Source organism: Theobroma cacao, chromosome 6 (genome assembly GCF_053813885.1).
Source record: "Theobroma cacao isolate CCN51 chromosome 6, ASM5381388v1, whole genome shotgun sequence".
NCBI classification, from domain to species: Eukaryota; Viridiplantae; Streptophyta; class Magnoliopsida; order Malvales; family Malvaceae; genus Theobroma; species Theobroma cacao.
This window is the reverse complement of record NC_142644.1, coordinates 19,742,239-19,886,417: the sequence shown is the minus strand read 5'-3', so window position 1 is coordinate 19,886,417 and position 144,179 is coordinate 19,742,239. Positions and strand designations below refer to the sequence as shown.

General features: G+C 33.9%; 1 protein-coding gene, 5 long non-coding RNA genes, 2 other non-coding genes and 2 pseudogenes across 9 annotated transcripts; 3 read left to right on the top strand and 7 right to left on the bottom strand.

The window, feature by feature from the left end:
- Positions 1-11,179: 11,179 nt before the first annotated feature.
- On the bottom strand, positions 11,180-13,038 carry LOC148762143 (uncharacterized). The gene is made up of 3 exons (XR_016026939.1): positions 12,901-13,038; positions 12,171-12,255; positions 11,180-11,303 (listed from the first exon to the last, which is right to left on the bottom strand). It is a non-coding gene; the product is annotated as an uncharacterized LOC148762143 (long non-coding RNA).
- Positions 13,039-31,659: 18,621 nt separating this feature from the next.
- LOC18595818 (pleiotropic drug resistance protein 1-like) lies at positions 31,660-39,295 on the bottom strand. Of its 2 annotated transcripts, XM_007023930.3 has the most exons (24): positions 38,817-39,295; positions 38,529-38,649; positions 38,323-38,411; positions 38,104-38,188; positions 37,850-38,009; positions 37,553-37,629; positions 37,181-37,234; positions 36,973-37,063; positions 36,579-36,880; positions 36,017-36,298; positions 35,617-35,933; positions 35,363-35,523; positions 35,149-35,252; positions 34,725-34,881; positions 34,548-34,649; positions 34,333-34,454; positions 33,903-34,235; positions 33,517-33,807; positions 33,341-33,424; positions 33,097-33,230; positions 32,754-32,981; positions 32,489-32,660; positions 32,142-32,396; positions 31,660-32,071 (listed from the first exon to the last, which is right to left on the bottom strand). In XM_007023930.3, exons 1-24 carry the CDS (start codon positions 39,143-39,145, stop codon positions 31,814-31,816), a joined length of 4,308 nt encoding a protein of 1,435 aa, XP_007023992.3. In that variant the 5' UTR covers positions 39,146-39,295; the 3' UTR covers positions 31,660-31,813. The 2 variants fall into 2 exon arrangements, with proteins under 2 accessions (XP_007023992.3, XP_017979262.2); XM_018123773.2 differs by having other exon boundaries at positions 38,323-38,649.
- A 15,406-nt stretch (positions 39,296-54,701) lies between these two features.
- On the bottom strand, positions 54,702-123,820 carry LOC148762137 (uncharacterized; annotated as a pseudogene).
- LOC148762142 (small nucleolar RNA R71) lies at positions 62,253-62,359 on the top strand. The gene has a single exon (XR_016027290.1). It is a non-coding gene; the product is annotated as a small nucleolar RNA R71 (small nucleolar RNA).
- LOC148762141 (uncharacterized) lies at positions 74,480-75,624 on the bottom strand. Its single transcript, XR_016026914.1, has 2 exons — positions 75,529-75,624; positions 74,480-74,904 (listed from the first exon to the last, which is right to left on the bottom strand). It is a non-coding gene; the product is annotated as an uncharacterized LOC148762141 (long non-coding RNA).
- On the bottom strand, positions 78,080-82,422 carry LOC148762139 (uncharacterized). Its single transcript, XR_016026913.1, has 3 exons — positions 82,328-82,422; positions 78,992-79,061; positions 78,080-78,230 (listed from the first exon to the last, which is right to left on the bottom strand). It is a non-coding gene; the product is annotated as an uncharacterized LOC148762139 (long non-coding RNA).
- On the bottom strand, positions 79,585-80,756 carry LOC148762140 (uncharacterized). The gene is made up of 2 exons (XR_016027184.1): positions 80,661-80,756; positions 79,585-80,009 (listed from the first exon to the last, which is right to left on the bottom strand). It is a non-coding gene; the product is annotated as an uncharacterized LOC148762140 (long non-coding RNA).
- Positions 103,888-103,991, bottom strand: LOC148762138 (small nucleolar RNA R71). The gene has a single exon (XR_016027307.1). It is a non-coding gene; the product is annotated as a small nucleolar RNA R71 (small nucleolar RNA).
- A 942-nt stretch (positions 123,821-124,762) lies between the features above and the next one.
- LOC18595817 (uncharacterized) lies at positions 124,763-126,440 on the top strand. Its single transcript, XR_001928311.2, has 3 exons — positions 124,763-125,046; positions 125,118-125,186; positions 126,143-126,440. It is a non-coding gene; the product is annotated as an uncharacterized LOC18595817 (long non-coding RNA).
- Positions 126,441-140,710: 14,270 nt separating this feature from the next.
- LOC148762136 (uncharacterized) lies at positions 140,711-142,478 on the top strand (annotated as a pseudogene).
- The last annotated feature ends 1,701 nt before the right edge of the window (positions 142,479-144,179 follow it).

Below are 144,179 nucleotides of genomic sequence, written 5' to 3'. Positions count from 1 at the left end.
GGGGAACCTAAGTTAGAGGATGTCCCGATAGTAAGTGAGTTTCCTGATGTATTTCCTGATGATTTACCGGGACTACCTCCTGATCGAGAGCTTGAGTTCCCTATTGATTTACTTCTAGGTACCGCACCTATTTCTATCCCTCCATATAGAATGGCTCCGGCAGAGTTGAAGGAACTGAAAGTCCAGTTGCAAGATTTAGTGGATAAAGGTTTCATTCGCCCTAGCATTTCTCCTTAGGGAGCACCAGTTCTATTTGTCAAGAAGAAGGATGGCACTCTTCGATTGTGTATTGATTACCGTCAGTTGAACCGAGTGACCATCAAGAATAAATATCCTTTACCGCGAATAGATGATCTGTTTGATCAATTACGAGGTGCTATGGTATTCTCTAAGATTGATTTGAGATCTGGGTACTATCAGTTGAGGATTAAGGAGCAGGATGTACCCAAGATTGCTTTCAGGATGCGTTATGGGCATTATGAGTTTATGGTGATGCCGTTTGGTTTGACTAATGCCCCGGCAGTTTTTATGGATCTTATGAACAGGGTGTTCCATCCACACTTGGATAAGTTTGTGATAGTATTCATAGATGACATCCTGGTTTATTCGAAGAATGATGATGAACATGCTGTCCATTTGCGCATTGTGTTGCAAACTTTGCGCGAGAGACAACTCTATGCCCAGTTCTCTAAATGTGAATTCTGGTTGAAGGAAGTGGTTTTCTTGGGACATGTGGTGTTTGGAGCTGGAATTTATGTCGATCCCAAGAAGATTGAGACAATCTTACAATGGGAACAACCGAGAACGGTAACTGAGATTCGTAGTTTCCTTGGCTTAGCTGGTTATTATCGGAGATTTGTTCAGGGATTTTCTTTGATAGCAGCTCCTCTGACTCGTCTAACTCGTAAGGGAGTTAAGTTTGTGTGGGATGATGTTTGTGAGAATCGATTTCAGGAGCTAAAGAACCGGTTAACCTCCACTCCCGTTTTAACACTTCTTGTTAATGGTAAGGGATTTGTAGTATATAGTGATGCCTCAAAGTTGGGGTTGGGGTTCGTATTGATGCAGGATGAAAAAGTTGTGGCTTATGCTTCTAGACAGCTAAAGAGGCATGAAGCAAATTACCCTACCCATGATTTATAGTTAGCAGCAGTGGTGTTTGCTTTAAAAATCTGGAGGCATTACTTGTATGGTGAGCATTGTCGGATATTTACGGATCACAAGAGTTTAAAATATTTGCTCATGCAAAAGGAGCTTAATTTGAGGCAAAGGCGATTGTTGGAGTTGATAAAAGATTATGACTTGTTGATAGACTATCATCCGGGAAAGGCGAACGTTGTAGCTGATGCCTTAAGTCGTAAGTCTTCATCGTCTTTAGCAACACTTCAGAGTTGTTATTTTCCAGCATTAATAGAGATGAAATCTCTTGGGGTCCAGTTGAGAAATGGTGAAGATGGATCCTTATTGGCAAACTTCATTGTGCGACCTTCATTACTTAATCAGATCAAGGACATTCAGAGGTCTGATGATGAGTTAAGAAAAGAAATTCAAAAACTGACCGATGGGGGAGTCAGTGAGTTCAGATTTGGAGAGGATAACATCTTGATGTTTAGAGATCGAGTTTGTGTTCTTGAGGGAAACCAGTTAAGACAGGCGATCATGGAAGAAGCCCATTCATCTGCCTATGCATTACATCCCGGAAGCACCAAGATGTATAGGACTATCAGGGAGAATTATTGGTGGCCGGGTATGAAGCGAGACGTAGCAGAATTCGTAGCAAAGTGTCTCGTATGTCAGCAAGTTAAGGCGAAGCATCAGAGGCCAGCAGGTACACTTCAATCTTTACCTGTTCCCGAGTGGAAATGGGAGCATGTAACTATGGATTTTGTTTTGGGATTGTCACGGACACAGAGGGGAAAGGATGCGATTTGGGTGATCGTAGATCGGTTGACTAAGTCTGCTCACTTTTTAACTGTCCATAGTACATACTCTATTGAGAAGCTGGCTCAGCTCTATATAGATGAGATTGTGAGGCTACATGGAGTTCCCGTTTCTATAGTGTCAGACCGAGATCCTTGATTCACTTCTCGATTCTGGCCAAAATTTCAAGAAGCTCTCGGAACCAAATTGAAATTTAGTACTACTTTTCACCCACAGACGGATGGTCAGTCAGAGAGGACTATCCAGACCTTGGAGGATATGTTACGGGCTTGTGTCATTGACTTTATTGGGAGTTGGGACAGACATTTGCCATTGGTGGAATTTGCTTACAACAATAGCTTTCAGTCTAGCATTGGTATGGCACCATATGAAGCTTTATATGGAAGGAAATGTCATACTCCACTTTGTTGGGATGAAGTGGGTGAAAGAAAGTTAGTGAGTGTGGAATTGATCGAGCTAACTAATGACAAGATCAAGGTTATACGAGAGAGGCTAAAGGTAGCCCAGGATAGGCAGAAGAGCTATGCAGATAAACGGAGAAAAGACTTGGAGTTTGAGATCGATGATAAAGTTTTTCTTAAGGTTTCTCCTTGGAAAGGTAATAATTTGAATACTTTGAAGTATTAGATCTTATTGATTATACTATCATGATAAATTATGGTGTTTTATTGGATAATGAAAGGTGTGATTCGATTTGCGAAGAAGGGAAAGCTCAACCCGAGATATATTGGACCATTCCGAATCATTGAAAAGATTGGACTAATGGCTTATCGGTTAGAATTACCTCCGGAGTTAGATCGGATCCACAACATTTTCCATGTCTCCATGCTTAAGAAATATGTACCAGATCCCTCTCACGTCCTCGAAGCACCTCCGATCGAGTTGCATGACGATTTGAAGTTCGAGGTACAACCTGTGAGTATCTTGGATCGAAAGGATCGAGTACTGAGAAACAAGAGTATTTCAATGGTCAAAGTGTTGTGGAAAAGTGCTCGAATGGAGGAAATGACATGGGAAGTAGAGCATCAGATGAGGAACCAATACCCGCATCTATTTGTCGAATCTGGTAAGTGAAATTTTGAGGTCAAAATTTTATTTTAAGGGGGGTAGAATTGTAAAATCCGACCCTATAAATACATGCCATGACATACATACACTGAGTAGCATGTTATTATGCTAGAAAAGCACATATGAAAAGACAAAACCCGATATCGTACCTAACGGTACACTTGAGTTGATTTAACCTCGAACTAGTTCAAATAGGAATTGTATGATGAAATTTAATATTTTATAGTCTAGGAATGACTAAAAATGATTGTTCGGAGTTCGAGGGTTCATTTGGGATAAAATTGGAAATTTTGATGTTCAATGGCAAAATCGTCATTTTGCCACCTAAGATAATAATTTGATCATGGAGTGAAATTTTTGACCAAGATTAACTATTTGGAGTATAATTTAATGATAGGAAGTGAAAAAGTTTAATTCTAGTGATTTTTGGAGTGTAGGGGAAAAATCATAATTTTGCCACTCGCTGACAAAATTTGAGATTTTGAGAGAATTTAGATCAAATTTGACAAATTGGAGAATGGTATGAGTATAAGGGATGAAAAATATGTGTATGGGCAATTTTTCAATTTTTTGGGCAAAAATGTAATTTTTCACTTTTACGGGGGCAAAAGTGTAAATTTCAAAAATTACTCCACCGAGACTTTGGATAAGTCTGAGAATTTTATCTAAGCTATGGATATGTGGGACAAGTGTATGGTGAAAATTTGGAAACAAATGGATGAAATTTTAAAAATGGGCCAATGGAAAAGTGACACGTGGCATTTTTAAAAATGAAATAATATTATTTTAATGAAAAGTCAGCCCATTTAAACCCCATTTTAAGTGCTGGCCGGCCATAAGGAAGAACAAGAGAGGAAATAGAGAGGAAAGGAAGAAAAAAGAAAAACCAAAGAGAAACAAGAAAATTCAAAGGGAAATTCGCGGTTTTCGACCGTTTACGCGTCTAACGGTAAGATTTTTCGATTTTAGCTTGATTTCTACCTTTCCTATGCCTTTATTTCCATTTAGAATGCTTGAGGAGAGAGATCAAAAAGTGATATCAAAGGCTGGACGAAATTCTAGGGGAGAGAAATTGAAATTTTTAGGTTTTGATTTTTAGTTAAATATATAGTTTTAGTTAGTTAAATCTGTTTAGAAATTAAATTGGGCAAGAAATCATTAAATTTTCACAATACCCACTCTTGGCTGGATGCTCAATGCTGTACAATGATGATGAATTGATTTTATTCTAAGGGAAATGAAGAGAAAATGATGAAAAACGATTAAACGTGATAGAAAAAGAAAATAGAAAATTAACCGAGTTAATGTCCCATTTTTGGCCGAATTTTCCAAGGAAGGGAGTGAGCTGATTTTGTTGTTTTTAGAAGGTTATTGGCTTATATTTAATGGTTAGAAATGTTGGAGAGAGAATGGGATGATTTAGAGCTAAAATGGAGCGCGTTAGCAATTTATCGGGCAAAGTGCCAAAAATAGGTTAATACCGCGTTTAAGCCGTTTTAGGCTATTGCATTTCATACCATGCATTAGTATAGGATTTAAGTTAATTATATAGTGATTTAGCATCAATGTGATGAATTGTGTAAATTTTTGTAATGTGTCTAGGAGGAGAGCCTTCCGGAAAAGGCAAAGAAGTCGTACCCGACGAGTAGTGATCGGGGCGCTTAGAAAGCTTTTAGTTTGTACAAACGGTGAGTAAACTTATTATTATTGTAAATTATCTAGAGTTTATTTTTAAATGCCCTTTATGTATTTTATGAAATGAGAACGAGATTAAAACGGGATTTTTCATGTTTTAGGAATAAATGTGACAAATAAAAATATATTGTATTGATTATGATTTGACTAATTGGAGGCTACAAATTGACTTGAAAAATATATATTTTCCTAGGAATGGCTTATGAGAAATGAGTATATGTGGCTATATTTTGTGAATGCATTGGGAAATTTATGTAAGTTGTTTATGCAGGCTGGATAAATAAATAAAAGCCACGTTATACTGTCGAAATTTTATTAAAATTGGTGGGTTAGTCACTGCAGTGACTAGTTTCCGTGGACTGCCTATTAGAGGGGCACGGTAAACCCAGTTATATAGTTACTCTAATTGTAGAGGCGAGGAGGGTAACTCCCGGGGTAGTATTAGAGCTCACTTCACGTCGAACCCCCACGTGAATGTGTAACTCGGCCAACGCCAAGGAACGGCTGGTTTTAAAAAAAAAAATGTGTTTCACATGTGAATATTTTAACACCCTTGGCGGACTCGGTTAGATACCTCGGCCAAGGTATCCCCGAGGATTAGTTTTGGCTTGAGCCTTGTTTTAATAAAAGACATAAGCCTTAACAATTGTTTTGGTAAATTACAAATATTTTATGGTTTAAGAAATAAATTGAAAACATTATGAAATGGGTTGAAATTTGTTGTTTAAACTTGCCTCCATTTTACTCGCCTTTAGATATTTATGATAATGTCTGTTTACTCATTGGGATTGCAAAATCTCACCCAACTCCTTTCCACCCATTTCAGGTTCAGTATAGACTGTAGATAGCTGATCTCATCGAGGACTACCATTGGATCTGCATTTTCCAAACCGTAGGTTCACAGTCCTCTTTACTTTTGTTTATTCGGGGGCCCTCTTGTTATTGTAAATTAAATTAAATATTTTGGCTTACTGTATTTCAGTATGTATAAATTTATTTAGCTTTTACGCTATAAAAATTATTCACGTATAACTTTATAAATATTGTTTTATAAGAAAATAGAATATTTCCTTTAATATTTCTTTTATTTTCTTATTATATTCAAATAACCGTAATTTCATTTTAAATGAAGATTTTAGACTTTTAAACTCATTTTGAATATGAATTATGTGTTTTGTACTTGTATATTACGTTTTAGCCAGTTTCGAAATTTTTGAGAAAAAAATTACCAAAATACCCTTGTGTGGTGAAAATTTTATTTTGATTGTTTTTGATCTAAAATAGTATATTTTCTCTAAAAACTCGATATTTAACAATGATTGCTCACAGAAAAGGAAAGAAACTGATATGTAAGCCTTGCGGGGTTTCGGTTGGCACTCCGAATAATGAGTGTCAATTGGGACGTCGCGGCGATTGTCATGGGCCTGAGGCAGGTTCCGGGTCGTGACAGTTGGTATATGATCTTTTTGTTTAAAAAATAAGGTTTGATTCGTTTGAATCTTTCTTTTTTATTTCCAAAGAAAAATTATCAAAGAGATTTCGATGATATTTTTCAATAATTAAGTCAATTCTTGGAATAAATTTAGTGGAGGAAGGAAACCAAACTTAGACTTTTCAAATTTAGGTATACATGCATTTATTACAAAATCAAATAATTAAGTATTTTTTTATATTTAATTCTGAGTTGTGACGTATGCTAATGTAAAAAATGTACGAAAAATTTGGATATGGATATGGTATACTAATATTTAAAGTGACATCTCTGTATTTTTTTTTTTTTTGCACTAACATTAACTAATTATATGAAGAAAAACAAAACGTAGAGAAATGTTGAATCCAACATTCAATTTCATTTGGGATAATTAATGTAAAGATTGATGGAAAAAGACTTGGTATTAGAAACAACATGGAATTATGGCAGACCACACTTTGAATTTACAGTGGCAGAAGTCATAATCCATCCTTCAGTTGAACAAGATGCCATATATTACCCACTACCTTTTCATTTATTTAATGACACATCTTAAAATTTGAGTTCTCTTAGAGTAAATAAAATTTATTGTGCATGAATATTTATTTATCACGACATATTATTTATCATTAGATTTCAATAATTGTTAGTCAAGCTTTGTTGTGTATGAATATAGATGTATTTTTTTATTTTTTGAATTTGAAGAAAGGAGATTCGAACTCTACTCTTGGAGATCATGCAATAATCGATGAGTCAAATGTTTAGATGCATGTATGAATATAGATGTATGTATTTTTTTATTTCAAGAATCGAGTTTAAAATGAACATTTATTAATCAGATTAGTAACAAATTAATTCTTATCACTATCTTAAATTTTGACTTTCATATATGGATATCTACATATATAGCATTGTAAGTCTTATCACCATCTTAAAAAAGTTTCCTCTAAGTTTGAGTGAAATCTAGTGATAACATCAAACTCTTTCTCATTACATCTGTCCAATTTTATCAGATTAAAATTTGAAAGATATAGTTTCTTTCAATTACTAACTATTTTAGCTAAATAGACCCATTGTTAGTAAATGGGATTTTTTTTTTCAAAAGAAAAAAAAATACAAACAGTTGCAACCATTAATTGTTAGATTTATCATCACAATTTTATTGATTAATTGAAAGCAAACAAACAAAAAAATCCTAAGATAAGGCTCTTAAATTTGTCCAAACTAACAAACCAATGCAAGGTGATGTTCCAATTAGCAATCAATGAGTACTCAAACATTGTTTAAATTCAAAGACATTGACAGCATTACCATATGAAAATTAAAAGGATAAGAGATATCAAACATCATATCACTTTTCTCTCAAAACCCATAATTATTGGTGCTTTGTTACTACTTCAACATTTATTACTTGCAAGAATTAGTAGCTAAAATCTATTTATTCATAATTAATTACTATTGGCCACGTCACTTTCTGGCTTTTGAGCTGCCGGCCTTGAGATCACATTTTTCAAGCCTCCTTTTATAATTCATATATAAATTTATATTAAAGCAAAATGTCCTTTATTTTCTCTTTAGGTACATGCCTAGTTGAGTTGGTTTCAAGAGTTAAAGAATAGAGATATCAACAAATAGGGTATTCATTATTTTTTAAGTATTCTAACTTGAACTTTATTATTTGGAAAGGTAAGAAAATTTTATAAATACTCAATTAATTTTTTGAAGTGTTATTCGAACTCGTACCTAAATATCTTAGACTGTCCGTTAAAATCCTATACCAATTAAATAAATTAATGAATATTAAATTAATAATTATAATTAATTTATAAAAAATAAAGGAAAGTTTAAAATCATATTTAGAGCAATTAAAGAATTTTAGTAACTACTATATTAATTATAAGGAATTTGTAAACAAATATATATATAAAAACAAGTTGCGAAAGGCTTAGCTTTTGTATAATAACTAATTAGAACAAGTGAAGTAAGTTGCTGATTATATAGGCTTTTTGACAAGGCAAGTGTTATCAAGCTGAAATCCCAAGAGAATCCAATTTGTCCATACCAAGAAACTGCTTTCATCTCATTGAGATGGATGCCATATTTGGGTGAGGCATGATAATCCTACTATATTAAATGCTTTTTTTGTGTATAAAAAAAAATTAAAGATGGTCACTATCAAACTTGCAATTGATAATCTTAATCTTGAAAGTCGTCAAAAAATAGAATTTGAAAACTTATTTAAATTTACTCAATCTTTTATTTGGAATGCATTTATGGATTTTAAGATTCTTAATTTATTAGAATAATAGAAATATTCGTCATTTTTAAAATAGTGAAGAGGATCATTTCTTTTAAATATTGACAAAAAATTTGATATAATTATTCTTTTGATTTGTCAAAAATCAATTTACCATATTTGTTATTTTATTTTTTAGAGTTGACTAATATTGCATTGGAGACAATAGCTAAGTCTGAGTCTGAATTGGACTAACACTTTCAAGTAATATTATCATTAGGTATTATGCAATATTTATATTATATTTATAATTCATTTGAGTTATTTTACCACAAAAATTTACACTAGTTATATATTTGCTTTCAACTTTTTAGGAGCATGTTCTGCAAAATTATTAAAAATTGAAGTTGGAGCCTTGGAGATCCATCTTTTGCAATTTAGTAATTTATGTTGTGAAGCTTTAAGTAGTGGAACTCTTCTTTGTTTATTTATTGTATGAAGATTAATGTTAATTTCTTTATGATCATATTTAATTATAAAACTTTTGAAACTAATGTTTATTTATTATATAAAGATTAATATTTATTTATTGTATGAAGATTAATATTATTAATCATTTGAAAAATAAATAAATAGGTCAACAAGATTACATAGACATAAATGGACCTAAAATAACTAATTGTAAAAAATTATATAAAAAAGGCCCATGTCAAACAAAAAAAAAGACCATTTTGAACAAAAAAGCCCAACTCAGCCTAAGTCAACTTCAAATTGTCTAAGTCAACTCACTACAAAAACCGATCCAAAACCGACCGAACCAAAACCCTTTAAAATCAACCGAAATCGACCTTTGACACAATACGGTTCGATCGGTTGAAAAAGTTTAATTTTTTAATCAGTTTTATAAAAAATCAAACCGAAAACCAAACCAATCGAAGCTTGCTCTTCCCTAACGACTATAAGGATCTGTCCATGAGTGCAGGCCTGTAAGCCTGGCCTACTTCAGGAAGCCTGAGCTTCTTCCAGCCCAACTCCAAGTGTCTATTTTAGTAATGCATTTTTCAAAGCACAAATGGATCATGGCTATTAAACAGATACGAGCCAGCCGTATCCTGTGTAGTGGGTTTTATGGAGTGTGTTACGCAGAACTCGGGATTTCCACCAAAATGGATTTCTTGGGTGAGAACATGTATTAGCACAGTAAGCTATTCTGTGCTCGTAAATGGGAAATCTGATGGTATTCTTCTCCCAAAGAGAGGATTGTGTCAAGGAAATCTGCTTTCCCCATATTTGTTTCTTCTATGCACAGAAGTTTTTGGAGCATTGATACATAAATCTGAGATTGCTGGACTGGTTCAAGGTGTTTCAGTTTGTAGAGGGAGTGCCAAAGCTTCGGTCTTTTCTTTGCAGATGGTAGTATTCTGTTTTTGAGGACTAATAAAGAGCAATGCCATCATGTTCTGGGTATTTTGCAAGACTACGAAAAGGTTTTATGGTAGAAAATTAATATTGAAAATTTTTGTTTTCTTTAGCTCCAAAACTACTAATGCTAATGCAGCAAATCTGAAAAATGTGTTGGGGATCCAAAAGGTGTTACAACAAGATAGATACCTTGGAATGCCGCTGATGATAAGTAAAGCAAAGAAACCAGTTTTTTGAATGATCAAATAAAATTTGTTTTAGAGTAAGGGGATGAGAGGGTGATGGAAATCTCAATGATTTTATTATGTTTGTAGGTTATTATATGCTAAAGTGATAAAAGATGAAATTGAAAAACTAAAGAAAATAAAATGAGAGAAAAGGATGAAATTGGAAAATTAGATAAAGATAAAATATAATTAAACTCAAAGTCTCTCCATAGTCTATTCATTTAACAATACCACTTACTACTCATAAATACATATATAGGAGAGAGAAAAAGCATTAAAACAAAGCCGTATGTAAAATAAAATAATAATATAGTATGCATGTCTTACATAACCACCTACTTGACCACAACATGTGGCCAATACAAACTCACTACTCAACATGCAACAACTATAAAAGAGAAAATAAAATAGCATTAACTAATAAACTAAAAACAGTTGAGAATAAACTGAAAAAACCAAACTAACTCTTGATCTCTAATAAACTGAATAAGAGATTATAGATAAAAAATAATATTAAATTGTAACTGATAAATATTAAATGAATCTATCTTCTAAGCATTAAAAGTTAGAAATTATTGTTTTTAAGTTTTTTTATTAAAATAAATAAAAGTAAAAAAAAACTCTTCATGTCACGACTTGGAACTCCCCATCGGGCCCGTGACAACCGCCGCGAGGCCTCGACAGACATTCTTCACCCCGAATGTCGATTGAAACCTCGCAAGGCTTAGCATCAACTTTCGCATCTCCCCAGTGAGCAACAGTTATTAAATCTCGCATTTCAAAAAAATCACAAGGCATTTTTAAATAAGAACAATAAAATATTATTTTCTGGCTCACAGGGGTATTTTCGTAATTTTTCGTCAAAAATCTCAAAACTTGCTAAAAATGTAGTAGGTAAGCAGAAAATATATATTTAATGATTTAAAAACAATTAAGTATCTAAAACGTTCATTTGAAAGCAAATTGTTGACAACTAGTACTATTCAAAAATAATAAATAAAATATTCTATTTTCTCATAAAATAAATTTTTATAGAAATATTCGTAAATAATTTTTCGCACATGAAAGTAAAGTAAAAATTGTATGAATAGAAATACAGATAACCAAAATATAAGTTTTGATCTGCAATGACACGTGGGCTCCAATTGACCAAGAGGATGTAAGACTGTGAACTCTTACTTTCTATAATGCAGTTCCGAGCTTAGTTCTCGTCTTACTCGATTATCTACAAACTGTCATGAGCCTGAAAAATGTATAGGAAGAAGGGGTGAGATTTTATAATCCCAGTGAGTAAACGATACCATCTAAAGCATCTAAAGCCGAGTAAATGGAGACAATTAAAATAAGTCATCATACTGTAATTTCATTACCTTTCAGTTCATTTCAACCAAATAAAATCAATCCATATAAATTGAGTAATCAACTTGGCTTATGAATTTCTTAAAACTTTGGCTCGTGCCAAAACTCATACTCGGTGATACCTTGCGCAGGGCATCCAACCGAGTCCGCCAAGGCTGTTAAAATTTTGTATACACTTAAAATATATTTTTAGTTTGAGAAAATACAGTCGTTCCTTGGCGTTGGCTGAGTTCCCCTTCACGTGGTGGTTTGGCGTGAAGTGAACCCTAAGCTATACCCCAGGAGATACCCTACGCACCTCTCCGTTCGAGGTAATAATATAATGGAGTTTACCGTGCCCCTCTAATAGGCTGGTCCACGGAACCCCCTCTGCAGTAAATAATTAATATATAATCCACCAATCAATAAAATTCATTCTAGCATGACATGACAATTTATCGCAACCTAGCCTCTCAAGGCTGAATACACAGTATAAATAATTCTAACACCGAAATCAATTTAGTCATTCATGCTCATTTATTTTCATAAGCCATTCAATTCAAAACCATAAATTTGCAACACAAACTAGCAGTCTCCAATTACTCTATTTTCAAAACCAATATTCGATTTTCTAGAAAATTTATAAAATCATTTTATAAAATTACAATTTCTCTTAAAACATAGCAATTTACCATTTAAACCCATTTTTCATAAAATCACACAGTTGTATAAAACTACTCTAGATAATTAAGACGATAATAAGTTTACTCACAATATTAGGAGTAGAAATACTCCTATCTTCCGCCCTTGGGTGCAGTCTCTGACCCGAAACAATTGACTCACCACCTATCCATAATCTATGACACAAAATTCAATAAATTGTGTCAATTTATCATAAATTATTTCAGGCTCTTATCCATGCATATGCACTAGATAGGATTTGAAATGTTTAAACAATCGCTTAATTGCGGTGTCCGACCTAACTCGCCTATACACGGTGTAAAGTCTTAAAATCTCCAATTCGACTCCAATTCCATCCATTTCAATTTCAATTATCCAATTATATCCACAATACCTCAATGACTGTGAATTTGGTCCAATTTATCAGTTCGGACTATAAATTACGCTTTTACCCCTAGTGGGTAAAAATTTCAATTTATTGCACCGAAAATTCCCATTTAATTTCCAACCTCATAATTCATCATTTTTCCACCCAATTCTCTTAAAATAAAGTCAACCTCATCCTCACATACCATTGGCTAGATTCGGCCTAGGGAAATTCATGGAGAAGATAAATATTTTTCTTGTTGTTTTACTCATAAACATGCTACACTAACACTAAACACTAACATAGCTCAAAATCAAATTTATCTAACAACTTTCTCTCTCTAAACCCATATGACCAGAATTGAAATCATCTTCAAATCACATGATTCAAGCATGGAAAATGATGGGAAATACATGGGAAAGGTAAAGCACAAGACAAATTTAAGAAATGTTACCTTTTTTCACTTGATTTTTGAATTTCCACCTATTTTCCCTTTAAATTTCTTGGCTAGGGTTTTATTTTCTCCTTTCTCTCTCTTGTTTCTTGCTTGGCCGAATGTTGAAGAAGAAGAATGGGTGGGCTGATTTTTTTTTTATGCCTTTTTATTGTTTAATGAAATAATATTATTTTATTCATATTTTAAATATTTTATTAATTCATTTTTTTTTCTAGCCATCCACTTGTCCTACTTTTTCCACCATGCATTCCCTTTGACTTATCCAAGTCTTAAGTGAAATTTTCAGATTTTTTCAAAGTTTTGGTGGAGCAAATTTTTCAAAATTACACTTTTGCCCCCGAACTTTTCAAAAATTACATTTTTGCCCCAAAAATTGAAAATTTGCCATAATGCATAATTTGCACTCCTCATACTCATTTCACACTCCAAATAATTAAATTTGATCAAAATCCTTTCAAAAATTAAATTTTCGATTCTAGATGGCAAAATTACCATTTTACCCTTTTACTCCAAATTATATTGAAATTAAAATTTTTCACTTCTAAACTTCAAATCTTACTCCAATAAGTCAAATGGGGCCAAAAATCTTTTCTAAAAATTTTCATTTTGTCCCCAGGTGGCAAATGACCATTTTACCCCTAGATAACGAAAATTTTGGTTTGACTCCAAATTCATCCTTGAACTCCGAATCACCATATTAAACCATTCTGGGACTTTAAAATTCTTAATTTCATCGTAAATTCTCTATTTGATTTAGTTCGAGGTTTAACTCAACTTTGTTGTACCTTTAGATATAATACCGACTTTTGTAAATTTTTTTTTTCGGGACTCTTTTAGCATGCAAACATGCTATCCATCACATGTATGTCATGACAAATATTTTTATAGAGTCGGGCTTGTCATCTTCTCCCCCACTTGGATCAACCATATGATCCTTCTTCATGACTGATTTCGACATCCGGCTAAATATTAATATTTAAAAAAAAAAATTTATCTTGTCTCCTTGATACATGAAATAACTTATTATGCCTCACTTGACTTCCGAATCGCCTTTTATCTCACAAATTCTCCTCCGATACAATTATTATTATTTTATTATTATTTTCTCACTTGCAAAATATTTTATCCTAAACTACTCCTTTCGTCTTTTATCACTTTTAAATATTTTAATTGACCTCAATTTGCATTCGATCAACTTTATTTATCACCATATCAAAGTATGGGGTATTTCACTTCAAATGTCAAATACAACTTATTTTTGACATAAGGTGTAAAAAAAATTAATTCAATAGAAAACGAAAGGTCAAAAAAATAAAAAGAAGTTCTCAATTGAGTCTCTAATTGAATGACAAGTGTCATTCAATTAGAGCCCCTTCTTATATATTTTTTTTGACTTTTGCTCTTCAAAACAATATCGTATTGATGTTAGACCTTTTACATTCCTGATTGTCTGTTAAGGGTATTTTTTTTTTTTTACCCTTCAATCGGTTGCTTTATTATTGTTGAGCTTCTCATTTTTAGGGATGTCAACGGGTAGGGTACCTTAAAATTTGGAGATACCCGAACCCTAACCCTATTAAAAATTAACTATCTTAACCCTATTAACTACTCGAATAATTTGAAAATTACTACCCTAACCCTAACTCTAATACATTCCTACTACCCTATAATTACCCTAATCCATTTAAATACCCGATTAAATAAAAGAATTATTAAAATCTTCTTCATGGGTACCCAATTACCCAATTAACTTTTCTAATCTCATAACTTCTCTTTAAATTTATATGTTATAAGTTTATATAAATAAAGGTATATATACTATAATTAATAATTTTATGAGTTATAATTTTTGCAATGTTAATACAAAATAAAAAGTAAATATATTTATATTTAAAGTACATATATATATATACACACACACACGCATACATGAAAAATATTTTCATATATAAAATAGTAATTATATTTCTTATAAATTAACACAATATATAAACTTTATATATTAAAAGACATTACAAGTTAATTAATAATAATAGTTTCATTAATTAACTTAATTAATTATAAGGATTGGTTCTTAATTTCATGAAATTAAAAAAAACATTTAGGTTCTAAAACTATTCTAATCTCAAAAGCTTTCTTTAAGTATATATATTATAAGATTATATAAATAATGGTATATATATTATAATTAATAATTTTATAAGTCATAATTTTTGTAATGTTAACACAAAATAGAAAGCAAATATATGAATATTAAAAGTATATATATAATAGTAATTATATTCCTTTATAATATGATATAATATTCAAATTATTTAAACATAATTAACAATCTAATAATTTTTTAATTTAAATATATTAATGTCATCATATTAATAATTAGAGTAACCATACTTTTCATATATTTGTTAGTTTTTAACAAAAGATCACAGGAAATATTGATTATGTTAAAGTCGATTTCAATTTGGTTATTTTAAAAGAGTTTGTAGAGGAAGCAATATTGTATTAGTCAACTGCATGAATGTTCGATTTTTACTGAGGAAAAAATAAATTAGTATTAATTTAAAATAATTATTTACTCTGGTTTTATAGAAAATTAAAAATTAAAAATATCACGACCCGGAACCTCCCTCAGGCCCATGACAATCGCCGCGATGTCCCAATTGACACTCATTATTCGGAATGCCAACCGGAACCCCGCAAGGCTTATATATAAGTTTTTTTTTCCTGTGAGCAATCGTTGTTAAATATCGAGTTTTTAGAGAATATACACTATTTTAGATAAAAAACAATCAAAATAAAATTTTCGCCACACAAGGATATTTTGGTCATTTTTTTTTCTAAAAAATTTCAAACTGGCTAAAACGTAATATACAAGTACAAAATACATAATTCATATTCAAAATGAGTTTAAAAGTCTAAAATCTTCATTTAAAACGAAATTACGGTTATTTGAATATAATAAGAAAATAAAAGAAATATTAAGGGAAATATTCTATTTTCTTATAAAACAATATTTATAGAGTTATACGTGAATAATTTTTATAACGTAAAAGCTAAATAAATTTATACATACTGAAATACAGTAAGCCAAAATATTTAATTTAATTTACAATAACAAGAGGGCCCCCGAATAAACAAAAGTAAAGAGGACTGTGAACCTACGATTTGGAAAATGCAGATCCAATGGTAGTCCTTAACGAGATCAGCTATCTACAGTCTCTACTGAACCTGAAATGGGTGGAAAGGAGGGTGGTGAGATTATAAAATCTCAATGAGTAAACAGACATTATCATAAATATCTAAAGGCGAGTAAAATAGAGGCAAGTTTAAACAACAAATTTCAACCCATTTCATAATGTTTTCAATTTATTTCTTAAACCATAAAATATTTGTAATTTACCAAAACAGTTGTTAAGACTTATGTCTTTTATTAAAACAAGGCTCAAGCTAAAACTAATCCTCGGGGATACCTTGGCCGAGGTATCTAACCGAGTCCACCAAGGGTGTTAAAATATTCACACGTGAAACATATTTTTATTTTTAAAACAAGCCGTCCCTTAGCGTTGGCCGAGTTACACATTCACGTGGGGGTTCGACGTGAAGTGAGCTCTAATACTACCCCGGGAGTTACCCTCCTCGCCTCTACAATCGGAGTAACTATATAACTGGGTTTACCGTGCCCCTCTAATAGGCAGTCCATGGAAACCCGTCCCTGTAGTGACTAACCCACCAATTTTAATAAAATTTCGACAGTATAACGTGACTTTTATTTATTTATCCAACCTGCATAGTAAAAACAACTTACATAAATTTTCCAATGCACTCACAAAATATAGCCACATATACCCATTTCTCATAAGCCATTCCTAGGAAAATATATATTTTTCAAGTCAATTTGCAGCCTCCAATTACTCAATTTCATAATCAATACAATATATTTTTATTTGTCATATTTATTCCTAAAACATCAAAAATCCCATTTTAATCTCGTTCTCATTTCATAAAATACATAAAGGGCATTTAAAATAAACTCTAGATAATTTACAATAATAATAAGTTTACTCACCGTTTGTACAAACTAAAAGCTTTCTAAGCGCCCCAATCACTACTCGTCGGGTACGACTTCTTTGCCTTTTTCGGAAGGCTCTCCTCCTAGACACATTACAAAAATTTACACAATTCATCAAAATTGATGCTAAATCACTATATAATTAACTTAAATCCTATACTAATGCATGGTATGAAATGCAATAGCCTAAAATGGCTTAAACGCGGTATTAACCTATTTTTGGCACTTTGCCCGATAAATTGCTAACGCGCTCCATTTTAGCTCTAAATTATCCCATTCTCTCTCCAACATTTCTAACCATTAAATATCAGCCAATAACCTTCTAAAAACAACAAAATCAGCTCACTCCTTTCCTTGGAAAATTCGGCCAAAAATGGGACATTAACTCGGTTAATTTTCTACTTTGTTTTTCTATCACGTTTAATCGTTTTTCATCATTTTCTCTTCATTTCCCTTAGAATAAAATCAATTCATCATCATTGTACAGCATTGAGCATCCAGCCAAGAGTGGGTATTGTGAAAATTTAATGATTTCTTGTCCAATTTAATTTCTAAACACATTTAACTAACTAAAACTATCAATTTAACTAAAAATCAAAACCTAAAAATTTCAATTTCTCTCCCCTAGAATTTCATCCAGCCCTTGATATCACTTTTTGATCTCTCTCCTCAAGCATGCTAAATGGAAATAAAGGCATAGGAAAGGTAGAAATCAAGTTAAAATCGAAAAATCTTACCGTTAGACGCGTAAACGGTCGAAAACCGCGAATTCCCCTTTGAATTTTCTTGTTTCTCTTTGGTTTTTCTTTTTTTCTTCCTTTCCTCTCTATTTCCTCTCTTGTTCTTCCTTATGGCCGGCCAGCACTTAAAATGGGGTTTAAATGGGCTGACTTTTCATTAAAATAATATTATTTCATTAAAAAAAATACCACGTGTCACTTTCTTATTGGCCCATTTTTAAAATTTCATCCATTTGTTTCCAAATTTTCACCAGACACTTGTCTCACATATCCATAACTTAGATAAAATTCTCAGACTTATCCAAAGTCTCGGTGGAGTAAATTTTGAAATTTACACTTTTGCCCCCGTAAAAGTGAAAAATTACATTTTTTCCCAAAAAACTGAAAAATTGCTCATAGACATATGTTTCATCCCTTATACTCATACCATTCTCCAATTTGTCAAATTTGATCTAAATTCTCTCAAAATCTCAAATTTTGTTCACGGGTGGTAAAATTACGATTTTACCCCTACACTCCAGAAATTACCAGAATTAAACTTTTTCACTTCCTATTATTAAATTATACTCTAAATAGTTAATCTTGATCAAAAATTTCACTCCATGATCAAATTATTATCTTAGGTGGCAAAATGATGATTTTGCCCCTAAACATCCAAATTTCCAATTTTACCCCAAATGAACCCTCGAACTCCGAACAATAATTTTTTAGTCAGTTCTTGACTATAAAATATTAAATTTCATCCTACAATTCCTATTTGAACTAGTTCGAGGTTAAATCAACTCAAGTGTACTATTAGATACAATACCGAGTTTCGTCTATTCTTAGGTGCTTTTCCTAGCATAATAACATACTACTCAGTGCATGTATGTCATGACATGTATTTATAGGGTCGGGTTTTACAATTCTACCCCCCTTAAAATAAAATTTTGACCTCAAAATTTTACTTACCAGATTCGACAAATAGATGCGGGTATTGGTTCCTCATCTGATGCTCTACTTCCCATGTCATTTCTTCCATTCGAGCATTCTTCCATAATACTTTCACCATTGGAATGCTCTTGTTCCTTAGCACTCGATCCTTTCGATCTAGAATACGTACCGGCTGCACCTCGAATTTCAAATCTTCATGTAGTTCAATCGGTGGTGTCTCTAGAATGTGGGAAGGATCGGGGAACATAGTTTTTCAACATTGAGATGTGGAAGACATTATGGATCCGATCTAACTCCGGGGGTAATTCTAATCGATAAGCCACTGGTCCAATATATCTCGAGTTGAGCTTTCCCCTCTTCGCAAATCGAATCACACCTTTCATTATCCAATAAAACACCATAATTTATCATGATAGTATAATCAATAAGATTTAATACTTCAAAGTATTCAAATTATTACCTTTCCAAGGAGAAACCTTAAGAAAAACTTTATCATCGATCTCAAACTCCAAGTCTTTTCTCCGTTTATCTGCATAGCTCTTCTGCCTATCCTGGGCTACCTTTAGCCTCTCTCGTATAACCTTGATCTTGTCATTAGTTAGCTCGATCCATTCCACACTCACTAACTTCCTTTCACCCACTTCATCCCAACAAAGTGGAGTACGACATTTTCTTCCATATAAAGCTTCGTACGGTGCCATACCAATGCTAGACTGAAAGCTATTATTGTAAGCAAATTCCACCAATGGCAAATGTCTATCCCAACTCCCAATAAAGTCAATGACACAAGCCCGTAACATATCCTCCAAGGTCTGGATAGTCCTCTCTGACTGACCATCCGTCTGTGGGTGAAAAGCAGTGCTAAATTTCAATTTGGTTCCGAGAACTTCTTGAAATTTCGGCCAGAATCGAGAAGTGATTTGAGGATCTCGGTCTGACACTATAGAAACGGGAACTCCATGTAGCCTCACAATCTCATCTATATAGAGCTGAGCCAGCTTCTCAATAGAGTATGTACTATGGACAGTTAAAAAGTGAGCGGACTTAGTCAACCGATCTACGATCACCCAGATCGCATCCTTTCCCCTCTGTGTCCGCAGCAATCCCAAAACAAAATCCGTAGTTACATGCTCCCATTTCCACTCGGGAATAGGTAAAGACTGAAGTGTACCTGCTGGCCTCTGATGCTCCGCCTTAACTTGCTGACATACGAGACACTTTGCTACGAATTCTGCTACGTCTCGCTTCATACCTGGCCACCAATAATTCTCCCTGATAGTCCTATACATCTTGGTGCTTCTAGGATGTAATGCATAGGTAGATGAATGGGCTTCTTCCATGATCACCTATCTCAATTAGTTTCTCTCAGGAACAAAAACTCGATCTTTAAACATCAAGACGTTATCCTCTCCAAATCTGAACTCACTAACTCCCCCATCGGTCAGTTTTTGAATTTCTTTTCTTAACTCATCATCAGACCTCTGAATGTCCTTGATCTGATTAAGTAACGAAGGTCACAAAATGAAGTTTGCCAATAAGGATCCATCATCACCATTTCTCAACTAGACCCCAAGAGATTTCATCTCTATTAATGCTGGAAAATAATAACTCTGAAGTGCTGCTAAAGACGATGAAGACTTACGACTTAAGGCATCAGCTACAACGTTCGCCTTTCCCGGATGATAGTCTATCAGCAAGTCATAATTTTTATCAACTCCAACCATCGCCTTTGCCTCAAATTGAGCTCCTTTTGGGTGAGCAAATATTTTAAACTCTTGTGATCCGTAAATATCCGACAATGCTCACCATACAAGTAATGCCTCCAGATTTTTAAAGCAAACACCACTGCTGCTAACTCTAAATCATGGGTAGGGTAATTTGCTTCATGCCTCTTTCGCTGTCTAGAAGCATAAGCCACAACTTTTTCATCTTGCATCAATACGCACCCCAACCCCAACTTTGAAGCGTCACTATATACTACAAATCCCTTACCATTAACAGGAAGCGTTAAAACGGGAGCGGAGGTTAACCGGTTCTTTAGCTCCTGAAATCGATTCTCACAAACATCATCCCACACAAACTTAACTCCCTTACGAGTTAGACGAGTCAGAGGAGCTGCTATCAAAGAAAATCCCTGAACAAATCTCCGATAATAACCAGCTAAGCCAAGGAAACTACGAATCTTCGTCACTGTCTTAGGTTGCTTCCATTGTAATATTGCCTCTACTTTCTTAGGATCAACATATATTCCAGTTCTCGATATTACGTGTACCAAGAATACCACTTCCTGTAACCAAAACTCACACTTTGAAAACTTTGCATACAACTGTCTTTCCCACAAAGTTTGTAATACTATACGCAAGTAGGCAGCGTGCTCATCATTATCTCTCGAGTAAACCAGTATGTCATCAATGAACACAATAACAAACTTGTCCAAGTAAGGGTGGAACACCCTGTTCATGAGATCCATAAAAGCTGCCGGTGCGTTAGTTAACCCGAAAGGCATGACCAAGAACTCATAATGACCGTATCGAGTCCTGAACGCTGTCTTGGGTACATCCTATTCTTTAATCCTCAACTGATGATATCCAGACCTTAGATCAACCTTGGAAAACACTGTAGCTCTCTGTAATTGATTGAAAAGATCATCAATCCTCGGTAACGGATACTTGTTCTTAATGGTCATTCTGTTAAGATGTCGGTAATCGATACATAACCGAAGTGTATCGTTTTTCTTTTTCACAAATAAAACTGGTGCTCCCCACGGAGATATACTAGGGCGTATAAAACCCTTGTCCACCAACTCTTGCAATTGTACTTTCAACTCCTTCAACTCTGCCGGAGCCATTCTATATGGAGGGATAGAAATAGGTGCGGTACCCGAAAGTAAATCAATAGGGAACTCAAGCTCTCGATCAGGAGGTAGTCCCGGTAAATCATCAGGAAATACATCAAGAAACTCACTTACTATCGGGACATCCTCTAACTTAGGTTCCCCCTTTGAAGTATCAATTACGTATGCCAAATAAGCCGGATACCCTTTCTGCACTAATTTCGAAGCTTTGATGGCTGAGATCACACAGGACGGTAATACTCGGCGTTTCCCTACAAACACAATCTCTGCTCCCTCCGAATTTCAAAGAACAACTTCTTTTCGAAAACAATCCACGTTCGCCCGATGTGCAGTTAACCAGTCCATACCCAATATTAGATCAAAATCCAGGATCTCTAGAGGAATTAAGTCACCCCTAAATTCTTCCTCGCCTACCTTTACCCCACAATCTCTATAACAACTGTTTCTAACTAGCTTTTCTCCTGAAGGGGTGTGAATTACAATTTCTTCCTCTAATGGTGACAGGTTTCTATCAGCAATTGATGCAAATGTGGTACTCACATAAGACCTATCTGAGCCAGAATCCATCAAAACATAAGCATTTTTATCAAATAAAGACATAGTACCTATCACTGCTCCAGGTCAGACCAGTGCCTCATCTTCCGTCACAGCGAAAACTCTTGTCAAGGTATGAGTTTGTGGTCTCGAAGGTGGATGTGCCGGGGTATTACTTTCCACATCGGACCGTATGGCCACTCCTTGTCTCGGTGGCAACCCAGAAGAATCTCTCCTCTGCATATTAGTGTGAGCTGATGAAGATGATGCAACTACCGTGGCTCATCCTAACCGTGGGCAATTACTCCTAATATGACCCGTCTGTCCACATTGGAAACATCTTGTTGGCCCTCTACATAGCCCACTATGATAATTCTCACAATTTTTGCATCGGTTAGAACCTCCAAAACTCTTTCCAGAACCAGTCATAGCAGATCTGCTAAACCTCGAAGGTCTCTGTTGTGATGGTGGAAATGGAGGTCGAGGAGATGTCACGGAAACAGAAGTAGTACTCCCTGAAATCGCTGAGTCCTTGCCTCTTTTTACTGGCTGACTAGAAGACATACCAAGATTCCTCATTTTTGCAAACTCAGTCCAAATCCTCCTATTCTCCGTCGCGAGCTTCTCAGCCCGTAAAGCCATCTGTACCACCTCCTTATGTGGCTCCCTACCAGTCATTGTCATCCGCTCTCTAATCTCATTACGGAGCCCTTCCTCGAAATAACTGGCCTGATCCTGCTCAGATTTCACCAGATCCGACACATATAACATCAACTCGTTAAAACGAGTCTCATACTCCTCTACAGTTAGATTTCCCTATTTCAAACTCAGAAATTCCCTCTTCTTTTCTTTCTGATGAAAATAAGTGAAATACTGACCATCAAATTCCTTGAGAAAATCGAACCACGTCTGAGGAATAGTGGAGCGGGACTTCACTGAATTCCACCAAGTACGAGCCCTCTTCTCTAATAATCTCGTAGCCACCATCAACTTCATGTCGTCGTCTAATCTCATATCAGAAAGAGTCTCTGAAACCTGATTAATCCAGTCCTTTGCCACAGTGGCATCCAACTCACCCGTGAAAGACACAACCGAGCTGTCTAGCCTCCTTTAGCTCCTTGGAAATGGATACATCCTGTACTGGTGGTGGAACTAAAGGAGTAATTGGTGGTACTATAGGTGGAACTTGACCAGTCTGAGCTCCACCAGCCATTGCGGTAAAGAAAGCTGCCAATGACTGTGCTGCCTCAGTAGGCTTGGTGGGAATACCCGTAGGTGGCGGAGGAGGTGGAGGATGTGGAGGACTATCGACCTGCTCAGCAGTAGGTGCTGCCCGAATGGTAGACACAGTCGATTCTTCCTCTACTGCATCTAGCTGACGACGTTGGGAACGACCTTTTCCCCTCCCAACCGATCTAGTGAGAGGTGGGCGTCCGCGTCGATGAGGCATAATAATCTATAAGAGAAAACGAGCAAGCTTAGGGAACTTTAGGCTCTATATGAAAATGCATGCATTCTATTCAACCTAACTTAACTTAATCCGGGGCCACACTGATACTGTAAATTTTTAAAACCACTTTAAAACCAAAAACTCTTATCTTTAAAACCAAAAGCTCTGATACTAATAAAATTGTCACGACCCGGAACCTCCCTCAGGCCCATGACAATCGCCGCGATGTCCCGATTGACACTCATTATCCGGAATGCCAACCGGAACCCCGCAAGGCTTACATATCAGTTTTTTTTTTCTGTGAGCAATCGTTGTTAAATATCGAGTTTTTAGAGAATATACACTATTTTAGATCAAAAACAATCAAAATAAATTTTTCGCCACATAAGGGTATTTTGGTCTTTTTTTTTCTCAAAAATTTCAAAACTAGCTAAAACGTAATATACAAGTACAAAATACATAATTCATATTCAAAATGAGTTTAAAAGTCTAAAATCTTCATTTAAAACAAAATTACGGTTATTTGAATATAATAAGAAAATAAAAAAAATATTAAGGGAAATATTCTATTTTCTTATAAAACAATATTTATAGAGTTATACGTGAATAATTTTTATAGCGTAAAAGCTAAATAAATTTATACATACTAAAATACAGTAAGCCAAAATATTTAATTTAATTTACAGTAACAAGAGGGCCCCCGAATAAACAAAAGTAAAGAGGACTGTGAACCTACGATTTAGAAAATGCAGATCCAATGGTAGTCCTCGATGAGATCAGCTATCTACAGTCTATACTGAACCTGAAATGGGTGGAAAGGAGGGTGGTGAGATTATAAAATCCTAATGAGTAAACAGACATTATCATAAATATCTAATGGCGAGTAAAATGGAGGCAAGTTTAAACAACAAATTTCAACCCATTTCATAATGTTTTCAATTTATTTCTTAAACCATAAAATATTTGTAATTTACCAAAACAGTTGTTAAGGCTTATGTCTTTTATTAAAACAAGGCTCAAGCCAAAACTAATCCTCGGGGATACCTTGGCCGAGGCATCTAACCGAGTCCACCAAGGGTGTTAAAATATTCACACGTGAAACACATTTTTATTTTTAAAACAAGCCGTCCCTTGGCATTGGCCGAGTTACACATTCACGTGGGGGTTCACGTGAAGTGAGCTCTAATACTACCCCGGGAGTTACCCTCCTCGCCTCTACAACCGGAGTAACTATATAACTGGGTTTACCGTGCCCCTCTAATAGGTAGTCCACGAAAACCTGTCACTGCAGTGACTAACCCACCAATTTTAATAAAATTTCGATAGTATAACGTGGCTTTTATTTATTTATCTAGCCTGCATAGTAAAAACAACTTACATAAATTTTCCAATGCACTCACAAAATATAGCCACATATACCCATTTCTCATAAGCCATTCCTAGGAAAATATATATTTTTCAAGTCAATTTGCAGCCTCCAATTACTCAATTTCATAATCAATACAATATATTTTTATTTGTCACATTTATTCCTAAAACATCAAAAATCCCGTTTTAATCTCGTTCTCATTTCATAAAATACATAAAGGGCATTTAAAATAAACTCTAGATAATTTACAATAATAATAAGTTTACTCACCGTTTGTACAAACTAAAAGCTTTCTAAGCGCCCCGATCACTACTCGTCGGGTACGACTTCTTTGCCTTTTTCGGAAGGCTTTCCTCCTAGACACATTACAAAAATTTACACAATTCATCACATTGATGCTAAATCACTATATAATTAACTTAAATCCTAGACTAATGCATGGTATGAAATGCAATAGCCTAAAACGGCTTAAACGCGGTATTAACCTATTTTTGGCACTTTGCCCGATAAATTGCTAACGCGCTCCATTTTAGCTCTAAATCATCCTATTCTCTCTCCAACATTTCTAACCATTAAATATAAGCCAATAACCTTCTAAAAACAACAAAATCAGCTCACTCCCTTCCTTGGAAAATTCGGCCAAAAATGGGACATTAACTCGGTTAATTTTCTACTTTGTTTTTTTATCACGTTTAATCGTTTTTCATCATTTTCTCTTCATTTCCCTTAGAATAAAATCAATTCATCATCATTGTACAGCATTGAGCATCTAGCCAAGAGTGGGTATTGTGAAAATTTAATGATTTCTTGCCCAATTTAATTTCTAAACGCATTTAACTAACTAAAACTATCAATTTAACTAAAAATCAAAACCTAAAAGTTTCAATTTCTCTCCCCTAGAATTTCGTCCAGCCCTTGATATCACTTTTTGATCTCTCTCCTCAAGCATGCTAAATGGAAATAAAGGCATAGAAAAGGTAGAAATCAAGCTAAAATCGAAAAATCTTACCGTTAGACGCGTAAACGGTCGAAAACCGCGAATTCCCCTTTGAATTTTCTTGTTTCTCTTTGGTTTTTCTCTTTTTCTTCCTTTCCTCTCTATTTCCTCTCTTGTTCTTCCTTATGGCCGGCCAGCACTTAAAATGGGGTTTAAATGGGCTGACTTTTCATTAAAATAATATTATTTCATTAAAAAAATACCACGTGTCACTTTCCTATTGGCCCATTTTTAAAATTTCATCCATTTGTTTCCAAATTTTCACCATACACTTGTCTCACATATCCATAGCTTAGATAAAATTCTCAGACTTATCCAAAGTCTTGGTGGAGTAATTTTTGAAATTTACACTTTTGCCCCCGTAAAAGTGAAAAATTACATTTTTGCCCAAAATACTGAAAAATTGCCCATAGACATATTTTTCATCCCTTATACTCATACCATTCTCCAATTTGTCAAATTTGATCTAAATTCTCTCAAAATCTCAAATTTTATCCGCGGGTGGTAAAATTACTATTTTACCCCTACACTCCAGAAATCACCAGAATTAAACTTTTTCACTTCCTATCATTAAATTATACTCCAAATAGTTAATCTTGATCAAAAATTTCACTCCATGATCAAATTATTATCTTAGGTGGCAAAATGACGATTTTGCCCCTAAACATCTAAATTTTCAATTTTACCCCAAATGAACCCTCGAACTCCAAACAATCAGTTTTTAGATATTTCTTGACTATAAAATATTAAATTTCATCTTACAATTCCTCTTTGAACTAGTTCGATGTTAAATCAACTCAAGTGTACTATTAGGTACAATACCGAGTTTCGTCTATTCTTAAGTGCTTTTCCTAGCATAATAACATACTACTTAGTGCATGTATGTCATGACATGTATTTATAGGGTTGGGTTTTACAAAAAATTATTATTTTCAAGTATTTTTTACTAAAATAAATAAAAATAAAAAAACCTTTCAAATGTAAAAAAACAACGCAGCTTTGACATAAGGTGTAAAAAAAAATTAATTCAATTGAGAATGACAACTAATTGACCTAATTTGTTATCTTATTTAAAACAAAATTTATTCAAAAAAGACGATAATCCTATAAAAAATTATTAGATGTATAATAAACTATTAAGAAATAAGAAAGTATATAACCTATACTATTAACAGATTAAAATAAACAGTTGTAAAATATAAGACAACAGTATAATTTAAAGATCCTATCAATATAAAATAATTAATAATTTATAATTTATAATATTATATGTTTTGAGTTCAGAACACCTGCATCATGCTAAATCCATTGTCACGACCCGGAACTCCCATCGAGCCCGTGACAACCGCCGCGAAGCCTTGACAGACATTCTGCCCCCGAATGCCCTTCGAGACCTCGCAAGGCTTTCGTACCAGTTTTTCCATTTCTCTCTCTTTTTTTTCTTTTCTTTTTTCTTTTGAATAATAAAATAAACTAAAAATATTAATTAAAATAATCTATTTTAATGTAAAACAATATATATATATATGTATATTTTTGAAACAACAAAAAATTAGTTTTCTGCACATAAAAACAAAATAAATTTATACATACTGTAATATAGTAAACTGGAGTATGCAATTTAAATTATAATGACACGTGGGCCCCCAAATAATTGAGAAGGTTTAAGTCTATAACTTTGCTTTCTAGGATGCAACTCCGAAATTTACTTCTCGATGCAATTGACAGTCTACTACCTATTCTGAGCCTGAAAAATGTATCGGAAGAAGGGGTGAGATTATAAAATCCCAGTGAGTAGACATACATCATCAAAATAATCTAAAGCTGAGTAATAAGAGACAATTAAAATAATTCATCCCAACCCATATAAATAATTGGATTTCATCTAATTACTCAACATGGCTTATACACTTTTCAAAAACTTAGCCCTTGCCAAAAATCCATTCTCGGGGATACCCCGCGAAGGCATCTTACCTAGACCGCCAAGGCTGTTTATTGTCACACACACAAACACATTTCACCTCTGACAACATAGTCGTTCCTTGGCGTTGGCTGAGTCCCAATTTCACGTGGTGGCCAGCGTGAAGTGTACTCAAATCCTACCTCGGGAGTTATCCTACGCGCCTCTCCAATCGAGGTAAGCTCAATAATTGGGAACCGTGCCCCTCTAATTAGGCTGGCCCACGGAACCCCCGTCACTGCAGTGCCCACTTTATAATTCACCAACCAATAAAATCATAATAGTATGACATGACTCATTTAACACATTCAAGGCAAATCAAAGCAGTTCACATATTCTTTAAATCATAAAAATAACCAGTCATACCCACATTTATCATAAGCCATTTAATGTAAAATCCTGGATAAACAACACAATCATAGTATAAGTCTCCAATTACTCTATTTTTGAAATCATTATTAAATTTTTAAAAAATTTTAAAAATTATTTTATAAAATCTCATTTTCCCATAAAACACAATAATTTTCCAATTAAACCATTTTCCATAAAATCACACAATTAAATAAATTTACTCTAGATAATTAAGATGATAGTAAGTTTACTCACTGTAATAGGAGTACATATACTCTTATTCTCGATCCTCGGGTGTAGTCTTTTACCCGTATCAGATAGCTCACCACCTATCCACAATACATGACATAAAAAATTCAATAATTGTGTCAAATCAATATATATTATTTCAGGCTCTTATCCATGCGTATGCACTAGATAGGGTGTGAAATGTTTGGACAATCACTTAATCACAGTGTCCGACCTAACTCGCCTATACACGGTGTAAATTTCTAAAATCTCCAATTCAACTCCAATTCCATCCATTTCAATTTCAACTATCCAATTATATCCACAATACCTCAATGACTATGAATGTGGTCCAATTTATCAGTTCGGATCACAAATTACGCTTTTACCCCTAGTGGGTAAAATTTTCAATTTTTTTGCACCAAAAATTCCCATTTAATTTCCAACCTCATAATTCATCATTTTTCCATCTAATTCTCTTAAAATAAATTCAACCTCATCCTCACACACCATTGGCTAGATTCGGCCTAGAGAAATTCATGGAGAAAATGAATATTTTTCTTGTTGTTTTACTCATAAACATGCTAAACTAACACTAAACACTAACATAGTTCAAAATCAAATTAATTTAACAACTTTCTCTCTCTAAACCCATATGATCAGATTTGAATCCATCATCAAAACACATAATTTAACCATGAAAAATAAGGAGAAATGCATGGAAATGATAAATCTTAAGTTAAGCTTGAGAAATCATACATTTAAACACTTGATTTTTTGAAAAATCGCACTTTTTCTTTGAATTTTCTCACTCTAGGGTTTGTTCTTATTTCTCTCTCTCTCCTGCTGGTTTTGGCTGACCCTCCAAATGAAGAATTCTGAAATTTTCAAGCCTTTTAATAGGCTTAATAAAATATTATTATTTTATTTACCTTTTGAATATTTTATTATTTTATTTTTTTCTAACCATCTTTTTGACTTTCTTTTTCTACCACTCAATCCTCTTCACTTATCCATGTCTTCCATGAAATTTCTAGACTTTTTCAAAGTTTTGGTGGAGCAAATTTTTAAAAATTACACTTTTATCCCCGTAAAGTGAAAAATTACATTTTTGCCCCAAAAACTAAAAAATTGGCCATAGATATATTTTTCATCCCTTATACTCATACCATACTCCAATTTGTCAAATGTGATCTAAATTATCTCAAAATCTCAAATTTTATCTGCGGGTGAAAAAATTACGATTTTGCCCCTAGATAGTGAAAATTTCGGTTTGACTCCGAATTGATCCTCGAACTCCGAATTACCATTTTGAGTCATCCCTGAACTACGAAACTCTTAATTTCACATTAAAATTCCTATTTGAACTAGTTCGAGGCTTAATTGACTCAATGGTACCATTAGGGGCAATATCGTCTTTTAACGATTTCTCGAACTTCCTAAATATACAAACATTCTATCGAGTATGTGAATGACATTATAATTATTTTACAAAGCAGGGTTTGACACCCATTGTTGCTAGCCTTAAAATCTTAGGCTTAGTACTGTTTTGTCTCCTTGCAAGATGATAAAAAGTTCTTAATGTGATAATTAGATCTCTTTGCAGTTTATATATTTTTCCCTTGCAATTACCTATAACTGTTAGCTGAGTAAAGAGTTAATTGTTCCTTAATTATATGCCCTCCCACCTTCACCTTTAAAAAAGAGTTAATTAATTTATTTATTCAATAATGACTATGTGCCATGTATATTAAGAAATGAGTAGGCCTTTTTGACTTTTTTATTTTGTTCAATGAATTGGATGGATGTTTCTTAGAATTTAAAAATTCATGTACAAAAAAGATGTCTATATACTATAGATTCAGGTTGATGCAGAATAAGAGAATATAGATAAAAAATAATATTAAATTGTAATTGATAAATATTAAATGAATCTATCTTATAAGCATTAAAAATTAAAAATTATTATTTTTAAATATTTTTTACTAAAATAAATAAAAGTAAAAGAGAAAAAAAAAACCCTTCAAATGTCAAAAACAATGTAGTTTTGACATAAGGTGTAAAAAAAATTAATTTAATTAAGAATGACAAATGTCAATCAATTGACCCAATCAATTATCCTACTTTTATATAATGAATTGGATGGATATTTATTGAAATTTAAACATTTAAGTGTAAAAGAGATATTTATATACTATAGATTCAAGTTCATGCAGAATAAGAGAATATAGATAAAAAATAATATTAAATTGTAATTGATAAATATTAAATGAATCTATCTTTTAAGTATTAAAAGTTAAAAATTATTATTTTTAAGTTTTTTTATTAAAATAAATAAAAGTAAAAAAACAAAAAAAACCATTCAAATGTCAAAAACAACTTACTTTTGACATAAGGTGTAAAAAATATTAATTCAACAGAAAACGAAAGGTCAAAAAAATAAAAAACGAGTTCTAATTGAATGACACTTGTCATTCAATTGAAGACTCAATTGAAACAAATTGAAAGAAATTAAAACATCCTACTTATTTATTGAAATTTAAACATTTAAGTATAAAAGAGATATTTATATACTATAAATTCAGGTTCATGCAGAATAAGAGAATATAGATAAAAAATAATATTAAATTGTAATTGATAAATATTAAATGAATCTATCTTCTAAGTATTAAAAGTTAGAAATTATTATTTTTAAGTTTTTTTATTAAAATAAATAAAAGTAAAAAAACAAAAAAAACCATTCAAATGTCAAAAACAACTTACTTTTGACATAAGGTGTAAAAAAAAATTAATTCAATAGGAAATGAAAGGTCAAAAAAATAAAAAAGGAGTTCTAATTGAATGACACTTGTCATTCAATTGAAGACTCAATTGAAACAAATTGAAAGAAATTAAAGCATCCTACTTATTTATTGAAATTTAAACATTTAAGTATAAAAGAGATATTTATATATTATAGATTCAGGTTCATGGAGAATAAGAGAATATACATAAAAAATAATATTAAATTATAACTGATAAATATTAAATGAATCTATCTTCTAAGCATTAAAAGTTAGAAATTATTGTTTTTAAGTTTTTTTATTAAAATAAATAAAAGTAAAAAAAAAAACTCTTCAAATGTCAAATACAACTTATTTTTGACATAAGGTGTAAAAAATATTAATTCAATAGAAAACGAAAGGTCAAAAAAATAAAAAAGAGTTCTAATTGAATGACACTTGTCATTCAATTGAAGACTCAATTGAAATAAATTGAAAGAAATTGAAACATCCTACTTTTAAATATATTATAGATATATATATAATTCAAGAGTTTATTTGGATATTTAACCAAATTTATTTGAGCTTATTGTCTTACATCTAATAGTAACAATGTCTATAGAAATTAGTGGAACAAACTCGTCTAAGTAAATTGCCTTCCTATCGCTTTTGAAAATTCAACAATTTGATGAGAAGTGCAAACAAAAACGCAAAAAACAGTGTCCATCCAACAATCACAACAGCCACCACTCCTATAAAATCATGCCTGAAACCAAAATAACTTTTCAAGAATTCATCTGTAGTTTCTCCACTGTCTAGAACATCCTTCACGTCTCCGTACTGTGATACAACCAATCCGTACAAGGTCCAAGCCAGTGGACAAATCCAATAGTTCCACCTCCACCACATTGGAATTTCCTGCATTAATTGATTCATCATAGGCGGAAATACAACTTGCAAACAAGAACCATGGATGCCAAAAGCTTACCATGCGTGGGACTAAGAATCCTGTGAAGAGATTCCAAACCGCATAAAATGCAGTAGAAACGACTGAGGCAATGTGGTAGTTTGGTGTCATACCCACAGACATCATGCCAAAGAAGGTGAAGTACAGTAATGTGAAATACATGAAGAATATATACCATAAGAATTTAGCAGCAGTCCATTCAAATGCCATCATTGAATAAACAATGATGCCATAAGTAAGTGCTTGCACAAAAACATATGGGAGCTCAACGAGAACCTGGGTAAGAAAATGGTAAATTTTTTTAAGTGCAATGCTCAAACGTAGTGGAAAACAGATGGTTTTTTAAAGTGCACAACATGCTTTTTTACCTGTGCAAAAGCATAGGCCATAGGTGAATACATTCCAGCAGCTTTTTCTCTGTAGAAGACAGTTCGCTCAATGCTCGCTACTGGCTGTATACTGGAAGCATTTTGGATCCCAACAAAGAGAATAGCAGCATACATAGAACCCGCAGAATTAAAGAGGTCTTGCTGCCTTGCGCTGTGGTTTTAAAATGTAGCAATTAGATTGAAGTCCAGAAAGAAATTTAAAGTTCTAACACTTTTTTGCCTTTAGTTTTCCATAGTTATTTACCTCTTCGAGCCAAGGTTCCAGAACATTGTCCCAAATATTAAGGCTATGACGGTCGTGAAGAAAAATCTTACAGCAGTATATGATGTATTTCGCCAGTATGACCATCGTTGTTTGCACAAGCAAATCAAGACTTGGGTGAAAAATGATTGCGAGTACTGAGTAGGAAATTGAAGTTCCTTTGAACCAGGAGAAGGCATGTTCAATTGTTCAATAAGTGCTTTATTTCTCCTGAAATATCAGCCATGATATGGTAAAAAGTTGCAGAAACAGGTTTAAGCTACTGGTTGATGCCTGAAATCATATTATAGTAAGCTCAGATGCTCTGGTTTATCATTACACTTACCTGTGCAGCTCCGAATTTTTGTACAAATCAGCAAAATCGACCCCCAAAGCCATCTCATGCGCTGGAGTGGAAAGTTCTAACATCCAAGTTGCTGGGTTATAGCCATCTTTTATTTTGCTGACTCCCTCAATTCCCTTGGTGATCGAACAAGAAAGAATTTCTTTAGCAAGTACTAAGCATGAATGATGATTTTAAAGTTTTACATTCACATTGATGTTTAATAACAATCGGCACTAAAAGGTACCTCAAAGTACTTTATTAAGTCACAGGAATTGTTACCCAATGGCCCTACATATATCTCTTGTCCTCCTTGCTTCAATAACAATAGCTGCAATGCCATCCATATCGGTTACAATCATGCTTGGTTATATTTGGATACGGGTGAAAGCTGACTCTCATCGGTGCTTTTACATTTCTTACCTCATCAAAAGCTTCAAATATATCAATGCCTGGTTGATGGATAGTGCATACGACTGTCCTTCCAGTGTCCACAGTGTTCCTAACTGTTCTCATAACAATTGCAGCAGCTCTTGCATCAAGCCCTGAAGTTGGCTCATCCATAAATATTATTGAGGGGTTCGACACTAGCTCAACTGCAATGGTTAGCCTCTTGCGTTGCTCCGTTGACAAACCACTTACACCTGGCAGCCCAACTAAAGCTTGCCTCAAGGGGGTCAGTTCAATGAGTTCCATGACTTCCTCTACAAACATCTGCAACCAATTGTGCAACCATTTGTTTGTTGCAATTGAATTATATGAAAAAGAGTACAAGGAAATGCTCGTAGACAGTATGCTTTGGAGACTACCTTTCTGGTTTCAGAATTCACTTCAGGAGTTAACCGAAGCCAAGCTGAGTAAAGCAATGACTCATAGACAGTAAGATTAGGGGAATGGATGTCATTTTGCTCACAGTATCCAGATATACGAGCAAAGGTTTCTTGCTTTTTGGGAAACCCAGAAATTTTGATGCTTCCCTCAATGTATCCTCCGGTTTTCCTACCAGCCAGGACATCCATCAAAGTGGTTTTACCAGCTCCACTAACACCCATCAGGGCAGTGAGAACACCAGGCCTCAAAGCACCACTTATACCCCTCAAAAGCACCAATCTATCTTCCATCACACCCTGGGCTTTCATTTCCTGAAATTTTAGTTCAAACTGTTATCGCTCATATTTTTTACTTCAGAAACAAGTTTTCCAACTTTTCATTAATTTCTCAGTTATAATTTAAGTTCACCTGTGGCATGTCAACTGCATATGTAATCTCCTCAAAGGTAATGCAATGCTGTTGATATGGAAGAATCATGCCCTTTTTCCTACCTCGTATTGTATGTGACTCAGCTTCTGACCTCAATAGTTCTGCTCAATTATTTGGTTCATATTTTAAGACATATGCTAGCACATATAAAGATACACTATATTCAATGTCATTATTTATGCATGTTTGATTACCAGAGTTGCTTCTCTGGGCCAGCAACTGGGCATCTCCTCCTCTTCTATCATCATCTTCAATGCTTTGAGCTTCTGATTTTATACCTCGGGATTCATCCAAGGCTGCATAAACATTGTCAGACTATTAATACATATGCTCAGTTTTGTGACTTTGAGTAGACATGTCAAGAAACTCACGGTTGAGATAAGTGAGAGCCAGAGTATAAAAGAAATTGAATACTAATATGAATCCGACCAATGCGCCTACTCCTATCCAGTACCAGTATGCTTCTGTAAACAATCCGCGAGCCTTTAAGACTATAAGCCCTAGTGATTCAGTTGTTGTTGGAATAACCTATCAGGAAGTTATTAAGACATTGTATTACTAGATAAGTGGACAAACAAATGTTCAAACGGATAAAAGAAAAGGGAAGCCTAGTGCAAGAGGCTTCAGCATTGCAGGATCTGGGGAGAGTCAAGTGCACACAGCCTGAACCCTGCTTCGCAGATAGACTGTCAGCATGACTTTAGCCCTTGACCTCCAGGTCCCAAGGAGAAACCTCAAGTAATCCACCAAGGCTCACCCTGAAGTGCTTAAATGGTTACTAGTTCAAGAAAATACTTGTTTCCAGCTCTCTCCAAGGAATTCATTAATTGCTATTGCATTCTGTGTGTACATCATAGGTGATATCCAATAACCCCAGATCCACCATTTCTTGACCTCATCTACACGACAAGACAAATAGAATGTATCAATCTTAATGTTCTAAACTTATCTGATGTAGACGTACACTTGTTATCATGTGTGTAAAAGTAAACTTGTTCACTTATCATACCTCGTGACAAGACAAATCCACAATTTGCAAAAAGAACAAGCAGTGAAAATGATGCAAATGTGCTAGTAAAGGTCAAATCCCTTCCCAACGCTGAAATTAGTCGAAATAATGCAGAAGCCATCTGGCTCGTCAGTAGCAGCAGAAGGAGCTGCTTTAAAAACCTGCAGCAAGTTCTAGTGAGAATGAAGTAAAATGAGAAACAAAAAGACAACTTTTGTCAAGTCCTTAGTATAATTTTTGTTTTCTTTTGTTACCTGAAAATATTAGGATCTAAACCCATGGCATAATAGGTGACTGCTACCCAGATGCCAACCTCTATAATTGAAATAGGAATCTTCAAAATCCATGTAGGCAGGGCATATGCCCATGCAGGATAGAATAAGTTGTCTCTTTGCTTGAAGAAGACTGGAAGCTTGAAAAGCGTCAGGCCAAGCTCTGCTAATCCATTAAACATGATCATAAATACAGAGAAGAACAGAGCACCCATCCGAACTACTCCATTAACTGCAGTCTTCTTCTGCATCTCAGTCCGTAGAAAGAGGGTTGATCCTACCAGTGCCATCACTACAAGCTACTAGCAGAAATAGAAAACCTAGTCATAATCAAATATGTTTAATTAGGCCTCAAATTTAATACTGCATTGCTGAGTCCTACCTGTACAAGCTTGAAGATGTACACAAATGAGTTTCTCTTCATCAACAGAAGTTCTTTTGAGAAGCAGGCTTTGAGAAGCTCCATCTTCTTAACACCATAAATCTTGGTAGTCAAAAGAGTAGGATTGCTTAGACTCTTATCAAATGGAGTTGCAAGATTAATTTTCAATCTTTTTCCCACATGGAATGATTGGAAGGCCTCTGCAAATTCCTCCACTGTGACAAAGGTGTAGGCTGTGTCATTTTCCATCCAATACTGTCTTTGATCCTTCCTTGATGTAACCTACAACACAGGTTACTATTAAGGTTAAATATATAAAACTCCAAATCCATGAGTGGCTCATCTTAAAGAAGATAATTTTTTCTAAGAAGCATTAATATAGACACAAGATACAGGCAGCAGTACCATATCAATATGGTGATGTTACAACTCTACGAATGAGAATAGCATTAGAAGAGTACTATAAAGGTAGTTGACAAACATAATAGCTAATGAAGTTTCCAATGAAATATTTCATTGATGATTCCTAATGATAGGATTGACAGACAAAAGCTACTCTTACTTCTTGCAAGAAGTCAGCAACGCCCTTTCTTGCAGGACATTTGAAGCCCATGGATTCAAAAAACTCAAGCACATGTTCACGGGGACCCTGGTACACAATCTGGCCATCAGACAGGAGAATGATATCATCAAAGAGCTCGTAAGTCTCTGGGGCTGGCTGGAGGAGAGAAATGAAGGCAGTTCCATTCAGAATGTGTATAAATTGCCTCAGCGATTTCACAATTTGATATGTTGTTGAACTGTCCAGACCAGTGGATATCTCATCCATGAGCAGCAGCTTTGCTGGTCCAGCCAGCATTTCTCCTACAACCCAATCGACAGGGAATGGGCACTTTACTAAGCTGAACTGCCAATAGTCATTCTTTAATATTATGAGAAATTTTGAAAATGATTACCGGTTGTTACTCGTTTCCTTTGTCCTCCAGAGATGCCCCTAAACATTTCATCCCCAACCAGAGTATCTGCGCAATTATCTAATCCCAAAACCTGAAAGCGCGAAAATTGGGAATTAGGTATGAGGCCATGAGGAATTATATTTTCTCTTTCCTTTCTCTAGATTGATGAGGTCCTTTGATGACAATGGAGTGATCTGTATCATAATACCTTTATAATGTAATCTGCGATCACACTTGTCTCTTGACCCTCTATGGAGGCTGCCTGGAATATTTAAAATTTAGTTAGAATTAATAAATAGAGAATAAGCCACCCCAATTCAAGGCCTTGATTTCAGTTATACAACATTAGAAAGTTGCAAGTGTTCAAACTCAAACCCAGATAACAGATTTTTTTAATTAATTTTAAAACCCAAAATTTTCCATCACCTGTTCATGTAAATCCCAAATGCTAAAAATCCAAAGTTAGGTTACCTGAGCATTCAGTTCAATGGTAACACTAGTTATCTGCCTTCAACTTCTTGTCCTAAAACAACCAAGCTAAATAGTACCAATCTTCATATTTCTTGCATAAATTTCTTACCTTCATGAAGATATCGATATCAGGATCAGGTTTAATATTTGCAGCTTTCTCCCTTCTTGCCAATTCTGCTAGCATCTCTGCAGTCACCAGCATATTGATCATTTGCATTTTGCAAGAAAAAGTCATTCACACATGCATGTATGTGCACATGGGCATCCACATAAAAAATGAAACAAAAAATCAGTTAGAATGAGTAACATCATCCAAAGAGTTAGTCTTGGTTTTATGTCTTAACAAATATCAGATTGAAATTTATAAATCAACCAAAAAAAAATGTTGGCCATATTTTCAACTAACCATAACGTGGTCCGACCCCCTGGCATCTTGCAGAGAAGGCCAAGGTTTCTCTTACTGTCAATTCTGGTATATGGACATCATATTGACCGATATAAGCAGCAGTTCTCTGTGCCACAAACTCGTTCATTTCATGGCCATCGTATGTCACCCTTCCTGAAAACTGTAAGAGATATTGCAGTGTCTCTTAGGTGTGCAACAAGTGAGTGTGGTAGAATATATAGCTCGAATCTGCAAACAGAGTTTAGAATTTCAACCTTTAGATCACGGCCAAGCTTCCCTGCCAATGCTAACAAGAGAGTGGTCTTTCCAGAATTTGGAGGCCCCAAAAGCAATGTCATTCTGCATATTTATGAACACTTAGACATAGAAGTTCAGAGAAAATCCGAATCTTTGGATCAAAATCCAAAATTCCAACTAGCTAATCTTTTTACAGAAATTAAGAGCCTGATTCATGAATGGCGTGGCTTTCTCACCTGCTAGGCCTAATGATTCCACTTACATCGCGAAGAATAGACAAAGTTTTCTTTCTACTAGAAAGCAAATGCAGGTGTTGCAATATGCTCTTCAAAACCAAAGAAAACAAGTTAAAGTTTTCGGGAAAAGAAACAAGAATATCAAGATTGGTACGAAAGTGCCTAAAGAAAATACAAGATAGTAATCCATGTATTTTGGTAGTTACCTCTAGTTTATTGATAAAAAAATTGAAAAATGAAGGCAAGGCCCTGCTTCCTATATATGCTTCTGCCTCAACTCTCAGATGCTCAAATCTGACTTCAAGCGTGGGAATTTCAATGCCAACCCTGTCAAATATTCAAGAAACAGGAAAACATGGGATTTGAATAACCAAAGAAAATGAAAAAAAAAATCAAAACTTCTTTTTTAATAAAAAAAAAATCTAGAGCAGCCCTATGCTTCAACTCTTGCCCCAATGCCAAGGAAACTGCACAAGGAAGACTTATGTTCTTGCCTGTCAAGGCGCTGTCTGAGCCTCAACAAGAAACTTTCATTGTCCTCTTCAGTATCTTTGATCAACCTGTCTATCAAACTCTTCCTTTCTCTATACCCAAGCTTAGGTATATCAACTTCGCTCGTCTCACCATTTGATGTGGTCAGAAGACCTTTCCTTACACGAGAAAATGTTGGAAGTCTTTCAATGGCTGCCCATTTCAGTGCTTCTTCATCATCTTCTTCTCGGAAAGATCTTGAGAAGACATTGACACCTGCGTCCCTCCATTTGGAAGGACTGTTTCCTCGTAAACTATTACTACGTACTTGATAAAGATCATTTCCCTCCATTGCCAATGACCACTATAGAAACTAGTATAAAATGTAACCAGCAAAATTAAATTCTACCAACTTTAGAAGTAACATAAATATTCAAAAACTCCAAATTTTGGAGCCCAAAGGAAAACAAATGGCTCTTTCTATGTATGTTGATCACTTCCCTACCCCCTCTTCCTCGTGAAAGATAAGCAAGAAATGCACTATATATTAAAATGCAAAACTATGGTGTAAAGTTGTCCGTTTATTTATTTATTCATTATATAAAGAAATTTTAATTGTTCAAATTTAAGATCTTTACCTAAAATTTTGTCTTATGTAATTGTATGATTTGATATAAAGTCAATTGGTTCCTTTGACTGGTTATAAGAAATAAATGAAAACCAGTCAATGGCATGTAAATGTGTATAATTTTGTTTTATAAGTTACGAGCGTAATCAATGTAACGTGAAGTTCAATTCATTGACTAAACTTGAAACTTGATGTTCAAAGTTTAACTTAAACATGATAGAATTATTTTTCATAGTTGAAGTAAAAGAAAGAACAAAGATATTAATTACTTATTACATATTCATCATGCTTCAAGTATATAGTACTTTTTCTTCTTTAGTGAAAAAGAATATCAAAAAATTCCAAGCTGGCAAACAAAAAACAAGCTAGAAATTTAGAAATATGATTAAGTCACAAGCTGAGTAAGGCTCAACATACGAATTTTGCTCCCCTTCACCCCATATATACTAAAAAAAAAAGGAGTTGCGAGCTAGTTGATCGATTATTAAAATTAATTAAAAACATTCTCAAACCGGACTAAATTTGCTACAGGAACTTGACGATGAACAAAGCTAAGTCTAAGAATTTAAATCCTGAACCGGAATACCCTCCATCCCTATGGCCCCTAAGATGGGTTTACCTAATCTTATTAAATCAAAGCATCTTTCCCCACACATGCATTTAAGCTACACATGTTGAAAATCAATTAGTTAAATGGTTTCCGTAACATCTACCAAATTAATCCTTTATTCATTTTATTTATCTCAATGTATGAAGATAATAATATTAATGTTGAGTATTTTATGAATGTCTGAATGAAAAAAATATATTCACACCTTTTTACGCATAAAATCTATGTTTTGAATTTGTTATGATGAGTCATGAGTTCTTGACTAAAGAAATCACTACTCAAAAGATTTTATTTCAAAATTACTTCATTTCGCAAGAATAAATTGTGTTTCCTTACAAATTCTCGATGTGAGATTTAAAAACATTACACTTTCAAGATAATATAGAAAATAAGTTTAATAAGTTTTTTATTTTAATATTAGTATGTAATTTCAAAATTTTAAAAAAAATTTTGGTCAATGCATTTTGTTGGTATATAAGAGGGTACTAATAGTGTTAGTAGGCAATTAGTTAAAAGTTTTTTCATTGTCTTGCAAGTGAAATTTAAAAGGATTTATTGATAAGATCAGATTTGCTGTCATAGTAAAGGCAAAAATAGCTTTTTCCTTTTGACCTGACTATGGGAGAAATTAATGATAATAAATTAGATTTATGAGAGTCTGCGCTTGATATACTTTTTCGCTTGCAATTCTCCCTAACTCTATTAGCTGAGTAAAGAGTTAATCCTTCTTTAATTATGTGTCCTCCTACCACCACCTCTAAAAAAGAGTTAATATTTATATATAGATGGATTTGAACAGTAGACTTTGGGCTATACAATAAATAGTAATCCTTTCATTGGCTTAACTTTCTATGAAATTTCTTGGTAGCCATACGTCTGCATGTAGCTTCTGGCATGATGATGAAGCATTGCCTGCAAGCTTTAACAAGAAACTTATTCAATGTCGTTGACGAAGAAGCAAGAGGCAAATGAAATTTTGGATTGCAAATGTCAACTCCTGTATTGCGTTTAAATTTTAAGGAAAAACTGAAATTAATCCGATTACCAAACAAGCCAATTTGATTTTCTAGATTGAGAACACGGAAGACTACCCTGACAATTTACTAATAATCACTTAATTTCACACTAATCAATAAATTAAAAATTAAAACAAAATTAACTGATTTAATATGTTCATACTGGACAATTCGTGTAGGAAAGTACTATTTTTTTCAAAGTCAATTTAAATACACAATTAAGGTTACGGAAGTCAATTATTAGTAGGCTAAATTTCATCCAGGGTTCCTAACTTTTTATTGTAGCGCCACTTTAGTCTCTAATTTCTGAATTATTCTATTTGGGTCTTTAATTTTTTTTAAAGTGATTTTATTTTGATCTTTTAATTATATTGTTTTGTTAACAATTGAGAAAAATGTTCGTGTGGCATGTCAAGAGAACGTCCATGTGATGTACCACGTAATCTACAAAGTGTATACCTTTAACAAGGACATAAATTTTTGACTTGTGTAAAAAAATTGAAATATCGCCTTCCAAAGGTAATACACAACTATTTTATATTGATATTATATATATATATATATATTATATTTTTAAGTTAGACAAACTAAAATTACATGATTCTCACAAATCAATAGGTAATTTATTTCAATAACAATTTTTAACTATATTAAATATAATTTTTGTTTAACTTCATGTAAAATTAATTTTTCCTTTACATAATTTAAGCTTGTCTATTTTAATTAGGTAAATAACGATTTGAAAAAAAAAAGATTAGTTACTTGCTTGAGTCAAAAGTTTTCAAGAACATTTTAATCAAATAATCTTCGATCCTGCTTCAAAATTTCCCTGGAGTTTATTCTAGTCTACTTTGTACGGGTAGTTTTCTTAACAATTTAAACTTTTTACATTACTAATATTTATTGTATCAATTTTGTAGAACTTGCTACTCCAATATTAGGGTTCTTAACCTAAATTTGTGTAAATATTAACATGAAACTTAAAATTTTCGCATACTACAACACCAAAAACATGAAACCTTTGTGCCTAGCTTAAATAATGAAAATCTTTTATGTGATAATTCTTCTTTAATTTGTTCTCACTATATTAGATTACTTGATACATTGTATATGTATTCATCGTTTAACATTAAGATAATATTTACATACCCTTAACACTATATAAGACTTTTGCCCCCTCAAACTAAAAGTCTTGGTTTTATCTTCGAATTTTAACAAAACAACTTGATGAAATTAGGACAATCATTTAAAAAAGTTAGGGATTCAAATGTAACAATTCAAAAGCTAAAGACTAAAGCGGAACTGAAATAAAAGGTTAAGGTGCCATAGGTAGAATTTAGCCAAATACAATGTATGTTTTAAATTGTTAGGTTTTATGTCTTGATTGTTAAGTCCATTTAATATCTTTTATATTGAGGCCTTATATTAGTTCTAGGGTTTGTCAAAAGTTAGCATAAAAGGGTTTTTGGGGCATTCGGTTGTTTTAGTGTCACATTTCATTTTCTAGAGAGATCATGATTAGTACATGAACTTATGTGGATATAGCTCATTAGGTCGAATCAGGCCTTATCAATATGCATGAGCTTGACATGCATTGCATTTATACAAAATACATACATTATAATAGCATCCACACATGTTAAAACATCATCACATCATTATGGAATTTCTCAACATGATGCGTGGAACATTGTGCATCCATTCATCACATTATATCATGAAATGCTCATGGAACTTCTCAACAATGTGTGATTTCTATTTCATTTCATATCAATATTCAGATTGCACATATCATTTGTGGTTTGGCACACATTCCATACTTGTATCTCTTATGGCCCATGCACCATAATATTAACATTTGTCCACACCCATTTCTGGGGCTCAACACAATAGTCACAATGGTAAACAAATTTAAGTATATCAACATTTATTACATAACCAAGTATCATTCAAGTATCAACATTTAAAAAACTCAACTCGACACATTACGGAGTGTAGTGACTTAGGAAGACTAGAAAGGAAGGAACTATCATGCCTATAAAGTATGAGTTGAGCTACTACTCCACAAAGCACCTAGCCAAGCGAGCTACTGATATGTAAAACAAAAAAAATGGAAAATAACGGATGAGTCACAAAGACTTCGTGAGTGAATATGGGGAAGGGGGCAAGCCAAGGCGAAGAGTTTTGACGATAAACCATACTTTGCAAAAACAGCAGGTTATTTATAAACATCCATATAAATCCTTCCAAGTGTCCAGTAACCTTGTTTCAACATTTTTCTATAAATGCATTTAAAATTTAAGATGCATAAAAGAGACAACAACATTTATAGCTCTATTTGCAAAATATTTGTAAGGAGAAAATGAGAGAGTTCACATTAAGGGTACTTGTACCTTCACCTTGGATAGTGGCACCAATACTTACTTATGTTAGAATGTTAACTTAATGAATAAGTGACAAAAATATCCAAGAGGGGGGTAAATTGGATTTTAAAAAATTGAAGAATTGAAAACTAAGTGCTATAGTCAACTATGATGGGGTAGTAGTTGACTATCCTCGTGATTCTTTTGACAAATATCAGTTAAAATTCTACCATGCAAGTATACGTATCGAATAGACAGTATATAAGCAAGCAGAGTATCGATTCCATAGAGAATTGATCTAAAGTTTTACTAAGTACTAAAATTAGAACAATTTAATTTTATCCAAACAATCAATACCAAATTACTAAATTAACTAACCAAAAATACTTGATTGAAATTTAAACTAAGAAAAATCAAAGTAATGATAACTTGAGTAAATATCAAATCAAACAAGCCTAGGATTACAATATCTCTCACATTTCATCTAAATCTTACCTCTCTTCCTTAATTTATTTCAATGGGTTGAATTGCTAGCCTAAAGTACTAAATTATTTATAAGAGTCTCCTAACTCATCTTATAAAAATATCTATTTTAACTATATCCTTATGTGAATTGACATTAAAATAGATTCATTAAGTTCAGTCTCTAATCTGGCTATGTATGGCCTATAGGTATATCCCTATCTTATACGCAAATCAATTAATATGATCTTATATTATCCCAATTTTAGTCTACACAACTCCCTTTCCCAAGTTTGTTTAGGTTTCTAAATCAATTTAAGTGGTGGCCAAGCAATTGAAAGTATTAAAAACAAATTGGAATAAACAATTCAGTTCCATTAAGAAAAAGTAAGAATGAGATTAAAAATTCATATTACATGTGAGTTCAATTGCATTAAAAATTCATATTACATGTGAGTTCAATTGCAATGAGATTAAAAATTCATATTACATGTGAGTTCAATTGCAATCCTAGAAAAAGAAAATTAGCTACTCATAACTGCAAAGACAAATAACATTATATAAAATTCAACCATTGCGAGTGACAAGAAAAGTAAAAGCTAAGGAAGAAAATAAAACAAATATTTGCAGCTTTTCTCTCCAAGTTTCAGCCTCAACTTCTAGCTTCTTGAATCTCCAAGAATTGTCTAACCTGATGTTCTTAAAAATATCCTATTTGTACTAATAACTTAACCTATAGTTCACAAAAGATGACCTATGATTTAATTGGGCTTAAAAGTGTAATGAGAGGCCCAATCATCAATTGTCAGTCTTTAAAACTTGCAATTCCTGTCATAGTACATACAGGCATTTCTGATGAGATTTTCTTTATCTTCAAGGCAGAACTAGGTAAAGTGATCCCATGAAAGTTATAGCTCTATCTCTTAGCTTTCCAATGGTTTAAGTATCACATCCTTTGGAGTTCTGTAATGTGAGTTATAGCCAAAATACTAAAGTATATGCAAGCAAACTTTTGAGTTTTTCAACACCTTACTTTTCAAAATTAAGCCCAATTCTTTTAGTTCCTACAAAAAATATACAAACTAATAAATAATAACCAAATTAAAAGAACTAACATAAAATTAAAATAACTCACTTAAAAATAAACTAATTATAAAAAAACTAAAAATAACTAAATTATAATTGAAAATTAAGGACTTAGCTAATATTTAATAACAAAATTGGACTAAAATAATTCTATAAAATAGAATTATCACACCCCTAAAATTAAGATTTTGCTAGTGGTCGAGCAAAAGAAAATCATAAAAACACTGAAAATAAAAGTTCTTGAACGAGAGATAGAAGTACCGAATCTTGATTTCCCAATTTTTCCCTCGAAAATTAATTCAAATTCTAACTTCAAGTAATATATAGCTAATCCTTAAAGTCATGCATCAATTCAAGTGAAAACTTATTTTTCGAATGGACTTCCTGTGTGTGTGTGAATAATCTCTTACGAAGAATATCATGTAATTCGAATTAGTTTATGCCAAATCTAAGCATAGATTAGTACTAGGACCCCATAAGTTTGCTTTTTATCCCTCTCTCTACTAATGTAGATTAACACTTATTCAAGGATCAATAGGTCTTCATCAAGCGTGTAATGTAAGGCTAGGGTTTAGGTATGACAAAAGAAATATTTAGATTCAAATTCACCTTAAGCACTTAATCAATTTAGGACCTATAAAGAGCTAAAAAAAAAAAAAAACCAAATCTTACAGCACCCCCAAACTTGAAGTTTACCTTTCTTTGTACAACACATTTATATCTTTTTTTTTTGTTTTATGCTTTTTTTTTAATACCTAAACTTATTTTTGACAATTATAAACAAGGGGTAATTTTCCTTAACAACCATCATATTTTTTTTAACCTTTCTCCCTCAATTTATCCTTATGCTTAAATCATTCGCTGGAAAGATCAAAATACTTAAAGGGTTAAAGGTTCAAATTGTTGGATTTAAATAGACAGGTCAAGGCCAATACTATTGTGTAATTACAAAGAAAAGGTAAAGTAGGCTAAAAAAGGATGACTAAGGATAAATATAACAAGGTAAGCTCAAAAAGGCTCAAACGATCCAAAGATGGCCTAAATCACTTCCTATCCTTAGTGTTATCTAAGACTTTGCCTCAAGAGAAAATCAAACAAATTCTAGAATTCTCGACTTTACTATACATTTTCATCAACATAAACTTTCTCTAAATCACATAAAATTCTAAGCAAAGGAGTATAGTGCTCGAATGATTGGAAGTCACATTCTAAAATAAAGCTAACACAAGAATATCATATAAAATTAAATCATAACTATATGCTTCCCAAAAGCTAAGAATCAAAAGATAATTAAAATATCATCCTAGGATTGGGACAATCATGAGTGAGGTGCAACTATCTCAAAATTTTTTTTGAACACAAATAAAACATGCAAAACATAAATAAAACATGCAAAACATAACTTAAAATAAAACTAACTAAACCTAACATAACGAAAAGAATAACATCCGAAATTCTAAAATATTGTAACGACCTTCTCCCCAATCATTACCGACGTCTGAGACTTGCGAGTGAACTCGCCAAATCTCAAACAAGCCTTAGTTGAGATTCCTTTTACTTAGTTCGGATATTTTTATCCGTATATGAGTCAACTTATAATAATACTACAATTACTTAAATCAAATAAAAGGTTGTCATTAAGACATAGTGACTAAATAACCATAGTCCAATTCTAGTAAATTTTAAGACAAATTTAAACACACTTAATATTCTTTACACAAACTTAAGGTTTTAGCGATACATCATTGATAAACTAATAATTTTTACAAGTCTAACTGTTTTACACAACATGACCCCTATGCAGCGAAGCGACTCGGAGTGGAAGTCTAAGAGATGCCATTACCTACGTCGCAGTGAATCAAAATAATTCTAGGGCAATACACTTGTACAAATAAGATATAAAATTTGCACTTCACCAAGGTGTCACAATAGTATTTAAATATATACTTTCCCGCTTCTCGTTTATTTAATAAAGGCATGCGAGCCCCAATCACTCAATTTTTCTAAAAAATTCTTCCTTTCTTTTTCTTCCCCACTTAGACTAGTCATATAGTCCTCCTTCATGACTAATTGCAACCATAGATAAAATATTAATATTTTAATATTATTTTATTAATAAAATATTATTTTATTCTAAAATATTCTTTTCATCAATTACCACTCTTTGGTACTTAAATTTACATTAATTGACCCTTCGTCTTATTGATAAGGTCTTATTAACTTCTACACGAGGGTAAGGGGTGTTATAGTCTCCCCCACTTAAAAACAAATTTGTTCTCAAATTTAAATAGAGTGGGTTGGTAAAGCATACCTTATTCTTGAAAGAGGTGTGGGTATTCCTTCTTTATTTCCTCTTTGGGTTCCCAGGTTACCTCTTCCACTAACCGGTTTTGTCACAAGATCTTTACTGAGGTAACTTCTTTTGTCACGACCCGGTACTCCCCTCGAGCTTGTGACAATCGCTGTAGTGTCCCGATAGACATTCATTACTCGAAATGCCAATTGGAACCCTGCAAGGCTTTAATATCAGTTTCTCATTTCCCCTATGAGTAATTGTTGCCAAATATCAAGTTCTAAAAATTTTAAGCTATTTTCAACTTAAAACAATAAAAAAATGATTTTTGTCTCACAAGAGCATTTTGGTCATTTTTTCTTGAAAATTTTGAAACCAACTAAAAATGTAGTATGTGAGTATGAAACACATAATTCATAATCAAAAATAAGTTTAAACGTCTAAAATCTTCATTTAAAATGAAATTATGACTATTTAGATATAATAAAAAATATTGAATAAAATATTCTATTTTCTTAGAAAACAATTTTTATAAAGTTATCTGTAAGAAATTTTTGTAGTGTAAAAGCAAAATAAATTCATACATACTGTAATACAAATAGTCAAGGTATGTAATTTAATTTACAATGACACATGGGCCCCAAAAGGACAAAAGTGAACGAAGGCTGTGAACATACGATTTTTAAGGAAGTAAAGCCAACTGTATCCTTTAACGATATCATCTATCTACAGGCTATTCTGAGCCTGAAATGGGTGAAAAGAAGGTGGTGAGATTATATAATCCCAGTGAGTAAACAAACACCATCCAAAATATCTAAAGTCGAGTAAATGGAGACGATTAAAATATTCCATCTCAATATGTAATTCATAACATAAATATTCATTTCATTTAAATAATCAACATGGCTTATGAGTATCTTAAAAGCTTGGCTCCTGCCAAAATCATTCTCGGGAATACCTTGGCTGAGGCATCAAACCGAGTTCGCCAAGGCTGTTAAAAATTTTGTATACACGCAAACATATTTTTAGTTTGAAAAACACAGCCGTTCCTTGGCGTTAGCGGAGTTCATCATAACGAGGTGGTTCGGCATGATGTGAACTCTAACCATACCTCAGGAGATACCCTACGCGCCTCTTTGACCGAGGTACCTGTATAACCAAATTTCGTGCCCATCTAATAGGCTGGTCCACAGAACCCGCCCATTGCAACAAGCTAAACCCACCACACAATAAAAATTCAAGAGCATGACATGGCAATTTTATCATTATCCAGCCCATCAAGGCAAACAACAGTTTATACATTTTCAACTCAAATACCAATTCAGCCATTCATGCCAATATTGCCATAAGCCAATCAATTAGAACCATAAATTCATAATACATCAAATGGTCTCCAATTACTCTATTTTCAAAGCCATCATTCAATTTCAAGATAATTTTTAAAATCATTTCATTTAAACACATTTTGTTTATAAGCCTAAAAATTAACCATTTAAACTCAATTTCCATAAAATTCACAAAAATTGAATAAAAAGACCACTTTAGATAATTAAAATGATGATAAGATTACTCACTGTTTTGGGAGTCTAATTTTTAGAGTACTCCGACTATCGATCCTCGGGTACAATTTCTTTGCCCTTATCGGAGGATTATTCACTTAGACATAATGCACAATCAATCAATTTACCACATTGGTGCTAAACCGTTATAAAATTATACGGATGCATGAAATGGAATGTAAATTGTTCGGATTATCGTCTAAACACGGTGTTCTACACAAATTCAAATTGTGTACCTAAATAAAACGGTATTGGTCTAATTCGATCTATCACTCGATTAATTGGCCAATATGCCCAATTCAACTCCAATTAACTCCATTTTTCTTCTAATTATCCAAACCATCAAACACAAGTCAAATAGCATAAAATTTAGCAAAATCATCTTCACATTTTATCTTGGGAATTTTGACCATGGTGGGTGCATCAACGCTATGATTTTTTTCCTACTTGATTTTCTCACCGTAATTCATCATTTCCTAACCAATTCACTTGAAAAAAAAATCAAATCCACCATCCACACTCTACATGGAAAATTCAGCCAATGATAGGTAATGGGAGGAAATGAATTTTTCTTGTTGGCTTTTCATGCTACACATCACTAACTATAAAAAAACACTAAAATACATTGAAATCTAACCAAATCAAGCATAAAAACCTACCTCTAAGTGTTTGGCCAACAAGGGATTCATCATGCAAACTTGATTCTCAACCATGGAAAATGCAAAATAATGCATAGGAAAGGTAGATCACAAGCTAGAATTGAAAAATCTTACCTTTTGTCACTTGATTCTTTGAAATTTTGTGAATTTTCTCTTGACTTTCTTAGCTAGGTTTTTGTTCTTCTTCTTTTCTTCCCTTTTCTTCCTTTGGCCGGCCAAGAGAAATGAGTTGGAAGAGTTTATGTGCTGATTTTTAAAGTCAAATATAAATGGATGAAAATTTGACACATGTCACCATTCCGTTGGTCCATGTGTCATACTTACCCATTAAGCAATCTCTCTCCACCATATAAATTTCCTCAATTATCCATGATAATATTGGGTAAAATCCATGTGCTACACAAGTGTTGGGTGATGTAAAATTACAATTTTGCCCTTGGGTGGCAAAATGACTATTTTACCTTTATCCTCGAAAAAATGCCAAAATTAAAATTCTTCACTTCTCAAACTCAAATTATGCTCCAAATGATCAATCTTAGTCAAAAATTTCATTCGACACTCACATCTTAACCTCGAGTGGCAAAATAACCATTTTGCCCCTTGGTCATGAAAATTTTAATTTGACTCCAAATTGGTCCTCGAACTCCGAATCACCATTTTAAGTCATTCTGGGGTTTTAAAATTCTTAATTTCATCTTAAAATCTCTATTTGGACTAGTTCGAGGCTTAATTCAACTTAGTTGCACCACTAGGTACACTACCGACTTTTGACGATTTTTCGAGGCTTTCCAAGTATGCAAGCATTCTGTCAATCACATGAATGACATGGCTAATATTTTATAAAGTTGAGCTTGACATCTTTAGTGTGCAATTGCTTCACTTGTCGATCCAGTATTGCTACTAGTTGCTCTTCAAAAGTTAATCCTTCGTCCAATGGAGCCAAACATAACATAGAATATGTGTGGGGTCCTTAACATACTTTCTCAACATAGACACATGAAAAGTGGGATTCACTCGAGCTAGGTCCATTGGTAAAGCTAGTTGATACGCTGTTAACCCAATTCGTTCCAAGATCTCGAAAGGTTCAATATATCTTGAACTTAATTTCCCTTTCTTTTCGAATCTTTTACTTCGTTTCAGTGGAAACACCTTTAAAAATACAAAATCTCCCACTTGAAACTCCAAAAGGCGATGCTTATTATCTGCATAAGACTTCTGTCTACTCTGAGATGACTTCAGATGTTCCCTCACTAAACTCACCTTTTCAATTGCTTGTTGCACCAAATCAGGACCTAATAATTTCCTTTCTCCCACTTCAAACCATACAATGGGTGATCTACACTTTCGCCCATACAACGCTTCAAAAGAAGCCATTCCAATACTAACTTGGTAGCTGTTATTATATGCGAATTTTGCCAAAGATAACTGTTGATTCTACGTGGTGCCCAAATCCAACACTACTGACCTTAGCATGTCTTCAAGCGTTTGTATCACACGCTCTGACTAACCATTCGTTTGAGGATGATATGTAGTACTGAAGTCTAAATGAGTGCCTAAAGCTTTATGTAAACTTCTCCAAAACTTATTGGTAAACTGTGGCTCTCGATCGGATACTATGGTCACGGGAACTCCATGCAATCGCACGATACAGTCAATGTAAACCTTGGCATATTTAGCTTATCCATAACTAGTCTTTACCGGAATAAAGTGAACAGATTTGGTAAATCAAGCCATTATTACCCAAATCAAATCCTATACCCCTCTGACACGGGGCAATCCAGTCACAAAATCCATAGCCACATGTTCCCATTTTCGTTTGGGAATCGACAGGGGTTGTAGCAAACCTAGGGGTTTCCCATGTTCAACCTTAACTTGTTGACAATTTAGGCACTTGGCTACATATTCAGCTACATCTTTCTTCATGCCTGACCATTAATAAACCATCTTCAAATCGTGATACATCTTGGTGGCTCCTGGATGTACAGTGTAGACATAACGTGAGCTTCCTCCAAAATCTCTTCTCTCAAATGATCTTGATCTGGCACATATGTTCGGAATTCATACTTCAGCAATCCATCATCTGTATGCACAAATTTCTGATCTCGCTCTTCGGATCCCAAGGTTTTCATCACAAATCCATCTTGACCCTAAGCACTGCGAATGAGGTTCAAGATCATTGGTCGTACTCGAAAATGAGCGATAAGGGCACTAAGCCCACCAATATCGATCTTAATCCCCATACTGCCTAAGCTTTGCCATCCTCACACTATACTTCTTCGTTCGGTAGACAAATGTGCCAAACTCCCCATAAACTTCAAACTCAAAGCATCAGCTACCACGTTCGCCCTACTAGGGTGATATTGAATGGTACTATTGTAATCTTTGAGTAATTCCATCCATCAGCGTTGCCTTAAATTGAGATCACGTTGTTGAAATATATACCTTAAACTCTTGTGATCAGTATATATTTCAAACCTTTGCCCGTAAAGATAATGACGCCAAATCTTTAATGCAAATACTATCGCTACCATTTCCAAGTCATGGGTAAGATAGTTTTGCTTGTGCCTCTTAAGTTGCCTTGAGGCGTACACGATAACCCTACCATTTTGCATCAACGCACATCCTAATCCAACTCTTGATGCGTCACAATACACAACATAACCTCTTGGACCATTTGGTAAACTTAAAACTAGTGCTGAAATCAAACACTTTTTCAGTTTTAAGAAATTATCTTCACATTCGTCAGTCCATTCAAATTTAGCTCCCTTTCCCTTCAACTTTGTCAATGGTGTTGCAATTTTTGAGAAATCCTACACAAATCGATGATAATACCCAGCCAATCCCAAAAAACTTTGAACCTCGGTAACCGTACTCGATATTAACCAAGTTTGAATTGATGTAACCTTTTGCGAATCCATATTAATCATTTATTTCGATATTACCTGTTTGAGAAAGCTAACACTCTCTAAACAAAAAGCACACTTAGAGAACTTTGCATACAATTCATGTTCTTGAAGTGCTTGCAACACCATTCTTAAATGTTTTGCATGTTTTTCGGGCCTCCGAGAATACACCAAGGTATCATCGATAAACACCACCATAAATCTATCAAAATAGGTTCGAAACACTCTATTCATTAAATCCATGAAAGTGGCGGGAGCATTAGTTAACCCAAAAGACATTACCAAAAACTCAAAATGCCCGTACCTCATACGGAATGTGGTTTTTGGTATATCCTCTTCCCGAATTCTTAACTAATGATACCCAGAGCGTAAATCAATTTTTGAAAAATATCGCACCCCTTGCAGTTGATCGAATAAATCATCGATCTTGGGAAGTGGGTATTTATTCTTAAGAGTCACACCATTCAACTTTTGATAATCCACACATAACCTCAAGCTTCCATCCTTTTTCTTTACAAATAATACTGGAGCTCCCCAAGGTGAAGTACTTGGACAAATAAATCCCTTTTCCCCTAACTCTTGCAATTGCTCTTGCAGTACTCGCATCTTTGCTGGTGCCAGCAGGTAAGGAACCTCAGATATTAGTTCCATGTCAGGAATCAAATTAATACAAAACTTAACTTCCTTTTCTAGGGGCAACCTTGGAAAATCTTCGGGGAACACATCTTCAAATTCATCAACTATTGGCATTATTTTAATATCCGGAACCTTTTCCTCCATTAACACATCTTCCTTTGCTACTACGCATGCCAAATAATTCTGTTCGGTTTCCACCCTAGTGACTCTTACCAATATTCCTTTATTGCACAGACTCCTATGCCCATAAAAAATAAAGTGGACTTATCTGGGAAACTTAAATTCTATATATTTGCAGTGACAATCGACATTGACGTAGCAATCATAAAACCAATCCATTCCCAATATTGCATCAAATCCCAATGTCATTAATAACACAAAATCCACCAATGTTTCCCAATGATTAATTTGAACTACACAAAACTTATAGACAAACTCCGTCATATAAATTTCTTCTAAAGGAGTGGTCACAACCAAGGTGTCTAACATTATTTCACAAGGTCTATTCAATTTTGACACAAAATTTGAGGAAACAAAATAATGGTTAGCTCCAGGATCAAATAACACCAATGCTTCAAAACCACAAATAAAAAGAGTACCTGTCACCACATCATTAGAAGCAGGCACATCTTACGGACCCCTTTGGCCCATCGATCGACTGTTAGGGCTAGTTATTTCATTACCAAATCCTTGACGATTACTTGCTCCAGAAAAATTTTCACGATGAGGTGGACTACTAAAATGGGGGTTTCTCCTTGACCCTTGAGACCCAGTTGACACTTGCCCTCTATTTTGAACAGTATCCCTTCGACTAGGCCGACTTGACCTTCCAAAAGTCATTTCTCAACTAATGTTCTTTTGACTAGTCTACCCTTCAGTCTTAGTCCTTCCAATAGTTTCACGAAGTGCTCTGGCCTTATACTACCACCCTTTATTAACCAAGCACAATCCACTGTATCAAAATATAAATCAAACTTCTACGGTGCAACAGCTCTAAATAAATACTCAAATAGTCCAGCCATAAACTGATTCACTCTCATTTCTTCAGAAGACACAAGGTATAGGACATATCTAGACAATTATGCAAACTGTACATCATACTTAGATACCGTCATCTTGAGCGTCTACTTCAAGGCCTCAAACTCCTTAGCCTTAGTTGCTCACACATTATGAGTCATCAATCTATTCATAAGGGCTTTATCAAATTCCTTCCACCCAAGCGGACTGGTATCACTAGGTCTACCCCACATGTATGACGTAATCCACTGTTGTGCTACATCCTCAAGACGGAAACTAGCCAATGTTGTTGACCTTGTGCTTGAAGCTCCTAAAGTGTGATAAATCCCTTCCATAGTGTCCAAAAATCTACATGGGTTCTTTCCCAGAGTGGAACTAGTGAATGATGGAGGTTTTAACTTCATAAATGCAGACAACAAAACAGATTCATCTCCTTCGTCATCATTTAAATCATTCTCATCCTCCTCCTCTAACCCTTCCTCCTCTAGCATATTTATATTTGGCTCATAATCCAGATTTTGTGAACTCAAATCCATATACTCTTCAGCCGCACTTGCACATTGCTTAGTAAATTCTGTAAACTGTTGGGTCAAATTTCGCAATCTAATTGCTAATTCATCCAAAGCAGCACTCTCTAGAGTAGGTCTACTAACCCTAGTGTTGTCCATACTAGCACTCATTTGATCACTCGAACTACCATCACTCGAACGTCGAGAACTCCTCTTCCCTTTTGTTCTAGTGCGACCTCGACTTCAAGAGACAAAACTCGTAAGCGCTTATCAGTCGCTCTGAGTGCATTTGGCTCACCCGCAGCCCTTAAAGATGCTCGAGTCCTAGGTGGCATCTCAAACCTAGACATCGACAATCAATTCTCATTATTTAGTTATCTCTTATAATTACACAAGGTAGTTTTTTAAGATGTATAAAGAAGTCTACGCAGCCTCCTGCTTATAATCAGTGCTGCAATCACTAACTATAAGTAAGACTCTACGTCGACCCCACTACTTCGCTGCCTGACACAAGAATTTCTAAGACTCAACTAAACTTAGGACTCTAATACCAAGTCTGTAACGACCTTTTCCCCGATTGTTACCGATGTTCGAAACTTACGAGTGAACTTGCCAAATCTTGAACAACCCTTAGTTGAGATTCTTGTTACTTAGTTTGGATATTTTAATGCGTATACGAGTCGACTTGTAATAATACTGCTGATTACTTAAATCGAATAAAAGGCTGTCATTAATACATAGCGACTAAATAACCATTGTCCAATTCTAGTAAATTTTAAGATAAATTCAAACACACTTAATATTCTTTACACAAACTTAAGGTTTTAGCGATACATCACAAATAAACAAATAATTTTTACAAGTCCAATTGTTTTAAACAACACGACCCTTATGCAGTGGAGCGACTCAAAGTGGAAGTCTAAGAGATGCCATTACCTACGTTGCAGCAAATCAAAATAATGTTGGGGCAATACACTTATACAAATAAGATATAAAATTTGCACTTCACCAAGGTGTCATCATAATATTTAACTATATACTTACTCGCTTCTCCTTTATTTAATAAAAGCACGCGATCCCCACTCACTCCATGTTTCTTCAAAATTCTTCTTTACTTTTTCTCCCCCACTTAGACTAGTCATATAGTCCTCCTTCATGACTAATTGCAGCAATAGATAAAATATTAATATTTTAATATTATTTTCTTAATAAAATATTATTTTATTCTAAAATATTCTTTTCACCCATTATCATTTTTTGGCACTTAAATTTACATCAATTGACCTTTCGTCTTATCAATAAGGTTTTATTGACTTCTACACTTGGATACGGGGTGTTACAAATACTCCCCCAAACTTGGAACAAAACATTACCCTTAATGTGATAAAAGAAAATTAAAGAAAAAGACAAGGATACTCCCCTACTCCAAAACTACAGTCTACAGGTCTTCCTCATCCTCACCACCAAAATCATGCTCAAAGTTTGAAGCCATAGGCAATGAAGGAAAAGTAGTCATATCCATCCCAATGTGTTCGGCATAGGCTTTCAACATTTATTCAATTGCCTAATTTTACCTTTCGTGATAGTTTAGTTGACGATCAATGTGCTCCATCCATTGAGCAACACTACGTGTGGGGGCTGCTTGTGAAGGTGTGGGAGCGGCTTGTAAGGAACTACCAGCGACCGATGCAGATTCTTCCGATCGCTTAAGAATACCCATGATGATGGAAATTTTTGGTTGTTGCAACTCCTCTTCATCGCTCTAGTGCACACTAACTCTCACACATAATGCAGTGATCAAGGAAGGAAAACTGATACAATCTCGTTTCATTCAACCTATACGTAAGATGGCATGAGAGATAACCTTACCAATGTCAATCGATTTATGCATGACAATGGCATAAACTAGAACGGCTTGATCCCTTGTGACATTACTGATATGAGTGGATAAGAGTAATTGTGTCGCTACAAAGTGTAACCAAACTTTCAGCTCTTTTTTCATGGCACTTCATTTAAATGAAACGGGCTCACCATGTGATGTCTTCCATTGGGCTTCCTCAATACAAAGTGTTGATATAATCCCATTGCAATCCCGATGATCTCCTAAGTACTGCCTATATTCATCATTCTCAATATTGGGAGTTCCAAAAAATGCATTGATAGCTTGGCTGTGAAAAGGGACTTATTTGTCATGGACAAAAGCAACGCCATCAACATGCTAAATCACATTTGCATAAAACTCTCAGACCACAGGCATAACCGCAGCTTCATGTTGGTTACTAAATAGCTGCCAATGTCGGTCTCGAAGCATGTCATGAATCTTTTTATAAGAAAGAATAGGTATATCTATCCCTCGTTCAGGAATTGACACTTTGTTGATCAACGATGTATGATATCTCGCTGAAGTATCGACAAAGATGAACTTCGATCTATCCAAGGCATCACTGGAGCTTGGTCTTGATTGTTTGGGTGCCATTCTTTATGAGAAACGTGAGTGCAAGAGTTAAAGGTGAAAAAAAGGAAAAAAAAACAAGACCCAAGGAGAAAAAATATGTAGAGAGTTGGAATAAAGGAGAATGAGGGATGCAATAATTTATTTTTTTGAAGGAGGATGAATGAAGGAAGATGAGAGTGACGACTAGAGAAGAAGAATGAATGAGAAGCTGCCAAAAAATTGATTTTGTATAGGGGTAGGGCTAGGCCCCAATCCAGCACCGCAAACCTTACTTGTGAGGGCCACGACTTTCACATCGTAACATCTGAAGTGTTCCGCTTCGAGTTTCAGCACCGCAGTGCTCAAACATTTTATTAAAGAATGCTCTCCCCCTTTAATTCAGTGTCACGACTCTCTATTTAAGGGTTGCTATGCTAAAACATTCTATTTCAGACTTGTCTTGCTTCCTTACAAGGCCGCGGCTTTCAATTGAAAGGTTGAGGCTTTGAAATATTTTTTATTATTATTTGTTTTGTTTTTTTTATTTTTTTAAGGAATGCAAACACAGACACCCACTAAAGGAAACATAAATTAATTAAAACAATAAAATTACTAAAAAAATTAAATCAAAAGAAATAAATTATAACTTGAAAATTAAATAGAATAAAGATTAAACTGAGTAAGGTTGAACAGCTTTGGTTGCCTCCCAAGAAGCGCTTCGTTTATAGTCTTTGGCTAGATTGACTTGGACTCTAGGCCATGTCAAGCAAGTGTATTAAGGACTTTTGACAATTAATTTCACCTCTCCAATAATGATTCAATCTTTGTCCATTAGATTGTTCCATGTGGAAGTATCTCATTGACAATGAAAGGATTGGACCACCTCGATTTGAGCTTTCTCAGAAATAATTTCAAGTGAGAATTATGGAGCAACATTGATTGTCTCATCTCGAATCTTCGTTCCACTATCTTCTTATCATGCCATTGCTTTGTTTTCTCTTTATGAAGTTTGGCATTCTCATAAGCTCGAAGGCGAAATTCATCGAGTTTATTTAATTGCAACAACCTTTGCTCACTCGCTACTTGTAAATCAAAGTTTAACTTCTTCACGACCCAATAAACATTGTGCTTAAGTTCCACTGGTAAGTGACAAGCTTTGCCAAACACCAACTTGTATGGAGACATGCCAATTGTGGTCTTATAAGTAGTCCAATATACCCATAGTGCATCATCCAATCTTTTCTTGTGGGACACATTGTTTTCTTCAAAATCCTCTTGATTTCTCTATTTGACACTTCTGCTTGGCCACTAGTTTGAGGATGGCACGTAGTTGCAACCTTGTGTTTAACTCCATATTTTGCCAGAAGTGCATTAAAATACTTGTTGCAAAAATGACTCCCCTCATCACTAATAATTGCCTTTGGGGTGCCAAATCGAGTGAAAATATTCTTCTTGATGAAATCATCACCACCTTTGAGTCATTATGAAGAATGGTTGTTGCTTCAACCCACTTGGAGACATAATCTACAGCAAGCAAGATGTATTTGTTAATGTATGAATATATGAATGGACCCATGAAGTCAATACCCCATACATAAAAAATTTCTATCTCAAGGATGTTGTTGAGAGGTATCTCATGTTGCCTTGAGATATTACCCACTCTTTGCACTTGTCACAATGCAAAACAAAATTATTAATTGTTGAGAGCATCCATAAATAATGTAGGCCAATACAAACCTGATTGGAGGACTTTAGTAGTAGTCCTTGTTCCTCTAAAGTGTCCCTCGCAATCTGAAGAATGGAAATGATGAAGCACACTTTGAATTTATTCATCTGGGACACATTTTTTGAACATCTGGTCTTTACACTGCTTAAACAAGTAAGGCTCATCCCAAAACTAAAATTTAACATCATGCAAAATTTTTTTTTTCTGCTGATAATTTAAATTAGGGGGAATAATATTGCTTACCAAATAATTCACGAAATTAGCATACCAAGGAAGTGATTTCTTACCAACTTAAAGGAATTGTTTGTCAAGAAACGTCTCCTTGATTAAGGTTGAATCTTTACCTTGAGCTTCCATCTCCAACCTTGAGAGGTGGTCTGCCACTTGATTTTCTATTCCTTTTCTGTAACGAATCTCTAGATCAAACTCTTGTAGCAAGAGAATCCACCTTATCAATCTTGGTTTAGCATCTTTCTTGGCAATCAAATATTTGATAGCTGAATGGTCAGTGTACACTATCACCTTTGTCCCCACGAGGTAGGAGTGAAATTTATCAAAAACAAAAACTACAGCCAAAAGCTCATTTTCTGTTGTGGTATAATTTTTCTGGGCCTCATTCAAAGTCTTGCTAGCATAATAAATAGAATGAAAGAAATTATCCTTCTTTTGCCCTAGAACAGCTCCCACTACATAGTTACTTGCATCACACAGTAATTCAAAAGGGAGAGTCTAATCAAGACTAATTATGAGAGGTGTAGATATTAATCTTTTCTTTAATTCATCAAAAGCCACATGACATTTATTATCAAAGTTAAATGGTACATCTTTTTTCGATAAATTGCAAAGTGGTTTAGAAATTTTTGAAAAGTCTTTGATAAATCTTTTATAAAAACCAGCATGACCAAGAAAACTTCTAATACCTTTAACATTTATTAGGGGTGGTAATTGCTCAATTGTTTCAATTTTTACTTTATCTAGCTCAATGCTATAACAAGAGATCTTGTGCCCAAGGACAATACCTTCTCACACCATGAAGTGACTTTTCTCCCAATTAAGCACCAAATTTGTTTCTTCACATCTCTTGAGTACCCTAACAAGATTTAAAAGATAATCATCAAAATTATTTCCAAAAACAAAAAAAACATCCATAAATACCTCTAAACATTTCTTCACCATGTTTGCGAATATGGCCATCATACATCTTTGAAAGGTGGCAGGTGCATTACATAATCTAAGTGGCATTTTTCTAATAGCAAAGGTGTTAGAAGGACATGTAAATGTAGTCTTTTCTTGATCTTCAAGGGCAATAGCAATTTGGTTATAACTAGAATAACCATTTAGAAAGCAATAATATTCCTTACTAGCCAAACGATCCAACATTTGATCAATGAATGAGAGAAGGAAGTGATCTTTTCTTTTAGCTTTGTTGAGCTTGTGGTAGTTCATGCACACTCTCCATCCAGTCACAATTCTTGTTGGAATGAGCTCATTATTGTCATTAGGAACCATAGTCATTCCCCATTTCTTAGGAACATATTGAATTGGACTTACCCATGAGTTCTTTCTTAATGATTTCTTTCTTGACCACTTCTTTCATGATGGGATTCAATTTTCTTTGTTGTTCAATTGTGGTTTTGTGATTTTCCTCAAGGAGAATTTTGTGCCTACAAAAAAGGGGCTAATTCCATTAATATCAGCTATAGTCCACCCTATTGCTTTCTTGAATTTTCAAAATGTTCTTAATAACTTCTCCTCTTGCATGTTAGTAAGAGAAGCTAAAATAATAACTGGAAGAGTAGAAGGTTTTCCAAGAAAAACATACCTCAAGTGTGTAGGCAGAGGTTTAAGTTCCAAAGTAAGTGGAGTTCCAAAATAGCTAACATCAAAGAAGTTGATCTAAAGACTCAAGTTTATGATTAGTTCTAAGTCTGGAGTGAGCATTTAACAAATTTGAATATTCAATAAATTCATCGTCATCCTTATCAGAATTAACAACTAAACATGCTTCAAGAGGATCATTGGGATATTTTTCTAAGAAAATATTTTGTGCAAAGTCATTTACCACACTCACAGAAAAACAGTCTTCAGATGTCATAAGCAATTTTAAAGCTTTGAAAATATTAAATGTTACCTGTTGGTCTTGAACTATCAAAGTGAGCTCACCTTTTTCAACATCAATCAAAGCTCTAGTAGTTGCTAAGAATGGCCTCCCAAGGATGATTGGAATTTGCCTATCTTCTTCCATGTCAAGAATTATAAAATCAACTGGAAAAATAAATTTATCTACCTGGACAAGAACATCTTCAATAATTCCCCTTGGGTACACATAAGAGCATCAGCCTGTTGCAAAGTAACAGAAGTGGGTTTGCAAAAAATAAATTACCAATAGTGTAAGGGATTGTGAAACTACCTGGATCTTTGAGTTTGTGTGGCAGTTTATTTTAGAGAATTACACTACACTCTTCTGTAAGAGAGACAGTTTCAAACTCACCTAGCTTTCTCTTTTTGGAGAGGATGTCTTTTAAGAACTTGACATAGTTAGGCATTTGTTCTAGAGCTTTAGCAAAAGGAATGTTTATGTGTAATTTCTTGAAGACATTGATGAACTTTTGAAATTGCTTTTCAAGTTTTTGCTTTTGGAGCCTTTAGGGAAAATGTGGTGAAGGATGGATGACTTGAGAAGTTCTTTGATTTTCAGCCTTGTCATTTTCTTTCTGTTCAACTTCAATCTCTTTCTCACACATTCCTTCCTTATCAACATGTTCATTATTAGATTCGATTGCTTTTTCATTCACCCCCTTAATTTCTTTTCCACTCCTTAAAGTGATTGCTTGGCATTGTTCCTTACCTTTAGGATTGATTTGTGTGTCACTGGTAAAGAACCTTGAGGTCTATTGTTGATGAAATTTGCAAGTTATCCCATTTAGGTCTCAAGATTTCTCAAGGAGGCTCCTTGACTTTGAATTATAGCATCAGTCTTTTATATATTACAAGATAAGTTCTTCCACTTGGGACTTTTTTTCAAAAATTGATGGTCTAGCTTGCTGTTGAAAACTAAAAGGCATGATGGGTTTTGGATTTGAAGGCCCTGCATTGTTCTTCCATGAAAAGTTGAGATGGTTTCACTAGCCAAGATTATAAGTATTGGAGTATGGATTATTTTTCTATCTATTGAAGTTCCCCACAAATTGGACTAATTCAAAATTGTAAGGACATTGATCATTCGAATGGCCATCTCCACATATCTCACAAACTACAAATGAATTTTGAACTGCATGAACTTTCAGTGTGTCAAACTTCTTGGACAATGTAGCCACTTACACAGCTACTTGAGCAGTTAAGGTGCCAAGTGCATCAATTGCATAAGCTCCAACAACTTTTCTCGAACTCTACCTTTCTGAAGGCCATTGGTAATTATTTGAGGCCATCTCTTCCAACAGATTATAAGCATTTATAGCATTCCTACTTATTAATGCCCCACTGGTAGTAGCATCAATTGTGGTTTTTATTAACCTAACTAGCCCATTGTAAAATGTCTAAACTTGCAACCAATCAGGAATCCCATGTTGTGGACATCTTCTCAGTAGTTCTTTAAACCTCTCCCAAGCTTCATACAAGGACTCACCATCAAATTGTGTGAATGAGGTGATATTGTTCCTCATCTTTGCAATCTTGGCTAGCGGGAAAAATTTTGCTAAAAACTTTAGAGCCAAGTCTTCCCATGTAGTGATAGACCCATTAAGTAGTGAATTAAGCCAGCTCTTTGCTTTATCCTTCAAAGAATACGAAAACAATCTCAATCTAATAGCATCATCAATTACTCAATTATATTTAAAGGTATCGCAAATCTCTAGGAAATTTATCAAATGAGAAATAGGATTGTCACAACCCAATTTTTGAGCCATGACCGGCGCAAGGGCCCAATGGGCTCAGCCCACTAAGCCCAAGCAAGCCTATTTATATAATCTTATACATTAATCCATATTTCTTAAAAATCCAAAATTCGTAGTGTTCAAATATAGTTCCTTTGAAAACAACTTACAGAACCCAATCATGCATTCATAATGGCATCATCAACCATTATATACATATATAGATTAGCAAATGAATCTTAACATTTCACATCAAGTATTCAGATACACATAATTGGACCTTGATTGTCAGCGGAGTGACTCTGGGCACGGTTGCTAACATCTAATGTCATGGTAAACCTACCGAGCAATGGATAGGGAGGAGCACCTCGTCCTAGGATCCAATCACCTTTAACTTAGGAAACCTAAAACATAAGGTTTAAAAATGTGAGAACAAACTCAGTGAGTGAACATAGGAAGGGAACAAGCAACGTTTAGGAAAGTTTAGAAAACATGATGCACTTAAGTTCAAAACTATGCAATTTAGTTTATTTCTATTTAAAAACCCCTCATTCAAACCCTTGGTCATTTAGTCACTTAATGACGAAAGACTCATGAACAACAAAGAAGTTGAGAAGTGAAAACTTTAGTAGAATTCAAGCAAGTCAAGCATAATAGATTGACTCTCACCGCAGCGAAAAGGCATTCTCACTGCAACAAAATTCTGGCCAGATAAAATCCAAGGGGCTTTACTGCCACCGAAAAAATCCACTCATGCCACATTGCACATTAAATTGAACACATTGATAATACTCAAGTTCTCAACAGTCAATGCAATCACATATTAAATCCAAACATCTTTATATAGTAAATATGTATATATATAAGAACATACACCACCATCTCACCCAGCTCATGTGCATCCCCCCACATCGTGCACATAGCCGGAGTCATCATGTGCATCCCCTCACATCGTGCACAAGCAATACCATTGCTTTATGCATCCCCCTACATCATGCACAAGCGATATCATCATCGTGTGCATCCCCCCACATCGTGGACAGCTAATGCCATCTTGTGCATCCCCCCATATCGTGCACACGGGCAATATCACCATCCATCTCCCTCACCACCGTCATCACCGGCAGGTGCACACTCACCCCACACATGCACGGTTGCATTTTGTCATACAATGTACTATTTATGACATAGTATATATATATATATATATATCAATATTATATAGAAACACATGGATTTATCACACTATCCATTTCATAACATAAAAACATTCCATAAGGGCTTGTTCCCGTGCAAGTTTTTAAAGAAAAACCAATAAAATGTTTTAGGGGATTCAATCAAACATAAATGTGTATATCCCAGAACATTTTAATGCAAGTTCACTCACCTGGCAACAACGAGATATTAAGTCGCTATTTGTTCAGAGGTGTCTCTAGCTATTTTCACTGGCCGGTCGCTCGTTATTTCCCCCGGCATAGTACCACAATACTCTAACTTTACCTTTGCACTTCCTAGCAACCATACAAATGCAATACCTTTAGTGTACGTCATTTCTACTTCTCTTTTTCCTTCCATCATGAATCTTTATTCAACTAACTTATATCTTGACACATATTTACCAAAGTTGCCTATATCCTTTACTTGCGTAATTCTTTAGATTATAGATACTGGTAACTTATTTATAACTCTAACATATATATTAACCTTGTTTAAGGATATTTATCAAGTTTAGCCATCATTTCCACAACAATTAGCTAACATATGACAGCAAATACAAATTTACTTCCATCAAACACTTTCTAAGTTTAGATGTAACACTATTCTCATTTACATGTTGCCATCAAGCATAACATCAATATCCATTCATACGCACCAACATCTATAACCTTTTAAGCTTTTCCTAACAACACATATATCCACACAATTCATTTCTTTTCCAACTTCCAATTAATATAATTACCTTCCAATCATACCCATGACACAACAATAACACTACATATTGCACACAACCATTCTCACCATAGTAAACCAATCATAGACTTCAAATTATAGAATGAAGCTTACCACTTGGTTTTAGCTTGGATTTCACCCAACAAAGTTCATAATTCCCTTACCCCCATGGCCACCATAGCTGCCACAAAATGATTCACTCATTATTTTTTCCAAGAATTTAACCAACCATGAATTTAAAACACAAAAATCCTTATCTTAGCTTGCTTGAATTACAAAACCAAGCTTTTTCATCCTTTCTCTCTTTTTCTTTCTTCTTCTCCTAGGGTTTAGATGTGCTGAAAATTGGGGTTAAAAGCTCCAGGTTTAATGCGCAAGAAGTTTGGAGAAGAAAGAAGTAAGAAAAGAAAGGAAATGAGAAGAAACAAGGAACATCACATGAAAACAATTTGATTTTAATGAACTTGACATGAAAATGGCGTTGGAAGCTTCAAGAAGAAGAAGAAAATATCTTGCTGGAGGAGATAAGGATGGTTTTGGCTGATAAAGATGAGAGTCAAAGCTTCATTTGAAAGCTTTGACCAAACTTTGTGCAAAATTATCGTTTTGCCCTCCAGTTTCTTCTCTTTTTAATTTAGTCCTCTTAACACTCATTTAACTCCAATTTCCTTGTATTATCTTCTTCTACACATGAACAAGATCGAGTGGTACAAGATTGAGTGTTAAATACAAATGCAAAGTGTAGGCATTTAAGTGTAGACAAGTGCAGTGAAGCTTTTCTGGTTTTTCTACTTTCTATAGCTCAAATCTCATTCAAGGCTTCTCAAAACTCGTTTCTAATTGTTGGAAGACCCTTTTGTACTTGGAGATGCAACTTTGATGGTAGTTTGACAGTTTATGGCTGTTAACAGTTGAGGATGAGTTTTAGCCGTTAATCTGTCTTGTAGTGCTCTAGTTCAAATTGCAGACAGAGAGCTCTTAGTCGACTGACTTTGTCGACTAAGTTGATTCTGTTTCTGATTTGCAGATCTTGGCAGAAAGTAGTTAGTCTACTGTCTTGGTCGACTAAGTTGATTCTGTTTCTCAAACTCTTCAGCCCACCATTTCTTCAATTTGAAACTTTGATCAACCAACATTCTTCCTTGTTTCACCAATAAGCTTCCTTTTTGTTAGACAGTTACATCTTGTTGATTTTATCCCTCTTTTTCTTTCAAAAATATTCTTTGGAGAGTTAGTAAATTAATTTCATATATTAATTTCCTGCACACTCAAGTAAAGGTATTAGACACACATAAATGGGAGTGTTTTATTATCATCAAAAACTAATGGAGCCAACACAATTCAATTCCACTAAAAATAAGTAAGAAAGAGATTAAAAATTCAGATTACATGTGAGTTCAATTGCAATCCTAGAAAAAGAAAATTAGCTACTCATGATTGCAAACACAAATAGCATTATATAAAATTCAACCATTGCGAGTAACAAGAAAAGTAAAAGCTAAGGAAGAAAACAAAACAAATATTTGTTGCTTTTCTCCCCAATTTTCAGCCTCAACTTCTAGCTTCTTGAATCTCCAAAAGTTGTCAAACCTAATATTCTTAAAAATATCCTATTTATACGAATAAACTTAATCTATAGTTCCCACCTATGATTTAATTGGGCTTAAAAGTGTAATGAGAGGCCCAATCATCAATTGTCAGTCTTTAAAAATTACAATTCCAGCCACAATACGTCCAGCCTTTTTCCAGAGTCATTTTCTCTATCTTCAATGCAGAACTGCATAAAGTAATCCACATAAAAGTTGTAGCTCTGTCTCTTAGCTTTCCAGGAGTTCAAGAATCGCATCATTTGGAGTTCTGTAGCATGAGTTATGGTCAAAACACTGAAGCATATGCAAGCAAACTTCCGGGTCTTTTAACACCTTATTTTCCAAAATTAAGCTCAATTTCTTTAGTTCCTAAAAAAAATATAAAAATTAATAAATAATAATCAAATTAAAAGAAATAAAATTAAATTAAAATAACTGACTTAAAAATAAACTAATTATAAAAACAACTAAAAATAACTAAATTATAATTGAAAATTAAGGACTTAGTTAATATTTAATAACAAAATTGGACTAAAATAATTCTATAAAATAGAATTATCAATAAACTTAATTCAAAACTATTTAAATAAACATATAATTGACTATAAAGACTCAATAATCAATATTAGACAGGAAAATTATTTTCAAAACTTGTGAAAGAGGTTCCAAAGAAAACTTTGATGATTAAACCAATCTTGAGCAAGTTTACACAATCAAAGATATGCCAAAGATCATTTTTAAAAAACTTAAAACATTTTCAAAATGTAAATAAAAAATTTGATTTTCATTATAATATGATTTGGTTTGACTTTTTTTCTAAAATAGAAATCAAAATTTACAACTTGGTTTAGATTATCCTTTTTATTTTGGCTTGTTGATTTGGTTAAGTCATATATAAGACTAATTTTTCAAAGGCATGGTAATAGGTAAGACCTTAAGATACCAGAAAGATAGAGAAATAATAGCATGGAGGTGATATGAAATTTTTTTAAAAAAAGCTTTGCTATTAATGACAATTCTTGCATTGATATGAGGGCATGAATCTTTTAATTACAACAAAAGGTAGATGAATTGTCTTGTTTGCTCGGACAAGATGTACATATAATTACTCTAATTTGTCTAAACTCTTAATCTTATAAAAAGTTTTTTGGGACATGGACAAGTGATATAAAAAAAGTGAAAAAAGCCAGTAAGAACTTATAGTTTTATCTTGCAATTGTTGATAACTAGAGTTACGTTTATGTAGAAGGTCATCATCTGGTTCATATTTGAGATCAATGACACATCCTTTTACACATAAATCAGAAAGTACAGCTCACTTGATTACCATCTTCAAATTTACTCAAAAATCTCCATAAATTAAACTAATAAATGTTGTTCTTGGCTTTAGGAATTCCAACGAAACATTTACGATAGATCCACTTAGTATCTTTGGTCTTGTTGACAATCTTAATACATGATAGAAAATCAAATATTTTATTGTCTTCAGCAAAAAGAATGGCCACAAAGTTTAGATAGCCAATATGTTGACCAGAGCTTCGGGCCACTACAAATGAAATTTTGTTCCCGACAACATGATGGCTACCGCTGCACCTATCCTTCGGAAAGCTGTATTTATCATAGATGCTAATTATTCCGCAATCATAAAACACCTATAACAATATTAAATTAATTATAAGTTATAAAAAGAAAGAAAAGAATAATAAGCAGAAAACGTTAGAAAGGAAATCAAGGAAACATGAGGGGAAGCAATCATTTTTTATTTCTCTAAATAATTGTCAATTTGCACTTTTATATTTCCGCTAGAGCCCAATTTGAGTAACTCTTTATTTACTTTCAACTCAATCTCTCTCCAAGTATCTTCATTGTCTAAAAGATGTGAGAAATTGATATGCTATTATTATACAATTTTAATCATCAAATATTATGTTTCCATGAGAATTCCTGTATAAATAAATTGAATTTAGAAATACAATAAATCAAGCCCTTATAGATATAATACAATGGTGCAAAAAAATGGTTAAATTTTACAATTAGCATCCAACTTAAAATTAATATTATTAATTTACAAGACTCATGCTCAAATAATAGGAAAAAGGATGAGAATACATGAGAAAGTGCTACATCTAATTTATGTAGCTTAAGATCATATGTATACAACTATGGACAATATTATAAGTGAAAAGGTCACTGTTAAGGAGGAGAGATCTCATAATTTTAAGAACCAAGAACTAGATTATGGCAAACTTATAAGTAAGGGCCCTATGAGGTGTCTTTTCTTAAAAGAACAAAATCACAACAGTGGATCTCAAAATGGATAATATCTCATGATCGAACGCAATCCAACAACTCTAAGATTAACAAAGGGCTTTGCTTGTGAGACTCCTATACTTTGCCCCTCAAACTTTGCCCCTCAAAGAAAACATAATCTACTCTCGTTTGGGGGTTAGCGTTGAGGGGAAAAGATTTCACATCTTTTTTTTTTTTTTCAGAAAGCTAGGATCCACATCTTTAAGAGCCAAAGCTTAGATTTTACTTTATAAATAAGGGCATGTTCCCTCATAAGGTGCCTTTTTTTCAAAATGATAATATTGTTAGTGTAGGCCCTAAAAGGAACAATACCTTATAACATTGTCTAGTCCAACAATCCTAACATCATCCGTTCTTATTATATTTATGGCTATACTCAACCTAAAGTGATTTGTAAATTATATTGATTTAAAGCAAGCATCTATAGTTGTTTATAGGATAGACCAAGTCTAATTAACAATTCAAAACCTTAAGCTTGGGCAACAAGGCCTATTAATTTTACTATTTATTATTTTAAATATTAAAAATATTTTTATATTAATATTTTAAATAAATTTAAAAATAAAAATAGAAACTATATAAATATATATTTTTATTAAAATAGTATCTTCAAATTGAATTTGACCCTAAAAATTGAAGCTTGAGCTTGAGCTCGAGACCAATTGAGCGTAGCATTCAAGCCTAGATGGAAAGTTTAGTGCTTGAATGTATTTACTACAATGTCAAGCATGACGACTATCTTCTAACTTTTCTTCTTGGGTCATGAGCCAAGGTGGTGCACTCTCATTTCATTTTTTTTTAATTTAAAATCATCAAATATACTTTTTTATATATTTTTTTTTATGGATTTTACAAGTGAAAAAAAAATCACAACATAAGTAACTATGACCTAAAATTTTGAATTATCAAATTAATTACAAAATATAATTAACTTTGCGGGGTTACTAGTTAAATTACTTGATTACATAAAAAGTTCATAATTAGATATAATCCGATGTATATAAAAAATAGTTTTTTGTTTTCAAATATTAATAGATTAATGTAAAACATTTCCATGAAGATAGCAAGTTATAAATAAAACTATTGATATCTATACTATATATAAAAGGGGGATCCGATGGTACTGTTTCAATTCCCTTCAATTGTATGCTCAATTGAATGACAAGTGTCGTTCAATTGGATGCTCTATTTTTTTTTCTGGCATCCAAATGACAACTTTTTGAGAATGTTAATTGATGTCCTCTACCCCTTTCTTTGATCAAAACGACACCATTTTGCTCCTTTAGTGTGGCTAGATTGTTTTTTCCTGTCATTAGCTGAGGACAGTGAAGCATTTTAGGGAATTTTTTTTCCTTCTGTTTGGGTTCAAGGAAAAGGCAACAACAATAGCAAGGGAGTCATTTTAGGTTTTTTTTTGTTCCATTTGTATCCAACGAAAGGAGAAGAAGAATAGGAAGATAGGGACAGTCGGAAGTTATTGACAAAAGAAAGAAGGAAGACAAAAAATGTTGAAGAGGAAGTGATGAAGAGCGATAATGGTTGAAAGTTTTAAAGGAAGCAAAGGAGAGAGGAATATGATTGTTTTTGGTTACGTAATGGGGAAAGAAAAGGCAATCAATTGTTTTGGTTGATTGGGAGGAGAGTGGGCGAAGAAGGAACGAAAAATTCTTCAATTTCTCGAGGGAAAATTGCTATGAGGCGGGGGTCGATTGTGATGGCTGGGACAACATAGTGAAAAGAGGAAAAAGAAAAAAAAGCAACAAAGCGCTTAAAAGAAGGAAATGGAAGAGAAAGTAGAGAGGTGACAAATCGAATAGATTTTTGAGCTGGATGATCAGGAGTTATAGATCCAAGAAGTGGAAGGTCTTTCAGAATCATTCGATGATAATCATGACGGGACGTAAGCACTCCAACCATATCATCTTTTTTTGCATCATATGATTTGCTGTTTGCCATGGCAATTACAATTTATTGTCATTTTATCACAGTCTCCTTAATTTTGGTTGGACTGAGGGAGTGGTTTAGGAAATATTAAATTTATTAATATTGCAGACTAAACTCTTTTTGAAGCTGATTTTATTGTTTTTTCTATTTTATTTTTGAACATTTAGTCATTTAGTGAAAAAACAAATGCTACGCTTAATTATTGAACGGTATTTAGTTTGAATTAAAGCATTTTTTAGATTTTGTTGAGTTTGATTGCTACGGTTTGTTATTGATATCTAACTTTGTTTTTTCATACTATAGTGGCGTTTCTTGAAATAACAAGTTTACTTGCAATACCGATTTGACTTCCTTACATTCATATATGGGTGGTAATCATTCTCTCTATTTTACCATTATAAAGATTTTCGTCAGTTTTATGCAAATAGTTTCAGATTGAGTTTTGTCCAATAGATATGGTGGAGGTTGATAATACACGGCACAGTTTTGCCTTTTGGGAAGGGAGTGCCATCTTGAACTTGCCATTGTTTTATTTTCAAGGTTTTTACATATTCCATTTATTTTTGGTTCACATCGCTTGATATAAGTTGTGATTATATGTGTTCATAAATTGTGGTTCTAGCAGTATTAGTTCATCATATTTAACTTATTTTACAGATTTTGATTCATGTGCCATTGTGAGAGGTTGGGTTTGGCTGTTAGAATTTTGTTAGCTTTTGAAACTATGTCGTTTTGATCATTGGAAACAAGAAAAGGATAAAGTATATGCAGATTTATATCCTCTTACTTGATCATGTCAATTGTCAGTTGGCTTGACTTTTTGTCTAACTTTTATGGTAATGCTGGGACTGCTATTGACCGGTTATTTGAGTTTGTGCCACTATTTTTTCAGTTCTTTGAATTCTTTTGTCTTTTTGTATTATAAATATTATGCTGATTTCTTTTTGTTTATAAAAGACATGTTTAGCTTCTGGAATACTCTTTGCTTTTCTTGGTTTATCTACATTCTGGTCTTTGGTTTTTATCTATTTGTTAGTATATTTTGTATGTACATATTACAACAATGTATATGAAAAAAATCAACAGATAATATCACAATGACAAAATTTTGTATGCTACTATTTTGCCACTACTATCAATATCTCTACGGCATTTTTGTATGCATATTTCAAGAACTACATAAACACCTCTTACTCTACAAATATGTAATACACAATTTCTATTACTTCTGTTCTTCAAACACTCCAATTCTCCACAAATGTACAAATTTCTTTTCTCCTCTATATGCAATCAACTATTATGTATGAAAACTAATTTACTTCATAAATATCTTTCTATTATTGAAAAATTTTTCATCTAATTAACACCCCGCAGCATCGCGTGGGCTGTCTTTCTAGTATAAAGTAAAGCCAAAACAAGGGTTTTTATAAATACTATTACTTAAAGTCGTACCTTGATAGTATAGTCGGGAGTCATCTTCATATATAGCCTTTTTCTCTGATACATATGTAACACCAAATTCTATTATGTCCAAAATAGAAGACAGTAATTTACAGCTCACCAAGTCACCAGTTTCTATCTGATAGTCTTTTACTGGCCAGTGGATTAGCTATAGATTGTGTTATTGTTGGTTTTAGGAATTTCAATGAAATTTGATAAATAAGCCCACATCAACTCCTTAGTCTCATTAACAATATACATTGATGGTGGAAATTCAAAAATATCATCACTTATGAGAGAATATTCGATTTATAAGTTCAACCAATTAACTTTATCACTCAGGATTTTGTCGTAATGAAAAACAAATTTTAGATCCTTTACAGTGATGCTCAAACGAGATTGGAACCCCACTTTTGGAAAGAAAACAGCTAGTTATGCGACCCTCATGAAATACCTGAAATAGTGAATGTCACGACCCGGAACTCCCATCGAGCCCGTGACAACCGCCGCGACGTCCCGATAGGCACTCATTACCCCGAATGCCGATCGAAACCCCGCAAGGCTTAGCATCAGCTTCTGCATCTCCCTAGTGAGCGATAGTTATTAAATCTCACATTTAAAAAAAAATCATAAGTTCTTTCCAAATCAAAACAATAAAATATTACTTTCTGGCTCACAGAGGCATTTTCGTCATTTTTCTTCGAAAATACCAAAACTCGCCAAAAACATGGTGTAAAAGCTAAATATATTCATACATATTTTAAATTAAATAACTGAAGAATAAAATTACTTTTACAGTGACACGTGGGCCCCCAAATAACTGAGAAGGTTTAAGTCTATAACCTTGCTTTCTAGGATGCAACTCCGAAATTTACTTCTCGATGCAATTGACAGTCTACTGCCTATTCTGAGCCTGAAAAATGTATAGGAAGAAGGGGTGAGATTATAAAATCTCAGTGAGTAGACAGACATCATCAAAATAATCTAAAGCCGAGTAATAGGAGACAATTAAAATAATTTATCCCAACCCATATAAATAATTGGATTTCATCCAACTACTCAACATGGCTTATGCACTTTTCAAAAACTTGGCCCTTGCCAAAAATCCATTCTTGGGGATACCTCGCGAAAGCATCTTACCGAGATCGCCAAGGCTGTTTATTGTCACACACACACAAACACATTTCACCTCTGACAACATAGCCGTTCCTTGGCGTTGGCTGAGTCCCACTTTCACGTGGTGGCCAGCATGAAGTGTACTCAAATCCTACCTCAGGAGTTATCCTACGCGCCTCTTCAATCAAGATAAGCTCAATAATTGGGAACCGTGCCCCTCTAATTAGGCTGGCCCACGAAACCCCCGTCACTGCAGTGCCCACTTTATAATCCACCAACCAATAAAATCATAATAGTATGACATGGCTCACTTAACACATTCAAGGCAAATCAAAGAAGTTCACATATTCTTTAAATCATAAAAATAACCAGTCATACCCTCATTTATCATAAGCCATTTAATGTAAAATCATGGATAAACAACACAATTGTCACGACCCGGAACTCCCATCGAGCCAGTGACAACCGCCGCGACGTCTCGATAAGCACTCATTACCCCGAATGTCGATCGAAACCCCGCAAGGCTTAGCATCAACTTTCGCATCTCCCCGGTGAGCGACAATTATTAAATCTCGCATTTCAAGAAAACATAAGTTGGTTCCAATTCAAAACAATAAAATATTATTTTCTAGCTCACAGGGGCATTTTTGTCAATTTTTTCTTTTTAAATTTCGAAATCCGAAAAATGTAATATGTAAGTGAAAACACATATTTCATGATTTAAATTAAATTTTGAAGTCTAAAACATTCGTTTAAAGTAAAATTATAGCTATTTGAATATAATAAAAACATTAAATAAAATATTCTATTTTCTTAAAACACAATATTTTCAAAGTCTTCCTAAAATAACTTTTATAGCGCAAGAGTAAAATAAATTTATTCATATAGTAATAAAGATAATTAAAGTATGAAATTTCGTTTACAGTGACACGTGGGCCCCTAACTAACCAAGAAAGTGTAGAGCTACGAACCCTTACTTCCTATGATGCAACTCCGAGATTAATTCTCGTCTTAATCAACTATCAACAAACTGTCCTGAGCCTGAAAAATGGATAGGAAGAGGGGTGAGATTAAATAATCCCAGTGAGTAAACAATTACCATCAAAAGCATCTAAAGCCGAGTAGATGGAGACAATATAAAAACGTTATATCTCAATAATGTTCATAACACAAAATTCGTTTCAATCTATACCAAATAATTTCTTTTCATCAAAATTTCCCCGACTTATGAATTTTTTTTTAAACTTGGCCCCTGCCAATACCATTCTCGCGGGTACCTTCGTCAAGGTATCCCACTGAGACCACCAAGGCTGTTCAATGACCCATACCCATAAACATGTTTTCACATCTGACACACAGCCGTTCCTTGGCGTTGGCTGAGTCTCACTCTCACGTGGTGGCCCGAACGTGAGGTGCACTCAAATCATACCTCAGGAGATACTTCACCCAACATCTCCCCCCGGAGGTAAGTATATAATTGAGTTACCGTGCCCCTCTCATAGGCAGCCCACGGAAACCCCCACCACTGCAGTGACCGTTTAATATACCACCAGACCCATAAAAATTTCAGTAGCATAATATGGCGAATAAAATGTAATCCAGTCTAGCGAGACCAATCCAAAATTGTTCATATATTTCATGCCAACCCCAAAAATTTAGCCATCATGCTACCATAGTGTCATAAGCCCCAATTTCAATAACATATAAAATCAAAAATTTCAACACAGTCTCCATATACTCAATTTTCCCAAAACAATATTTGATTTCAAAACCAGTATAAATCTCATTTTTATTAAAAAACATTTTAATTGGAAAACATAATATTTTATAATTTAAATTCACCATTCAATAAAAGCATCAAACAAGTATAATTACTCTAGATATTTAAGACGATAAATTGTCCACTCACAGTTTTAGGAGTCGATGTACTCATAATCCCAGTCTTCAAGCACAATTTCTGTACTTTTACCAGTGTAATTTCCTCACCACCTATCCACAATGCTTGACCATTATAAAATCAATTCAGGCTCGGTATATATGCATGATATGACATGCAACTTATCCGACTACCGCTTAAATGCGGTACTGACCTAATTCGGCCTATTACCCGATTAAATTACTAACGCGTCCAATTCAATCTCAAATTACTTTTTTTCAGTTTCTATACCTCAATTGTACCCAAATTGACTTAATGTCCCTCGGTGTGGTGCAAATTATCAGTCCTGATAGCAAATTACGAAAATACCCCTAATGGGTAAAAATTCATATTTTTGCTCCAAAAATTTCCATTATTTTTCTAGACTCATAGTTCATCATTATTCATCATAATTCCTCAAATAAACATCAAGATCATCAGCCAATATTCCCCTAGAAAATTCAGCCAATAATGGTAATGGAGGAAAATAAATTCTTTTCTTGTTGTTTTGTTCCTAAATATGCTAAACAAACTTAAAACACTAACATAACTTAAAATCAAATTAATCTAACAAGTTTCTCTCTCCTAACCCATTTTTCCAGAATTGAATTCATCCTCAAATCACATGATTCAACCATGGAAAATGATGGAAAATGCATGGGAAAGGTAAAGCACAAGTCAAAATCAAGAAATTTTACCTTTGGTCACTTGTTTCCTTGAATTTTCACCAATTTTTCCTTGAATTTCTCCCCCTAGGTTTTTGTTTTTCTTTTCCCCTTTGTTTTCTTGCTATGGCCGGCCATAATGAAGAGAAAATGGTGGTGTGGGCTGATTTTTATAGTTAAATAATATAATAATCTAAACTTGCCACATGTCACTACATTATTGGTCAATTTTTTAAATTCTTATCTTTTAAGCTTTAAATCTCCACCACACATTATTCCTTAAATATCAATAACTTAGATAAAATTCTCAAATTTATCCAAAGTCTTGGTGAAGTAATTTTTGATATTTACACTTTTGCCCCCGTAAAAATCGAAAATTACATTTTCGCCCCAAAAACTGAAAAATTGCCCATAGACATATTTTTTATCCCTTATACTCATATCATTCCCCAATTTGTCAAATGTGATCTAAATTCTCTCAAAATCTCAAATTTTGTCCGTAGATGGAAAAATTACAATTTTACCCCTATATAGTGAAAATTTCAATTTGACTCCGAATTGATCCTCGAACTCCTAATTACCATTTTGAGTCATTCCTGAACTGTGAAACTCTTAATTTCACCTTAAAATTCCTATTTGAACTAGTTCGAGGCTTAATCGACTTAATGATACCATTAAGGGCAATATCGTCTTTTAACGATTTCTCGAACTTCCTAAATATACAAACATTCTATTGAGCATGTGAATGATATTATAATTATTTTACAAAGCAGGGTTTGACAACACTACCCCCCTTAAAATAAAATTTTGTCCTCAAAATTTCACTTATTAACTCAGAGAAAAGGCGGGGTATTATCTTTTATTCGATGCTCAACTTCTCCTGTTATCTCCTTTATAGGGAATCTTAATTCACTAAAAATCATTCTTTATTTTAGTTAATCACAATATCAACCCCACATATGTGTATATGCTTTATAATCCCATTTATGCATCCAAGATCTATCTTGATTTAATCATCGCATACGATACAGTATCATAATTCCTCAGAGTCATCCCTTTGTCCTTAATCATCTTCCGTGCCTCTATATTGCTTTGTATCCTTCTTGTATTTCGACATCAATTTATTGCTTAAGATTTAAGTTCATTTGAACTTTGTATACCTCAAGTAGTTTTGAGTTCTAATTTCCACAATATAGTAAGAAATTCTTACAACCATATTCCATATGAACTCATTTACTATATTATTCTTGAAACCTTTATTTACACGTCCATCACTTGGTATTTACATCCCCTACCACTATTTTACACCTTCGTCTAACTTTTCACTCACTTTCTCCAGATCGGACTCGTGCTTCATCTTCCGTTACAGCGAAAACTCTTGTTGAAGAACGAGTCAATGGCCTCAAAGGTGGTTGTGCTGGGGTGTTGCTACCCATTTCAGATCGTACAGTTACCCCCTGCCTCGGGTGTACTCCAGAGGAATCTCTCCTCTGCATATCCGTATGAGTTAGTGGGGATGGAGCAGCTACTGTAGCCCGTCCTAACTGTGGGCAGTCACTCCTAATGTGGCCCGGCTGGTCACAATGAAAGCATCTTATGCCCCAACACTCCCCAGCATGATATCTCCCACATTTTTCGCATTTATTTAAACCTCCAAAACTCTTCTCGGAAGTACTACTCATCCCAGACCTGTTAAATCTCGGAGGTCTCTGCTGTAACTGTGAAAGTGGGGGTCGAGGAGATATCACCGGAACAGAAACAGTACTCTCAGAAGCAAATGTGTCCTTACCTCTTTTGAGTAGTTGACTAGAGGATACATTCGGGTTTCTCCTCTTTGCAAACTCAGCTCGCATTCTCAAATTTTCATTCGTGAGTTTTTCGGCCCTTAAAGCCATCTGTACAACTTCTTTATGAGGCTCCCGGCCTGTCACAGTCATCCTCTCTCTAATCTCGTTACGGAGCCCTTCTTCAAAATAACTAGCTTGATCTTGCTCAGACTTCACCAGGTCTGGCACATATGACATCAGCTCGTTAAAACGAGCGTCGTACTCTTCTATGGTTAAATTCCCTTGTTGTAAACTTAGAAATTCTCTCTTCTTCTCTTTTTGATGAAAGTAGGTGTAGTATTGACCATCGAATTCTTGTAGGAAGTCTATCCAAGTCAACGGAGTAATGGAACGTGATTTTACCGAGCTCCACCATGTACGAGCCCTCTTCTCTAGTAATCTTGTGGCCACCATTAATTTCATATCATCATCCAATTTCATATCCACAAATGTCTCCGTTACTTGAGTAATCCAATCTTTAGCTGCGGTTGCATCCAAATCACCAACAAAAGAAGTGCAACCCAGCTGCCTAGCTTCCTTAAGCTTTTTGGAAATGGAGACATCTGGCACTGGTGGTGGAACAAGAGGTGGTGGTGGTGGTGGCACTAGAGATACTGCTGGGGGAACAGTATGAGGGACTCGACCAGCTTGAGCTTGACCCATAATGACATTAAGAAAAGCTGCTAATGCCTGGACTGCCTCAAGAGACATGGCATGAACACCAAGAGTAGCAGTAGGTGGTGGATGAGGTGGAGGAATCTCAGTAGGCTCAACAGCAGGTGCTGCTCGAAAAGTAGGTGCAGCAGACTCCCTTTCCACGGGATCTGGCTGACTAAGTCTAGCACGGCCTCTTCCCCTCCCTACTGACCTATAGAGAGGTGGACGCCCACGTCGAGGAGGCATGGTACTCTACAATAAGAAATGGAATAGACTTAGATGACTTTAAATTCTATATGCAACTAACTTGATATAACCTAACTTAACTTGACTTACTTAACTTAACTTAACTTGGGCCACGCAGTGTCAGTGTGGATTTCTTAAAACAACTTTAAAATCAAAAACTTTGAAATCCAAAGCTTTAAAATCAAAATCTTTGATCTTTAAACCATGCTTTGATACCAATCCAATTGTCACGACCCGGAACTCCCATCGAGCCAGTGACAACCGCCGCGACGTCTCGATAAGCACTCATTACCCAGAATGTCGATCGAAACCCCGCAAGGCTTAGCATCAACTTTCGCATCTCCCCGGTGAGCGACAATTATTAAATCTCGCATTTCAAGAAAACATAAGTTGGTTCCAATTCAAAACAATAAAATATTATTTTCTAGCTCACAGGGGCATTTTTGTCAATTTTTTCTTTTTAAATTTCGAAATCCGAAAAATGTAATATGTAAGTGAAAACACATATTTCATGATTTAAATTAAATTTTGAAGTCTAAAACATTCGTTTAAAGTAAAATTATAGCTATTTGAATATAATAAAAACATTAAATAAAATATTCTATTTTCTTAAAACACAATATTTTCAAAGTCTTCCTAAAATAACTTTTATAGCGCAAGAGTAAAATAAATTTATTCATATAGTAATAAAGATAATTAAAGTATGAAATTTCGTTTACAGTGACACGTGGGCCCCTAACTAACCAAGAAAGTGTAGAGCTACGAACCCTTACTTCCTATGATGCAACTCCGAGATTAATTCTCGTCTTAATCAACTATCAACAAACTGTCCTGAGCCTGAAAAATGGATAGGAAGAGGGGTGAGATTAAATAATCCCAGTGAGTAAACAATTACCATCAAAAGCATCTAAAGCCGAGTAGATGGAGACAATATAAAAACGTTATATCTCAATAATGTTCATAACACAAAATTCGTTTCAATCTATACCAAATAATTTCTTTTCATCAAAATTTCCCCGACTTATGAATTTTTTTTTAAACTTGGCCCCTGCCAATACCATTCTCGCGGGTACCTTCGTCAAGGTATCCCACTGAGACCACCAAGGCTGTTCAATGACCCATACCCATAAACATGTTTTCACATCTGACACACAGCCGTTCCTTGGCGTTGGCTGAGTCTCACTCTCACGTGGTGGCCCGAACGTGAGGTGCACTCAAATCATACCTCAGGAGATACTTCACCCAACATCTCCCCCCGGAGGTAAGTATATAATTGAGTTACCGTGCCCCTCTCATAGGCAGCCCACGGAAACCCCCACCACTGCAGTGACCGTTTAATATACCACCAGACCCATAAAAATTTCAGTAGCATAATATGGCGAATAAAATGTAATCCAGTCTAGCGAGACCAATCCAAAATTGTTCATATATTTCATGCCAACCCCAAAAATTTAGCCATCATGCTACCATAGTGTCATAAGCCCCAATTTCAATAACATATAAAATCAAAAATTTCAACACAGTCTCCATATACTCAATTTTCCCAAAACAATATTTGATTTCAAAACCAGTATAAATCTCATTTTTATTAAAAAACATTTTAATTGGAAAACATAATATTTTATAATTTAAATTCACCATTCAATAAAAGCATCAAACAAGTATAATTACTCTAGATATTTAAGACGATAAATTGTCCACTCACAGTTTTAGGAGTCGATGTACTCATAATCCCAGTCTTCAAGCACAATTTCTGTACTTTTACCAGTGTAATTTCCTCACCACCTATCCACAATGTACAATACATAATTCACCACATCAATGCTTGACCATTATAAAATCAATTCAGGCTCGGTATATATGCATGATATGACATGCAACTTATCCGACTACCGCTTAAATGCGGTACTGACCTAATTCGGCCTATTACCCGATTAAATTACTAACGCGTCCAATTCAATCTCAAATTAATTTTTTTCAGTTTCTATACCTCAATTGTACCCAAATTGACTTAATGTCCCTCGGTGTGGTGCAAATTATCAGTCCTGATAGCAAATTACGAAAATACCCCTAATGGGTAAAAATTCATATTTTTGCTCCAAAAATTTCCATTATTTTTCTAGACTCATAATTCATCATTATTCATCATAATTCCTCAAATAAACATCAAGATCATCAGCCAATATTCCCCTAGAAAATTCAGCCAGTAATGGTAATGGAGGAAAATAAATTCTTTTCTTGTTGTTTTGTTCCTAAATATGCTAAACTAACTTAAAACACTAACATAACTTAAAATCAAATTAATCTAACAAGTTTCTCTCTCCTAACCCATTTTTCCAGAATTGAATTCATCCTCAAATCACATGATTCAACCATGGAAAATGATGGAAAATTCATGGGAAAGGTAAAGCACAAGTCAAAATCAAGAAATTTTACCTTTGGTCACTTGTTTCCTTGAATTTTCACCAATTTTTCCTTGAATTTCTCCCCCTAGGTTTTTGTTTTTCTTTTCCCCTTTGTTTTCTTGCTATGGCCGGCCATAATGAAGAGAAAATGGTGGTGTGGGCTGATTTTTATAGTTAAATAATATAATAATCTAAACTTGCCACATGTCACTACATTATTGGTCAATTTTTTAAATTCTTATCTTTTAAGCTTTAAATCTCCACCACACATTATTCCTTAAATATCAATAACTTAGATAAAATTCTCAAATTTATCCAAAGTCTTGGTGAAGTAATTTTTGATATTTACACTTTTGCCCCCGTAAAAATCAAAAATTACATTTTTGCCCCAAAAACTGAAAAATTGCCCATAGACATATTTTTTATCCCTTATACTCATATCATTCCCCAATTTGTCAAATGTGATCTAAATTCTCTCAAAATCTCAAATTTTGTCCGTAGATGGAAAAATTACAATTTTACCCCTATATAGTGAAAATTTCAATTTGACTCCGAATTGATCCTCGAACTCCTAATTACCATTTTGAGTCATCCCTGAACTGTGAAACTCTTAATTTCACCTTAAAATTCCTATTTGAACTAGTTCGAGGCTTAATCGACTTAATGATACCATTAAGGGCAATATCGTCTTTTAACGATTTCTCGAACTTCCTAAATATACAAACATTCTATCGAGCATGTGAATGATATTATAATTATTTTACAAAGCAGGGTTTGACAACAATCATAGTATAGGTCTCCAATTACTCTATTTTTGAAATCATTATTAGATTTTTAAAAATTTTATAAAATCCCATTTTCCCATAACACACAATAATTTTCTAATTAAACCATTTTTCCATAAAATCACACAATTAAATAAATCTACTCTAGATAATTAAGACGATAGTAAGTTTACTCACTGTACTAGGAGTAGGTATACTCCTATTCTCGGTCCTCAGGTGTAGTCTTTTACCTATATCAGATAGCTCACCACCTATCCACAATACATGACACAAAAAAATTCAATAATTTGTGTCAAATCAATATATATTATTTCAGGCTCTTATCCAAGCGTATGCACTAGATAGGGTGTGAAATGTTTGGACAATTGCTTAATCACAGTGTCCGACCTAACTCGCCTATACATGTTGTAAATTTCTAAAATCTCCAATTCAACTCCAATTCCATCCATTTCAATTTCAATTATCCAATTATATCCACAATACCTCAATGACTGTGAATGTGGTCCAATTTATCAGTTTAGACCACAAATTACGCTTTTACCCCTAGTGGGTAAAAATTTTATTTTATTTTTGCACAAAAAATTCCCATTTAATTTCCAACCTCATAATTCATCATTTTTCCATCTAATTCTCTTAAAATAAAGTCAACCTCATCCTCACACACCATTGGCTAGATTCGGCCTAGAGAAATTCATGGAGAAAATGAATATTTTTCTTGTTGTTTTACTCATAAACATGCTAAACTAACACTAAACACTAACATAGTTCAAAATCAAATTAATCTAACAACTTTCTCTCTCTAAACCCATATGATCAGATTTGAATCCATCATCAAAACACATAATTTAACCATGGAAAATAAGGAGAAATGCATGGAAATGATAAATCTTAAGCTAAGCTTGAAAAATCATACCTTTAAACACTTGATTCCTTGAAAAATCACACTTTTTCTTTGAATTTTCTCACTCTAGGGTTTGTTCTTATTTCTCTCTCTCTCCTGCTGGTTTTGGCTGACCCTTCCAATGAAGAATTCTGGAATTCTCAAGCCTTTTAATAGGCTTAATAAAATATTATTATTTTATTTACTTTTTGAATATTTTATTATTTTATTTTTTTCTAGCCATCTTTTTGACTTTCTTTTTCTACCACTCAATCCTCTTCACTTATCCATGTCTTCCATGAAATTTCTAGACTTTTTCAAAGTTTTGGTGGAGCAAATTTTTAAAAATTACACTTTTACCCCCGTAAAGTGAAAAATTACGTTTTTACCCCAAAAACTGAAAAATTGCCCATAGACATATTTTTCATCCCTTATACTCATACCATTCTCTAATTTGTCAAATGTGATCTAAATTCTCTCAAAATCTCAAAATTTGTCCGCGAGTGGAAAAATTATGATTTTGCCCCTAGATAGTGAAAATTTCGATTTGACTCTGAATTGATCCTCGAACTCCGAATTACTATTTTGAGTCATCCCTGAACTGTGAAACTCTTAATTTCACCTTAAAATTCCTATTTGAACTAGTTCGAGGCTTAATCGACTTAATTGTACCATTAAGGGCAATATCATATTTTAACGATTTCTCGAATTTCCTAAATATACAAACATTCTATCGAACATGTGAATAACATTATAATTATTTTACAAAGCAGGGTTTGACAGTGAAACTATTATTTATGAAAGTACTGAATAATGTAAAATAAGAACATAAAAAGTTTTAGTAGATTGAGAAAAAACCTGAGGGGTAGTGACCATTTTTGTGTACATAAGATAGTTATAAATTTGCAATTCAATGCTTCCAATCGAATCCATGTTGAATAAGCTTTCAATTCATTCCACTTTAAAGTTTTTAATTGGTTCCAACTTGAACACACCTTCAACCTCAATTAGCTTTTCACAACTAAAGACAATACACCTTTTCAAATTTAATAAGCATGGCAGACTTGAAATTCTGTGCAATGATTGAGACATTATCACATGCAAGTCACTCGTTAGAAGCTTTGGAAGCCATTGGAGCTCTTTGCAACAAGTCAGCAAAAGTTCATTAAGCTTTGAAAAGCGGATAATGCTCTCGGGAAGGCTATGAATTAGGTTTTTACTTAAACTTAATGGTTTCAAGGACGGTAAGTAGCTCAAATCAGAGGGCATAACATCATCAAATAGTCTGCAACTCTCAAGACTCAACTTTACTAAAGAATATGGCAAAGTTGCCCAAAAGAAACCCAATTCTTTGCTTTTGTTTAGTGATAGCCAAGACAACCACGAATTTGATTCATATATAGCAGTTCCATCTAAGCTAAGCACCCTCAATGATTTCATATTCTGCAAATCCCTAGGCATATCATTAAATGTTGAGCAACCAATTAAAATAAGCTCCTTCAAAGATTCTAACGAACCAATTGTCCATGGAAGTTTCTTAAGACTTTTGCAACTTTTAAGGTTTAAAACAGTCAGAGTCTTTACCTCACCAATGGATTGATCAACCTCAGTAAACTTTATGCAATCTTTCAGCATCAACCTTTCAAGACTATGAAGACTTGATAAGTTAAGGATTTTAAGAAGGCTATGGGAGTGACTGAGATTAAGGATCTACAAATTTGGAAGAAAGTATTGTAGAAAGGGAAAAAAACACTTAGCCATATAATTTTGTTTTTGCTTCATAACAAATAAAGAGAAATTGTATAGTATCACACCTTTGTATCATTCCAAACACGTTTGAGGCTACTGTTGCGCATTTCAAGAACAACTAAACTGGAAATGTCTAAATTTGTAAGAAGATAATCTTGAGGAAATCCATGCCAACATAACCATATTAAGCATCTCGGAAAGTCACTGTAGTCTCCTTTAAGTTTTACATAATCTAGCTAAAGTAGTTTAAGTCTTTTCATCTTTACAAAAGAATTAGTTTCTATAACTACCTCATTCGAATTGAGAAATGGATTTTTTGAATGATTTGCAGTTGTTTTTTGTTACTTTTTTTCCAACAATCTTTGTAGGTCAATGGTGAGGCACTTGATTGTTTTTGTACCCTGATGGAGAAAAAATAATTTAGTTAAAAAAGTAGGACATATGAAAATATATTACATAAAAGAAAATAGAAGAAAATGAAGTCTTTCTTACAATTTTCTCTCTTAATATGTCAAATGCATCCTTATGCCACAACTTGCTTCATTTCCCAAGGTCAGAAGATTCTTGACAAATAATGTTCCTTCCTGTATCTCTAATCATTTGGTGCATCATTAGCTTGTTTTTTTCATTAACCACCAAAAGAGACCTATTTATGAGATTTTCAATACCAATTGTTGTACAGTAATCACAACCATCTAGAATTGTAGTTGTGTAATCTCTATCCTTCCCGACGAATACACAAGCTATGTCAAGGAATATACTGTTATCATGATTATCTTGCAAGGAATCATAACATATTCTTATAATCTTCTGAATTTTGCTATCAGGGATTACTTTCAATTTCTCTAATGCACTTCTCCACGCATTTATACTTTTACCAAGTAGAGAATAACCCAAAACTTGAAAAGCTAATGGAAGCCCACCGTAGTGTTTCACTACACTCCTCGCATGTTCTATATAATTGTCAATTGGATCATTTTGTCCGAAGGCATACCAATTAAAAAGTTAAAAGGATTCATTGAAAGCTAATTCTTTTACCCCAAATACCTTGCATAAGTCTCCATAAGTTGAAGATGCTTCAAAATCAAACATGTGCCTAATAAAAGGATCACTCAGTAGACATCGATGCCTACTAGTTATGATGATTTTACTTCCTGGATGAAAAGGAATTTACGCTCCAATTATTTTAGTTATTTTTTTCCAAATCATCCACATCATCTAAGACAATAAGCACACGTTTACGATGTAAAGCTTCTTTGATCTTGGTGATTCCATCATTTAAATTGTGTATTTTGTTTACTTTACCCTTCAAGATCTGAAATAAGTTGTCTGTGCAAATGAACCAGGCCATTACGTTCTTGAGTAGTCTCTCTAACATCAATAAGGAAACTGAAACTTTCAAATTTTTGGATGTTAAGATTGCAAACAACTTTGGCAATGGTTGTTTTCCCAATCCTTCTAATTTCGCAAATTGTTGCTATGCCAACCTTATTTGATCCATCTCCTAACCACCAATTAATGCATGTCACGAGAAAATCTATTCTAACTAAATAGGGAGGGACATATAAAGTGGTGTGATGGAGTTTATTTTGAATCTGTTTAATAATATCTTGAATGAAATGCGACTCATACCTACAAATTTTAAAATATATATTTAAAATATAACGTAACCAGTGCCATCTTGGAAATTGAATAAAAATTCTTTAACATATTTGTTTGTTTCTTTCATAAATTTGATTTTTAATTTCATCTTAACTCATCTTACTTGTCCTTAAAATTCTCAAGTGTATGATTTTTTAGGATTTTATTTAATTCATTTAGTAGGTTACTTTCTTTGAAAAAAAAAAGCTTACATCTTTTATTGGTATTTTCAAAGGTACCACTCAATAGTAAGGAGGCAACCAGCTCCACCCTAACACTAGATTATCAACTTTAATACCCAATCTTGAAGCAAAAAACTTATATAACCTACGTTTGACTTGCCCTACCTCTAAATTATTTTTCTTTTAAATTATTTTAGTTTAATTTTGAAGTAAATTTTTATTTTTTAATTTAAATTACATCTTAATTACATTTAAATATGTTATATTATTAAGTTAATACCTCTGATTAACAATAAATAATAACTTTATTCGTATACTATACATATATCTATAAATATAATATAAAATATAATATTTTTCTATATACCTCAAAGAGGGCACTAGAAACCTTAATTCGACTTTTCTTAATGGTCAAAGTACCCAATAAGTCCCTATACTATGGAGTTTTCGTCAATTTAGTCCCCTTACCCTAAAACTGGTCAATTTAATCCATCTACTTTTAGATTTTGTGCAATCGAGTCCCTCTCCCTACCGTCATCAAAATTAATTGTTAATAGAGCTGACGTGGCACTAACATGGCTAACTATGCTGACGTGACACTGACATGTAGATATGGCAACAATGATGTGGCATGCCCAAAAAACTTTTTGATGCATATTTTTTTTTTGAAATTTTTCCCACGTCATTATTTTTGTGCTACGTTATAAAGGTTAAATTAAACAAAATTGTAGAATACAGCGTCTAAATTAAATAAAGATTTATCATATAGGGACTAAATTGAGTACTTTTACCAGTTTTTGTTTAGCATTACATTTGTACTAAAATTTTACTTTTACACATCAAAAGGTTATTCTTTACTAATTAAAAACCATTAACTTTCCATTTGTACAAGCAAAATTATGCAAACTAATTACACTACTTTCTTTTTGAAAGGCTAATAAATGTTCCTAAATCACTAGAAAATTCTCATTTCAGTGGAGTAATCCAAGAACTTTCAATCAAAAAACCCTAGTTTAACAAAAAGACCTTATGGTTCTACCATAGCCACTAGCATACCAAAAAAATAGAATGTACATCACCCTAGCATATAAAAAAAACAGAATGTACGTCACTTAATCCTTTCAAGAGGTTTGTAACTTCTACCAAAACAAAAATCGAGTAAAAATATAACCCATGTACAATATCCATTTTTACAAAAGATAGCCATCTAGATATACACAATATAAACAGAACCACAACAAAAAAAGCCTTACTCCAACAAACTCAACCATGACAACAAACTATGATTTCTAGATTATAAATAAAAATAAAGTAATGATTATCAAATTGATATATATACTAAAGGCCCACAAACTCAAATCTTTATTTTATAAAGGATTTAGGGTTTAGTTTGCCAAGCCATGTCAGCCATGACATGTCAACCAAATCATAAATAAAAGTAGAATTAATTGACATGGCAACAAACTAAACCCTAAACCCTAAACCTTGTGTGGGTCTTAGATTTGTATATCAATTGGCCAGTCATTGTTCTACTTTTATATATATAATTTGAAAATCTTAATTTGCTGCCTTGCTTAAGTTTGTTGGAGTAAGAGTCATGGTTGAGTTTGTTGGAGTAATGGTTTTTTGCTATGGGTTTGTTTATATTGTATTTATCTGGGTGGCTTTTGTTTAAACTATTAATGGTTAGTTTGGACGGCTTTAGAGGAGAAACTCGATTATACAAACTCTCAAAATATAGCTATAGGGACTAAATTAACCAGTTTTAAGATAGAGGAATTAAATTAACGAAAACTCATCATAATATAAGAACCTATAGATACTTTGACATTTTTTAATTGTCAAAACCGACACAACCAACATCTACCCCAATTTTAAACCAAAAAAACCCCACCTCTATTGGGTTAGGGCAAGACAAAACCCATTATGTGTTTGATAACTCTATGATATAGAGTCATTTGAGCTTAATTTTGATAATAATTTAGCTTAGTTCTTGTAGTAATGTGTCATGACCCGGAACTCCCTTCGAGCCCGTGACAACCGCCGCGATGCCCTAATTGACACTCATTACCCGAAATGTCAACCGGAACCCCGCAAGGCTTTAATATCAGCCTATCATTTCCCCTATGAGTAATTGTTGCCAATTACCACATTCTAAAAGATTTTAAACTGTTTCCAACTTAAAACAAATAAAATAATAATTTTCGTCTCACAGGGGTATTTTGGTCATTTTTTCCAAAAATTTTGAAACTGGCTAAAATGTAATATACAAGTACAAAACACATAATTCATAATCAAAATGAGTTTAAAAGTCTAAAATCTTCATTTAAAATGAAATTATGCTTATTTGGATATAATAGAAAAATAAAAGAAATATTAAGTAAAATATTCTATTTTCTTATAAAACAATATTTTTAAAACACTGTGTAAATAATTTTTATAGCGTCAAAGCAAAATAAATTCCTACATACAGTAGTATAGATATCTAGAGTACGAAATTTAATTTACAATAACAAGTGGGCCCCCTAATAAACAAAAGTAAAGAGGATTGTGAACCTACAGTTTAAAGAATGCAAATCCCATAGTAGTCCTCGATGAGATCAGCTATCTACAGTCTAATCTGAGCTTGAAATGGATGGAAAGGAGGGTGGTGAGATTATAAAATCCCAGTGAGTAAACAAACATCATTCAAAAGATCTAAAGTCGAGTAAAAGGAGACTATTAAAACATTTCATCTAAATATGTTTTTCATAACATAAATACTCATTTTATTTAAAAAATCAACATGGCTTATGAGTATTTTAAAAGCTTGGCTCCTGCCAAAATCATTCTCAGGGATACCTTGGACGAGGCATCTAACTAAGTCTGCCAAGGCTGTTAAAAATTTTGTATACACGTAAACAAATTATTAGTTTGAAAAAGACAGTCGTTCCTTGGCGTTAACGGAGTTCATCATCACGAGGTGGTTCAACGTGACGTGAACTCTATCCATACCTCAAGAGATACCCTACGCGCCTCTCAGACCGAAGTACATATATGTATATCCGGATTTCGTGCCCCTCTAATAGGTTGGTCCACAGAATCCGCCTACTGCAGCAAGCTAAACCCACCATACAATAAAATTTTGATAGCATGACAGGGCTAATATTTTACTACCCAGCCTGCAAGGGTAAAATAAAACAATTCATACAATTCATAAAACACAGCCCAGCCAGTCATGCCAACACAATAACAATATAACATAAGCCATCAATTTCCAATCATAAATTTACAACATACCGGTGGTCTCCAATTACTCTATTTTCAAAATCGTTATTTCGTTTCAAGACAATTTATAAAATCTTTTCATTTAAACACATTTTTATTTATAAAACCTAAAATTTGCCATTTAACTCATTTTCATAAAATTTCACCAAAACCGAGTTAAAACATACTTTAGATAATTAAAATGATGATAAGGTTACTCACAATGTCTAGAATGGGGATTTTCGAAGTACTCAGATTACTGGTCCTCGAGTGCAATTCCCTTGCCTTTATCGGAGGACTAACGACCTTAACACAGTACAAAATCAAGAAACTTACTTCATTGGTACTAAATCAAAATTAAACTAATTTAGACTACTAATGTATGATATGGAATACAAAATGCACGAATAACCATATAAATTTCGGTACCGGCCAAATTCGTCTTATCACTCGATTAATTACTAACGCGTCCAATTTAATCCCAAATTACTCTATTTCTTTTCTAATACCTCAATTCACCAAACATTATTTAAATAACACCAATTTCAACATCAAAACCTTCCCATTTCTTCATGGAAAAATTCGGCCATTACAGTGCACTAACACCGTGATTTTTCCTACATAATTTTCTCACCATTATTCATCATTTTCTAAGCCATTTCTCTTGAAATAATAACAATCGATCTCCCACACATATCAAGGAAGATTCGGCCAATGAAGATTCATGGGGAAAATGGATTATTTTCTTGTTGTTTTGCTTCTAAATATGCTAAACTAACTAAAAACACTAACATAACTTAAAATCAAATCAATCCAACATCTTTCTCTCTCCATACCCATTTTGACCAGCCATGAATTCATTATGAAAATATGTAATTTAACTATGAAAAGTAAGGAGAAATGCTTAAGGAAAATAGATTTCAAGTTTCAATTGAAAAATCTTACCTTTTTCACTTATTTTCCTTCATTTTCCACACTTTTTCTCTTCAAATTCCCCACCTAGGGTTTGTTCTCTTCCTTTTTCCTTTTGTTCTTGGTGTGGCCGAATATTTGGAGAGAAATGAGGGGTTTATAGGCTGATTTTTATAGAAAATAATAAAATATTCTAAGCTTGACACATGGCATGTTTCTATTGGTCTATTTTTAAAACTTTAAAAATTTTAAACCTTTTATCTCCACCACATGATTAGTCAAAGGTCAAAATGAGGATAAGGGAAGACCATGTGCTGGACAAATGTCCTGGTGGTGGAAAATTACTGTTTTACCCTTGGGGTGGCAAAATTAACATTTTACCCCTATGCTCCGAAAAATACCAAGATTACAATTTTTCACTTCTCAACCTCAAATTATGTTCTAAATAGTCAATCTTGATCAATTTTAGTCAAAAATTTCATCCAACACTCACATCTTAACCTCGGGTGGTAAAATGACCATTTTGCCCTTAAGTTATGAAAATTCCAGTTTGACTCCAAATTGATCCTCGAACTCCGAATCACCATATTAAATCATTCTTGGACTTTAAAAATTTCAATTTCACCCTAAAATCTCTATTCGATCAAGTTCGAGGCTTAAATCAACTTTGTTGTACCTCTAGGTACAATATCGACTTTTGTAAATTTTTGGAGACTTTCCTAGCATGCAAACATGTTATCCATCACATGTATGTCATGACAAATATTTTATAAGGTCAGGCTTTACAACACTACCCCCCCTTAAAATAAAATTTGACTTCAAAATTTCACTTACCAGATTCCAAGAAAAGATGTGGATATTGGTTTCTCATCTAGCGCTCGACTTCCCACGTCATCTCTTCCATTCGAGCATTTTTCCACAAGACTTTCACCATTTGGAATGCTCTTGTTCCTTAGCACTCGATCCTTTCGATCTAAAATATGAACGGATTGTACCTCGAACTTCAAATCTTCATGCAACTCAATCGGTGGTGTCTCTAAAATGTGGGAGGGATTGAGAACATACTTTTTCAACATCGAGACGTGGAATATATTATGAATCTGATCTAACTCCAGGGGTAATTCAAGTCTGTAAGCAACTGGCCTAATCCTTTCAATGATACGAAAAGGTCCAATGTATCTCGGATTGAGTTTTTCCCGCTTTGCGAATCGAATCACACCTTCCATTATCCAATAAATACCATAAATTATCACAGTAGTTTAATCAAATAAGATTTAATACTTCAAAATTTTCAAATTATTACCTTTCCAAGGAGAAACCTTAAGAAAAACTTTATCGTCAACTTCAAACTCCAAATCTTTCCTTCGTCTATCAGAATAATTCTTCTGCCTATCTTGAGTTGTTTTTAACCGCTCTCGGATAACCTTGACCTGATCATTTGTCAGATCAATCAATTCCACATTAAACAATTTCCTCTCACCCACTTGATCCCAACAGAGTGGAGTTTGGCAGTTCCTTCCATACAAAGCCTCATATGGTGCCATCCCAATACTATATTGAAAACTGTTATTATACGCGAACTCCACCAATGGCAAGTGTCTGTCCCAACTCCCAATAAAGTCAATGACCTAAGCTCGTAACATATCTTCTAGAGTATGAATAGTCTTTTCAGATTGACCATTAGTCTGCGGATGAAAGGTAGTACTAAATCTCAATTTAGTTCCGAGAGCTTTTTAAAATTTTGATCAAAATCGAGAAGTAAATCGGGGGTCTCGATCTGAAACAATAGAAACTGAAACTCTATGTAATCTCACAACCTCATATATATAAAGTTTCGCCGGTTTCTCAATAGAATACGTGCTATGGATAACTAATAAATAAGTGAACTTAATCAATCTATCCACAATCACCCAAAGAGCATCCTTTCCACTCTGTGTCTGCAGTAAACCCAATACAAAGTCCATAGTCACGTGTTCCCACTTTCATTCAGAAATCGATAAAGGTTGAAGAGTACTTGACAGTTTTTGATGCTTCGCCTTGATCTGTTGGCATGTGAGACATTTCGCTACAAACTTTGCTATGTCTCGTTTCATACCCGGCCACCAATAACTTTCTTAATAGTTCGATACATCTTGGTGCTTCCAAGATGTAAAGCATAGGCGGAAGAATGAACTTCCTCCAAAATAGCTCGTCTCAACTGATCATCCTTAAGGACAAAAATTCGGTCTCTAAGCATCAAAGTACCATCATCGCTGAGTCTAAACTCACTAGTTTCTCCATCTTGCAGCTTTTGAACTTCCTGCTTCAACCAATCATCGAATTTCTGCAATTCTCTGATTTGATTCAACAATGAAGGTTTCACAACGAAACTAGCAAGTAGGGTTCCATCCTCACCATTATTCAACTAGATCCCTATAGATTTCATCTCAAGTAACATCGAAAAATAAGAACTCCGAAGTGTTGCTAACGACGATGAGGATTTACGACTTAAGGCATCCGCTATAACATTTACCTTTTCAGGGTGATAATCAATCACTAAGTCATAATCCTTAATCAACTCCAACCATCGTCTCTGTCTCAAGTGAAGCTCTTTTTGGGTGAGCAAATATTTCAAGCTTTTATGATCAGTAAAAATCCGACAACGCTCATTATATAAATAATGTCTCCAAATCTTTAATGCGAAGACTACTGCTGCTAACTCCAAGTCATGAGTAGGGTAATTCATCTAGTGCTTCTTCAACTGCCAGGAAGCATTAGTGATCACTTTCTCATCTTGCATCAACACACACCCTAATCCCAACTTAGATGCATCACTGTATACCACAAATTCTTTTCCATTAGCAAGAAGTGTTAAAACGGGAGCGGAAGTTAACCGGTTCTTTAGCTCCTGAAATCGATTCTCACAAACATCATCCTACTCAAACTTAACTCCTTTACGAGTCAGAGGAGTTGCTATCAATGAAAATCCCTAAACAAATCTCCGATAATAACCAGTTAAGCCAAGACAACTACGAATCTAAATTACCGTTCTTGGTTGCTCCCACTATAAGATTGCCTCAATCTTTTTGGGATTGACATAAATTCTAGCTCAAGACACAACAAGTCCCAAGAAAACCACTTCCTCTAACCAGAACTCACATTTAGAGAACTTGGCATAGAGTTGTCTCTCACGCAAAGTTTGCAACACAATGCGCAAATGGACAGCATGCTCATCATCATTCTTCGAATAAACCAGGATGTCATCTATGAAGACTATCCCGAACTTATCTAAATGTGGATGGAACACCATGTTCATAAGATCCATAAAAACTGCCAAGGCATTAGTCAAACCAAACGGCATCACTAGAAACTCATAATGCCCATAACGCGTCCTAAAGGCAGTCTTGGGTACATCTTGCTCCTTAATCTTCAACTAATAGTACCCAGATCTCAAATCAATCTTAGAGAACACCATAGCACCTCATAATTGATCAAAAAGATCATCAATCTGGGGTAAAGGGTATTTATTCTTGATGGTCACTCGGTTCAGTTAACGATAATCAATACATAACCGAAGAGTGTTATCCTTCTTCTTTACAAATAAGACTGGTGCTCCCCAAGGAGAAGTGCTAGGACGAATGAAACCCTTATCCACCAAAGCTTGCAACTGGACTTTCAGTTCTTTCAACTCCATCGGAGCCATTCGATATGGAGGGATAGAAATAGGTGCGGTACTCGAAAATAAATCAATAGGGAACTCAAGCTCTCGATCAGGAGGTAGTCCCGGTAACTCATAAGGAAATACATCAGGATACTCACTTACTATTGGGACACTTTCTAACTTAGGTTCTCCCTTTGAAGTATCGATCACGTGAGCTAAATAAGCCGGATACCCTTTCTGCACTAGTTTCAAAGCTTTGATGGTCGAGATTACACAGGACGATAATGCTCAACGTTCCCCTGCAAATACAATCTCTGCTTCCTTCGAATTTCGAAGAACAACTTCTTTCCTAAAACAATCCACATTCACCCGATGTGCAGTTAACCAGTCCATACTCAATATCAAATCAAAATCTTGGATCTCTAGAGGAATCAAGTCACCCATAAATTCTTCCTCACCAACAATTACATCACAATCTCTATAACAACTGTTCTAACTAGCTTTTCTCTTAAAGGGGTGTGAATTACAATTTCCTCCTCTAATGGTGACAGGTTCTATCAGCAATTGATGCAAATGCTATACTCACATAAGACCTATCTGAGCCAAAATCTATCAAAACATAAGCATATTTATCAAATAAAGACATAATACCTATCACTGCTCCAAGACGGACCCATGCCTCATCTTCCGTCACAGCGAAGACTCTTGTCGAAGTACGAGTCTGTGGTCTCGAAGGTAGATGTGTCGGGGTATTACTCTCCATACTGGATCGTATGGCTACTCACTGTCTTGGTGGTAACCCAAAAGAATCTCTCCTTTGCATATCAGTGCGAGCTAGTGGAGATGATGTAGCTATAATGGCTCGTCCTAACTATGGGCAATTACTCCTAATATGACCCGGCTGACCACAATGAAAACATCGCATAAACCCCTACACAACCCAACATGATAATTTCCACAATTTCTGCATCTATCAGAACCTCCGAAACTCTTCCCAGAACCAGTCATAGTAGATCTGCTAAACCTCGAAGGTCTCTGCTATGATCGTGGAAATAGAGGTCGAGGAGATGTCATTGAAATAGAAGTACTGCTTCCTGAAGTCACTGAGTCCTTGCCTCTCTTTGGTGGTTGACTAGAAGATACACCAGGATTTCTTCTTTTTGCAAACTCGATCCGAATCCTCCTATTCTCAGTCCCGAGCTTCTCAGCTCATAAAGCCATCTATACGACCGCCTTATGTGGCTCCCTACCAGTGACTGTCATCCGTTCCCTGATCTCATTACGGAGCCCTTTTTCGAAATAGCTGGCCTGATCCTGCTTCGATTTTACTAGATCCGGCACATATAACATTAGCTCGTTAAAACGAGTCTCGTACTCCTCTACAGTTAGATTTCCTTGTTTCAAGCTTAGAAATTCTCTTTTCTTTTCTTTCTGATAAAAGTAAGTGAAATACTGACAATCGAATTCCTTGAAAAAGTCAGACCATATTTGAGGAGTAATGGAATGGGACTTAACCGAATTTCACCAAGTACGAGCCCTCTTCTCTAATAATCTCGTAGCCATCATTAGCTTAATATTGTCGTCTAATCTCATGTTAGAAAGAGTCTCTAAAACCTGATTAATCCAGTCCTTTGCCACGGTGGCATCTAACTCATCCGTAAAAGAAACACAACCCAGTTGTCTAACTTCCTTCCACTTCTTAGCAATAGATACATCTTGTATTAGCGGTGGAACTGGAGGTAGGGGTGGTGGTACTAAAAGAGCAACTGGTGGTACTATAGGAGGAGCCTGACAAGCCTGAGCTTGGCCAACAATAGCGGTAAAGAAGGCTGCCAATGCTTGGACTGCCTCAGGAGACATGGCAGGAGTACCAGTAGGTGGCGGAGGATGTGGAGAATGTGGAGGAGTCTCGGCCTGCTCAGTAGCAGGTGCTGCTTGAATGGTGGATGTAATCGATTCCTCTTCTACTGCATCTAGTTGACGACATTGGGAATGACCTCTTCCCTTCCTAGCTGATCTAGTGAGAGGTGGGCGTTCGTGTCGAGGAGGCATGGCAATCTATACAAGGGAACAAGGCAAATTTAATCAACCTTAGACTCTATATGCAGATGCATGCATTCTATTCAACCTAACCTAATTTAACTTAACTTCACTTAACTTAACTAGGGGCCACACTCACACTGTAAATTTTAAAACAACTTTAAAACTAAAAACTCTTATCTTTAAAACCAAACGCTCTAATACCAATCGAATTGTCATGACCCGGAACTCCCCTCGAGCCCATGACAACCACCGCAATGCCCCGATCGACACTTATTACTCGGAATGTCAATCGAAACCCTGCAAGGCTTTAATATCAGCTTACCATTTCCCTTGTGAGTAACTGTTGCCAATAACCATGTTCTAAAAGATTTTAAACTGTTTCCAACTTAAAACAAATAAAATAATAATTTTCGTCTCACAGGGGTATTTTGGTCATTTTTTCCAAAAATTTTGAAACTAGCTAAAATGTAATATACAAGTACAAAACACATAATTCATAATCAAAATGAGTTTAAAAGTCTAAAATCTTCATTTAAAATGAAATTATGCCTATTGGATATAATAAAAAAATAAAAGAAATATTAAGTAAAATATTCTATTTTCTTATAAAACAATATTTTTAAAACACTGCGTAAATAATTTTTTACAGCGTCAAAGAAAAATAAATTCCTACATATAGTAGTATAGATATCTAGAGTACGAAATTTTATTTACAATAACAAGAAGGCCCCCAAATAAACAAAAGTAAAAAGGACTGTGAACCTAAAGTTTAGAGAATGCAAATCCCACAGTAGTCCTTGATGAGATCAGCTATTGACAGTCTAATCTGAGCCTGAAATGGATGGAAAAGAGGGTGGTGAGATTATAAAATCCCAGTGAGTAAACAAACATCATTCAAAAGATCTAAAGTCGAGTAAAATGAGACTATTAAAACATTTCATCTAAATATATTTTTCATAACATAAATACTCATTTCATTTAAATAATCAACATGGCTTATGAGTATTTTAAAAGCTTGGCTCCTGCCAAAATCATTCTCGGGGATACCTTGGCCGAGGCATCTAACTGAGTCCGCCAAGGTTGTTAAAAATTTCGTATACACATAAACAAATTATTAGTTTGAAAAACACAGTCGTTCCTTGACATTAGCGGAGTTCATCATCACGAGGTGGTTCGGCGTAACGTGAACTCTATCCATACCTCAAGAGATACCCTACGCGCCTCTCCGACCGAGGTACATAGATATATTCAGATTCTATGCCCCTCTAATAGGTTGGTCCATAGAATCCACCTACTGTAGCAAGCTAAACCCACTATACAATAAAATTTTGACAGCATGACAGGGCTAATATTTTACTACCTAGCTTGCAAGGGTAAAATAAAACAATTCATACAATTCATAAAACACAACCCAACTAGTCATGCCTACACAATAACAATATAACATAAGCCATCAATTTCCAATCATAAATTTACAACATATCGGTGGTCTCCAAATACTCTACTTTCAAAATCGTTATTCGTTTCAAGACAATTTATAAAATCTTTTCATTTAAACACATTTTTTGTTACAAAACCTAAAATTTGCCATTTAACTCATTTTCATAAAATTTCACCAAAACCGAGTTAAAACATACTTTAGATAATTAAAATGATGATAAGGTTACTCACAATGTCTAGAATGGAGATTTTCGAAGTACTTAGATTACTTGTCCTTGGGTGCAATTCCCTTGCCTTCATCGGAGGACTCACCACCTTAACACAGTACAAAATCGAGAAACTTATTTCATGGGTACTAAATCGAAATTAAACTAATCTAGACTACTAATGCATGATATGGAATGCAAAATGCACGAATAACCATCTAAATTTCGGTACCGGCCACATTCGTCTTATCACCCGATTAATTACTAACGCGTCCAATTTAATCCCAAATTACTCCATTTCTTTTCTAATACCTCAATTCACCAAACATTATTCAAATAACACCAATTTCAACATCAAAACCTTCCCATTTCTTCATGGAAAAATTCGGCCATTACAGTGCACTAACACCGTGATTTTTCCTACTTAATTTTCTCATCATTATTCATCATTTTCTAAACCATTTCTCTTGAAATAATAATAATCCATCTCCCACACATATCAAGGAAGATTCGGCCAATGAAGATTCATGGGGAAAATGGATTCTTATCTTGTTGTTTTGCTTCTAAATATTCTAAACTAACTAAAAACACTAACATAACTTAAAATTAAATCAATCCAACATCTTTCTCTCTCCATACCCATTTTGACTAGCAATGAATTCATCATGAAAACATGTAATTTAACCATGAAAAATAAGTAGAAATGTTTAAGGAAAATAGATTTCAAGTTTAAATTGAAAAATGTTACCTTTTTCACTTATTTTCCTTGATTTTTCACACTTTTTCTCTTCAAATTCCCCAGCTAGGGTTTGTTCTCTTCCTTTTTCCCTTTGTTCTTGGCGTGGCCAAATATTTGGAGTGAAATGAGGGGTTTATAGGCTGATTTTTATAGAAAATAATAAAATATTCTAAGCTTGACACATGGCATGTTTCCATTGGTCTATTTTTAAAATTTTAAAAATTTTAAACCTTTTATCTCCACCACATGATTAGTCAAAGGTCAAAATGAGGATAAGGGAAGACCATGTGCTGGACAAATGTCCTGGTGGTGGAAAATTACTGTTTTGCCTCTAGGGTGGCAAAATTACCATTTTACCCCTATGCTCCGAAAAATACCAAGATTACATTTTTTCACTTCTCAACCTCAAATTTTGTTCTAAATAGTAAATCTTGATCAATCTTAGTCAAAAATTTCATCCAACACTCACATATTAACCTCGGGTGGTAAAATGACCATTTTGCCCCTAGGTTATGAAAATTCCAGTTTGACTCCAAATTGATCCTTGAACTCCGAATCACCATATTAAATCATTCCTGGACTTTAAAATTTTCAGTTTCACCCTAAAATCTCTGTTCAATCTAGTTCGAGGCTTAAATCAACTTTGTTGTACCTCTAGGTACAATATCGACTTTTGTAAATTTTTCGAGACTCTCCTAGCATGCAAACATGTTATCCATCACATGTATGTCATGGCAAATATTTTATAAGGTCAAGCTTTACATAATGTATATAGGTTGTATTTAATTATTTTAAATTAGTTAGTTTAGGTGAGTCAATCTAATAATCATTAATTTTATGCTTAATTTGGTGTTAATGTGGTTAAGATAGGTTGTTATTGATTTATTTGTGCTTTTGTAGGTATTTGATGAAAGAAGAATTTTAGTGGAAGAAAGAGAGCAAAATTTTAAGGTGCAAGCTTGCACTGAACATGTTTAGGTATTTTGGCCATAACTTTCTCTACAGAACTTCAAATGAAGTGATTCTTAAACCATTGGAAAGACAAGAAAAAACTCTACAATTGTTTTGTTCACTACTTCACCTAGTTGGGCTTTTAAGGTAGTCAAAAATCTTATTGAAATTGACATACTATAGCAATCCTAGAGCAATTACGATTTCTATTAATTAATTGGGCAAGGTTGTGACTTACATAGTCTGATGAGGAAATCCTAGTTGAAATTGACTTCTTTTTTCATCCAACTTGGCCTAACTGTAAAGCTTATAAAAACAACCTTTCGGATGACTTAAAGAAGAAAGGAAGAAAACACAAGATTAACATTTGAGAGTCAAGCCATAGAGTCATTGAAGCTAAGAAAAATTTACAAAATTCAAGGAGATTTGGAGATCAAGAACAGAATTCTTGAGTTTTTCTATATTTTCTTTTATTCTCTTATTTTCTTGGTTGTGCTTTTAATATTTAGATTTTATGTGATGATAATGTGTGACTTGATGGGGAACTAAAGTTTTAATCTAAGATTATGATTGAACTCAATATATAGTCTGAATTATTTATCTCTCTTTTACTTATGTTTGATAGATTTAAGTCGTTTATTTTATTCTATTCTTAATGCTTCTAATTGCCTGATCACCAATGAGATTGAATTGGAAGCCTAAGTTAAACCTTGACGAAGGAGATTTAGGTAGACCTTGAATAGTATAGTGTATGATCGAATACACTTAGTTGATTAGGTGGTTTGATTTGCATATAGGGTAGACATACACTTATAAGCCATATGTAACAAGGATTAGAGCTCAAACTTAATGAATTTTTCTTCAATATAATTTGCATAGACATATAATAAATTAATTGGGAGAGGTATTTTTATAAAAAACTCGACAGAGACTTGTAAATAATTTAGGACTCTAGGTTAGCAACTTAATCCATTAAGCTGAGTTAAGAGGGTAAGACAATATTCAGATAAAGTTTTGAGGGATATCATAAACTTAGGTCTGGTTGTCACGACCCGGTACTCCCTTCGAGCCCGTGACATCCGCCATGATATCTCGATAGACATTCATTACCCGAAATGTCAATCGAAACCTCGCAAGGCTTTCACATCAGTTTTACATCTCCTCTGTGAGCAATAGTTACTAAATATCATGTTTTAAGAGAATATAAACTATTTTTAAATCAAAGCAAACAAAAAAATAATTTCTGCCACATAGGGGTATTTTGGTCATTTTTATCCAAACTTTTGAAACCTGGTAAAAATGCAGCATACAATCGAAAAATATACATTTCTTATCTAAAAATAATTTTAGTAATCTAAATAATCCATTTAAAATGAAATTATGGCTAATCAAACTAAATAAAAATATTAAATAAAATATTTCATTTTCTTATAAAACAATATTTATAGAACTCTGCGTGAAAAATTTTTGTAGCATAAAATCAAAATAAATTCATACATATAGTGGCACACGCAGCCAAGTATACAAAATATTCTACAATGACATGTGGGCCCCGATTTAATCGAAAATATGCAAGACTGTAGACTTTTGATTTCTAAGGATGCAGATCCAAAAGCAATCCTCGACAAAATCGGTTGTGTACAGACTATCTTGAGCCTGAAATGGGTGAAAAGAAGGGGTGAGTTTTTATAAACCCAATGAGTAAGTAAAATTCATCTATAACATCTAAAACCGAGTAAATGGATACAGTTAAATCATCCCATCATAATAAAATTCATAACATTCAAAACTCATTTCAATTCATATAAAACAATTACATTTCATCAAAAAAATCAGTAAGGCTTATGACTCTCTTAAAACTTGGCTCGTACCAAAACTCGTACTCGGTGACACCTTGGCCTGGGCATCCAACCGAGTCCGCCAAGGTTGTTAAAATGATATATACACATAAAACATGTTTTTACGTTTAAAAACGTAGCCGTTCCTTGGCGTTGGCTGAGTTTCACCCTCACATGGTGGTTCGACGTGAAGTGAACTCTAAATATACCTTAGGAGATACCCTCTGCGCCTCTCATACTAAGGTAAAATATAATGGGGTTTACCATGCCCCTCTAATAGGCTGGTCCACAAAAACTCGCCCACTACAGTAAACTAATCAAATAACCCACCAAATTAATAAACATTTTGACAGCATAACATGGCTAATATAATATTACCTAGCCTGTGTCACGGCAAAACAAAACAGTTTATATATTCCACACAAAACACAAATCCAGCCATTCATGCGATCACATTGTCATAAGCCATCAATTCAAACCATATATCAAACACGAGTATATAGTCTCCACTTACTCAATTTCCAAAACCTGTATTCAATTTCAAAACAAGTTATAAAACTCATTTCATTTAACCAACAATTCAACTTTAAAACATAATAATTTACCATTTAAACTCATTATTCTTTAAAACATAAAAACGAGTAGAAACAACTTTAGATAGTTAAGATGAAAGTCTGTTACTCATAATAGCGGGAGTTTGGAGTACTCCTATTCTTGATCCTCGGGTACAATATCTTTACCCTTATTAGAGGGGTCACCACCTATACGTAATACACGACACGTAATTCAATATATTTGTGCCAAACTATTATAAAACTATTTCATGCTCTATATGAATGCATGAAATTGAATGAGAATTGTCCGAATAATCACTTAAAGACGGTGTTCTACGTGGGTTCAATTATGATTGGACTGAATTTGTATTCAATCTAACTCGAACTATACACTGTTAAATCAACCAAAACATCCGATTCAACTCCAAATATATTCATTACACTTCCAATACTCCAATTACACCCAAAGTACCTCAATGAACTTGATTTTCTCATTGTTGTTCAAATCGTTTCCTAAAGGAACCATACGTTTCCATAACCGTTTTCAATATCTGGCACCACAATTCATCAAATATGAGCTAAATAACATGAGATATAACAAGATTCATCATCAATATGTCTTTTAGTAAATTCGGCCAAGGAGTATCACAAAACAACTAAAAACGCGTATGTAGCATGAAATCTAACGAAACCCATGATCAAAACCTCTCCCCCTAGGTTCGGCCAACAAACTTTACTTCATGAAATCTTGAGTTTCAACTACGGACAATGGAAAAAGAGAGCATGGGAAAGGTAGATCTTAAGCTAAAATTGAAAAATCTTACCTTTAATTGTTTTATTCCTTGAAATTCAACAAATTTCTCTTGGATTTTCTTCTCTAGGGTTTGTTCTTATTCTTTTCTCTTTGTTCTTTGCTTTGGCCGGGCAAGAGAGAGTGATTTTGGAGAAGTGTGTGTTAGTTTTTAAAGGGAATTATAAAAGGATTAAAATTTGCCACGTGTCACCATATAATTGGTCCATGGTTAATAACTTAACAATTAAGCATTTGCTCACCACCACATGTAATTTCTTAATTATCCAAAGTATAAAATGATAATAGGTGAAATTCATGGGCTTGACAAGTGTTATGGTGGTGTAAAATTTTAAAAATTTCAATTACGTCCTCGTGGACACATAAAATGATTGTTTTGCCCTTATGCTCGAAATTGAAAATTTTCACTTCTAAAATTCAATTTATGTTCCAACTAGTCAAACTTGGTCAAAAATTTCATCCAACATTCCAATTTTGCCCTTGGGTGGCAAAATGACCATTTTGCCCCTACATTATGAAAATTCTTAATTTGACTCCAAGTTAATCCTCGAACTCCGAATCATCATATTAAAACATTCTAAGGTTCAATAACTCTCAAATACATCCTAAAATCTCTATTCAAGCTAGTTTGAGGTTTTAATCGACTTAATTATACCATTAGGTACGATACCGACTTTTAACGATTCTACGAGGCATCCAAGTATGCAGACATGCTATCAAATACATGAATGACATGGCAAGTATATAATAGAGCTAAGCTTGACACTGGTGGTCACTCAAATTTAATAAAGTAAATTTTTTAATAGATTTTAGATTAGTTTTAGTTTTAGTTATTAGTTTATTAGTTTCAAATCTTTCTTTTTAATTTTAATTATTTAGATAAAATTAAGGTGTGTTCATTTTAGTAGTTAACAGTAAAGATTAATTCAATTTTCTGTGGGATCGACACTTTACTCATCTCTATATTATCTTTGTGATACATATACTTGCGTGAGTAGAAAAGTGAACAACAAGTTTTTGGCGCCATTGCCGAGGAATTGATTTCTAATTCTTTCTTGTTAATATCAATACCGAGCATTCTTAAGTTTAATCTAGACATTTCTTTTCTTTAATTTTTTAGGTACTTTTGGTCATTGTATGCAAAGAATCCAAAACTTGGAAATTGTTCCTTTTGATCCAGAAATTGAAAAGATTTTTTGAAAACTTCAGAAGAAAAATAAAAAAGTTTCTGCTCCAAGTAAAACCATGGCTGATCAATAAGAGGAAGAGACCAAGCCTTTGAAGGATTATGCAGTCCCACAAGTATAAAATCTCCACTCTAGTATCTGAAGACCTGCTTTTTAAGCCAACAATTTTGAAATTAAGCCATCAATCATTTAGATGATTCAGACTACTGTTCAATTTAGGGGTTTGCCTAATGATGATCCGAATGCTCATATTATAAATTTTTTAGAAATTTGTAATACATTTAAGGCTAATGGTGTTACTGATGATGCCATAAGATTGAGGCTTTTCCTTTTTTCATTGAGAGATAAAGCAAAGAGTTGGTTAAATTCGCTTTTTGCTAGTTCCATTAATACTTAGGATGATTTGGCTAAAATATTCTTAGCAAAATTCTTTCTATCTGCAAAGTCAGCAAAGATGCGGAATGATATCATTTCTTTCATGCAATTTGATTTTGAATCACTATATGAAGCTTGGGAAAGGTATAAGGATTTAATGAAAAGATGTCCTCACTATTGATTACCTAAGTGGCTGCAAGTTCAGACTTTTTATAATGGTTTGCTGGGACCTTTTAGAACTACCATTGATGCTGTTGCTAGAGGTGCACTCATGAGTAAATCCATTAATGAAGCTTATGATTTGCTCAAAGAGATAGCTTCTAATAATTATCAATGGCCATCTGAAAGATTGGATATAAGAAAAATTACTGTAATTCATGAATTAGATGTGATAAACACTGTCTCTACACAATTGGCCTCTCTCGCAAAGAAAATAGATAAATTGAGTGTTAATATTGTTTAAAACTCCTTTATGACATGTGAATTTTATAGGGAAGGACATTCCAATGACAATTGTCCCATTTACTCTGAGTCTTATCAATTTGTTGGAAATAGACAACAGAACAATCCCTATTCCAACACTTATAACCCTGCTTGGAGGAATCATCCTAATTTCTCATGGAATAACAACCAAGGGTCTTCATCAACGGCTAAGTTAAACTTTCCCCCCAAATTTCCATCTAAAGCCTCTATGCTAGAGAAAAAGCCTTCAATGGAGGATATGTTCATGAAATTCATGACAAAGACTGATGCATTCATAACAAAGACTAATGCATTTATGATAAGGGCAGATGCCTCCATTCAAAATCAAGCAACTTCAATTAGAAATCTTGAGATACAAGTAGGCTAACTTACTAGTGCTTTAAATACTAGACCTCATAGTACCTTACCAAGTGATACTGAACCCAACCCAAGAAGAGAAGGTAAGGAACATTGTATGGCAATCATTCTCCATAATGGAAAAAGAGGTACGTAAAGAGGTAAGTAATCAAGCATTAAATCTTGAGATTTCAATTCAATCTGATGGGAAAGAAATTGAAAAAAATGCTGAAAAAGATATTGTGGTTAAAAAGTTTATCGAAAATTCAAAAGGAAAATCAAAATATGTTCTCACACTTCCAGCACATTTTCCTCAACACTTTCAAAAGTAAAAACTTGACAAACAATTCTAGAGATTTCTTAAGGTATTTAAAAAACTGCACATTAATATTCCTTTTGCTAAAGCTTTAGAACAAATGCCAAGTTATCTTAAATTCTTGAAAGACATCCTGACCAAACAAAGGAAATTTGAAGAGTTTGAGACAATTGCACTTACTAAAGAGTGCAGTGCTATAATCCAGAATAAGCTTCCACCAAAGCTTAAAGATCCAAGGAGTTTTTCTATTCCTTGCACTATTGGTAGTTTTAAAATTTCTAAAGCTTTATGTGATTTAGGTGCTATTGTTTCAATAATGCCTTTGTTTATTGCTAGAAAACTTGGATTTCAAAAGATACAACCTACTATAGTTACCTTACAATTAGTAGCTAGAACAATCAGGTGCTAGTTGGGATTATAGAGGATGTTTTGCTTAAAGCTAGGCATTTATACATCCTGGTGGACTTTATTGTGCTCGAGATTGAAAATGATCTTGAAATTCCTCTTATTTTGGGATAAACATTCTTAGCTACAACTGGAGCAATTATTGATATGAAGAATGGCAAAATAACTTTCAAAGTTGGAAAGGAAGAAATGGTATCTAATTTGTTCAATGCAAGTCAGTATCCTTATACAGATAGTTGCTATAAAGTGGATTCAGTCAATGAGGGTAAAGGTAAGCCTATTTCACCACCTTCAACAACATAGGTGCCAACTCTTGAGACAAAACCACCACCACTTTCCAGCTATCTTGATTTTGTGGTCGGACAGTGAGTAGTACTTTCTGATTCACAATTCCATCTTTTGCCATGGAATCTTAGACCATATTGGGGGAACAAGTTTAAGGCGGTAACAATTCATCTTTATGATATTATCGAGATTTATAGTGGACTTACCGGAGTAGTCAAGGTTAATAAAGAAAGTCTCGTGCCATATAAAGTAGTGGAGAAGAGGGTACCATAGTCAAGCTAGTGACTATAAAGAAGCACTTATTGAGAGACAATCCAAGCATTATAGCTTACTTTCTTTTATTTTATTTTTATTTTTATTTATTTAACTATTAAATTATTAACACTCTTTTATTTATGCAGGTTAATGGAAAAAAATTTCAAAAAAAAATTTAAAAAAATTCAAAAAAAAAGTGGTAAGTCGTTGCTTCTTAAACTTCAAACAACGTGAGTCACGGCTCACTAGGCTCAAAGCTGCAGCTCTTTAAAAAAAAAAAGCCAGTTGAACGTGGGCTGCGGCTCCCACATGGGGTAGGCCACGGCCTCCCCTTGAAGTGGGCTACCAATACCCACCACCCTTCATTGGGCTGCCCAATGTTGGCAACCCACTAACCAAACCCAATTCCATTTTCTTATTTGGACTATCCATTACCCAACAAAAAAAAAATTTTTTCTTTATTTATTTTCTTTTCAATTATTTTTATTTATTATTTATTTTATTTCTCTACATTATTTATTTATTTATTTAGTAAAAAAAAGTTTTTTCCTACAAGTGACAATGAAGATGATAACAATAAGGAGGAGAATTAGAGCTTCTAAAAAATTCATCCAATCATCAGGGGAGTATTCTTTTCCTTTCTTTTCTTTTTTCTAACATTAAGGACAATGTTTAGTTTAAGTATGGGGGGGTGAAGTTAGTTTTTTGACAATGAATATTCTGTAGAAGTTTTAGATCTAATTTTATTTGCATGCGTATTTATAAATAATTTAGGATTGGTCAATAAATGAATTTATTTCTTGTTTGAATTTTAAGAATCTAGAGTAAAGTTCTGTCAAAATTTTCAATGATTTTTTTAAAAATCTAATGATGATAACTAGTTGTCTTGAATTTTTAGCCTTTGGTGAATAATGTTTTTGTTTGGATTCATGCTAATTTTTTTTGTTAAGTATCATTGTTAGAATGTGATTTCCACAATTTTGAGCACTATATCTTTTACTTTGAATTATTTTGAATATCTAGAGGAGGTTTATATTGATGTAAATTTTAGATTATGTCATGAATTCTAGAATTTGCTTGATTTTCCCTTGAGATGAAATCCTAGGCAATACTTAGTTAGAGAGATGATTTAGGCCATCTTTGGACTGTTTGAGCTTAAAAAGCCAACCTTATTAAATTTTTATCCCTAGTATACCACTTTTGAGCTTAATTTCCATTTTCTTTTTTTAACAACATAATAATTGAGCTTAGCCTTAAAATTAAATTTTCAATTTTGCAACCCTCATTCCTAAGCATGTATATTGTTTTAGAAAATATAAATTGAGCTAAATGTTGAAAAAGGTGAAAATGTGACGTTGATGTGAAAAAAAAAGTTCAAAATATGAAAAATAACTTTGCTACCTACAATACAAAAAAAATAAGTTTGGGGGTGTGAAACTGTGAAATTGTGAAAAAAAAATTGTATTGAAAAAAAAAGAGAAAAAAGAAAAGTTCAAATGTGGAAGAAAAGGTGTACTAGGAGAAGGAAAATAGAGCTCTATATATAGGTCCTAGAATAATTATGTGCTTAGGGTGATTTGAGCTACATTAATATCCTTTATCATACCTTAACCCTAGCCATACATTACAAGCTTTTTAAAGTCCTATTGATTCTTAGCTTTGCATTAGTCTACATTAGTGGAGAGAGAGATGAGATGTAAACCTAAAATCTAGTACTAATTTAAAATTTGTGTTGGCATAAACTGTGAGACCTTGACCTTTATAGACTCGTAAAAGGAAGTATACGCGATATCCCTGATCAGAGGTAATTTCGTCATTTCCTTACCAAACCCATAAAAGTAAGATTTTAAACAATATTATGGCCTAAGTAGGCCTAAGGCATAAATGAATGATGAAAATAGGGGTAAAATGGAAAGGAAACCAAAATTTTGATGATTTTCACAATAGGGGCAAAATGGTCATTTTTCACCTCGGGTTAGAATTTTAAGTTTTCATGAACCCAAGCATGTCTAGACCATTATGGACCTTGTCTTAGTGTCAAAAGAGCAAAAAGATTGCATAAAAGATTGAAGGAGAATAAGCTAATTTGTGGATGGGCAATTTGGTAATTTCAAGGGAATGGATAAGCTTGGGCTATAAATATCTTCTCCTTCCAACAGCTTCTTGAATTTTCAGTAGCTTGTCTACTTCTTCTTCTTCCATCTCACGTTGCTTCCAGCCTCCATGGAAGCTTGATATGGAGCTTGCATAATTTTCTCTCTCTAGCTCTAGTTTTCATATTTTTGCATCCTTTTGACTAAAACCCTTGTATTCTTTCACTCTCTCACTTCAAAACCCTTGATAAATCTTATTTCCATACTTTCTCTCACTAGTTAGGCATTCTAGAGAGAGAAAGAGAGAATTATCCCATTTGTTTAGAAGCTATTGGAAGAGAATTCAACTACAAAGAAACCCTAGGGTGAATGATGAACCAAGCTTGATTTTTAGCTATGAATAATGGCTAGTAATTGGGATTATGAGCTATTTTATTGTTGAGTATGTTCATTCCTTTTATAGTGATTAAGATAGTGAACATAGATAGCCATTTAATGTGGCAATTTAAAGTTAGCTAAGAGATAACTTTTAGGGTTTATATTGTGTGAATTGACCTATTGCTTATGCTAATGTGATTCTAGGTTCTAACGAAGCCCCATCACCCCAATTGGATCATTAAGGGAATTAAAGTCAGCTAAAGGCTCTACAATCAACCGGTGAGTGGACTGCCTATCAAAATTATTTTGGGAATATGACCGTTTTGTACAAAGTATTTGAATGATTCTATACAACTTTTGTTAAAACAAGTGCCTTGGGAACAAGCCTTTGATAAAACAATTTTATGTTATGACATGTGGTTATCATGGATCTCTATGCTGCTGCATTATGTTGATATACATATATGTTTGAATATAGTGTTGTGTAATTATATTGACTCGGCCATGTGCAAGTAAGGAGTGCGCATAAACTGAGGATGACCCAATTATGTGCGAGTAGGGAGTGCACATAACCCGGTGATGACCCAGCCATGTGCGAGTAGGGAGTGCACATGAGCTAGTGATGATGATGATGGGACGGTGTGCATGATGATGATGGGTATACGTAAACATATATACATATGTAAATATGTGTGTTATAGGAAATTAGTGAGTAATGGTATATGGTTGTAATGCATGTGAAACTTGACATGTTAAACTTTGGAAAATTGTCATATGTTTCATGTTGGTTTGGACATTTCAGTAGGGTGGTTTTTCTTTGGGAAGAAAGGCAAAATTTTCATTTGTACCCTGTTTCTCGCTGCAACGAGAATAATTTTCACTGCAGCAAGAAACTCTCGAGTTTGGAGGGGTAGACTGGTTGAAAACTCGCTGCAGCGATAATGCATTTTTGCTGCAGTGAGAATGACACTGTAGCTTCTCGCTGCAGCGAAATTCATTCTCGTTGCCGTGAAATTCATTCTCGCTGTAGCGAGAAACTTTCTGTTTCTGGGTCACAATTTCGCTACAGTGAGGCGAGAAACTTTCTGTTTCTGGGTCACAATTTCGCTACAGTGAGATTCAATCTCCCTACAGCGAAAAACTTTCTATTTTGTCTCCTATCTTGTCTAATTGTTGTCCTATTTTTCACTTCTTTGCTACCATATATGAGCATGGACTTCCAACATTAAGGACTAAATGAGTTAAGTTTAAAATGAGGAGGTTTAGTGAGAAACCCTCGGCTAGTTCAAAAACCTTCGTTTGGCTAATAACTTAATCCCAACGTCGCTGCAACGAAAATTCATTCTCGCTGCAGCGAAGATTCTTTGTCGTATTTGACTTGCTTGCATATCATTGAAGCTTTCATTCTTCAAATGGTTCGTTATGTATGGGTTCATGATTTTCAAATGATTAATCATTTAAGGGCTTGATGATGAGGTTTTTAATATGAATGGAATTAAATTGCATTGTTTGAAACAAGTGCATCATGATTTTAAATTCTCCCTTGTTGTTTCTTGTTCCCTTCCTTGTTCACTCACTGGGTTTATACTCACCATTTTCAACTTCATGTTTTCATATCATGAGGCAGCTGGTAACTAGGACGAGGTGTCCTCGTAGACTTGTATCCATCTTTTGGTAGGTGTCTCGGCATTCAGTAGCTGTACATTCGTCCGAGTCTCTCCGCTGAAAATCGAGTCTCCTTTTGATATGTATAGACAACTTAATGTAAATTATTAGAATACATGTTGTAGACAACGTATGTATATTTTAAATGAGTAATGCCAATATGAGTTGGCAATGTCTATCACTATTTTGATTGAAAGTTATAAAATGTGACGTAGCAATACTTGACAGAATGATGAGTAGGATGAATAGATAGGCTTGTTTGGGCTTAGTAGACTACGTCCATTGGGCCCTTGCGATGGTCATGGCCCGAAATTTGGGTCGTGACATAAATTCATCCGGATGTCATGATATTCTTGGTAAAAGATTTCACACAGACACATGGAAATCCATTCGAGAATGTGCTTACATTAGAATTGAAACATGAATTTAAATGATGCCTATTTTTTTCCTTAGTTTAATGATTGATAGACATACTTTTGAGGAAATTATAAGGAATCATTGAGTTGGTGCACTTTATCTCTAGTAGTAGTGGTAGTTGTACTAGTAATAGTAGTAGTAATAGCAGTGACTATATTTATTTTATTTTGTATTAACTGAATTTGATTTTCATAAGTTAGGTTCTTTTCTATGTTTTACTCGAGGACTAGAAAAATCTTAAGTTTGGGGGTGTGATAACTCTACGATATAGAGTTATTTGAGCTTAGTTTGATAAAATTTAGCTTAGTTCTTATAGTAATGCATAAAAATTAGTAAGTTTTATTTAATTATTTTAAATTAGTTAGTTTAGGTGAGTCAATCTAATCATGGTTAATTTTATGCTTAATTTGGTGTTACTGTGGTTAGGATAGGTTGTTATTGATTTATTTGCACTTTTGTAGATATTTGATGAAAGAAGAATTTAAGTGGAAGAAGGAGAGTAATTTCGAGGTGCAAGCTTACACTACACATGTTTCTGTATTTTGGTCATAACTTTCTCTACAGAACTCCAAATGAAGTAATTCTTAAACCTTGGAAAGATAAGAGAAAAATCTATAACTTTTTGTTTACTACTTCACCCAGTTTGTCTTGAAAGTTTGTCAAGCCCGACCTTATAAAATACTTGTCATGTCATTCATATGATTGACAATATGCTTGCATACTTGGAAAGCCCCGAAAGAAAAATCGTTAAAAGACGACAATGTACCAAATGATACAATTAAGTTAATTTAAGCCTCGAACTAGATCAAATAAAGAATTTAAAATGAAATTAAGAATATTAAAGTCCCAGAATGGTTTAATATAGTGATTTGGAGATCGAGGATCAATTTGGAGTCAAATCGAAATTTTCACTGTCTAGGGGTAAAATGGTCATTTGCCACCTAGGGACACAATGGTAATTTTTAGAAAAGATTTTTTTGTCCCCATTTGACTTATTGGAGTATAATTTGAGGGTTTGGTAGTGAAAAAGTTTAATTTCGATGATTTCTAGAGTGCAAGGGTAAAATCGTAATTTTACCACCCGCAAACAAAATTTGAGATTTTGAGAGAATTTAGATCAAATATGACAAATTGGAGAATGGTATGAGTATAAGGGATGAAAAATATGTTTATGGGTAATTTTTCAATTTTTGGGGCATAAATGTAATTTTTGACTTTTACAAGGGCAAAAGTGTAAATTTCAAAAAATTACTCCCCCAAGACTTTGGATAAGTTTGAGAATTTTATGTAATCTATGGATATGTGGGACAAGTGTATGGTGAAAATTTGGAAACAAATGGATGGCTAGAATTTAAGGAATTAATAAAACATTAAAAAATGAATAAAATAATATTATATTATTTTAGCCTTTAAAAAGGTCAAAATTCCAGAATTCTCATCTTCTTCAGCCGTCCAAACCAGTAGAGAAAAGAAGGAAAAGAAATAAGAACCCTACCTGAAAAATTTGGGGAAAATCAAGAGAAATCAAGAAATCAAGCATTAAAAAGGTAAATTTCATTGATTTTCCTTGTGATTTTCAATACTCATGCATTTTTTTCCCATTTCCATGCAAAATTAGAAAGTGGGTATGGACACCCATGCTGGCCAAACCTCCATGGATGAGTTTTGAACTTGAGTTTTGGTTGATTTTAATTGAATTAAGTGATTTTAGTTAGGTTATATTGAAATATAGCAAAAATAAGCTAGAGATATAATATTCTCCCATTGAAACCCATTATGCCGAATTTTCTAGGGGAATATTGGCTGCTGATCTTGATGTTTATTTGAGGAACTATGATGAATAATGATGAATTATGAGCCTAGAAAAATAACAAAAATTTTTGAAACAAAAATATGACTTTTTACCCACTAGGGGTATTTTCATAATTTGTTATCGGGACTGATAATTTGCACCACACTGAGGGACATTAAGTCAATTTGGGTGCAATTGAGGTATAAAAACTGAAAAAAAAAATTAATTTGGAGTTTAGACAGACGCGTATATCGATTTATCAGCTAAAAGACCGAAATAGGTTAACACCGCGTTTAGGCAAAATTTAGACATTTTTGCATTCCATATTAAGCATTAGTAGTCTAAATTAGTTTAATTTCAATTTAGTACCAATGTGGTGAATTTCTCAATTTTGTACTCTGTCAAGGTGGTCTGTCTAAAGGCAAGGGAATTGCACCCGAGGACCAGTAGTCTGAGTATTTCGAAAATGCCTACTCTAGACACTGTGAGTAACCTTACCATCACTTTAATTATCTAAAGTATCTCTTTTTTCGGTTTTGGTGAATTTTATGAAAATGAGTTAAAATGGTAAATTTTTATGTTTTGTAAACAAAATGAGTTTAAATGAAAATATTTTAGAAGTTGTCTTGAAACGAAATAATGATTTTGAAAATAGAGTAATTGGAGACCACTGATATGTTGTAAATTTAAAATTGAATTAATGGCTTATGTTATTGTATTGGCATGACTGGCTGGGCTGTATTTTTTATGAATTGTATGAATTGCTTTATTTTACCCTTGCAGGCTGGGTAGTAATATATTAGCCCTGTCATGCTATCAAAATTTTATTGTATGGTGGGTTTGACCTGCTGCAGTGGGCTGGGTTCTGTGGACTAGCCTATTAGAAGGGCACAGAATCCCATTATATTTTTACCTCGGTTGGAGAGGCGAGTAAGGTAACTCCCGAGGTATAACTTTTAGAGTTCACTTCACGTCAAACCACCACATGAAAGGGAACTCGGCCAACGCCAAGGAACGGCTATGTTTTCAAAATAAAAACATGACTTTCTAATAGCCTTGGCGGACTCAGTTGGGATAGCCTTCGGCCAAGGTATCCCAAATAACTGAGTATGATAATAATTTTTGGCATGAGCCAAGCTTTTTAAGAAATTCATAAGCCATACTAATTACTTGCTTTAAATAAATTGATTTCATTTGGTTAAAATAAGTTGAAAGATGAGAAATTACAGTTTGATGAAATGTTTTAATAGTCTCATTTTACTCGACTTTAGATATTTTGAGTGATGTTTGTTTACTCACTGGGATTTTATAATCTCACCATCCTCTTTTCCACCCATTTCAGGCTCAGAATAGATTGTAGATAACTGATATCGGCGAGGATTACAGTTGAACTTGCCACATCCAAAAACTGTAGGTTCATTTCTTTTTATACTTTTGGTCATTCGTGGGCCCACATGTCATTGTAAATTAATTCTATACTTTGGTTATCTGCATTACGGTATGTAGGAATTTATTTTACTTTTACACTATAAAAATTGTTTATGCAGTGTTCTTAAAATATTATTTTATGTGAAAATTGAATATTTTATTTAATACTTTTATTTTATTCTAACAGTCATAATTTCATTTTAAACGAATGTTTTAGACATCCAAAATTATTTTTGATTATGAAATATGTGTTTTCCACTTACATACTATATTTTTAACTGATTTTGAGATTTTTGGGATAAATGACAAAAATACCCTTGTGAGACGAAAATTATTATTTTATTTGTTTAAGTTGGAAATAGTTTAAAATCTTTTAGAATGTGGTATTTGGCAACAGTTACCCACAGGGGAAATGAGAAGCTGATATTAAAGCCTTGCGGGGTTTCGGTTGACATTCCGAGTAATAAATGTCGATCGAGACGTCGCGACGGTTGTCACGGGCTCAATGGGAGTTCGGGGTCGTGACAATTAAGTTGGTATCAGAGCTTTTGGTTTTAAAGATTAGAGTTTTTGGGTTTAAAGTTATTTTAAAGTTGTTTTAAAAATTTACAATGTCAGTGTGGTCCCGAGTTAAGTTAGGTTAGGTTGAATAAAATACGTGCATAAGCATATAGAGCCTAAGGTTACCTAAACTCACTTTGTTCCCTCTTATAGATTATTATGTCTCCTCGACGCGAAACACCACCTCTCACTAGATCAGTTGGGAGGGGAAGAGGTCGTTTCCAACGTCGTCAGTTAGGTGCAATAGAGGAGGAATCGAGTGCATCCACCATTCGGGCAGCACCTGCGGGTAAATAGACCGAGACTCCTCCACATCCTCCACCTCCTCCGCCACTTACTAGTATTCCTGCCATGCGTCTTGAGGCAGTTCAGGCATTGGCAGCCTTCTTTACAACTATTGCTGGCTAGGCTTAGGCTGGTCAAGCTCTTCCTATAGTTCCTCCAGCTGCTCCTTCAGTACCATCACCCTCACCTCTTGTCCCACCACTAGTGCTGGATGTTTCTGATTCTAAGAAGCTTAAGGAGGCTAGGCAACATAGTTGTGTTTCTTTTATGGGTGAGTCGGACGCAACCGTGGCTAAAGAGGTGGTGCAAATGGCTTTAAGAGCTGAGAAGCTTGCGAATGAAAATAAGAGTCTGCGAGCTGAGTTAGCAAAAAGGAGAAATCTAAGTGTATCTTCTAGTCAGCCACCAAAAAGGGGCAAAGACTCCTATGTTTCAGGAAGTTCACGTAGATACAGAAATTGTGGGAATTATCATGTTGGGCTGTGCAGAGGGCTTGCACGATGTTTTCGTTGTGATCAACCGAGTCACATTAGGAGACATTGCCCACAGTTAGGATGGGCTACGGTAGCTGCTCCATCTCCACCAGCTCATACGGATATGCAGAAGAGAGATTCCTCTAGATTGCAATCAAGATAGGGATGATTTTGACATACCACCAAGGGTAGATTAAATATGTTGAAATTAGTGCTCTAATAAAGTACATATGATAGAAAGCTAGTTTGTAAGTTGTAGTTTTCATGATCATGAAATATATAAAGATTATCAATATATGGACATACATTTGGAGTTGTAATTTACAAGTTTGAAGTATTTAAGATATGATTAAATGGAATTAGCATTAGTTAAGGTACGTAAATCTTTTAATTAATTTCTATGGAGTATGCGTGATAGTAGAATGGAGGAACATAGTGCAGTGATGCTATATGGTGAAATCACTATACAATATGGAAAGGGTATTTTCGAGTGGGACTTATTGACTGATGATAAGTGATGAGCAATTTGAGATACATGTAGCTATGAATAAATTTGGAGAGTTTTGCTTAAATAAACTTGTATTAAATGTTATGGTAAAGATATATGAATGTTAGTGGCAAAATAAATACGTTAAATCAATGTTTTGATCGCACACTTGTGATAGAAAGTTAGTCTTGCTAATTGTGGTATAGACTCAAAGGGAAGCCACACGATTGTGAATAATTGAGGTAGTAGCTTTAAAGGTGCTAGAGTTGCTAAGATAAAGTGAATTCAAACCGTTGCAACGCCACATTACTGACTATCAAACGCTATCACGTTAAGAACCCCTAATGGCTAGAAAGCAAGAGCAAATTGAGAGTGGCATGAAGATGAAACTCACAAGTTGAAGAATGGTCATTGGTTTTCATGCTAAGCTTTGTTGTTTGGAGTCTTAAGTGCCTTGGGAGGTATTAAGATAAAGATGATGAGTGAAATTACAGAGTTTTTTTTTTATTTGCCTTATATATATTGGCATGTAAGAGAAAGAAAAGTTAGAGAATTTTTGAGATGGCTACATAAAAAAATAAATTAACATGTGGAGTGTTAAGATGTATAATATGATAACTGAAGTCAAATCTTAAGAAATAAAGAAGACAAGAGATTAAGTCTTGTTAAAGACTAAAGAGGAAGCGAGCGAAAGGTTAGATGAATGTATGAGATACTGATAAGAGATGTCAATACCAAGTAAGGAAAATGTAAGTAAAGATTTCAATAATGATATAGCAAATGAGTTTATATAGAATATTGTTATGAGAATATACTGATCTTGTCTTGACATTGTTGAAAGGAAAGGATTAGTAACAACACAAGTAAACTAGGTGACATACTAGAAACCCATGGAGATAAATTGAAGCATGAGTAGTTGGGCATGCCTTTATGGAAATGATATACTTGGTGTATAAAAGAGTAAATAAGTGATTAAGTGTTTCAAGAATGTTTAAATGCCCTTGAGAAAGAATTATAAGTTATACATGATGAGCATAAGATGCGTGACTTTGAAACTTGCTAAGGAGCCAAATGGCTAAGTTACGGGTTAAATGATCATATGTTGTGAGACATAAATTTAAAATAAATATCCCTAAGGAAATACTCAAGAGAAGTTCTGCCATGGATCTTGTGAAAGCAAGCGTTAAGTTACGTAGTTATAAAAAGGAAGCTATAAGTTAAGAGTGGTATAAGTATTAACATTAAAAAGTACTTGAGGAGAATTTAGTTTCAAGTCTTGTAATTTCAAGTACAATTTGTAAATTAGTTAAGGAAGAATGGTGTTATATTCATATGAAAGAGTGGAATAAAGGATGATAGAAGTTAACCTTGATAATGAAGTCATATAATGAAACTTTCTTAATATATTATGGGAATTGGAATTCGAAAATGCGTGAGGCATACATGATTCAAATGAATCTGAATTTTAAGTGACAAATCAATATCGGAATGCAATAAGGATACAATATATATAGGAGACATGAAGGATAATCGAGGAATAAGGATGACTTTTAGGAATTGTAGTATTGCATAAGATGCAATGATCAAGTCAAGATAAATCTTTGAGATACCAATGGGATTATAAAACATACACGCATAATAGATTATAATTCAATGGAGATGACATTGTGATGCAATGATATACAGTACAAGGAAACTTAAGCATATAATTGGAAATGATAAGAAGAGAATATAAGTATATAAATGATGAGGAACTATGCAAAGGCATGATGAGAATTTGTATGAATTATGAAGATTATTCTATTGAATCTTGATTATGGATGGGAATGAACAAAGAGAAATTATTCTGAAGGCATTTGAAAACAGAGACCCGTATACACAATGAGGAATATAGACATTTGAATGTACATGTATATGTATGTGTGGAGTAGTGATGTACCCAACTAAAATGAATAATGGTTTTAGTGGTTCGAGATTTGAACTCAATATATTTGATGAGTTGTATAGATAATGTAACGATTAAGAATCTTATCAGAAGACGATTTATGGCGACCTAAGGAATTTTGGAGAAATAGTTAAGGGAATATAATCTATAGTACGATTAAGCCATATACGATGGATTAATAGGATTAAGAAGATTGAAATTTCCTAAATGCAAAGTAAATATGAAGTATGTGGAAATAATTAAAGCCATTAATTTTCCCGAACGCTGAGGATATGTACAGGAATGAGTATGGTGTGTTAATGATATTGTAAACTACACAATAGTGTATGAGGATGGGATGAATGAACGAAAGTTGAGAAATTTAATATGGAATGAAGTAATAAGATAGTGATTGGTATACCTAAATAAGTATAAAATGCGACCGAAATCGGTATGATTGGGATGGAGTTATGGTTCAAGTTTAATGATAGTAATAGAAGCATACTTGGTGTCTCGATATAAGAGATCATAATTGTGAAGGTTATTGTTGATATGATTTTAAAGGATAATAATAGACATAAGTGAAGTACTCAAGTTGAATTGGAGGGAAATGAGGTGAACAAATCGAAATTCCCTATAAAGGGGAGGACATAAGAAGTCGAGCATTAGATGAGAAAACAATACCCCCATATTTTCTCTGAGTTCAGTACATGAAATTTTGAGGTCAAAATTTTATTTTAAGGGGGGTAGTGTTGTCAAGCCCGACCTTATAAAATACTTGTCATGCCATTCATATGATTGACAATATGCTTGCATACTTGGAAAGCCTTGAAAGAAAAATCGTTAAAAGACGATAATGTACCAAATGATACAATTAAGTTAATTTAAGCCTCGAACTAGATCAAATAGAGAATTTAAAATGAAATTAAGAATATTAAAGTCCCAGAATGGTTTAATATAGTGATTTGGAGTTCGAGGATCAATTTGGAGTCAAATCGAAATTTTTACTATCTAGGGGTAAAATGATCATTTGCCACATAGGGACACAATGGGAATTTTTAGAAAAGATTTTTTTGGCCCCATTTGACTTATTGGAGTATAATTTGAGGGTTTGGCAGTGAAAAAGTTTAATTCCGGTTATTTCTAGAGTGTAAGGGTAAAATCGTAATTTTACCACCCGCGAACAAAATTTGAGATTTTGAGAGAATTTATATCAAATTTGACAAATTGGAGAATGGTATGAGTATAAGAGATGAAAAATATGTCTATGGGTAATTTTTCAATTTTTAGGGCAAAAATGTAATTTTTGACTTTTACAAGGGCAAAAGTGTAAATTTCAAAAAATTACTCCCCCAAGACTTTGGATAAGTCTGAGAATTTTATCTAAGCTATGGATATGTGGGACAAGTGTATGGTGAAAATTTGGAAACAAATGGATGGCTAGAATTTAAGGAATTAATAAAATATTAAAAAATGAATAAAATAATATTATATTATTTTAGCCTTTAAAAAGGTCAAAATTCCAGAATTCTCATCTTCTTCAGCCGTCCAAACCAGTAGAGAAAAGAGGGAAAAGAAATAAGAACCCTACCTGAAAAATTTGGGGAAAACCAAGAGAAATCAAGAAATCAAGCATTAAAAAGGTAAATTTCATTGATTTTTCTTGTGATTTTCACTACCCATGCATTTTTTTCCTATTTCCATGCAAAATTAGAAAGTGGGTATGGACACCCATGCTGGCCAAACCTCCATGGATGAGTTTTGAACTTGAGTTTTGGTTGATTTTAATTGAATTAAGTGATTTTAGTTAGGTTATATTGAAATATAGCAAAAATAAGCTAGAGATATAATTTTCTCCCATTGAAACCCATTATGCCAAATTTTTTAGGGGAATATTGGCTGCTGGTCTTGATGTTTATTTGAGGAATTATGATGAATAATGATGAATTATGAGCCTAGAAAAATAATGAAAATTTTCGGAGCAAAAATACAAATTTTTACCCACTAGGGTCATTTTCGTAATTTGTTGTCGAGACTGATAATTTGCACCACACTGAGGGACATTAAGTCAATTTGGGTGCAATTGAGGTATAAAAACTGAAAAAAAAAATTAATTTGGAGTTTAGACAAACGCGTATGTCGATTTATCGGGTAAAAGACCGAAATAGGTTAACACCGCGTTTAGGCAAAATTTAGACATTTTTGCATTCCATATCAAGCATTAGTAGTCTAAATTAGTTTAATTTCAATTTAGTACCAATGTGGTGAATTTCTCAATTTTTTACTCTGTCAAGGTGGTGAGTCCTCCGATAAAGGCAAGGGAATTGCACCCGAGGACTAGTAGTCTGAGTATTTCGAAAATGCCTACTCTAGACACTGTGAGTAACCTTACCATCACTTTAATTATCTAAAATATCTCTTTTTTCGGTTTTTGTGAATTTTATGAAAATGAGTTAAAATGGTAAATTTTTATGTTTTGTAAACAAAATGAGTTTAAATGAAAATATTTTAGAAGTTGTCTTGAAACGAAATAATGATTTTGAAAATAGAGTAATTGGAGACCATTGATATGTTGTAGATTTAAAATTGAATTAATGGCTTATGTTATTGTATTGGCATGACTAGCTGGGCTGTATTTTTTATGAATTGTATGAATTGCTTTATTTTACCCTTGCAGGCTAGGTAGTAATATATTAGTCCTGTCATGCTATCAAAATTTTATTGTATGGTGGGTTTGACCTGCTGTAGTGGGCTGGGTTCTGTGGACTAGCCTATTAGAGGGGCACAGAATCCTATTATATTTTTACCTCGGTTGGAGAGGCGAGTAGGGTAACTCCCGAGGTATAACTTTTAGAGTTCACTTCACGCCAAACCACCACGTGAAGGGGAACTCGGCCAACGCTAAGGAATGACTATGTTTTCAAAATAAAAACATGACTTTCTAATAGCCTTGGCAGACTCAATTGGGATAGCCCTCGGCTAAGGTATCCCAAATAACTGAGTATGATAATAATTTTTGGCATGAGCCAAGCTTTTTAAGAAATTCATAAGCCATACTGATTACTTGCTTTAAATAAATTGATTTCATTTGGTTGAAATAAGTTGAAAGATGATAAATTACAGTTTGATGAAATATTTTAATAGTCTCATTTTACTCGACTTTAGATATTTTGAGTGATGTTTGTTTACTCACTGAGATTTTATAATCTCACCATCCTCCTTTCCACCCATTTCAGGCTCAGAATAGATTGTAGATAACTGATATCGGCGAGGATTATAGTTGAACTTGCCACATCCAAAAACTGTAGGTTCATTTCTTTTTATACTTTTGGTCATTTGTGGGCCCACGTGTCATTGTAAATTAATTCTATACTTTGGTTATCTGCATTACGGTATGTAGGAATTTATTTTGCTTTTACACTATAAAAATTATTTATGCAGTGTTCTTAAAATATTGTTTTATGTGAAAATTGAATATTTTATTTAATACTTTTATTTTATTCTAACAGTCATAATTTCATTTTAAACAAATGTTTTAGACATCTAAAATTATTTTGGATTATGAAATATGTGTTTTCCACTTACATACTATATTTTTAACTGATTTTGAGATTTTTGGGATAAATGACAAAAATACCCTTGTGAGACGAAAATTATTATTTTATTTGTTTAAGTTGGAAACAGTTTAAAATCTTTTAGAATGTGGTATTTGGCAACAGTTACCCACAGGGGAAATGAAAAGTTGATATTAAGACCTTGCGGGGTTCCGGTTGACATTTCGGGTAATAAATGTCAATCGAGACGTCGCGGCGGTTGTCACGGGCTCGATGGGAGTTCGGGATCGTGACAAAGGTAGTCAAAAATGTTATCAAAGTTGACATACGGTAGTAGTCCTAGAGCAATTACGATTTCTATTAATTAATTGGGCAAGACAGTGACTTACATAGTCTGATGAGGAAATCCTAGCTAAAATTGACTTCTTTCTTCATCCAATTTGGCCTAACTTCAAAGTCTATAAAAACAACCTTTTCGGATGACTTAAAGAAGAAAGGAAAAAAACACTAGATTAACATCTAAGAGTTAAGTCACAGAGGCATTGAAGCTAAGAAGAATTTGCAGGATTCAAGGAGATTTGGAGATCAAGAACACAATTCTTGAGTTTTTCTATATTTTCTTTTATTCTTTTATTTTCTTGGTTGTGCTTTTAATGTTTAGATTTTATTCAATGATAATGTGTGACTTGATAGGGAACTAAATTTTTAATCTAAGATTATGACTGAACTCAATATATAGTCTGAATTATTTATCTCTCTTTTACTTATGTCTGATAGATTTAAGTTGTTTATTTTATTCTGTTCTTAATACGTCTAATTGCCTGATCACCAATTAGATTGAATTAGAAACCTAGGTTAAACCTTGATGAAGGAGATTTAGGTAGACCTTGAATCGAATAGCGTATGATCGAATACACTTAGTTGATTAGGTGGTTTGATTTGCATATGGGGTAAACACACTTATAAGCTATACGTAGCTAGGATTAGTGCACAAACTTAATGAATCTTTCTTCAATATAATTTGTATAGACATATAGTAAATTAATTGGGAGAGGTATTTTTATAAGAAGCTCGACAGAGACTTGTAAATAATTTAGAACTCTAGGTTAGCAACTTAATCCATTAAACTGAGTTAAGAGGGAGAGATAATATTCAAATGAAGTATTGAGGAATATCATAATCTTAGGTCTGGTGGTCACTCGAATTTAAGAAAGTAAATTTGTTAATAGATTTTAGTTTCAAATCGTTCTTTTTAATTTTAATTGTTTAGATAAAATTAAAGTGTGCTCATTTTAATAGTTAACAGTAAGTATTAATTCAATTCTTTATGGGATCGACACTCTACTCATCTCTATATTATATTTGCGATACGTACACTTACGTGAGTAGAAAACTGAACAACAACGTTATTTTGCCATCGTTAATCTTTTCTAAATCTTTTGTTGGTCCCTATTTTAATTGCACCGAGTTTAAGAAAAGTTGCATGTCATTATAACTTTTTGGTTTTGTGAAATTTATTGTGTAATATAGGACATACTAATAAGATATACCAAAAAATATATATATCTTTATTTTTATATCTGTTTTTATTATTTTATTTATTTTTTTCATAGTTTTGTTTATTCTTTATTTTTAAAGCAATACCTTGTGGAATTAAAAAATAAAAAAATTGAAAATTTTTATTTTAAAATTTTTCAAAAGTTGTTTTTGGAAATTTTAATTACATATGAGAATATAATAAAGAATAATCAAAGTCAATTTTATATGATAAAAAATAATTAAAAGTGGACATTCGATTTGAAATAAAAGTAGTAAAATAGGTTGTTCACTTACATATTGAAAATACACAGAACTAGTATCATGAAATAATGACTGTATATAATTTCGCAATTTTTAAGAAGAGATCAAATAGTTTAAAACTTGCTTACTTATCTTCTAGAAGCATGCCTCCCAAATCCGCAACTTCTCTTAAAGCAACCCTCCATCTTTGTACCATGTCCATCTCAGACTTGAAGCTCTCTTCATGTCTATCAAACGCTTCTGCAAAACTCCTTGTCTGCTTCTTGACTTGAGATGGATTCATGTCATAGAAAATTGGCAAAACAATGTGTTTGGAGAATTTCCTATGTTCCATTATCTGTACAAGTTCGTTAAGGCATCATGTTGACGAAGCATAATTCTTGGAGAAGACAATGATAGATATTTTTGATGCTTGCAATATTGCTCTTTCAATCTTGTCAGTTATGTTCTCCCTTTTTTCAATTTCATCATCATCTCTAAATGTGTGAAACCTTACTAACACCAAAGCCATGTGAAAGTAATCTGTAAAGTTTTTACGCATATCTACACCTCTAAAACTTAAAAAATCATCATAAATGTGTGATGGACCATTGAAACAGCCATTGAAAAAGAACACAAGAGAATCTGGATTGGCTGATGAGGCACCTAAAATAACGTAAAACAACTTAATTATGTCATCAAAGAAACAATTTAATAAAAAAAAATTGAAGTCCTTAGACCAAGATCAAAGAATAAAAAATAAATAGTTATATAAGTTAAAGCTAGAGCTAGGAATATTAAAGATAACAACTAAGCTGGTAAATGAATTTAGACAAGACAGCACCTTGCTAACAGCTTTTCGTTGCACACATGCACTTGTACTCTCTACGGAGAGAAACTGGATTGTAAAACCAGAATAATGATCAAGAAATAGATAACTTTTCCTTGTTATATAAATATTAGACAGGATGGGTTTTTATGAACTAGGAACACTAAGTAAAAAATAACATTTAAGTAAAAAATAACAGCCACTAAGTAAGTAGAGCTTTGATGTATATACTTTGGATCTATAATTTTAAATACATATATACGTCATGAATTATAATTATCACTTTACTAAAATTAATATTTATCGATAAAAAAATTTAAAAACATATATGAGACAACAAGTTATGATATATACAAATAATATCATAATAGTTTCACGGGACTTTCTGAAATTGAAATCTTGTGAAACTCATTAATTTGTTCCTTATTTACACTATCTCAAAAGAATTGTTTTTAATTACTATAACTTATTTAAGGGTTAATTGTAATTCATTAAAGAAATTAGTCATGCTATCATATCCAATCCCAGACAAGATTTTTTTCCGTTTTTTGTCTCACTAGTCCAATTCAGACCAAGACTTAATTTGCTCTCTCTCATTTTCTTGGCCTAAACATGACTGGAAACACTATTGGTCCAATCTCCAGATAGTCTTTCAATCTATTTATGGTAAAAGGTCAATTCAAGCAAATGCATTTCTAATCCAAATACATATGCACGTCAATCACTCCATAGACCACACCAATTCATACTTCGGAACAAGAAAATTAAAAGAAAAAGTTCATTTTTCGTTGTGCCTTCTTTTTCCAATTATACCAACTACACTTTTCTATTTTTTTTTTTTTTGTCTTTTCTTCTTTTTATTATTGTTTAACTTAAATTGATAATATTTTATTGGATGTTTCAATTTTGGTCCCATGCTAAGATTATTTTTTGCCCCTCCGTTCTCTTTCTTTCTTTCATCTTCCTTGTATATATTAGTTAAATTCATGCTTATCATAATTATAATTTTTATTATAGTGATTTATTTATTTCCTATAATTCTTTTTTCTTTCCTTCCTTTTATTATCTAATCTAAAGTATAATGAATCCTACCTACATCTGTCTTTGGCATTTAAATGTGTTTAGAGGTTATTTTCGACTTTTCAGTTTTGTTTTTGCTCGTTTCTTCCCCACCTCGTCTCTTCCGCCTATTGAAAAATCAAACTATAAAATGCCATTACCAAAAAAGCCAAGCACAGCTTGGTTTCAACTCTCTCTAATGGAGAGCAAAGAGATATCGAATAAAAGCAGCGATGTTTCCAGGAATGTTCATGCGCAAACTAGACAAGCGGTGGCCTTGAAGCAGCTGAAGGCATATGTGGCTGTGTTGGCGTCTGGGTAGCTCTGGTTTGTGTCACTCCTTACATTTTTCATTACCTCTCTCAAAAGCCTTGTCCCTTACTCCATTTTGAGGTTGAAAGAAGGCATTTGGAGGCTGGAAAATGAATCCTAAGGTAAATTTAATGCTTTTTACCGATTGATTTTCAAATTGAACCGTTTATTCATGAGAAATTTAATGTTGTAGCTTGGTGGCTATTGGTGCTTGAATGTGGCTGGGGATTTGAGATTTGAAAGCGCCAAACTAACATCTAAGGTAAAGATTTCGCTTAATGTTGAAGAATTTAAAGGATTTGAGCATTATATGTTGATTTGCCATAGATTGAGCTGTTTTGATAAGGCTGGAAATAAGTTCAAAGCTAGAATTAGTTATGAAATAGAGAATTGAGGTATGAATATTGATGAGTATATGGTTGTTGAATGTTAGACTACATTGGGAGTACGAATGCTACCCGAACATCCATTCTGTTCCAAAATAGAAAATCTAATAGTTGACTTTCATTAAAAAGGACATTCCAACTACATCAACTACCATGGATTATTTATAGGACAAGGTAATATATTTTGATATATTGGAACACATCGTATTCTTAGGTTTATATTTGTGATTCAAGGCTCTATCACTTCCACCAATGCATAAACTTAAGTTGAAATTGTTTTTAAAAGTACATGCAAGATGGTGACTAAAGCATATGATCTACCATTTTGATTATGAAGGTATATGACACCATAGGAAGCAACAAGGTTGAGGATGAGCCATTTTCCAAGTTATTTTTCGTTGCAGTTTCTTCCAAGTCTTAGTTTTGTTTGTCCATCAATAGAAAAATTAGTCTTAGTTTTTTTTACTCTAAAACCTACATGTCTCACAACTGGTGTCTACAGTTTCTTGTGTGGTTAGCAGTTCTTTGATATATTAATCAATAAGTTCATCTTTCAACTTTAACATGAAACAACATCATTACAATTGTATAGCTTGGACTAAATATCAATGGTTAAGTATGGTGATGGGATACTCATGACTTACGTATAATATTGACATTTAGGATTTCAAGTAAAAGAATTTAGTAATTAAATTATTTGATAAATGATCCTGTCTGATACAATAAATACATTCAAAATGAATTTAACTTTATGAAGAAATTATGGTGATTGAGGTGTTGAGATTGTTCTCTATATTTTGATTTTGACTTCTTTCCTTTTTTATCTATGCAGAGATGATGATTGGTCCGTTGAAGAGAAGAGCAGCACTCTTTGTTTCCCATCATACGAAGATAGGGATATAATATTGACCGATCAGACTAGACGATCCAGCTATGAGTAATTTGGCTGCTTCATATGACTCAAAAGCTGTATCTAGGGCATTATTTCTTCATTTTAAGAAGCACCTCCAAACCAAAATACATTATGTCATTTTACAAGAAATGCTAAAGCTAAGACTTTGGGTGCCTTCTTCATTATGTCATGTAAAAAGTTTCATGTTACTTCCTAATCAAATGGTTTTGTCTACAAAGACCACTTTGCTTTTTTCATAATAAAATATATTAATATTAACTATTCAAAATAATCTACGAATAAAATAATCTTTTCAAATTATATATCGATTAATAACTCCTGCAGCCTAGCGCGGGTCGATAACTAGTTGTTTATTGAATTTATAATTTTCAATTGATTTAAATAAATTCAATAATAAAATATATTTTACCTCAACAATTATATTTTTCTCTCATTTTTAGTATTGTCTTATATAAATTTATAATTATTAATTCATTAATTCTAATTAATTTAATAATAAAATATTTTTACTTTAATAATAACGAACAAAATAACTTATAGCACATGCAAAATATATCCAAAATCAACCCAACTAAAATAACTCAACACTTTTGAATTTTTTTAACGCAACAACAAAACCCCAAAAACATTAAATATAAAGTTAATAAAAGTCCAAAAACCCACCCAAACAAAACCCTATATACCGAATTTAAAAACTCTTGTCCAAAAAACCAAAACAAACCCAATTTCCTTCCACCACCCTTCGAACAAATTGTTGCAGGTCAACACCAAATCCCTCAAATGGCAGTCCCTAAATCCCCTTGCACTACTTCAACAAATTTTTTAGCCACTAAGCATAAAACTTATGGAGCTGCTCTGCTAGCTATCAACTACTCTTCACAATCTAAATGACTTCTTTACTCAAGTTCAACCTTTTTAGAATCAACTGACTCAGACTAAAATCAATGAGAATTTCTTTATCTTATCAAGGTTCAACTAGCTCTTTCTTTAGAATGTGAAGCTATTATAGTTTTAATGCTATATTGTAGTCCTTCCGATCTAGATACTACTAATCTAGGAATCATTTTTTAAGACGCACCTTGGCCTAGACAAATCTCCCATACTAATGTTGCTCATGTTGCTACTTTCCAGTCCATCAAATCAGAAATCATGAGCCTTTGTAAGAATTATCGCAAAAAAGTCACAACTTTTATGATTGCCTAATGATGTCATAAGGTTGGGAATATTATTGAGAACCGTCATGTGTGTTCACCTAAATCAAAAAGGTTGTACCTTTAAGCCTAGGGAAGATTTTTCAACCTCTGAATCTTCATCCATTGTCACTTCTGCATTTGAGGACGTTACTACTCCCACTATAAATGATATTGAGACTTTACTAAAATAAATTATCTTTTCGAGTTCTTTTTTTCACACTACCCTCTCTTTTACTCTAGGTGATTCATTTCACTCTTTGATTATGCTTCTTGTAATTATATGACTCTTAATCCTTTTATTTTATCCACTAAAATGTCCTTTGTCTTTTCCTTCCATCCATACTGTCAATGATACAAAATAAATATCACTCACATTAGACATGTTTTTGAATCTTACTCTTCTAAATACCTACTATGTATTTTAACATTGAATCTTATTTCTATAAGTCAATTATATGATTGAGGCTTCACTATTCTCTTCTCTTCTTTTGGTTTTTAGGTACAAGACCAACGGATGGGGAAAATTCTTGGGACACCCACAAGGTGGAAAGATTGTTTGAGCTTGTCTTCTTCCACCTCCTTATGCAACATGTGTCAGTTGCCACTATATTTAGTTCTTCTTTGTATCAATGGCATCTTTTTCTAGGTCATGCTTTATCAAGTAATTACTACATCTTTTATTTTCTCGTGGGTTGTTAGGATGATCAATTTTCATTTAATAATACAGTAAATCTCTATAAATTAATATCTTTGGGATTATGAAAATTTATTAATTAATCAAGAAATTATTTAATTTATAAATTAATAATTTATTGATTTATACATTAATTAATAAAAAATTAATTTATCAAGATATTCTTTATTTTTTTTCAAAACATTGAACTTAGTACATGTATTGTGTATCATGATTGTATGAATATTACCTAATTATCAATTATGAATTATCATTATTCTATGTATTTGTTTAACAAAAACAAGTTCATGAATGTAATTAGTATTATTTTTTTTTGAAAAGTGATTTTATTGGCACGAAGCCTCTATGCCATATGAAGTCTTTAACATGTTGCTAGAGACTTTTGCTAGCACGATCTTTGGCATGTGCATAAACAGTTATACACAATTACAGAGGGGAATTGTTTACAAAATACCAGCAATCCCTTTCCCTAGTTGAGCTACAAAGCAAAAGGATAACTCTTTACCATTTCCTAGAGACTTGCTTTGAACAAAGGTCGAATTTAGTAGTAAGCATGCCTTTCTAACCCAAAACCTTGGCTGTCAGTAACACTAAACAGCCCCTTAACAAAAAGATGAAGAACATAAAATGAATACAAAAAATGCTCTTAGCCAGATCTTACATTAGAAGATGAATCCAATGGATGAATAGCCAGGCCCTTAGTCGACAAGCAAACAGTTCCTCTTATCATGCAAGGCTACCTAAGAGGGTCACCAAAGAATTATCACAAGAATTAGTGGTGTAAGAAAGCAACCAACGCAACTTTAGAACCAACAACAGCAATGATCAATGATGGAGAGACCAATTCTATTGCCTAAAGTCTCATTGTCCCCCCAACAAAAGAACATTAATCCAAAGAATCATTTCCTTTTAGAGAACAAAGACTCCTTCCCTTAAAAGGGACAAACCAACATAATCGTCTCACCCCTTTCCCCGTCACCATCCCCCCCACCCCCCTTCATGATTTCCACGAAAGTGGTGTGTCATTGAGACATATCCTTTCATTCACTCCAAGTTAGACCCCTAAGGAACATAACTAGAAAAAAGGATCAAGTCACACATAAACTAAAGTCATCTCAACAACCAACATCCAACAGCCCCTCAAAGAACTAAATTGCCTTTAATCAGTTCACCCTTTACTTGGGTCAACACTGCACCACAACAGATAGAAACAAAAAGACCCTAGCATCCCCATTCTCCCCCTCCAACCTTAAAGCAAGGAAACCACCAACACCTTAATGAACCATCCACAGAAAAACCCAAGGAACAAGTGAAAATCAGGAACACAAAGAGAGAATGCTAGAAAATGCCATTTTCCAACAAAAAGAGATGGAAAAAATAGTCCATACCACTTCTATCATGATTTTTTCCTTTTGTTTTTGTTCTTATCGTTTTTTCTTCTTATTTATTTCTTCTCTTTATCCTTTTTTTCTTTTTTTCTTTTTTTATATTTATTGTTATTATTATTATATATATTTTGTATATATTATCTTTTTTATCAAAGTTTCAAATGCAAAAACAATTGTAGGGAATCGTTTCAACCACGAAGGAGACATAAACCCTTCATAAACAACAAAGATATCAAAACCCTTAAGGCATGAACAAGCAATTAGTAAACATTCTCACTTGACAACCCATCTAAAACACAAAAGAGGACAAAACTTCATTCCTCTTCACAAGACATCTTCAGTGGAGAGTAAGATGCGCAGAAGGTGTTGAGCAAACTCCTTCAAAAAATAAAAATGGTCAACAAACCTCCCACCTCTTACTCGATCCTAAAGAACACCTAGAAGGCAAAGGACTCAATTGAAAGGGATTCTTGAAGAAACAAAGCAAACCAAGGGTTAAACAAGTTGAAAAGAGAAGAAGATAAAATCATTTTCACACAGAACCTTCAAAAGAAAGCAACAAAACCAAGGAGCCTACTGAAAGAAACAAACTAGCCATAAATCCACTAAGAAAAGAACCCCTCGCTTAACCCCTTATGACTTGAATCATATTGATGCTAACCATCAAAAACTCAAATCAGATATCACCCCCATAGGAGAGGAGTAATTGACAAAGGCTTGCTTTTTTTGTTTTCATGATTCCTTTTGCCCATATTCACAAAATTCTCTTTTCCTTTTCTCTTTTTTTTTTCTTACTTTGGGTCGATTCTTTTTTCTTTTGTTTATCATTTCTCTTCTTCTTTTTTCCTTTCTTTTCTTTTATTTTCTTCTTTTATTTTTTCCAAGCAAGACATTAAAGTAGACCTTATCATCTAAAAGCCCGCATAACCTTCTGCAAAGTAAAGAGAAAGGGACTATCTCTAGCTACCACAAAGAAAAGAAAAAACCCTTAAAAAATAGTAAAAAAAGGCAAAAACTGAAAATACCTCCCTATGTTTGTTGATGTCCATTGGGATCAACAAAGCTGGCTATAGCTCCCCTTCCACATATTCCATTCCTTGATCTGAAACCATAAAAACATCGTCAATCCTATTAACACTTACCTTGGCAAGTTCGTTCGCCTTCTCATTACTCCTTCTAGGAATCTTAAGAACTTTTCGATCTCCCAATCAACTTTTTAAGGATCACTAACCCACTAAACGACGTTACTAGGATCGCTTTTCACCTCTAGGCCTAAAGTACTTACCCAACTAGAACTAGCAAAAATCCTAAAGACTTCTTTAATAACTATAACTTCAACCATGTTGGCATTCTCTACCATTACTGCTATTGAGAACCTTATTCTGATAACCTGTTCTTTGTCCCTTAAAACTCCACCAATACCTGCTCTACTTGTGTCCTTTCTAGCAGCCCCGTCGACATTGAATTTGAGGAAGCCATTACTCAGCGGTTTCCACTCAGGACATTGGTTATCCTTTTTGAACACCAAGCCACTCTTGGCCATTGAAGATCTTATCATGACATTATTTAACTTATCATACTTATAAGGCCACTTTGCCTTAACCCACCATGATATTCTAGAATTGATGAGATCCAAGCATTGTTACCCATCCTGAATCTTCCCTTGGAAAACAATTTCATTTCTCATTAGCCATATCGTCCAAATGACAGCAAAGAAAGTCGACCTCCAAATGCTTACATCCCCATTTTGGATGAGATTGTTCCATTCAAGGAAGAACTTTAAAATTGTCACTTGGGCTGACCACTGTACTCCCCATGGCCTACCTACTTTTTTCCAAATTCACCAACTCTCAATGCATTTGGAAAGGAGGTGATCCACCATTTTTTTTCTCCATTTACGTAAGACGCATCTAACAAGGTTGGTTCTCAAAAGACCACTCTTGACAAGTTCCACTTTCATAACAATCCTACCTTTTAAAAGCCTCCAGTAGAATATTTCCACTTTAAGAGGTGCCACTCCTTTCCAAAGTCTTGTGAGACCTCAACCCCTATAGGCTCATAACGAGGCATAGGCGTAATAACCCGAGCTAGGGGTAGTTTCATCATTTCCTCTAAAAAACTCCCAGAAGAAGGTTTTATGATATTTTAAGGTCTAAATAGGCATAAGACCGAATAAATAATGTGTAATGATGAAAACATGAAAAAAACTAGAAGTTTCAAAAATTTTCACCATAGGGGCAAAATCGTCATTTTTCACCTCGGGTTAAAATTTTAAGTTTCGTAAACCCGGGTATGTCTAGACCATTATGGACTTGTTTTAGTATCAAAAGAGTAAAAAGATTTCACCAAGGATTGAAGGAGAACAAGTTAATGTGCTAAGGGCATTTTCGTAATTTCAAGTGGAATGGATAAGCTTGAGCTATAAATATTTTTTTTCTTTTAGCGGCTTCTTCATTCTCCAGCAGCTTCTTCTCCTTCTTCTTCTTTCATCTCACGTTGCTTCCATCCTCCATGGAAACTTGATATGAAACTTTCACAACTTTCTCTCTCTAGCTATAATTTTCATACCCTTGTGCCCTTTTGACTAAAATCCTTGTGCTCTTTCACTCTCTCACTTTAAAACCCTTAAAAAGTCCTTGTTCAGCACTTTCTCTCACTAGTTGGAGGTTTTAGAGAGAAAAAGAGAGATTTTTCACATTTGTTTGGAAGTTATTGAAAGAGAATTCAACTACAAAGAAACCCTAAGGTGAGTGATGAACTAAGCTTGGTTTTAAGTTGTTGATAATGGCTAGTAATTGGGATTATGAGCTGTTTTATTGTTGAGTTGTTTACTCATTTTTAATGTGATTAGAGTAGTGCAAACAATAGCCATTTAATAGTGGTTGGAAACTAGTTAGGAATGACTAGTAGAACCCAATTTAGAAAATAGTTTTGGAATGGTATTAATGCCAATTTGGGTTGGTTGTGATGTTGTGTGTGTATAAGTTCCAACAAGGCCTCACATGTCCATTTGGAGCATTAGTTGAGGTTAGAGTCAAGCAAAAGAATTAACAAGACCGGTGAGTGAACTTGCATTTCAAAGTATTTTTGGGAATGTGAATGTGTTTGCACAAGACATTAAATGATTTTATCAAACTTTTCTTAAAAATGGGTGCCTTGGGAACAAGCCCTTGATAAAATTATCTTTGTGTTGTGATATGTGGCTATTATGGATTCATATACTGCTACATTATGTTGATATATATATATACGTATGAATATATTGTTGTGTAATGATATTGACTCGGCTATGTGCGAGTAGGGAGCGTGCATAAGCCGATGATGACCCGATTATGTCTGAGTAGGGAGTGCGCATAACTCGGTGATGACCCAGCCATGTGCGAGTAGGGAGTGCGCATAAGCTGATGATGATGGGATGGTGTGCATGATGATGTTGGGTATATATAAATATACATATGTAAATATGTATGTTATAGGAAGTCTATGAGTAAAGGTATATGGTTGTAATGCATGTGAAATTTGGCATGATGAATCTTGAGAAATTCCCATTTTCTAGCCAATTGATCCTTATTGCAGCACCAAATGGATTTTTGTGCAAAGGAGGCCCCTTTTTCACTTAGGTGCCTCGCTTCTCACTACGGCGAGAATGCTTTCTATCTGCAACGAGAAACATTCTGTTTTAGCAGCAAAAAACTCACTGCAGCGAAAATAAATCTCGCTACAGCGAGAAACTCTCGCTCGGGTTTTGATGCAGTGCCTTCACTTTGATGAAACTTTTGTCCACCTTTCTGCTCTAACCGAGAAAAGTGGTAAACATTAAAGTTGTATCCCTACCTCTTAGCGTTCTAATGGTTTAAAAATCAGGTCAATTGGACTTCTGTAGAGGGAGATATGTCAGAAAAACTAAAACACATGCAAATTGGTCCTGTTTCTCGCTGCAGCGAGAAACGTTCTGTCCTACATGCTACCCTATTCGGTTTTTGACATATTTTTCACCCATTTAAGTTCATGGATTGATCATGGGTTTGTGAAACACTATGAGGGCATTAATCAAGGTTTGAAATGAGGGGTTTTTAGTAAGAAATTAAATCAATTGCATTGTTTTTGAAACAAGTGCATCATGATTTTAAAATTCTTCCTATTGATTGCTTGTTCCCTTCTTATGTTCACTCATTGAGTTTCGTATTCACGTTTTTAAACTTCATGTTTTCAAATTGGAGGCAGTTGGGACCTAGATTGAGTTGTACACATATGCTCGCTTTTTGGGTGGGTACTATGGCATCTCAGTAGTCGCATCTTCACTGTGGTCACTCCGCTGGAAGTCAAGAGTCATTTTGTTTTATGAGTATGTTCATGTGATGTAAAATACTAAGATACGTGTCTTAGATGAAATATGTATATTTTAACTGTTAATGCCACCATGAGTTGAAATGTTAATATCATTTTGGGTTTATATTAGTGAAATTCTTGATTGCTATAGCCCATTATTAAAATGATTATAAGTTGGACTTATGAAAGATGAGTTGAGAATAGTTGATGGAATGTTAAGCAAGATTACATAATAGGCTTGCTTGGGCTTGGTGGGCTATGCCCATTGGGCCCATGCGCCGGTCATGGCCCGGGAATTTGGGCCGTGACAAGTCTCCTCCAATAGTCACCCATAGCCTCGTCCTTGGGTATGAGCATTTTGCAATAAAAGTTAATTGAAAAGACACCACTCGGAGTCCATTTCTAGATAATCTTATCTTTATAACCCTCCGCCAATAACGAATCATCAATAATAGCAAGCATTGCCTCCCATTGGTTAATTTCCTAATCTAAGAGTGGCCGTTTGAGCTCTATCTCCCATTTCCAAAAACCATCCACCCAACTTCCAAATTCTTTTACTGGGCCATTTTGTTTTTTGCCAAGGTGAAGATTTTGCAAGAAAGCTTGCGTGAACACCCATCCTTCCATCCATTCTTAAAACCAAAAGTCGATGTTCTCATCGTCACCTAGGAGCACTCATATTCTCCCTCTCACCAAGTCGCCAACTTGTCTTTCTTGATCTAGTGGCCTTGTTGTATTCATCCATATGGCTGATAGTTTTTTATTTAAATCTAGACTTGGTATTAGATCTCTATGCTTATCACCCTTTTTTTCCATTAACACTTTTTTTCATAGACTATCTTTCTCACTCTCATACCTCCAAATCTATTTGTTAAGTAGTGTAGAATTTTTCATTTGAAAATCGACTCACCTCAGTCCCTCTAACTCCATGGGTTTACATATCAAATTCTAATCCACATAATGCATTTTTCTTTAACCGAACAGTCCTCCCCATAGAAGCCTTCTCTGTATTCTTTCTAGTTCTTGACTAACTCCTATTGGTATTTTAAATAGAGACCTATAGAAAATTGGCTAGCTAGTTAGCACTGACGTTAGAAGGGTCATTTTCCCCCTATCAAAAGCATTCTCCTCTTCCACCTTGTTAGTCTACTCTCAAACTTCTCTATCACAAGTCTCCATATTTCCTTCAAGTTGTTCCTAACACCGAGAGGGAGCCCTAAGTACTTATATGGAAGCTTCTCGACCTTGCATCCAATCCTTGAGGCCCATTTACTGATCAAACCCTCCTTCACTCCTACTCTAAACAAATAGCTTTTTTAGAGTTTAATTTTCGACCCTGAGGTCAATAAGAAACATCTCAAAATGCCTTTCACCCTCTTCACTGAATTCCATTCGAGTCTGCACATAATGATTGTGTCGTCAACAAACTAAAGGTGAGAGATAATGAGCCATTTATTTCCTATGTTAATTCCACAACAAAATTAAGTCTCACTACCTCACTCATTATTACATTAAAGGCTTCTGCAACACAAATGAAAATAAATGGTGAAAGAGGGCACCCCTATCTTAAGCCTCTTTTCATCCTAAACTATCTTATGGGGACCCCGTTTACAAGTACTGAGATCCTCGCTATTAAAATGCATGCTTTGATCCAGCCCCTCCATTTAGCACCAAACCCCATTTTTTTAAGTGCAAAGTCAAGGAATTCCCAGTTAATAGTGTCATAAGCTTTCCCAAAATCCACTTTAAAGAACATCCCCTTTCCTACCTTGCTTCATGACGTCAACCACCTTATTAGCTATAAGAGCATAGTGCACTAACTGTCTACCCATAATAAAAGCAAATTGTTGATTGCTGATCACATCCCCTATCACTCCCTTCAACCTATTATCTAGTAGCTTAGTTACAATCTTGTAGATGCTACCTACTAGACTAATTAGCCTATAATCCTTGTTGTTTTTTGGAGAGTTACACTTTGGAACGAGGGAAATGAAAGTTGCATTAATACACCTTTCCAAATTGCTAAATTTGAAGAATTCCTTGATAAAGTCCAGCAACCTTTTTTTAATGATCCTCTATTGTTTCTTGAAAAAATTCAAGTTGTAACTATTTGGGACGAATGCCTTGTTCCCAACACAACTATCAATAGCATCCCATACCCTTTTTTCCATGAACTCCCTTTTAATTTCAACAACTTTTCCTTCTCCAAGCACTTTAAAACTCCCACTTACTTATTTGACTTTCACCGTATTTTCTTCCCTATACACCATCTCGAAGTAATCCACTACTCTATCCTTTATTTCCTTAGGTTTTTCAATAACTTGTCCTCTTACTCTGAACACAGGAATGGTGTTGGATCTTCTTCTCGAGGATGCTAGGGAGTGAAAAAAACTAGTATTTATATCACTTTCCAAGAACCACTTAACTCTTGATTTTTAATGCCACTATCTCTCCGTTATTCTCAATGCTTTCCATAACTCATATCTCTTAACCATAAGAAAATTCCTCCATTCCCTACTTTCATCACCCTTCACTAAAACCTTTTTGGCCCTTAAAATTTTAGTCTCAATCTTTACAATCTTCTTATCAGATTCTCACAAAACTCTTTGTTGCCACTCTCAAATATCTACTTTTATTTTTCTCAATCTCCCCTAAATCCCTTTATTTCTCTTTCCCTCTCTCACTAACTTTTCTCATGCTACCTTAAACATACATTTAAAGGATTGCTTCTCAAGCTAGTGATTAAAAAATCTGAGCGGCTTGGGTCCCCAATTCAAATCAACTTCACCTAAGATAATTAGGTTGTGGTCCGAGATCAAGGCTGGCAAAACTCTCTGTATCACCTCTCTAATCCTATTTAGTAGGTCCCTTGTGATTAAAAATCTGTCTAACTTACTAAACGTTTCCTTCTCCTTATAGTTCCTATATGTAAAAGCTCCACCTGTTAAAGGAAAGTCTATGAGTCCAATCGACTCAATGAACTTTCTAAAGGCTACCATAGAGGTTGGGTTACACCATTTACCAACTCTTTCCTCTATATTCTTTGTGACATTAAAATTGCCTCCCAAGCACCATAGAATATTCTCAATGTTCATCACTCTAATTAACTAGTCCTAAAGGGACTAGTGTTCACTCTCTGAATTAGGAGCATAAACATTACCTAAACAACACTTGAGATCGAGACGTTTGATCACTCCAACCATCAAGATGTAATTTCTATCTTCATACATTTTATTAACCTCAAGAAATCTTTCTTCCACATACTTAATAGCCCACTAGAGGCTCTTGTAGAAGACACTGCCTTATGTTCACATTCATCTCTTCCCCACACTATTCTAATTGATCTACTCTCAATTCTTTCTAATTTGGTTTCTTGTAAATGGATCATATATGAATTTTCCCTCCCCACTAATTGTCTCACGACCCTTTTTTTTTCCAAGATTCCTAAGCCTTTAATATTTCAAGAAATCAGCTTTATCTCAAACACAAAACAACACAAGGGGGTGAGGGGCATACATGATCTTTACCTGTTGGAGGCACTCATGGCTTCTTTGTTTGCCTTTTCTAAATCTATCAACTTTTGACTAACAGTTTCCTCTTCTTCTTGAAATATGAATCCTAGCCTTCTAGCTAAATACCAAATCTTAATAGCATCCTCTCTAATTGCCGAAACTCTCAATCTCAAATCAGTGTCAAATAAAATGTCCATGTCTTGTAGGTCAAGGCCAAAGTCCAATAAGCCCTTTTCTTCCTCCATCCGATGCCTCAAGCCTTTCTTTTTACCACTAAAGTTCCTTCCTCTTGGAGTTACCACTCTGACTTTGATAGAGCCTTTACTCGATCTTTTGTTACCTTTTTTTTTCTTGGAGATTTCTTGTCTCAGTTTTAGTTTAGAGGCGTACTTTTTAATGTTATTTTTACCTCTCTTGCTTCTACAGACTAGGGATAATGAGTCCTCATCCTCATCCGTGCACAATATCTCACATCCTGTTGTCATTTTTTTTATTGAATCAGAACCATTAGCATATTTCTTCTCCTTTCTACAAACTCCAAATTAGCCTCATTCTTGTTTTTGTCATAGGGTCCCCGTATCTTCCTTTACTTTGTCAAGTGATGTTTTCGTGCTGTCACTAAATTATGCCTCATCCTCAGCAAAGTCACACTGATGTTTAATAACGAACTCTTTTGGCATATTCTCTTACTCTTTTGGGCTATTACCTAGTATCCCATTCAACTTACGAACATCAGGCTTTTCTCCAATTAGAGAATACTCTCTATTAAACCAACTTAGCCTATCTTTCTTTTGGTTTTCCCATGATTCGAACTTTGATCTATTGTTATGCAATGATTCACGTATGGTGTATGTGCTTTTGTGACCTCTTAGGCCCTTCATATTATTTTAAGCCTTTGTTGGACAACAGTTTTTCATCGTTTGGCCCAACGTTTCTTTTTCGAATTCCTCCCTTGGTTAGTTGAGTTGAGTCACTGAGACAAAACCTTTGTCAATACTTTCTCCACCCTATGACTTTTTTCTTTATTTCAAGGCTATAATCTGCCGACACTTGTTGCTCCCATCAAATCCTCTCAGTCTTGCTTGCTATTTACTTTTCCCATCACCTAACCTACACCTTTTCCCCATCAGAGATTTCCTTGCCTACTTCTTTCCACTCTTGGTTCCCTCTATCACAAAGTCCCATTTTCAGTTTTATAGTCTTTAAAGTCGAGCTACTTGCACTTCTTCTATGCAGCTTTAATTCAAAAAAATTTAACATCACTTCTTTCTTCAAACATTGGCCCCCTTTCTAACACCAAGCCTCTTCTTTTCTTTCTGTTGTGCCACCATCGAGCCTCCTCCATGTTGATCCAGACCACTACCTTTGTTTCCATCATTTAGATTGGCAAGTCTAGTTTCCTGTTGGATTTCTATGTTCTTCAAATATACCTTTAACAATCCATGTTCTTTAATACTAACAATACTAGCACTAACTTGAAACTTTCTTCCACCTGCTTCAAGCACCACACGGTTAGGAATATCTAACATGCTTCAAACTTTGACTAAATGTGTGCTTGGTTGAATCTATCAAAAAGTCGATGAAGACCTCAAACAGCTCTCAATAATTTTCCAAAAGGGTAATAACCTTATCACAATTATCAAAAGTAACAATCATAGAGATGCCTTCAGAGGATCAGATTTAAACATAAATCCCATTCTGGGAGAGACTATATTGAATGGTAACGTAAGCTATAATTGAGTGGACCTTACCCACCACACTACATCTCACTTAATTTTTATCATCATATTCCATAACAGCTTTGATCATAGTCACTTTATCTCCTTTATATGTCCCCACTCCCTATTCTTCGTCCCCCCTTGTTATTCTCTTGGTTTGAGATAAGTTAGCTTTTGTTGAGGCCGTTGTGTCCACTTCTTAATTTTTTTCGTTTGTAGGTATTGAATCTCTTTCCTTGGGCAATTCTTTCTTTGGTTGCTTAGTATTATTAACCACCACATCCCTAAAGGAATGCTTGTCCTTGTTTCCACATTTAGTTCTAACTTGTAGCCTTGAGCCCTTATATTCAAAGGTAATTTGCCTTTGGAGAGGGACCACTCTCCTGACTGTAATACATTTACCATCAATCCACTAATGGTTTCTCCACCTTAGTGCAATCTCCATTTCTTTCTTCTCCCTATAACGAATGAAAGCATAGTTTCCTCCTCGATTCTTGTTTAAGATTGCTTTCTTTGGGATGTATACATCCATGACGCTGCCATATTCTTTAAAAGCCCCTCGCATTATGGACGATGTCAACCTCTTACTCAGATTGTCAACGAAAATTGAATAAAGGTTGTCAAGCCACCTCCAACCGCCTTTGGTGCCATTGTCTCTTCTTGCTTCTTCCATTCTCACCTTTTTAACTTGACATCAATTAATTAGTAGTTAATTAAATAGACGTCATGAATCTATCCATTTTTACAACAAACTAAAATTACATTCGATGTATACTTAATTATTATACTCATGATCATTAAGTCAAGCAAAACAATCTACAAAAAGAACATACATTATCACAAATGTAAACTAAATACAATGGCTTCTCTTCTTAAAGGTGTAAGGAAATCAACAATGATTGATGAAATGTAAAATTATTGTGTGAATAAAATATAGAAAATCCAAATTACGTCTAAACGTAATTGGGTGTCAGAAAAGTTTAACTTGCAAGTGAGCCAAGCAACAATATCCAATATGACCAAGAGGTCATAAGAGTATTTATCAGCTAATGTCAATTTTCTCTTTCAATACGAGAACATTACACCAGAGCTTCTTAATGCACTAAGAAAAGTGAGAGATGAGGTCTAAGGAGATATCAATTTCAAAAAGAAACAAGTAACATTGGAGTCATATTTTACGAAGGCCTCCTAATTGAGTCAAGTATATATATAATTTTGATGTATAAGGAGATTATTAATTTATATATCAAGTGGGACCTATGTGTTTTTCTCAAAATGTATTATCTTTTAAATTTACCAAATTATTAATATACCACGTCGGTCCCAAGTTAGGACCGATCAAAAATATTATTTAATCAAAATTATTAATTTATCGAGTATTAATTTATTGAGATTTTACTGTAATACTTTTTGTTAGTTACCCACGTTCAGTTATGGTCTGTATATCACCCACTCTCTATTAACCTTCTGTTAACCACTTTGACACGCCCATTTTCTTTGTTTCGGTTACGTCTTTAATGGGAAGATGACATATATATAAGAAAACCAAATATGGGTCCCTAAGCTCAGTATTTTCAAAATACACACCATCTAAGTGAGATTGCTAGAGTTTAGAAATACCCTTATACAAAGAAGCTCATCCCTGTGACATTAATGGCCAGAGGTTAGTATCCACTTCCACATTTCTATTTTTCTATTTGTTAATTTTGTTAACGTGTATATGTACAGGCATCTATGATGTCTTTTAGTTGGTATCATAACTGTTTCAACCTTTGTCTTGATGTATTTGAGTTTCTAAATTTGTATGCAAAACAGGCAGAAAGTTTTATTTTATTGAAATTGCTTAGTCAAAGTTTTAATAAAATGATGTTGGAAAGCTAAAGGAAATTGCATTTTGAGCAAAACGGCTTTTGAAACATAAAAAATGGAGTCTCAGACACCAAGATATGACTGGGTTTATGAAACAGGCTCAATTTCGGGTCGGGCAAACCCTTTTAGAGATAGAAGACGATGAATAAAAAAAGAACAAAAAAAAAACTGAACTACTTCTTTTCTTTTAATAAGTTTTGGGCATGAGCGTGTTTCTTTTCTTTTAATAAGTTTTAGGTTTTAGGCATAGGCCTGTTTCTTTTCTTTTAATAAGTTTTAGGCATGGGCTTCTTCCATACATTGGTAAAAAGCTAAGCCATAAGTGTTTTAGCCAACTCTAACAAAGTCTAGAGTCATTCTTTTAAGACATACATATGTTCCTTAGCCTAAAACATAAAAGGCCAATAAAAAAAAATCTGCCATTTTAAAACAGATTTTTTTTCTTAGCGATTTTTGGTACTTGATTTTATACATAAATTGATGAATGTACATTTTTTTATTACCTACTTATTATATGTGGATACATGCATGTTACTTAATTATTTTATGCATAAAATTAGATGTCATGTGATCAATATAATTTTAATTAATTAGAGATTAGCAATAGCATCTTTGGTTATGCTAAATTATACATTAAGTATCCTTGGTTACATGGAGAAAATGACATCAATTGTGATTATTGATATTCAAATATGATAAATTTTATCCCACAATATTTTATTATATTTGTATGATTAATTAAGATGAAATAACAAATTATTTTTCTTAATTTACCCATAGGAATTAAGAAAAGGTATATAATTTGATAGTTTCATCATGAAGTTTGTATATGAATATTTTAAATAAAACTTGGCCCACAAATAGTTTTTATTTGTTATTTGGTTCATATTTTTAAGCATGATTTACATGTTTTACATTGGTGAAATATGGCATATATTTATTTGCCTCAATTTCTGTGACATAAGCATGTATATATTTTTTTATTATGTAGTTATACAACCTATAAATTTTTTAATCAAATGTGATATTCTTGATTTAAATGGTGATAATTATAAAATATGGAAAAAGTGAATTCTTCTCCAATTAGGGTGGATGGACATTGATTATGCTATTCGAAAAGATGAACCACCTACACTTACTAATACTAGCACTCAAGCTGAATTGCTCTTTATGAACGATAAAAGCGATCCAATCATCTCAATATGATGTTCATAAAGATAAAAATTTTTGCTAGTATACGTGGTTCAATAGGAAAGCGTGACAATGTTAAGGAGTTGCCGAAGGCTATTCATGCACAATTTGAGTCTTTAGATAAAGCCCTAGCCAGCATTCTAATGACAAAGTTATCATAATGAAGCTCACCAGTGTTAGAGGTGTACGTGAGCACATAATGCAAATAAAGGACATTGCTACTCAACTCAAATCTGTTGAGGTTGAGATGTTTGAATCTTTCCTTGTGCACTTAAGTCTAAATTCTCTTCCACATCAATATGGAGCTTTTAAAATCTTTACAACACACATAAGGATAAATGGTCAATTAATGAACTTCTAAGCATGTGTGTTCAAGAGGAAAGCAGGCTGATTGTGGAATCAGGCAAAAATACACATATGGCAACTTAAGGAAAGAACAAATGACAAGCCAAACAAAAGGGAAAAGGTAAAACACCTATCCAAATTTACGTAAAAAAAGAATCCAAATGTTTCTTCTGTAAAAAGAAAAGGCACATGAAGAAAGATTGCGTCAAATTTAAGGCTTGGCTTGAGATGAAAGGTAACCCAACCTCACTTGTTTGTTATGAATCTAATATGGTTGATGTTTTTCATAACACTTGGTGGATTGATTCTAGTTCTACAATCGATATTTTGAATACCTTGTAGGGCTTTCAAAACCAAAGAAAGCTAGTGGGCAGTGAGTAGTGCATCTATTCAAGAAACAAGATGCGTTCACATGTGGAAGCAATTGGAACATACAGATTGATTTTAGATTCTGGTTTTGTTTTAAATTTGGAAAGAATATTTTATGTTCAAAGTTTCTCTAAAAATTTGATTTCAGTTTCAGGACTTGTACCACTTGGTTATTCCTTTAGCTTTTCAGATACATCCTTTAATTTGTTTTATAAATCTAATCTCGTTGGGAATGGTACAATGTCTGATGGTCTTTTTGAAATTAATTTGCAAAACAATGCCCTTTATAATGCAATGCATGTTCATGATAATGTTGGTATCAAATGATGTGTTATGAATGAAAATTCCTCTATTTTGTGGTACAAAAAATTGAGACATATTTAAAAGATTGGTGAATGATGGAGTACTTAGTACTCTGGATTTTACTGATTTTGATGCTTGTGTGGATTGCATAAAAGGAAAGTAGACTAACAAGACAAAAAAAGGTGCCAAACGAAGTTCAGACGTATTAGAGATCATACATACAGATATTTATAGTCTAGATATGGACTCATATGGTCAAAAATACTTCATCTCTTTCAGAGATGATTATTCACGATACATGTATCTTTACTTGCTTCATAATAAAAATGAAGCATTTGATGCCTTTAAGGTATTTAAAGCTGAAGTAGAGAGACAATGCAGGAAGCAAATTAAGGTGGAGAATATTATGGTAGATACATTACGGATGGACAAGCACTTGATCCATTTGCAAAGTTTCTTAAGGAGCATGGGATAATGGCCTAATACACCATGCTTGGATCTCCAAACCAGAATGGTGTAGCAGAAAGAAGAAACTGAACATTAATGGACATGGTGCGGAGTATGCTTAGCAGCTCCAAGCTCCTAAGTCCTTGTGGACTGAAGCTCTTAAAACGGCAATGTATATATTAAATCAAGTTCCAACCAAGGCCGTTCCTAAAACACCATTTGAATTGTGGAAAGGTTGGAAACCAAGTTTGTGACATATATGCATTTGGGGATGCTCGTTTGAATTCAGAGTTTAGAATCCACAAGAAAGAAATTGGACCCAAGGACTATAAGTGGGTATTTCATTGGATATGTTGAAAGGTCCAAAGGGTATGAATTTTATTGTCCATCTCATGGCACTGGGATTGTGGAATCCAAAAATGCAAAGTTTCTTGAAAAAGACTTGATCAGTGAAAGTAATTAATCTCAAAACTTAATTTTTGAGAAGAATCATTGTGATATTCAAACTCCCACTTCAAGTGATAGATTGATTGTTGCTCATAACACTTTTCAAATTCAATCAAGTGTTGTACAACCAATTGTTGAAGTTCCACAAGCT

What these genes read in the sequence shown, in the direction of transcription:
- LOC18595818 (XM_018123773.2), bottom strand. Translation starts at nt 39,145, where the DNA reads ATGGAGGGAAATGATCTTTATCAAGTACGTAGTAATAGTTTACGAGGA. An exon ending in CTCAGACAGCGCCTTGACAG is followed by an intron (nt 38,650 to 38,816) that starts GCAAGAACATAA and finishes AATATTTGACAG; the next exon opens with GGTTGGCATTGAAATTCCCA. An exon ending in TGGAACCTTGGCTCGAAGAG is followed by an intron (nt 32,661 to 32,753) that starts GTAAATAACTAT and finishes TTAAAACCACAG; the next exon opens with CGCAAGGCAGCAAGACCTCT.